This window comes from Aquarana catesbeiana, linkage group LG12 (genome assembly GCF_042186555.1).
Source record: "Aquarana catesbeiana isolate 2022-GZ linkage group LG12, ASM4218655v1, whole genome shotgun sequence".
In the NCBI taxonomy this organism is placed as follows: domain Eukaryota; kingdom Metazoa; phylum Chordata; class Amphibia; order Anura; family Ranidae; genus Aquarana; species Aquarana catesbeiana.
This window is the reverse complement of record NC_133335.1, coordinates 182,183,654-182,327,832: the sequence shown is the minus strand read 5'-3', so window position 1 is coordinate 182,327,832 and position 144,179 is coordinate 182,183,654. Positions and strand designations below refer to the sequence as shown.

Here is a 144,179-nt window from a genome sequence, read left to right as displayed (position 1 = left end):
AAGTTAACGCCAAAGTGCTCAATTTTGGTCTCATCTGACCACAGCACTTTCTTCTAATCCTTCTCTAAAATCATTTAGATGTTCATTGGAAAACTTCAGATGAGTCTGCTCATGTGCCTTCTTGAGGAGGGGGACCTTGCGGGTGCTGCAGGATTTCAATCCATGGTGGTGTATTGTGTTATCAATGGTTTGTTTGGTGACTGTGGTCCCAACTGCCTTGAGATTATTCACAAGCTCCTCCTATGTAGTTCTGTACTGATCCCTCACTTTTCTCATGATCATCCTTACCCATGAGGCGAAATCATCCATGGAGCTCCAGACCGAGGGCGATTGGTTATTTTGTATTTAATCCATTTGCGAATCATCGCTCCAACAGTTGTCTCCTTCTCGCCAAGCTTCTTGCTCATGGTCTTGTAGCTCATTCCAGCCTTGTGCAGGTCTACAATCTCTTGTCCCTGACGTCCTTTGACAGCTTTGGTCTTGCTCATGATGGTGAGGTTTGAATGGAAGAAAGACATTCTGTGGACAGGTGTCTTTTATACAAATAGTGAGTTGACGTTAGGAGCACCTTCTTAAACTGACTGGACTAATCTGTGTACCACATGAGCACATACTGTAGCCAGTCTGTGGGAGCCAGAATTATTGTTGGTTAGTAGGGGATTAAATACTTATTTTACTCACTGAACTGCATCTCCATTTATAACATATTTGTTTTTTTTTTTCTGGATTTTTTTTGGTTGATATTCTGTCTCTATCATTTAAAATATACCTAGAATAAAGATTATAGACTCTTAAAGTGGTTGTAAACCCTTTTTGGTGACTTTTACCTATAGGTAAGCCTAGAATAAGGCTTACCTATAGGTAGTGGAAATATCTCCTAAACGTTGGATCTCACTAGTTAAAAAAAAAACACCCCTATATTGTTGGTGTTGAGGAGATTCACAAAATCATAGAAATGCTCGTTTTGTCCTTGCCAAAGTATGAAAATATAATCTAGCAGGCGATTGTGGCAAGTGACACGCTGCATCTGGTGGCAGGCGACGGTGGCAAGTGACAAGCTGCATCTGGTGGCAAGTAACAAGCTGAGGGTTCCCACTGATTCTGCATTATGGTGAGTTGAACTATTTCATTATATATTACAATGTCGTAATAGAAATAATGTGATTTGATCATCCTGACACCATATCAAGCATGGTGTCGGGATGATTTACGTGCTAACACCAGCCATTCGTCTGACCAATCGCCCCCCGCCGCCGAAATCCCCATCAACCCCGAGACTACATTCCCCCCCCCTTCATCTTTTTTGGGAAGGGGGGTGTCCCTGAATGGCAGTTTTGGAAATGTGGTCCCCTAGTGACAACCTGTATGGCTGCGTGGCTCGTGCAGCCATTACTATGAGCAACGCTGTACTGCCAGGGTTGGGCTAGGCCGGGGGGCAGGGTGGCATTTCCCCCCCCCCCCTCCCCTCAGGCTGCCCTAACTTACATGCAAAACGGCTGGTGGCCGCCCGCTGCAAGGACCTGCTGAGCTGGCACTGGCATCCGTCATTGCTGAGGTGAGACCCTGACACCCCCCAGGGCCAGCTGGCCCCACATGCCATCTGTCTACCCCCCCCATTTACCCTGCCTCAGTGCCCACCCAGTACCTCAAAAAAGGTCTTAACACTGTGGGTCCTGCTGGGAGCTGGCCTGTAGGTCAGCAGGACCCACTGGCTGTGGGTCCTGCTGGGAGCTGGCCGCAGATATGTGGGTCCTGCTGGCCATGGCCTGTGGAGCCTGCATGGCCTCTCGGCCACTAGCCTAGGGTGACCAGACATCCCTAGTTTCCAGGGACAGTCCCCAAACTGAGGACACTGTCCCTGGACTAAGTTTGTCCCCCCTTTGCAGGGCCAATCCTGGGTGGGTGCACCACAAGCAATTGCGTATAGTTTATATACTGTTTTTGTGCGTGTTTGCAAAATGAAAGTGGGCCGTTTGGATGAAGTCCAGGGCCAGATTTTTGGCCCAGTCCAGCCTTGCCCGTGAATGTGTTCCCTCCGCACAGTTTTTGTGGACATGGTTTTGGAAAACTGAGGTTGGGCTCTGCAGTCCCTATTGTGGCAGTTTTTTATCTTACTCCGAGTCACTTTTCTGTGCAAAGTCCTTCTTGTCTCTTTCGGTCAGTTGACCATGTCTATTGCGCTTATGCTTATCAGATTTTCCGTTTTCCCAGAAACTGTATATGCTGTCATAACCTTTTCCTTTTTATACCTCGCGACCCCGCAAATAAATTGGTAACTTCAGTTACAGAGGCACCAGCTAAGTGGGTACCAGCAGTGTGCCCTTTTTGAAACTCAGTAAGCCTGACATAACCCTGTATTACTAGCAATGCATGCAGTGAATGATGATAATGAGGCTTCCCACCTGTTAGCTAGGTGTCTCATCACACAGCAGATCCAAAAGAATGTTACATCACTTCCGCATTCAATGCAAAACATGTGACTTTCACACCTGCAAATCGTGTAGTGTTTCCATATTTTTGTCCAACCCCTGTATGTTAACCATCTCAATACAGTGCACTTTCACCCCCTTCCTGCCCAAGCCATTTTTCAGCTTTCAGCGCTGTCACAATTTGAATGACAATTGCGCGGTCATACAACACTGTACCCAAATGACATTTTTATTATTTTTTCCCCACAAATAGAGCTTTCTTTTAGTGGTATTTGATCACCTCTGCAGTTTTTATTTTTTGCGCTATAAACAAAAGAAGTGAGCGACAAGTTTGAAAAAAAACACTATTTTTTACTATAATAAATATCCAATTTTTTTTTTTTTTTTTTTTTTTAAACAAATTTTTTCCTCAGTTTAGCCGATATGTATTCTTCTACATATTTTTAGTAAAAAAAAATTCGCAATAAGCGTATATTGATTGGTTTGCGCAAAAGTTATAGCATCTACAAAATAGGTGATAGATTAATAGCATTTTTATTTTTTATTTTTTTTTACTAGTAATGGCAGCGATCTGTGATGTTTATCATGACTGCGATATTGTGGCGGACATATCGGACACTTTTGACACATTTTTGGGACCATTGAGACCATAAATGATTCACATTTACACAGCGAACCGTGCTATAAAAATGCACTGATTACTGTATAAATGTGACTGTCAGGAAAGGGGTTAACACTAGGGGGTGATTGAGGGGTTAACTGCGTTCCTAGGGAGTGTTTCTAACTGAAGGGGGAGGGGACTTACAAGTGGAAGAGACCGATCGGTGTTGCTCTATACTGAGAACACACATCGGTCTCCTATCCTCTGACAGGACATGGGTCTGTTTGTTTACATACACAGATCCACGGTCCTGCCGTGCTACTGGGCAATCGCGGGTGCCCGGCAGACATCGCAGCTGGAGGGCACGCACATCGGGTGCCCAGTGACACGGGAGTGCGCGATTGCCACCGCCGGCGTGCGCGCGCCCCCTGGTGGGCAGGGAAGGCGAGGGCGTCGTATGATGCCCTCCCAGAACAAGAGCCAAGCCGCCTGGCCATCATATGACAGCCGGCGGACGGCAAGCGGTTAAACTGTGTTTTATCATGCTTCAGTTTGTGAATGAACCGGAAGCTCTGTACAGAGCTATTCCTGTTCATTCTGTGCAGTGGAGGCTGCAGAGATGGTGGTTGAGGACTGTGTCCTCAATCTCCTTTCTCTGTCTCACAAGTGAGACATCAGGGGTGTATTTAGACAAAGCCCCCCAACAGGGCTGCTAAAAAAGATTGCAAAAAATAATAAACTGCTGACACTGTCCACTTTTAAGGTAGGCTAAATTTTATTAACTTTTTATTAATTTTTTTTTATTTAGTAACATTTTATTATGTTTTTCTAAATTTTCCTTACTACAGTGCCTTGAAAAAGTAGTCGTACCTCTTGAAATTTTGTCATGTTACAACCAAAAACATAAATGTATTTTATTGGGATTTTATGTGATTGACCAACACAAAGTGGCACATAATTGTGAAGTGGAAGGAAAATGATAAATGTTTTTCAAAATTTTTTACAAATAAATATGTGAAAAGCATGACGTGCATTTGTATTCATCCCTCTTTACTCTGATACCCCTAACTAAAATCTAGTGGAACCAACGGCCTTCAGAAGTCACCTAATTAGTGAATAGAGTCCACCCGTGTGTAATTTAATCTCAGTATAAATACAGCTGTTCTATGAAGCCCTCAGAGGTTTGTTAGAGAACCTTAGTGAACAAACAGCATCATGAAGGCCATACTACATCATACGAAAATGGAAAGAGTACGGCACAACTGCAAACCTACCAAGACATGGCCGTCCACCTAAACTTTTATAGGCTGGTTAAGGAGAGCATTAATCAAAGAAGCAGCCAAGAGGCCCATAGTAACTCTGGAGGAGCTGCAGAGATCCACAGCTCAGGTGGGAGAATCTGTCCACAGGACAACTATTAGTCGTGCACTTCACAAATCTGGCATCTATGGAAGAGTGGCAAGAAGAAAGCCATTGTTGAAAGAAAGCCATAAGAAGTCCCGTTTGCAGTTTGCGAGAAGCCATGTGGGAGACACAGCAAACGTGGAAGAGGGTGCTCTGGTCAGATGAGACCAAAATTGAACTTTTTGGCCTAAAATCAAAACACTGTGTGGCAGAAAACTAAATGCACATCACCCTGAACACACCATCCCCACCATGAAACATGGTGGTGGCAGCATCATCCTGTGGAGATGCTTTTCTTCAGCAGACAGGGAAGCTGTTCAGCGTTGATGGGAAGATGGATGGAGCCAAATACAAGGCAATCTTAAGAGAAAACCTGTTAGTCTATAAAAGACTTGAGACTGGGGCGGAGGTTCACCTTCCAGCAGGACAACAACCCTAAACATACAGCCAGACCTACAATGGAATGGTTTGGATCAAAGCATATTCATGTGTTAGAATGGCCCAGTCAAAGTCCAGACCTAAATCCAATTGAGAATCTGCGGCAAGACTTGAAAATTTCCATTTACAGATGCTCTCCATCCAATTTGAAAGAGCTTGAGCTATTTTGCAAAGAAGAATGGGCAAAAATGGCACTCTCTAGATGTGAAAAGCTGGTAGAGACATACCCAAAAAGACTTGCAGCTGTAATTGCAGCGAAAGATGGTTCTACAAAGTAATGACTCAGAAGGGCTGAATACAAATATACACCACACTTTTCACATATTACTCTAAACTGATGACCTACAGGGGCATTTAAAATGTTGTCCATACAAAATATAGGGTACTGAAGTTTGTTGTCGTTTCACAGGCACACACAATATTAGGGTTTGACATTTTGGGTATCTATTTACATGGTGCAACCTCCTCTTTTTTTATATTTTACCAAAAATTGGGTAATTTTATTTTGTTTGTGTGCCCTAAAATTAACTTGCTTATTTTTTTTTTTTTTTTTTTTTTTTTTTTACCAAAATTTTGAACTTCCTTAAAGTGATTGTAAAGCTTAGATTATTAAAAAAAACAAACAAACTTGTCATACTTCCCTCCACTGTGCAGCTCGTTTTGCAGAGTGGCCCTAAACACCGTCTTCTGGGGTCCCTTGGTGGCTCTCGCGGCCACTTCCCACATCAGATAACCCCCTAGGAGAAGCGCTCTCCTGGGGGGTTACCTTGCGGGCATGCTCCTGAGTCCATCATTGGGCGTCCATAGCCGCCGAATGTATGACTTGGCCCCGCCCCCCGTGCCATTGGATTTGACTGATAGCAGCGGGAGCCAATGGCTGCGCTGCTATCAATCTATCCAATCAAGAGCAGAGAATCCCAGGCAGAGGGACAGCGCTCCCCCCCCCCCCCCCCAGGGTGAAGTTCCAGGGCTCAGGTAAGTAAAACAGGGGGGGGGGGGGCTGGGGGGCCAGTCACTGCCAGGTATTTTTTCACCTTAATGCATATGACCATTGCACTAATATGTGACAAAAAAATTGAACTATTATTTATTATTCTCTAGGGTGTCTGCTTACAGAAATTAATGTTTAGGGATTTTATCCCGAAACAGGAGTTTAATCAAAGGTATTCAAATGTAAAAGTCTGAGGACAAAAATGTACAAGTCTTTTCCTCTACTACCAGTTAATTTCTACCTATTCGACAGTAAAATATACCAACATGTTAGAGGCACTGTGATAGGCACACTGTGTGCCTCCACCTATTCCAACCTCTTTTTAGGCTGGTGTGAACAGACAATTGTATTTGTAATATGATTTAGAGATGTTTACATCAAAAATATTGCTATGGGCAAGGTTCATAGATTTATATTTTCATACTTTGACAAGGACAAAACAAGCATTTCTATGATTTTGTGAAACTCAACACCAACAATGTTTTTTACTAGAGAGATCCAAAAGAACTTTCTAGATCTTCAGATCACAAGGGAAAAGGATGGTATGATTGTGACTAAGATACAGTATCTCACACAAGTGAGTACACCCCTCACATTTTTGTAAATATTTTATTACATCTTTTCATGTGACAACACTGAAGAAATTACACTTTGCTACAATGTAAAGTAGTGAGTGTACAGCTTGTATAACAGTGTAAATTTGCTGTCCCATCAAAATAACTCAACACACAGCCATTAATGTCTAAACTACTGGCAACAAAAGTGAGTACACCCCTAAGTGAAAATGTCCAAATTGGGCCAAATTAGCCATTTTTCCCTCCCGGGTATCATGTGACTCGTTAGTGTTACAAGGTCTTGGGTGTGAATGGGGAGCAGGTGTGTTAAATTTGGTGTTCTCGCTCTCACTCTCTCATACTGGTCAATGGAAGTTCAATATGGCACCTCAGGGCAAAGAACTCTCTGAGGATCTGAAAAAAAGAATTGTTGCTCTACATAAAGATGGCCTAGGCTATAAGAAGATTGCCAAGACACTGAAACTGAGCTGCAGCACAATGGCCAAGATCATACAGCGGTTTATTAGGACAGGTTCCACTCGGAACAGGCCTCGCCATGGTTAATCAAAGAAGTTAAGTGCACGTACTCGGCGTCATATCCTGAGGTTGTCTTTGGGAAATAGACGTATGAGTGCTGCCAGCATTGCTGCAGAGGTTGAGGGGGTGGAGGGTCAGCCTGACAGTGCTCAGACCATACGCCACACACTGCATAAAATTGGTCTGCATGGCTGTCGTCCCAGAAGGAAGCCTCTTCTAAAGATGATGCGCAAGTAAGTCTGCAAACAGTTTGCCAAAGACAAGCAGACTAAGGACATGGGTTACTAAAACCATGTCCTGTGGTCTTATGAGACCAAGATAAACTTATTTGGTTCAAATGGTGTCACGCATGTGTGGCGGCAACCAGGTGCGGAGTACAAAGACAAGTGTGTCTTGCCTACAGTCGAGCATGGTGGTGGGAGTGTCTTGGTCTGGGGCTGCATGAGTGCTGCCGGCACTGGGGAGCTATAGTTCATTGAGAGAACCATGAATGCCAACATGTACTGTGACATACTGAAGCAGAGCATGATTCCCTCTCTTTGGAGACTGGGCCGCAGGGCAGTATTCCAACATAACGACCCCAAACACACCTCCAAGACGACCACTGCCTTGCTAAAGAAGCTGAGGGTAAAGGTGATGGACTGGCCAAGCATGTCTCCAGACTTAAACCCTATTGAGCATCTGTGGGGCATCCTGAAACGGAAGGTGGAGGAGCGCAAGGTCTCTAACATCCACCAGCTCTATTATGTCGTCATGGAGGAGTGGAAGAAGACTCCAGTGGCAACCTGTGAAGCTCTGGTGAACTCCATGCCCAAGACGGTTAAGGCAGTGCTGGAAAATAATGGTGGCCACACAAAATATTGGTACTTTGGGCCCAAACTGGACATTTTCACTTAGGGGTGTACTTACTTTGTTGCCAGCGGTTTAGACATTAATGGCTGTGTGTTGAGTTATTTTGAGGGGACAGCAAATTTACACTGTTATACAAGCTCTACACTCACTACTTTAAATTGTAGAAAAGTGTAATTTCTTCAGAGTTGTCACATGAAAACATATGATAAAATATTTACAAAAATGTGAGGGGTGTACTCATTTGTGTGAGATACTGTATATTGGAAGCCTACTTCTTCTACCATTTTAATTTCCCCTCCTCTCTTTACACAATAAAATTGTGGACATGGACCAACAAGTGGTGTAGATGTTTGGTACAACACCATAGCAATTGGTCAGCTCAATTTTTTATTGTTTATTGCTAAGTGGCTAGATTTTTTTTCAGTTGTGAGGTATGAAAAACTCCAACTAAGATCTGGTTACTGTAGAGAGAGGTTTCCTTTTTAATACCCCCAATTTTTAAGCAGTGGGATAAAAAAAAAAAAAAAAAAAATGTTCCTACACATTAGCTTTTCAATGCTCATGTCCCCTATCCTAAGAGTATTAACACACACTTGTTTCCCATTATTTAGTAAAAACTCAATAAATTTGAGCTTCTTTTTTCTCCCATTGGTTTTTCGTGAGTGGGTATAGGCAAACTTGTTTCTTTGTTTCTCCTGTACTTGGCAGATTAACGGCGTTTCTGAAATATAGAAGGATATTTGTTAAAAAAAAAAATTTGCGTAAGTTGTGCGTATTAGTGACTGAGCCTGGGTCCAATATCTTGCAAGATACTATTTCTGAAGCATTCAGACGTATGCTCAATGTTTATAGAAAAACACACGAGGAGTTGGTGGGAGGTAGCCAGCTTAGATATGTATATTCAAAAGAAGATAATTGTTCGTGGCTTAAGAATCACGATAAAACATCACTCTCATACGAATGACTCCAATTTCATGGCGAGATGGTAGAAACTGCAGATTGAAAATACGCTCAGGATGATGCAGTATCTACTTGACCATGAAAGAAGTAAATTTGAGTTTAATAAGCAGTTGAAGGATGAACAAAATAACATTCTGAAATTCAAAGACCATCCTGAATTTAGGAAACTTGAGGAAAGACTCCAAAAACAAGTTGAATATCATAAGGAGTCTATAAAGAATAAGAAACCTAAAAAGTTTATTTGTGATTTTCAATACTTTGCTAGTCGCAAAGTCTGATAAAATGAAAGGATCGGGATATCACTTGGCCACCGATATTGAATCGGGTACATATAGAGAATCAGACCATTCTGAATCAGAGGGGGTGGGGTGTATTAGACCAAACAAAGGTAGTCTAATGAAGCAAAAATTTAGAGGCACCCTGGGCAGAGGTAGACGGGGGGAAACCTAATGCCCCCAAGAATAGACAGGGATTTTTTTGGGGGGGACCCACTCAACAACTAAGAGACCACGGCTAGTGGGGACACATGGACGCAAAGAGAGGCATGAGACAATAACTAATAATATCTAATGATCCATCAAGTACCGACCACCATGATGATAACAGTGATCTTCAGATATTTAATTTGTCAAAGGTACAACTGTCATCTGATCACATCGCAGTGCTTAAAGGTTTGTCTTTCGTACCCACTCATGATTTTGATTTATTTGAGTGGGTGAAAGTTTTAAATCTCTTTGCAAGGAAACTAGCCCTCGAGAAGGAATTTAAGAACAAATCGGCACCATCAAGTCAATTTAAAATGTCCAGGGATCTTGAAACCTTGATACTAGGGAAGAGCCCCCCCCCCCCCCCCCCCCCCCCGGGTCGGTTTGCACCAGAACATGCAAAAAAATTTGTGCGAACACCGTTAAGTCTATGGGACACAAACATAAAAAAATCAAAAGTGCTAATTTTAAAGGCTTATATGCAAGTTATTGCCATAAAAAGTGTATGGGGATCCGGGTACTGCCCCAGGGGACATGGATCAATGCAAAAAAAAGTTTTAAAAACAATTTTTTTTCAGGAGCAGTGACTTTAAGAATGCTTAAAGTGAAACAATAAAAATGAAATATTCCTTTATATATCGTGCCTGAGGGTCCTCTTAGTCCGCCTGTAGTGCATCTGCCTCGTGTTTTACAGTGCCGCAGCAAAATGACATTTCTAAAGGAAAAATGTCATTTAAACTTGCTCGTGGCTGTAATGTATTCCCGGATCCCGATAATATAGATAAAAATCAAAGAAAAAAGGGCTTGGGTCTCCCCCCCCCCCCCCCAGGACGTCAGAAGGGGCGGGGTCACTCAGTTACGTCACCGGACCTGAAGGGCCTAGTGTGGATTTTGGGGGGGGCCCACTCCATTTTTTTTTTTAAACTTTGGCACGGGGTTCCCCTTAACCACTTTAATACACTGTGTTATATACACACTGTGCAAAATTTTAAACGCAACACTTTTGTGTTTTCCCCTATTTATCATGAGTTGAACGCAAAGATCTTTGACTTTTTCTATGTACACAAAAGGCCTATTTCTCTCAAATATTGTACACAAATCTGTCTAAATCTGTGTTAGTGAGCACTTCTCCTTTGCCGAGATAATCCATCCACCTCACAGGTGTGGCATATCAAGATGCTGATTAGACAGCATGATTATTGCACAGGTGTGCCTTAGGCTGGCCACAATAAAATGTCACTCTAAAATGTGCAGTTTTACTGTATTGGAGGGGTCGGGGTCTGAAAACCAGTCAGTATATGGTGTGACCACCATTTGCCTCACGCACTGCAGCACATCTCCTTCGCATAGAGTTGATCAGGTTGTTGTTTGTGGCCTGTGGAATGTTGGTCCATTCCTCTTCAATGGCTGTGCGAAGTTGCTGGATATTGGCAGGAACTGGAAAATGCTGTCGTATACGCCGATCCAGAGCAGCCCAAACATGCTCAATGGGTGACATGTCCGGTGAGTAGGCTGGCCATGCAAGAACTGGGATGTTTTCAGTTTCCAGGAATTGTGTACAGATCCTTGCAACATGGGGCAGGCTCATCCTTACTTGAGACTCTAATAGGGCGTACACACGGTCGGACTTTGTTCGGACATTCCGACAACAAAATCCTAGGATTTCTTCTGATGGATGTTGGCTCAAACTTGTCTTGCATACACACGGTCACACAAAGTTGTCGGAAAATCCGATCGCTCTAAACGCGGTGACGTAAAACATGTACGTCGGGACTTTAAACGGGGCAGTGGCCAATAGCTTTCATCTCTTTATTTATTCTGAGCATGCGTGGCACTTTGTCCGTCGGATTTGTGTACACACGATCGGAATTTCCGACAACGGATTTTGTTGTCGGAAAATTTTATCTCCTGCTCTCCAACTTTGTGTGTCGGAAAATCCGATGGAAAATGTCCGATGGAGCCCACACACGGTCGGAATTTCCGACAACACGCTCCGATCAGACATTTTCCATCGGAAAATCCGACCGTGTGTACGGGGCATTAGAGTCACTACGGCAAGAAAGTGAAGGTGGGAGTGGAGGGATTTGAGGTCCTTTTACACCATTGAAAGCAAGATCGGATTACACCCCACCATTTCCTCAGGGTAGTCAGATACAACTTTTTGTGAAATTAGTTGAACAAGAACTACATACCCTTTGGGCTAAAACCCAAGGAAACAAAAGGAAAAAATCCTTCAATCTTTCCTACCCTAAATGGCAGGTGCTAAAAGATCTGAAAGATAATTAATAATTGATTCATAAATCCAGCGGACAAAGGTGGCAACATAGTATTGATGGACAGAACCTGTTTACCTTACAATGTGTTATGACATCCTTAGTAATGTAGCTAATTACATAATTTTGACTAAAGCTCCCACTCAAGATTATCTGAGCCAACTAAAGTGCTACTAAACGCACAACAGTAAAATCAGTTTATATATGCAGTAAAACATGCTTGTTAGACTCATTGTGGAACCTAAGGGATAATCCTCTGCATTGTGTAAAAAGGCTGCTTGATCTTGTATGCACAGATCCTCCTCTACCTACACTGTCCCCCCGGACAAGTCCAGATAAGACAGAGCCTTTGGAGTCAGGCTGAATGGTCAGTTCATGGTCAGTTTGGTGTGTATTGCTAGAGAGTTTTTTTCTTCTTGGGAGACTTCATGTGATTAACACAGGGCCAATCAGCACTGTCCAGACAGAGGGTCAGGAGCCCTGCAGCCTCATAGGACAGCTCAGTGCAGTATGAAAACTCCTCCTATCAGCTCCACCAGGAATGGATATAAATCACAAGACTGCCATATACTGCTGATGAGAAAAGGTATTTAGCAGTTTATATTTACTAAAATAATTGCATTGCCATGTTCTGGGTACTGTTGGGGACCAGATATAGTGAATGCAGGGTCCTGGGTTTAGTAACACTTTAAGACACATTTTGAAAGAGACAAAAGGGTATAAGATCCTGTCCAAAGATGAATTTGCTTATTTTATCAACTATTAGCCTATGATGGCCACCTTTCACGCCATGCCTAAACTAAACGAAACCACCCGTCCGCCCGTATGTCCCTGGAAAATAAAATCTTACAGAAAATGCCAACAAGTACATTGATTTTGTATTGTGGCCATATGTGTATGGATTGTCTTCTTATATTGAAGACACCAGAAACTTATTAAACTAGAGAGGGTGGTTTTAATGGATAAGTGACTGGCCAGCCTGGATGTAGAGGCACTTTATAGCAATATTGAACAGAAGTTGGGTGTGGACGCCTGTAAATATGTTTTAAATACTCGAGGGACTGCATTCCAACAACATACCAAGTTCATTCTGAAGCTGTTGCACTTCATATTGGAGCATAATTTCTTCCTACTCTACAGTAAAATATACCAACATGTTAGAGGCACTACGATGGGCACAGTGTGTGCCTCGATCTATGCCAACCTCTTTTTAGGCTGGTGGGAACAGACAACTGTATTTGCAGATGCTTTAGAGAGGTTTACATCAAAAATATTGATATGGGCAAAGTTCATAGATGATATTTTCATACTTTGGCAAGGAAAAAGGGAAAATTTCTATAATTTTGTAAATCTCCTCAACGCTAACAGTTTAGGGATGTTTTTAACTAGTGAAATCCAAAAAGACGATATAAACTTTCTAGATCTTCACACAGGGGAAAAGGATGGTATGATTGGGACTAAGATATATAGGAAGCCTACTTCTACCAATAGTCTACTACATTGGGATAGTCAAGAAAAGCATCCCAAAGCTGGTGAGAGCAAGAAGAAATTGCTCTTCAGAGGGAGCCTTCAGAGCAGAGAGTAGTCCTCTTTTGTAATGATTTACTAAAAGGGTATATAAACCGATGGCTTTAAAGGAAGGGAGCACAGGGATAATTGGTGCATACGGTAAACAGCCCAGACAAATATTCAACACCGTAAAAAAATACTGGCATGTCCTATTAGATGACAAAGATCTGTCCAGCTCATTGCCAGGTCCTCACTTAATCGCATATCAAAAAGAAAAAAGTCTCCGTGACTTGCTGGTACAAACTGTTGGTAGCTATAAATGCGGCCACTGTAAAGCGTACACATATATGCCAATGATTAAGAACTTTGTCAATCCAAAAAATGAAGAGAGCATTACCATCTGCTATTTTTTTTTCAATTTTAGCACTCAAGGTGTTACATGTGGCAAAATGCCCCTGCGCATTATTATACATTGGAAAAACAAATCTGCCAACTATGAAGTCAAATTCTAGAACATGTCAATGATGTAATTCTTAAGAGACAGACAGATTGCCAGACATGTATGGTTGAAGCATAATGGCAAACCAGAGTGTCTGTCATTTTGGGCAATCCAGCAAGCAAGCTTGGGCCCAAGAAAGGGGAATCAGGATAAAATCATTCTTAAAATAGAAAATAGGTGGATTTTTTTGTCTGAATGAGGGGTTCACCTACTCGTCCTTCGTGTGTTGATAAAGCTTTGTAGCATATAGTCTGATATTTAGTACAGATATATATATATATATATATATATATATATATATTTTGGGGAGTAGTTTCTTGTGTGTTTTTATGTTGAGTGGTGTAATTATATATCAATTAAGTTTGGTCTGGCCAAATACATATCTAGTGGATTAAACATGGGGAAAAATAAAAGTAAGGGGAAGCCTACCGTACGATCTTAAATAATTTCAGAGGAAATACACATACTACCTGTATTGTATTTATTCTACCATGTCGTTGTATATAGCAGGGTAGTAAAATACTATTTTAAAACTTAATTAATAAAATTAATAGAAAATAGAAACATACATGATCCTACTCTGAACGATGAGCTTCTACACTCAATTCGAATATCATACATAATTTTCCTGGCTCTCCCAAACCTGTCTCCCTGGAGAAAAAGGGCAGCATACGCTGTCCCTATTTAATCCATAAGTAGGCACTTATAGTATGTGTGCTGGTTCTCAGGATTTTATCTCAATGGGTAATAGTTGCAATCCCCAATTGATCCACTAGATGGTGTGATCATATGGCCTGCTGGCTTTATCTGTAAGAATCCCTCGTTTATCTTAGAGGTGGCGTGGATATCGCTACTGCTCAGGCGCTAGCGCAATGACGTAATGGTGCATGTGCGTGATGATGTGACCACGCAGGGATGCACGGTGGCCATTTTCCCCTCAACATTATAAATAGGGGAGACCAAACAACAGGAAGCCATTTTCTTTTTCACCATGTGCTTTATGTTTGTATTGTAATGTACACTTAAAGTGGTTGTAAAGAAAAATATCTGCCAGCCCCTCTGTTCTATCAATCCATCCTACACTGTGTAAAGGTATTTACAGGCATCATTTTATAAAAACATTATCTCATATCTTTTATGGCCACTCACATGACCTCCAGCCGTTCTCCTCCTCCGATCTAAGGGCTACAACGGGAGGGGCCGAGATCCCCCTCTGATGTCAATCGGGGAGGTCATGTGACCGATGTGCTGGCTGCTCAGCCCCTCCTGCAGTAGCACTTAGATGGGGGAGGAGAGCAGCCAGAGGTCACGTGACTAGCCATCATTTTATAAAAACATTTACACAGTGTAGGATGGATTGATAGAACAGAGGGGCTGGCAGTAATATTTCTTTACTTTACTGCAAGCTACTAATAGCGGCAGGAGGGGGGGTGGAGAGACGGCTCACACACACAGGAGCTGACAGGCAGGGTACAAGGGGAAGAGAGGAGAGCAGGGGGATGACAGAGTATACCATGGTAAGCACACACAGGGGGACACAGGAACTGGCAGGATCAACCAGGTTTTTTACAGCTCGGAGAGGGACAGATTAGACCGCACAAGCACTGTGCTGTTTAATCTGCTATAATGGAACAGGATCCTTTTTTTTTTTTTTTTTAAAGGTTATAACCACATTAAGTGTGTTACTCCAGATGAAGCTTGCCATAATGGATCTGAAATGACAGGTGGTCTATAAATGTAAGGACTTGTTCTTGCTGGTAAGAATCTTTAATATTTGGAAATAAAATGAAGATTTCCTATTTAGAATAATAAACTGTCAGATTAGTAAAACGGCAATATCAAAACCAATTTTAGGTTAAGTACACATAGAACTCAAATTATTTTATTTAATTAAAACAAATACATTATATTTACATTCTTGTATTTGAATGTAAAGTAGATGTATAGCCGAAGCTCGTTTGACTGTACTCTTCTATGGATCACAGAAGTGCAATTTGTTTTGCACGCCCGTGACCCGTTTTCAGCAGGGAGCGGTCTGAAGTCCGCTCTGTCCTGACGTCACAGAAGTCGGCCCACGTACATGCCGTTTGCTTCAGTGAGTGTGCCGTTACTGGCGTCTCCCGTGCGCATGCGCGGGAGATATGTCATCGCGGCTCCGGCTAATCACAGCGCCGGATACCCAGAAGTAACTCCGAGGAGAATTGTCGCCAGGCCGGTGCTGTGTACAGGCACCGCAGCGGGGGCTTCGAACTCAGGTGAGTATTGCATAATGAGCTAGTTTTTTTTTCATGTGGGCTTACAACCACTTTAAGGGGGTAAAGCATTCCGGGCTGAAGTGGTTAAAATATTCCCAAACTGGGTCTCTTTTACGGCCTGGTGCCATTTTGCTCCTCAAGAGAGGAATAAAGCACTTCAAGCTATGTGTAGAAAGAACACAAGGTTTATAATGTTAGAAGGTTTCACTTTTATTTTTACTGCTTGCCCTTCCTCCTCACACTTAGAGCCTGGTACATATGCATTTCTCTTCAAAAGAAATTATACAGTTTGTAGTGTACATAGATTTGCAAAACAATGGGATAAAGGAATATTCGTAATTTTGTCTTATCTCATGGTTACTGTGAAATTGAGTGAATGCAGTGCATGTTATCTCAGCTTGCAGGGCTTGGATTCATTAAAATTAGTTTACCAAAAATGTAAATATTGCAGAATATACAGCCTCATGCTACATAACTAAGCTCCATTTCATGCTGAATAAGTTAAATTATTAATGTAAGAAACTATCTTTAAATAGATTTTTACTCCAAAAGCATTTTGTTAAAATAAATTTGATTAAAAAAAAAAAAAGTTTTTTTTTTTTGTGTGTGTTTAAAAATCATCGATTTTTTTTTTATCCACCCTGATGAGTGGTTTAGACGATAACACCGCACCACAGTAATCGGTCGGCTAATTTGATATTGTTTAATTGTAGCATGCAGGCTGATAGAACAATATTTGATAGCTTTTTATTTCCCCCTTTCTATTTAACACAGTAACATTGTGGACTTGGACCCAAGTAATTGGTCAGCCCATTTACTATGGCTACATTGCAGTAGGTGGCTAGATTGTTTCAGCTGTGAGGTATGAATAACTCCAACTGAGATCTGGTTACTGTAGAGAGAGGTTTCCTTTTTAATACCCCCAATTCTAAAGTAGTGGGGATAAAAGGTTTATATCCTACCCACTAGTTTTACAATGCTCATGCCCCTCCATCCTAAGAGTATTAAACACACACTTGTGTCCCATTATTTATTAACTACTTCCTGCCCGCGCTGTAGCCAAATGACAGCTACGGCGCAAGCTGACTTTGCCGGGACATATGACGTATTCCCGTGATCGTGCTGCCCCCCGCACTCTGTGACTGTTGAGTCCTTTGGACTCAGCTGATCACAGATCGGGGTAAAGGGCCAATCACAGCGGCCCTTTACCACGTAATCAGCTGTGTCCAATGACAGATGACCACGATGTAAATAGAAGTCGGTTATCGGCACGCCTTTCCTCATGCTGTCAGCGTGAGCAGTGCCGATAACTGGCTTCTGTTAACCACTTTGACCAGGCCTTTTTCTGACATTTTTTGCACAGTAAAAATCTGTATTTTTTGCTAAAATCCCCAAACATTTTATATATAAAACAAAAAAAATATTTTGTAGCAGAGACCCTAGAGAATAAAATGGCGGTCGTTGCAATATTTTATGTAACACTGTATTTTCTTTGGAAAAACACACTTTAATGCATTAAAAAAACATATCAGTAAAACAAGCCCAATTTTTTAGTATAATGTGAAAGATGATGTTACGCCAAATAAATAGACACCTAACATGTCATGCTTTAAAATTGCGCACACTAGTGGAATAGCAGCAAACTATGGTAAAAGATCTCCATAGGCAATGCTTTAAATTTTTTTTACAGGTTACCTGTTTAGCGTAAGGCTCCATGCACACTGGAGCTGATAAACTGCAGTTTATTGGCGTTTGGGTGTTTTTTTTTAAAAGCCCATAAACTCCACTCTGTGTTAGCCTATGTGTCCATGCACACATGGACGTTTTTTTAGCTTTAAAGAGCAGTGGAGTTTATGGGCTTTTTTCTGAACGCCAGAAATTTGCGTTCAAGAGCAGTACACCGGTAAAAGGTGTTAAACGTGGGTTAACGCTGTAAAAAGAGCGTTAAGCCTCGTTCGGCGTTTCTCTGCCTCTATTCAAAATCAATGGTTCCCTATGGGAGCCCACTGATTTGAATAGAAGTCGCACCGCAAGTCGGATCATGATGTGCTGAGGATGAAGGGGAACCCCACCACAATGAAAAAAAAAATTGACGTGGGGTTCCCCCCCCCCCAGACAATACCAAGCCCTTCGATCTGGTATGGTTTTAAGGGGAACCCCCTTCCCCGAAAAAACGTTGTGGGGGCCCCCAAAATCCAGACCCTTAGCCGGGCATGCAGCCCGGTCAGGAAAGGGGGTGGGGACGAGTGAGCGCCCCCCCCCCCCTTAACCGTACCAGGCCGCATGCCCTCAACATGGGGGTAGGTGCTTCAGGGCAGGGGCGCTGCGCCCTCCCACCTCAAGGCACCCTGTCCCCATGTTGATTAAGACAAGGGCCTCTTCCCGACAACCCTGGCCATTGGTTGTCTTTGTCTGCGGGCTTATCGGAGTCCAGGAGCCCCCTTTAATAAGGGGGCCCCCAGCCCCCACCCATGTGAATGAGTATGGGATACATTGTACCCCTACCCATTCACCTGGGAAAAGTGTCAAAAATAAAACACACTACACAGGTTTTAAAGTAGTTTATAAGTCAGCTCTGGGGGTGGTCTTCCGAATTTGGGGGTCTCTTCCTCCTTCTCCGGCCTCTTCTCCCGCTCTCCGGTTCTTCTGCCGGGCTCCTCCGCTATCTTCTGCTAGCGGTGGCCCAGTCTTCTCCCCTCTGCTCTTCTTCCGATGTTGACACGACGCTCTCTCCCGCTGTAATGCCGGGTGCACGTTGCGCAACGACTTATACAGGCATGGGGCGTGGTCACCGGGTGATGTCATCCGGTGACTCTGCCCCCTTATGACGTCACAGTCCCATCATGCCCCGGGTGGTGACGTCATAAAGGGGCGGGGTCACCGGATGACATCATCTGGTGACCACGCCCCATGCCTATATAAGTCGTTGCGCAACGTGCACCCGGCGTTACAGCGGGAACGAGCGTCGTGTCAACACTGGGAGAAGACGATGGAGAAGACCAGGCCACCAGTGGCAAAAGAGCAGAAGATAGCGGAGGAGCCCGGCGGAAGAACCGGAGAGCGGGAGAAGAGGCCAGAGAGCGCGGAGAAGAAGGAAGAGATCGGGAGCCTCACCTGGGGGCCGAGGCAACCGGAAACGGAGAGCGGAAGAAGGCCCCTGGAGCTGACTAATAAACTACTTTAAAAACCTGTTGTAGTGTGTTTTTATTTTTGACACTTTTCCCAGGTGTAGGGGTACGATGTACCCCATACTCATTCACATAGGGTGGGGGGCCGGGATCTGAGGACCCGCTTATTAAAGGGGGCTCCCGGATTCCGATAAGCCCCCCGCCTGCGGACCCCGACAACCAATAGCCAGGGTTGTCGAGAAGAGGCCCTTGTCCTCATCAACATGGGGACAAGGTGCTTTAAGGTGGGGGGGGCTCAGCGCCCCCCTTCCCTGAAGCACCTACCCCCATGTTGAGGGCATGTGGCCTGGTACGGTTAAGGCGGGGGGGCACTCGCTCGTCCCCACCCCCTTTCCTGACCGGCCTGTGTGCTCGGATAAGGGTTTGGTATGGATTTTGGGGGGGACCCCCACGCTGTTTTTTTTTGGCGAAGGGGGTTCCCCTTAAAATCCATACCAGACCGAAGGGCTTGGTATTGTCTGAGGAGGGAACCCCACGTCAATTTTTTTTTTTTTTCATTGTGGCGGGGTTCCCCTTCATCCTCAGCACACAAGTCGCACTGCAAGTCGGATCACAATGATCTGACTTTTGGTGTGACTTCTATTCAAATCAATGGGCTCCCATAGGGAACAGGGATAGAGTCAGAGAAACGCAGTTAAAAGCTAGTGCCGCTAAACGTGCATTGACGGCAATGTAAAATGCTGATAAAATTGCGTTTTTAAAGCAGTGTTTTCCTGCCAGCAATCCTACGTTCAGAACAGCCAATTATGAGCTCCAGTCTGCATGGAGCCTTACAGAGGTCTTGCGCTAGAATTATTGCTCTCGTTCGAACGATCGCAGCAATACCTCAAACGTGTGAATACCGTTTTATATATGAGGGTGCGACATACGTATGCGTCCAGGGGGCTATCTTGCCCAGGCATCAGAACGATCGGATCGGCTCCAGGCTTGCCAACGGCTCCGGTAAGCTTGGAGACGACCAGGAAGCTGCAGGAGGGGGGAAGGCACCTCTCCCGCTGCCTATAAAAGTGATCCCGTGGTGAATCAGCTGCTGGGACCACTTTTTAAAAGAAAGCCAACTGCCTGAGTGAAAAAAAAAAAAGATACAGAGTTATGGTAGCTAGTTGCTGCCATAACCCCGGTACTTAACGTCAAAGTAATGATGTACATTTAGGCCTCTTTCACACGGGCGGCTGTTCTGCTGCTGTTAAAAGCGTGTTTTGTTTTGAAATTCCATAACTCCAGGCACAGCGATCAGTTGCACATTGCAATTAGCTGTGTTTACATGCGGCTGCGTTGGAACATTCTTGCCATTTCTGATGTGTTTCCTATTTTTCTTTCCTTGTTGCTGCTGCTATCTGCAGGTGAAATAGTACACTGCGATTACCTGCAGTTATGTGCAGATAGCTGCAATAAATCTGTCCTGGACACAGTCAAATTTATCATTTCTAACTGCACAAAACTCCATGTAACGAAACCGTTACTAAATGCAGTGTGTGAATGGGGCCATAGGAAAGCATTGTGTGAGTTTAGCTGCGGTAGATAACTTGATCTAAAAGCTGAATTCTATACGCCCGTGGGAAAGGGGCCTTACAGTTAGGCCATCGGCAAGTGGTTTAAACGGGACATCTACACTGATAATCAGTATGCTGATTATCAGTGCCACCTATCAGCGCCCATTAGTGAAGGAGGAAAATTTAAGTTTGCAATATTTTTAAAACTATATATAAAAAAAAAAAAAAAAAAAAAAAAAAAAGTCTTAAATTTTCAGTCTTTTTAAAATTTGTATAGCAAAAAATAAAAAACCCAATGGAGATTAACCGCTTGCCGACCAGCCGCTGTCATTATACTGCGGCAGGTCTGCACGATCCCGCAAGCTGTCGTAGCTGTACGTCAGCTCCTTTAAGCGGTATAGCAGGCGCGCCGATGCTCGTGGCCTACGGTCGCGATGACCACTGGCCACGAGAGGCAGAACAGGGACGTGTGTGTGTGTAAACACACAAATCCCTGTTCTGAGAGGAGTGACAGATTGTGTGTTCCTAATCGCTAAGAACCACGATCTGTCACTTCCTGTAGGTCAGGCCCCTCCTCCTACAATTAGAAACACACACTAGGGAACACAGTTAACCCTTGATTGCCCACCTAGTGTTAACCCCTTTCCTGCCAGTGACATTTTTTTTTACAGTAATCAATGCATTTTTATAGCACTGATCGCTGTATAAATGCTAGAGCTGCACAATTAATTGCGGAAAATCGTTATCGCGATTCTCCGCCCGCCATGATTGCAACTCCGGATTTAAACGATTCTGACTATTCAAAGCGCGCACCTGTTTCAGAGCGGAGGGGAAGCCATTGGACCCAGTGTGAAACGTCTGACATCACCTGTGTGCGCCAGAGCGTGTGATGTCAGCGGGAAGCATGGCGGAGAGCAGGAGTGGGCCGTACAGCCCCCCTGAGACCAGAGTCCTGACCAGCACTGCCCGGATCCCCTGGATGGGGGGGTCTCACTGCTCGGGGTGCTCTGCCAGGTGTGTCCCTCCAGGGCCACAATAGAGTGAGAGTGAGATCGATCCTGAAATTGGGGGCATCTGACAGGGGAGGGAGATCACTAGAGAGCGGGAAAAGGGGGGCACCTGAAAGAAGGATAGGGGGATACTTGAAAGGAAAAATTACGTTGCGAGAAACGCAATCTTTTTATCCTAAATAAAAAAACCGCGATTCTCATTTTGGCCAGAATTGTGCAGCTCTAATAAATGCCAATGGTCCCAAAAATATGTCAAAATTGTCCGACATAATGTCGCAGTCCCCATAAAAATCGCAGATGGCCACCATTACTAGTAAAAAATAAATAAATAAAAATGCTATAATTCCATCCCCTATTTTGTAGACGCTATAACTTTTGCACAAACCAATCAATATACACTTATTGCGTTTTTTTTTTTTTTTTTACCAAAAATATGTAGAATACATATCGGCCTAAACTGAAAAAGAAAATTAGCTTTTTTTAAAAAAAAGTTGGGATATTATAGCAAAAAGTACAAAATATTGTGCTTTTTTTTTTTTTTTTTTTTTTTAAATTGTCACTCTCTTTTTTGTTTATAGCGCAAAAAATAAAACCCACAGCGGCGATCAAATGCCACCAAAAGAAAGCTCAATTTGTGGGGAGAAAAAAAAGGACGTCAATTTTGTTTGGGTGCAACGTCACATGACCGCGCCATTGTCACTTAAAGTGATGCAGTGCCGAATTGCAAAAAAACGGCCCGGTCATTCAGCAGCCAAATCTTCTGGGGCTGAAGTGGTTAATTTTTCGGTCCTTTTTTTTTTTATCTGTATAGTAAAAAATAAAAACCCCATTGGAGATTAAATACTACCAAAAGAAAGCTCTATTAGCGTGAATAAAATAAGATAAAAATGTTGTATGACCGCACAATTGTCATTCAAAGTATGACAGCGCTGAAAGCTGGCCTGGGCAGGAAGGGGTTAAAAGCCCAATAAATGTGAGGTTCTTTTTATTTCCCCTCCCATTGTGAGTATACACACCTCGTTTGTTTCTAGTGTACTACCAGCTATGCCTTAAAACCACATAAAAAGAAAAAAACTGCCTGTAAATTGTCTCTGCTCATACCATTAGTGAATAGGGTCTAATAGATAATGTGCCAGGGGTTCTAACCCCTCACCTTTCCCCCCAAATAATAGAAAGACGTCTAGCTTTTCTCACTTGGAACCCTGACATGGTCTCTCTTATGGAATCCTCCTGCTCTGTCTGGAGTCACGCATGGACTCCGCTGTCATTCCCTCAGTGAGTTCTCCTTGGTCCCTTGCCACAACAAAGATGGCGGCACGAGTCCCCCGTGTGACTCTCCTGGCCAAGCATGCGCACTAAGGAGGGCCGGGGCTGGAATACAAGATGGCGGCCCCGGCGGGGAGGGAGAGGCGGAGGCGGGATAGCAGCGAACGGACAGGAGTCAGTGACGGAGATTGCCTCGGCCCCCAGGTGAGGCTCCCGGGGCGTCCCACGCTCTGACACCAGCACCGTCCGGCGCCGCAAACCCCCGAGCACCTGCAGAGCCCGGCCCGAGCGGCCGGCGCGCCCCCTACACCCCCGAAAAATCACCGCAAAGCTCCCTCCCCCCTCCGAGCCGCCAGCGCAGCCCTCAGCGCCATCTTGGAACCGCCCGGGGAGCGCGCTCAATGTGGCGCGAGCACGATCAGAAAAAGGCGGCTGGCTGCCTGAGCGCGCCAAAATGTGAGGGAAGCGGAGAATAATCCCAATTACAATAAAAGACGAATCAACAAAATATGTCCAGCTTGGGGCGGCGTGTGCGGCTTCACAGGCGGCCATGGCTGTCTGTGCTTTGGTTTTGTGGAGCGATGGGGGTGCGCTTACTTACACCATAGACCCGGTCGGGCACCTATAGAGCGCCATGGCCGCCTGTTTACATCTCTGTGATCACCTCACGGTTTAGGCGGGAAGACGGGGCGCCGTGAGGCGATCACTGAGATGCTCCTGCTGGTGGTGGCCACCGCGTTTGTCGATATACGCAGCATTGTGTGCATGGAGGAGTGGTCTGTGCCTGTATGGCTGGAGCCCCATTTATTATTATGAATATGTGCCCGACCGTCATGGAGCCCGCCTAATTACAAATTCTCTCACACATCTCAGTCACCGTCCTGTCCTTATACTTCATCACTATGAATTACTCTCCACACACCTCCATCCCTTCCTCCTACTATGGATTACACTCAGTTGCATCATTTGAAATCAGAGGCAGAGCCACTGAATCGGGCTGCTGATCAGTAAAACATTTGCATGTATAGTGTAGACCACAAACCTCTCCAAATAATAAAAATGGAAATAGTCTATGCATTATTAATGAATAAGCCTGTCATATGATAATTCTTATGTCATACAAGGTCACATCACGTACAAAGTTATATCATTGTTTCTGACTGTCACTCATTTCGAGATATGGTTCCTCATTTCTTTCTCAGACTTCCCACTATAGAGCGTCTGTCCCTCATTTGGAGAGACTGTCTCTCGCTTTTCCTCAGATGTCCTGCATTTTATGAGAGACTGTCCCTCGTGCCTTTCTCAGATGGCCCTCATTTGGAGAGACTCCCTAATTTCTTCTCAAAAGTCCTTCATTTGGAGAGACTGTCGTTATTTTTCCGATCTTCATTTGGAGAGGCTTTCCCTTGTTTCACCTCAGATGTCCCTCATTTGGCAAAACATCCCTCATTGCACCTCAGATGTACCTTATTACTCCTCCATGTCTTTTGTTCCTCCATGTCCCTCATATGGAGAAGACTGTACCTTGTTTCTCCTCACATGTCCCTCATTTGGTGAGACATGTCCCTAATTCCTCCTCAGATGGCTCTTGTGTCCCACATTACTCATCAAATGTCCTTCATTTGGAGAGACTGTCCCTTGTTTCACTTCAGTTGTCCCTTATTTAGAGATAAGTAGATATTCGCCAGCACATCAAGGATCATCAATTTGGTCTAAACGGTTTTTATTCAAGAAAGATCACATCACAAAATGGTGTAGTGCAATGTTTTGGAGCCACGCATAATCCCTTTGTCAGACATGTGATTATTTAGAAAAACTGTACCTTTGTTCCTCCTCACATGTCCCTCATTTGGAGAGACTGTCCCTTGTGCCTCAAATGTCCCTTGTGTCCCACATTACTCTTCAGATGTCCTTCATTTGGAGAGACAGTCCCTTGTTCCTCCTCGCATGTCCCTCATTTGGAGAGACTGTGCCTCATTCAGATGTCCCCTTGTCCCTCATTCCTTCTCAGCTGTCCCTTATTGGTAGAGACTGTCCCTCATTCCTCCTCAGATGTCCCTCATTCTTCTTTAGATATCTCTTGTGTTCCCCATTCTTCCTCCAGATGTCCCTCATTTGGAGCGACTCTCCCCCCCCCTTTTTTTTTTTTTTTTTTTTTTTCACAGATGTGCCTCATTTGGAGGGTCCCTTCATTGTTTTACCTCAGATGTCCCTCATTTGGAGAGGCTGTCCTTCGTTCCTCCTTAGATGTCCCTCAGTCTTCTTTAGACGTGTCTCTTGTTCCCCATTCTTCCTCGCATGTCCCTCATTTGGAGAGACTTTTTTTGTTCTACCTCAGATGTCCCCCATTTGGAGAAACTGTCCCTCATTCCTCCTTAGATGTCCTTTATTTGGAAAGACTGTCTCTTGTTTCTCCTCAGATGTCCCTCATTTGGAGAGACATAACCTTCATTCCTCCTCAGACGTCCCTCATTTTTAGTCTTCCTTTATTCCTCCTCACATAGGTTGAAAAAAGACACAAGTCCATTTAGTTCCATTAAAAAAAAAAATACCGAATACCGCGGTAAAACAGCGCTAAAAATAGCGCTGTTTTACCGCCGACGCCCCCTACCGCCCCAGTGTGAAAGGGGCCTTAGGAAAGAATCCAGACCTTTTTTAACCACTTCCTGTCCGGCCTATAGCAGAATGACAGCTAGAAAGTGGTTTGGTTATCCTGACTGGGCGTCATATGACATCCAGCAGGATAAGCCACAATCGTATGCTCGCGGGGGCATGCAGCGATTGATGGTGTGTCAGTCTGACACACCGCATCTCCGCTCTAGGTAAAGAGCCTCTGATGGAGTGTAACTAGGAAAAGCTGTGTATTGGCTTTTCCTCTAGTCGCGCTGACAGACGTGAGTAGAGGAGAGTCAACCGGCTGCTCTCCGGATGGGAGGGGGTCTGCACTGATTATCAGTGCAGCTGACCCCCCCCCCCCCCCGAGGATGCCCACCCAGGACCACAATGGATGCCCACCCAGGACCACCAGGTAAGCCCACCAGGGATGGCAATCATTGCCCATTAGGGATGGTGATGCCTGCCAGCGCCTCTGATCAGTGCCGCCTATACATGCCCTCCAGTGCCACCTATGAGTGCCCATCAGTGCTACTTATCACTGCCGCCTATCAGTGCTGCATATAAGTGCCACCTCATCAGTGTCAATCAGTACTGCCTCATCAGTGCCCATCAGTGAAGGAGAAAACGTACTTATTTACAAAGTTTTGTAACAGAAACGAAGACAAACTTTTTTTTTTTCAAAATTTTCATTCTTTTTTTATTTGTAACGCAAAAAATGAAAACCCCAGAGGTGATCAAATGCCACCAAAAGAAAGCTCTATTTGTGTGAAAAAAAAAGGATAAAAAGTTTGTTTTGGTACAGCGTCACATGACCACACAATTGTCATTCAAAATGTGAGACCGCTGAAAGATGAAAATTGGTCTGGGCAGGTGTTTAAGTGCCCTGTATTGAAGTGTTTAATGCAATCTACTGAGCTTTCACCAACCACCTCTGGAGGGAGTCTATTCCACATTTTCACAGCTCTTACTGTGAAGAAACCTTTGTGTATTTGGAGATTAAATCTTTTTTCCTCTAGATGTAAAGATTGTCCCCTTGTCCTCTGTGATAACCTTAAAGTGAATAACGCAACACCAAGTTCACTATATATGGACCACTTATGTATTTGTACATATTGATCATATACCCCCTTAATCTCCTCTTAAGAGGGAATAGATTCAGTTCCTCTAATCTTTCCTCATAGCTGAGCTCCTCCATGCCTTCTATCAGTTTGGTAGCCCATCTCTGCTTATTCTCCAGTTCACCGATATCCTTTTTGAGAACTGGTGCCCAAAACTGAACTTAATTTTCCAGATGAGGTCTTAATAATGATTTCTACAGGGGCAAAATCATATCTCTCTCTGGAGCCCATACCTCTCTTAATACAAGAAAGGACTTTGCTCGATTTGGAAACCGCAGCTTGGCATTGCATGTTATTATTGAGCTTATGATCTATCAAAACCCCCAGATCATTCTCCACCATTGATTCCCCCAGTTGTACCCCCCCCCCCATTATGTATGATGCATGCATATTCTTCACCCCCAAGTGCATAACTTTACATTTATCAACATAAAACCTAATTTGCCAATTAGTTGCCCAATTAGACAGCTCATTGAGGTCGGCTTGTAAGTTGGAGACATCCTCCAATTCTTGTGGGTGGATACCATCTGGTCCAGGTGTTTTATCCACCTTTATTTTGTCTAAATATTTCTGGACCATATCACTTTTGAGCCATTGTGGATCATTTGGGGTTGTATCACTACCACCCCCATTAGGGACATGAGCTCCCCCATGCTTCTTTGTATACACAGAGCTGAAGAAAGTCTTTTATAAACTTGCCCTCTCTGTGTCCCTAGTCACCCACTCTAGATTATTTTGTGAAGGGCCTACATGCTCAGACCTGACCTTTTACTATTAATATAATTGAAGAATTTTTTGGGGTTTGTCCTACTATCTCTTGCAATCTGTCGTTCGTTTGGAACTTTTGCGTCCTTGATTTCCTTTTTACATATTCTGTTATATTCTTTGTAACATTTAAACAATAATAGCGTTCCTTCATTTTTATATTTTTTTTTAAGCTCTCTTTTTATTATTTATAGCCATTTTAACTTTGGTCGTAAGCCACGTAGGTTTTATTTTTAGTCTTTTAAAGGTAGTGCCCATGGGAATATACTTTGCAGTGAGTTTACATATAGTCACTTTGAAGAGTTCCCATTTCTGTTCTGTGTCCATTGTTGCCAATATTCCCTCACAGTCTAAGTCCTGGAGAGCAGCCCTAATCCTTGGAAAATTTCCTCACTTAAAGTTATTATGTTTTTATCTTACTTGTATGTTTTTGTTGCTTACAGCTAACATTAAATGAGATCATGTTATGGTCACTGTTACCCAGCTGTTCTTTTATATGAATATTGGTAATAAGCTCTGCATGGTTTGAGATTACCAGGTCCAGCAGATCGTCATTCCTAGTCGGGACCTCAATAAACTGGACCGTAAATTTGTCTTGTAATAGGTTGATAAATTTACTCCAGTCAATTTCCGGGTAGTTAAAATCCCCCATTATTATCACTATCCCAGCCCTTGCAGCTCTTTCCATCTGTGCAAGGAGCTTAGTCTCCACCTCCTCACTAACACTGGGAGGTCTATAACAAACTCCAATGATAACCTTTGTAGTATGCACACCCATGTACAGTTCCACCCATAATGCTTCAGACTCATCACACTCTCCATCAGCTAGGTCCTCTTTCACACTGTCTTTGAGGTTACTTCTCATATAGAGACAGGCACTACCCCCCTCCATTTTACCCTGTCTTTTTGAAAGAGCATAGCCAGGAATATTAATAGCCCAGTCATGAGAAGAATGAAGCCAAGATTCAGCAATATCAATTAGATCATAGTTCTCGTGCACCAGAGCTTCCAACTCGCCTATTTTGCTTTGCTTCTGACATTGGTGAACAAACACTTTAATTAATTGTCAGATTTCTAAACATATGTTGCATATTTCTTTTGTTTTAGTACAAATAGTACCATTTCTAATAGTTGATTGCAACATAGGAACCTTCATATCATCTGCATAGTTGCCAACATTGTAAAAAAAATTTTAGGGACACTTTTTTGTCTGTAGGCGGAGTCACATTATAATTAGGGGGCGGGTCATGCATTAGTAGGCGTGGCATAGGAAAAAACAAAGATGCGGCCCGCACCGAAAAATGGGCGTGCTTTACATGAAATAGTGGGCGTGGCTTAAATGGGCGTGGCTCGAAGGGGATGTAGTTAGAGTCTGAGATGAACGAGGGATGGAGGGAGAAAGAAAGGGATGGAGGGACAGCAGGCTCAGATCATACACCACAATTGAAATTACTTCAAGCACCTGGTGTTAAAGCTTCAATCATCCCAGCAACATGGTTGTTATTGTGTCAGGATGATTTGAAGCGCATTATTATTATTATTATTATTATTATTATTATTATTATTATTATTACATTGTATTATAAACTTAAATAGTTCAACTCACCATAATGCAGAATCAGTGGGAGCCCCGAGTGTGTCACTTGTCATGTCGCTTGCCACCAGATCAGGTGTCCCCAGTAGAGTCCATGCTTACATTTCAGGTGTCCCCAGCGGAGTGCTTCCTTACATCTCAGGTCGGTCAGTATGCAGTGTTGCAGTGTAGGGGTCCCTCTATGACAGGGGGTAGGTCAGTGTGGAGTGTAGGGGTCCCTCTATGACAGGGGGTAGGTCAGTGTGGAGTGTAGAGGTCTCTCTGACGGGGTAGGTCAGTGTGGAGTGTAGAGGTCTCTCTATGACGGGGTTGGTCAGTGTGGAGTGTAGGGGTCCCTCTATGACAGAGGGTAGGTCAGTGTAGAGGTCTCTCTATGACGGGGTAGGTCAGTGTGGAGTGTAGGGGTCCCTCTATGACAGAGGGTAGGTCAGTGTAGCGGTCCCTGGCAGTGGGGGGCGTAGTACACACATGCAGTGTGATGAGGTGGGCCCCCCATTCATTCTCCCGGTGCAGTGTTGCTCGCAGTCTGGGCACACATGTCCGGTATACGATGTGCTGTACAATGCTGAGCCCGGGGCACATCCATGTCTATGCAGGGAGCCTCCAGCATACTGCCCGTCTCCTTCCCATACATCGGCCCAGGGTGAGCGCGGCCTCTACTCACCCTTCACAGGTCCGGGCACCGAGCCCACACACTGTACCCGGCACCGGGAATCGGCCTGATTAGTAAGCCGGGACCGGGAGACACTAAGATGGTGGACAGAGACTGAGAGGGAGGAGGCCCGACACAGGCGGAGCCTGGACCTAGTACAACACTGCTCCAATCACCGGGGGGCGGCGCCGCAGCTCCATTTCCACTGTAGCCTTGTTTCTAACCCGTCTGGTCTTCTGGAAAATGGCGGCCGACGGAGACACTATCTCCGCCGGCGGCAAAAAAAAATCGGGAGAAAAGGGATTTCCTGGGAAACACTAAAATCGGGAAAAGGGTCTAAATCCCGGGTATGTCCTGGGAAATTTGGGACTATTGGCAACTATGCATCTGCCATAGCCCTCCCCTATCTTTCCTGATTCCACCCACCAATAGGGGCTGACCCCTGTCTGCCCCATTATAATCTAATTCACCCTCCCCCCACAATCCTAGTTTAAATGCTCTTCCAGCCTTCCCATAAACCTCTCCCCCAGCACAGTAGACCCCCTTCCATTCAGATGCAAACCATCTGTACATATAGGTTGCACCCCAATGAAAAGTCAGCCCAGTGCTCTAAAAACCCAAATCCCTCCTCCTTACACCAGGTCTTTAGCCATGCATTCAGCTCTCTAATCACCCCCTGCCTTTCCTGTGTTTCGCATGGCACAGGCAATATTTCAGAGTATATCACCTTGGCGGTCCTTTCCTTCAACTTGCAGCCTAGTTCTTTAAATTGGTCTCACATCTCTCTCATGTCCCTCATTCATCTTCAGATGCCCCTAAATTGGAGAGACTGTCCCTGATTCTTCCTTAGATGTCTCTTGTGTTCCCCACTCTTTCTCAGATGTCCCTCGTTTGGAAAGACTCCCTTGTTCCATCTCAGATATCCCCCATTTGGAGAGACTATCCCTCATTCCTCCTCAGATGTCCCTCGTTTGGAGAGATTGTTCCTCATTGCGCCTCAGATGTCCCTCTTATAGCAATGGTTTAGAAATCTGTTTGAATAAATGTACTAATTAACTGAAGAATTATTTATTTATATTGCATTAAACTTTATATCTGTACGTCTGGTTATTGCACTGGTTATTTGTAAATTCTAATTTTGAAGTAGAGGTGAGAAATGCCCAGTGGGTTTCAGGCTGGATTTATATTACCTTCCATTGCATTTAGGATAGGTTTACACTTGAGCGCTCCAGTTAGCGCAGAGGGCAGAAGACTGACAGTCCAGGGCTTTCTGCTGATGGAGCACGGAGAACCGAGCAATTAGCAGTCTTTGATTGCTCAGTTCTCAGTCTTAGAGCCGGCGGGGGACAGATGCAGCATCGGACTGATGCTGCATCCACCTAGGTAAGTATTATTTAAAAAAAAAAAATTTCCAATACTTCGCTTACAAACATTATGGGTATCATTTGTGACTGTTGCGTAATACTAAGGCATTCACACTCATTGCTTGAAATATACCTCATTGTGTGAATATAAAAATATTCAATGCTGGAGGTGTCTCTCATCTCAGAAAGTTTGTCACCATACGTCTGTCTTGAACGGATAGGCTGGAAGACGGGTGTCAGCAGACACATCTCCGCTGACACCTGTCTGCCCATAGGAGTCAATGGGTGACCCGCTCAAATCCGCTTTAAAAACGGACAGGCGGATCCAAGTGGGCTTATCGTGTAAAAGGGGCCTTACTTTAATTTGCACTCTGTTGCATAATTTGAAAAGAGAAGGTGAGCCATTAAATTAGGTTTCTAACCAGTAAATATTTGAATGCATGGTATGAGGGTTTTTAGCAAACTTTAGATCACAAACATTGGACATATCTGAAGCATTATTGAACAATCATGTGATATGTTAATTCTTATACAATACAAGGTCATATCCCATGCCAAGTATTATCATTGCTTCCAACCATCTCTCATTTGGAGAGTCCCTAGTATCTCCTCAGATGTCCCTCATTTATCTCTGGTGTAGAGATCTGTATGAATAAACCTACAAAAAAAATATAATATTGAACTATGTTTTAAGCTCACCATGCATGTTACAATCTGGTTGTACAATCTCCTTTAGGCTGGGTTCACATATGAGCATGCAGCGGCTCACAGCAGAGTCCAGTGTGTCCTCGTTCGTCGTTTCAGGTCCGATTTCAGCCTGAAATTTTGGCTGAATTCGGACCTGAAACGGACCAAAGACGCACAGGGCTCCTGTGCAAATCGCACCGAAACCGTTGTGGAGATATGTGAACCGGATCCATAGACGGTCACAATCTCCTGCTGTGCGAATTGGATGTGAAGAAACCTCCGCATCCAATTCGCACTAGTGTGAACCCAGCCTTAGATCTGCCAAGAAATATGTAGTGCAAGGTCCTGCCTGATTGGATACAAGTTGATAGGTTAGGTAGGCCCTAATAGTACATAGTTTTGATAGATCTGAAGTTGTTTGTGCAGAAATTGTACGGTCAGATTTAGAGCTGCACGATTCTGGCTGAAATGAAAATCACAATTTTTTTTGCTTAGAAGATAGATCACGATTTTTGTGGCATCACATCAACATCATCTTTCACATTAAAACAAAAAAAATTGTGTTTTTTTTTTTGTGTTTTTTTTTAATTCAATGAAGTGTATTTTTTTCCCAAAAAATTCACATAAAATATTGCAGCAATTGACATTTTATTCCCTAGGGTCTCTGCTAAAATATATATAATGTTTGGGGGTTCCAAGTAATTTTCTAGCAAAAAATATTGATTTTAACTTAAGAAACAAGTGTCAGAAAATGATTTAGACTTAAAGTGGTTAAACTTCCTGCATTTACACTTGGCAGACTGCTCAGATGTTTTCTTTTGACAGCTGAGTGAGCAGATAAGTCTCTCCACTTGTTATATGAAAGAATCAGCAAACTCTGCAATAGAGATAGTCAGGGGGGTTGAATCGAGATCACGTTTTTTTAACGATTAATTGTGCAGCTCTAGTCAGATTGTAATGTGTATGGCAAACCTTAAAGTGGAAGTCCATGCTAAAACTAGAATCCCTGCATCTATAGACACCCACGATCTAACACTAACCTATCTAGCCCTTTAATGAAAAAATTAGTATACATACCTTTTCTGAACCTAATCCGACTCGATCTCCAGCAGTGGAAGCTCTGCAGAGGACATAGCCGACAACGGCTTTGAAATGAATGGGAAGTGATGTCACCCATAGAGTTACTATGAGGCTTCTGTTGTCAGACGTGTCCTCTGCACCCTCCTCCACAAAGAAGCCACGGCTGACAGCTCAGCGTGGGATCGGGTCGGATCAGCTTCAGAAAAGGTATGTATACTGATTTTTCTTCTATACAGGGCGAGATAGGTAAGTGTTAGATCTTGGGCTTCTATAGATGCAGAGATTTTAGTTTTAGCATGGACTTCCACTTTAATCAGCCTGTTCCATGTTATTTATTTTATACCAGATTATACAGAACCCATCCCCATAGCTTATTTGGAATCGGATCCCTCATTCCCTAATTCTTCTTCAAATATTACCTTTTTTTATGTCTGGTACCATTTAAATGCATATTGCACACAATTTTTCATCCATCCTAGAGATTGTTGCATTCGTTATTTTCATAATAAAGGAAATTGTGATCACTTTTACGCTTTCATTTAGGAAGACAATGTCTGGGGATGTTGGTTGAACACATAGTAAGCTGATGGTTGGAAGAGGTCTTTCTGACCAGTTTCACGAAAGAGGTCTAGTTTCATGTGCTGTGCAAGGGAATTTGGGGGTGATAATGATTGGCCCCAGATTGCAAGGCTGATCGATATTCCTATTCTGAAAGTAGTTGGTGGTCTGCTGCTCAGATAGACTTGATATTTATATCCAGTCTGGCCAAAAACGAACCATCTATACCCAACATACAGGCTTATTTTTAAAGAAAAGGAGTGTGCAGAAACCTATAGAAACCAAACAGACCAACTCATGTTTGCCATATAAGTAAAAAAAATTGTTAGGTTGCCATAGGTTAGTGCATATTGTCAATATAGTTTTCTCCACCTTTTTTTGACTGCCTGCTTAGTGTCCTTTAGCAAATAAGCTGCACATTTACAACCCACAACCTGCTCAGTTAACTTTTTATTTGATGTGTGCATCAAGTTTATTTCTTTTCAACTTTGCATACGTATGCTTAGATTTTCACACAGGTTTGTGAGAACAAAATCTGGACTCCATGACTACATTAACTTAGAACACTTAAATGTTGTTATTTATGAGATATAAAAAAATTGAAGAAAGAACAACCCTAAAGCGATGTTCAGTAAAGCAGCTAATTTATTTAAATTGTCACACATTACTCATAAAATATGACTTTCATCTTCTGAGAGTGTGTTACAGCAGCATGATAAATAAGGAGTGATATCTGATTGATGTTTGTAGTACATAATTAGAGAATGCTCTACTTAACAAAAGGTAGGCGTACCTTTTAATTAAAGTACATGTTTTCTGCAAATTATATATTGCTGTAAAGCCTTTACATGTGAAAACAGTATGCCTGGCAACTTAAACTATATATATATATATATAATATATTATATGCCAATTCTGACACTTTGCTGCTACATGTAAAAATCTGTTGTTTTTTTTTTTTTTTTTTTTTGCTAGAAAATTACTTAGAACCCACAGACATTTATATCTTTTTGTTAGCAGAGGACCTAGAGATTAAAATAGCGGTCATTGCAATTTTTTATGTCGCACGGTATTTGTGCAGCAATTTTTCAAATGCAATTTTTTTGGGAAAAAATACACTTTAACCACTTCAGCCCCGGAAGGATTTACCCCCTTCCTCACCAGAGCACCTTTTTTGCGATACGGCACTTGCTTCGCTTTAACTGACAATTGCGTAGTCGTGCTACGTTGCAACCAAACAAAATTGATGTCCTTTTTTTCCCACAAATAGAGCTTTCTGATCACCTCTGCAGTTTTTATTTTTTGCGCTTTAAACAAAAAAAAGAGCGACAATTTTGAAAAAAAAGCAATATTTTTTACTTTTTGCTATAATAAATATCCCCAAAAAATATATAAAAAAAAAAATTTCTTTCTCAGTTTAGGCCAATATGTATTCTTCTATATATTTTTGGTAAAAAAAATCGCAATAAGCGTATGTTGATTGGTTTGCACAAAAGTTATAGCGTCTACAAAATAGGGGATAGATTTATGGCGTTTTTATTATTCATTTTTCTTTTTAATTAGTAATGGCAGCGATCAGTGATTTTTATCGCACACTTTTGACACTATTTTGGGACCATTGTTATTTATACAGCGTTTAGAGCTATAAAAATGCACTATTGTGTAAATGACACTGGCAGGGAAGGGGTTAACACTAGGGGGCGATCAAGGGGTTAACTGTGTTCCCTATGTGTGTGTTCTAAGGGGGGGGGGGGGGGGAGAGAGACTGACTATAGGAGATGACACATCGTTGTTCCTAGCTATTAGGAAATCACAGTCTGCCTCTTCTCTCCTCACAGAACAGGGATTTGTGTGTTTACACACACACACGTCCCTGTTCTGCCTCTCGTGCCTGCAACCGCTGGCCACGAGCATTGGCATCCACGCAACGCAGAGGCACACGCGTGCCTGCTATCCCACTGAGAGGAGCCGACGTACAGCTACGACGGTTCGCGGGATCGCGACGACCTGCTGCAGTATAATGACAGTACTTAAAAATCTCCATAGACGACACTTTAAAATTTTCAACAGGTTACCAGTTTAGCGTTACAGAGGAGATCTAGTGCATAAAAGTATTGCTCTCGCTCTTGACATTCGCCATACCTCACGTGTGGTTTGAACACTGTTAAGATATGTGGGCGTTACCTATGTATGCGTTCACCACTGCACTTTTACTATTTATTTTATTACATTTATTATTTGTACACAGTCACTTTTTAAAAAGAAACTTTTGATCACTTTTATTCCTATGTAAACATTCCTTGTGATAGAAATAAGCAGTGACAGGTCTTCTTTATGGAAAGATGTGGGGTCAATAAGACCCCACATCTCTCCTCTACAATGTAAAGCATTAGATTAAAAAAAATGATCTTTAAAAAAAAAAAAAAAAAAATGGCCTTGTTTACATTAGGCCAGAACCAGAAGTGCCATCATGATGTCACTCCGGTCCTCTTAGACCGTAGAGATGAGCGAAGGCCATCTCTCCTCTGCTCATCTCTGTGACCAGCAGCCACAACTGCTGGATCAGTTTTTGGCCTTCCTGATCCGCCAGGTAAGGCCAAAAACCACCGGGAAGCGGCGGGAGGACCGTTGCTAGGATCTTGTAGCAGTTAGAGAATCGCCAGCTGAAAAAAACAATATTGAGGTTTTGGAATATTGCCACAGCCATAACCCCGGTATTCCACCTTCTACTGAGGATGTCTTTTGACTGTGGCCCGGTAAGGAGGTGGTAAAAGTGTCCCTATTTGCAAGTATAGCTTATGTGAAACATTTAAAAAAAAGTGTCTAAACTGTATAAAATCCAGTAAGACCCTGCTCTCCACATGCTCAGTTGCTCTCTATTTTGATCACTGTGCCTAAAATCAGAGCCACTAGAGGCTGATCAACTTTTAAGATTTATTGTTGCTGAAGGGGGAAGAAAGCAACTGGAATAGCTGTACGGAAAGAACACAGATTAGGGAGGGAGAAAAGAAAAGCAGGAGAGGTGACAGAACAAACTCTGCTGCCAGGGAGACAGAAAAGTGATTGTAAAGTCTCAGGTTTTTTTAGTTAAAAATAACAAACATGTTATACTTACCTGACCCTGTGTAGTGGTTTTGCACAGAGCAGCCTGGATCCTCCTCTTCTCAGATCACTCTTCGGTGCTCCTGGCCCCTCCCTCCTGTTGAGTGCCCCCACAGCAAGCAGCTTGCTATGAGGTACCCGAGCCGAGTCATAGCTCTGTGTGTCCATTCAGACACAGAGCCCTAGCCCAGCCCTGCGGCCTTTCTCTTCTCATTGGTTGAGGGACTTTGACAGCAGCGGAAGCCAATAGCACTGCGCTGCAGTCAATGAGAAGGGGAGATCCGGGCAGCCAAGACACTGCTGCAACATCGCTAGATCTAGATGGAGCTCAGGTAAGAATTAGAGGGGCTGAGGAGGGTTGCTGCACACAGAAGGCTTTTTTTTTCCTAATGCATAGAATGCAATAAAATAAAAAAAACTTCTGCCTTTACAACCACTTTAAACTTGCAAAGGTGGTCTTTTCTTATCTCCCTGGTATTCTCTCTTTTCTCCCTTATGAGCAGCCTGTGAACATCAGTACTGTAAAGCTTCTGTCAGCCTTCCTCTCTAACTGAGCCAAGACATACACTCAAGAGTGGAAATGTACATACAGTATTTGAATTGAAGAAAGTAATATATAGTTTTTGAGACCAAGGAGAGGGTGAGAGTTTCCAAGGAAGTGATTGCACTGGGCTTCAACAAAATGGCGGCATTTTAAAGCATACACTAATTTTAATAGCATCATTATTAATGTGGAGTGTGTGTTATTTTGTTAAACAACAATAATGGTTATGGGTAAAGTTCCACTTTAAGAGTTGCTCATAGAAATAGAACTGCATCTTTATATTCTATTATGGTCATATCTGTCTCTTGTGCACATGTCCTGTTTGCATTTAAGCCTTTATATTACAGGTCTAGTCATATCTGTTTCATTGTACCCTTTTGTATTTCCAGTTTACCCTCATCTTGACAACATGGCTCGAGAGAACCATGGAAGTCCACAAGAGGATGCCGCCTTGGTCAGCTTGTCTCCAAGTACCTCCAGCTCACCTCGACCACCCCGTCCTGTCTCTGACCTGCCAGGTAAATAAATTCCTATTCATAATGGTTCATTGAGGTTGAGTATGCCATAAAAAGCCATATTCATAAAATTTTAATTTACTCCTGAATAACAAGTTAACTCAGCACTCATAACGCCAAGCTCATTTGTTGGGATTGTCACTTGTGGAACCAAATCCTTCTGTCTACCCTTTTTTTTTTCTTCGATTCCCTCTTTCTGGTCCAATCTATAGACCTGAATAAAAAATTTACTATTTAATGTGACAGTGTTGTCATCAAATTTTAAGCACTTCCCTGTGAAAGAAGAGGTATTATACTTACCTCTCTGGTGGCCTGTATCTTCTATCTTAGCTTTGTTTAACCATGACTGCCTTTCTCAGCATTCAACACTACCAGGATTGTTGGATGCCTTTGTTCCCCATTGTACTTTGTGGTGCCTTGTATGTAAATACAGGACATAGTGATGTGGGGTCATCGGATGAAATGATAGCATACTGTGTGTGTGTGTGTGGTGGGGGTGGAGGGGCACAGGCATACGACACTCTCGGAAGTGGCGAATGCTGAAGATTGTGACAGAGGCTGTAGTGGGTCAACAGGGAATGTTAGTATAAGAATACCTGAATGCTGTTGAATGTTAGTATAAGAATACCTCTTCTTTTGCAGAGATTCTATTGTGGTTTTTCTGCTTAAAGAGAATAGTTCTACGTTAACCTAAAAAAGTGTTCTAATGCACTAAACCTTTCGTCTTCCCTCTAAATGATCATGTTTGTTATTTTAAAGGTCAGTATAATGGAGAAGCAGTAGTGGCAAAAAAAAGAGCCCTTTTGAGTTAAAACTCCAGATATGATGTTTATTGCATAATTACATTGGTCCAGCTTGTACCATTGTAGCAATCACTGTAGTAGTTGATGCACCTGTGACACTGAGACAACACTTTGTATTTATTGTAAAAAATTAAAGGCGTACTGTAAATGGCAGGGGTGGGGAATCCCCTGTGGTCAGTATGCAATGGGCAACCACTCAGCACAGAACCCAAAAGATCATGGCTATCACTGTAGTAGCCCCAACTACTACAGTGATTGTCAACTTCCCAAGCATTCTCTAAGGTAGAGAAATGCATACTTACATTGGTCCAAGCTGGACCAATGTAACTATGCAATAAAGATTAACTATGCACTTATTAAGATCGGTTCAGCTTTAGCCAATTATTTGCGTATTAGGCCCGGTTCACACTGCTGCGATTCGGGAAACCCTGTGCTTCAGTGCCGGTTCCTGCATCATACCTGAATTGCACACTGGTTCACACTGCTCTCTGCGAACCGCTGGGGTTGTCAATGTAAAGTCAATGACACCCTATATCGGTTCGCAGATCGCAGTGCGAACTGTGAAATGGTGCAGAAATCGGATCGCATAGGTGTGAACACCTATGCAATCGGATTCCAGTGTGGACCAAAAAAAGAGTCCTGCACCATTTTGGTGCAAATGCGATTTCAGCCATGCAGTTTTTATGGCTGAATTAACATCGCACCGACATTGCATGTGATCTGCAAAGCAATGCGGTGCAAATCGCATGCAATGTCTGGCATTGCACTAGTGTGAACCGGGCCTTAATTCTTCAAGATTTTTTTAAATGAGGTTGTTGTAGGGGTGTGTCCTTTGCCTGTATATATTCTTTATAAAACTGTCCCTTCTCATATCAAAACTTTGGGAGGGGTGTGTCCTTTGCCTGTATATATTCTTTATAAAACTGCCCCTTCTCATATCAAAACTTTGGGAGGTTGGCCGCACCTCTTGAACAGATTCAGAGTAAATATGTGGTGATCAATATTTTGTTTTCCCAGATGAACTTTTACAAGCTGGATGGGAGAAGTGCTGGAGTAAGAGGGAAAGTCGTCCTTATTATTTCAATCGTTTTACCAATCAGTCACTTTGGGAGATGCCTGTCCTTGGCCAGCATGATGTCATTGTAAGTACAAATACCAACATCATAACACGATGCTGAAGATCTTGTATTGTCATTGCAAATAAGGAATGTATTTTTCTTGTATCTTGTATGAGCCAGCACTGTCATAAACAAATAGGGCTTTCTGAATATATTCTCATTTTGCTTTCTAAAAAGCTCCACCCATTTGTCTAGTCGGGTAAATTTTTTTAAGGGTTAAGCCTAGTACACATGGACCAAATGTCGGGCAGCTTTGGCTGGTTCAATAGAAACTGGCCAACATTCGGCTTGTGTGTACTGGAAGCCGGACGTTTGTCCGGCTTCTGTTGAAGGGGCATGACCAAAAAAGGTCTGCCAATCGCCTCCCGATCAGCACTTGAGAGCACTTACAGGAGTGTTCTGGTAGGAGGGCGTCCCCCAACACAATAGCACAGTAGGGGAGATTGCTGTACTAACATCGAATTGTTAGTACAGCGGCTCCGACCCGAACTGTCAGGTTTTTTGTTTTTCGTTCAACCCACTGGGTTGAATGGAAAAAAAACTAGTAGTGTGTACGAGGCTTTATCTTACATAATCTGATATTTAAAAGTAGTGGACTTACAACTAAGGGCTTTCTGTGCAGAATGAGTCAAGGCCCTTTATATTGATACTTGGCTACTTCTCTGCACCTGTTTATGTCCATAAATTCCAGTCTAGCAGTGAGCAGCTACTTTGCAAATTTCTTGCATGCATAGCCTAATATTTAAAAGTAGTGCAGCTGATCTGAATATTGCTTGTTTTGATTAGGCCTTATAGGAGTTCAGAGCAATAATCAATGCTTTGGAAAAGCTTGTTGTTGCTCTTAGAGATCATATACGTGAGATAACCCAGTGCTAGTTGTTCCTTTTCTTTATAGAAAGGAGAATAAACCTTTAATCGTGAATGTACCACATTGTACTTATGGCTGAGCTGGGAGAAGATCACAGCAAATCCTGATGGTAAAGAAAATGAAGAAATGTGTTCACTAGGGTTGAGGTCAGGGTTCTGTATAAGCCACTTGAGTTCCTCCACAACAAACTCATCACACCATCTCTTTATGGACCGGGACTTGTGTAAAGGGGCACATACATGCCAGAACAGAAATTGGCCATCTCCAAACTGTTACGGCCTTTCTAAACCTTTTTAACATAGAAGTACACCTAAAATAACTTTACGTTTCTAGGAAACCCCTGCTAATAATTACTTTGTCCACAGTTCATGGCACATTGGCTCTAAATTGGTGCTCATTGGGAAAAGGATTCCTTTACATTGGTGGTCATTTGGAGAAGGGCCTCCTTACAAAGGTTGTCAGTAAAAAGAATGATCCTTACCTTGGCCAGTGGGAAGAGTGATCCTTACATTGATGATCAGTGCGAAGAATGCTCCTTACACTAGAGATCAGTGGAAAGTATGCTTGTGATATCGGTTAGTTGGCAGAATGGCCCTTACCATTGGTGGTAGGTAGGAAAAATTCCCCTTATATTTGGTGGTTAGTGGGAAGAATGCCCCCTTACAGATAGGGAGGAGTAAACCATTTGTATTTTTACCTATCACCCTTTCCCCACCCTCCCATTCTACACCTCATATCCTCCCCTCTACACCCTATGTCCCATTTCTTCTATCAACATACTTAGCACCCTTCCGCCATCCTAGATTTTCCCAGGGTTTTTTTTTTTTTATATATACAATTCGCACATAAATTAAAGTGATTGTAAGGTAAATTTAAAAAAACAAAACAAAAAAATGTCTTTACTTACCTGCTCTGTGCAATGGAATTGCACAGAGCATCCGTAAACCTCCTCTTTTTGGGTCCCCCGCCAGCGCTCCTGTCCCCTCCCCTAGGTCCAGTGCCCCCATGGGAAGCCGCTCGAACCCAGGCCTCGCTGCTGCGTCCATTGACACAGACAGCGAGACTCAGGCCCCGCTCCTTCGTTACTGGCTTTGATTGACAAAAGCTCCCTGTGCCCCAGCCAAGCCAGCGAAACCCCAAAGGGAGGGGAGAAAGAAGCTTCAGATGTGCACAACGCTGGATCGAATGAGGGCTCAGGTAAGACAAGGGTGGGGGGGGATGCTGACACCTAAACATTTTTTTACCTTAATGCAAGGGATACATTATAAGCTTTACGATCACTTCAATGCTCAATTTATTTGCTAAATATTTTATTGTAGGACAAGTTATTTTACTATATCAAATGGAAGACTTTGGATCTATTCCTTCAAAGGTCATATCTATTAGGCAGGCCATACATGGGTCGAATTTTGAATTTCTTTTGAAAATCTTATCTAAGAATTTTCGTTCGTATTTCGCACCATTAGTGGGCTGCAGCAGCCGATTTTCCTGCAGCCATCGAATTTGAGTAATCGGACATGTTGGAAATTTTTTGAAAAACAAACTATTTTCTAATCAATGATGGGAGAATCGTGCGAGAAATGTAATTGAAAAAGAAATGCGCATGTGCAAGGAAAGAAAGTTCCTGGAAAGAAAAGCAGATTCCCAGCCACGAAAATTCTTTACTGTAGCAACATGAGGTGAAATTGAAGGCTTGGTTGGTCAAATTTTCAAAATCAATGATAGCATCATTGGATCACAAAACGCACAAATTTTCTGATTTTCAAAAGAAAATTATTTTGAAATTCGACCACGTATGGCCAGCATTAGTGTTGTATCTGTGTTATTTACTATTAAAGCCTAACTGTTGTACCAATCTGATTATGTATCTTTCTGTTCATGACATACATGCTTGTCTTGCCTGAAATAATTTGGAGGGGTGTCCCACTATTAGCCATAGTGTAGGTATGGTGGTCAAGGGTCCACCAACTTGTGGCCATAAATTGTACATCTTTAGATAGTAAGCTTGTCATGCTGAGCTCCCTTCTATTGTACTGTATATTGTTGTTATATAGGTTTTGTTGCGAAAATGTATGCATTGGATATTGTAAACATTATATTGGTTTGTATCTATTTTGTAAAACTCTCTGGAAGATGCTGGTGCCATATATAGTAGTTATAAAAATTAGATAGCTGTCAGATTTAGCCAAAAACGTTTGGGTGATTCAGTTGTCATCTCTTTTCTGTGGGCGGCCTAAAGAGTTACTACAGGCAAACACATGAAAGATAAATATCAGCACTAAAGAAGTAACCAGCCCACTAATCCTAAATACACATAAAAGTCAATGGCACAAATGAAAAAAAAGAGAGAAATCTTCCGATTTACACCCCGTCACACTTATTGTGAGGTTGAAGTCGTGTTACTTCACTTGAAGTAGCACGATTTCAAAGTAGCATTTCAGTGCTATTTCAGGTGCCACTTAGAAGACATCTGTGTGACTTCATGCACAGATGTCTATGCAAGTCGCACCTGTACTTGCAAAAAGTAGTGCAGAAACTACTTTCAAAATCAGTGCGACGTTGGAGTTGCACCGGTTTGACCGCTTCCAATGCGGACAATATGGTGCATTTTGTCACGCAATTTGAAACTGTCAAATTGCATGACAAGTCGCACCGGTGTAACCGGAGGCAAAATCTACAGATCAGGTGCTTCGTCAGAAATCTGGTGATGAACTCACTCTGCTGCCCTCTTCAGAAATTCAGGAAATCCTTATCTAAGCTCCAAAACACACAAATAGGGGTTGCACCCTGGGGGATTACTATTAAACCATTTTATTGGAATGAAACGTGGAAATATTTTCACAAAGTAAAAACAGGCACATCAATGATCCAAGATTACAGTCCAGTGCACTATATAGGTGATGGGCAACATTGCACTGTAGCAAGACTAACGTGTTTCCAGGGCAGAACCCTCTTCATCAGAGCAGAACTGATGAAGAGGGTTCTGGCCTAGAAACATGTTAGCCTTGCTCCATGCATATGGGCATCACTTGTTCGTCGCACTGGACTTCAATCTTGGATCCTTGGATTCAGTCTTGTGCCTGTTTTTACTTAAGTTTGAGAGTATATTTCCACGTGTTTCATTCCAGTAAAATGATTTTATGGTAATGCACAAAGCCCTTTTTATACTTTAGAATAGAGTTGGAAAGGACTAGAGCCGTTTGGTTTTGATTGCTGTGTCCCAGTTAGGGATATTTCCTATAGTTTCCTACCCCTGAAGGCATCATAAGAAGTGAAAGAATATCTTCCCATAATGAAGGGAATGTCACCTTTGACGGTTTTCTATGAAAGAATTCGCTATGAGAAATTTTCACTTATCTGTCTGTGCAGTTGTGGATTCCCTCACTCAACAGAACAGTAAATGAGGGAAAATGTTCCAACAAGAACAGTTGAAACCCCTCCTTGCCCTAAAGGGTGTGGAGAGAGCTGGTAAAAGAGAGGCTGAAAAATCTGAAAAATAGACCATCCTTACACATTCCTTCTAAGCCAAACAGTTTAGATTTAAATAAAAGAGATTTTTTTTTTAACACTCTAGTTACTGAACTTTCCCACACAGCATTATTTGTACAAAATATATTTCAGAATGAGTGCAAATTATAGTGTATAGAATTTTCTATCCAAAAACAGTAAAAGTAAATAATCACTAAACAGCAAACATCCACTTTCCATCAGCGCTCATAGATCTGTTAAAATGAACAGGTTACAGACCTTTCAGCTGCTGCTATTAAGTGAATCGGGAAGTAAAAAATATGTCTACACACCTTAAAGCGGAGTGCCACACAAAAATGGAACTTCCACTTTTCGTAACCCCCCCCCCCCCCCCTCCGATGTCACATTTGGCACCTTTAAGGGGGGAGGGGGGTGCAGATACCTGTATAATACAGGTATTTGCACCCACTTCCGGGCATAGACTCCTGCAGGAGCTACGCCACTTCCCATCCCCCCCGCTGTCTGCTGGGAGACACACGGGTCCCAGAGACAGCAGGGACCTTTTGGATTGCGCAGCTTGACTCGGGCATGTGCAGTAGGGAACCAGGAAGTGAAGCCGCAAGGCTTCACTTCCTGATTCCCTTACCGAAGATGGCGGCTGCAGCATCGGAGGGCCGAGGGACAGATCGGCTTCGGGTGCCGACATCGCGGGCTCCCTGGACAGGTAGGTGTCCATATTTTAAAAATCAGCAGCTGCAGTATTTGTAGCTGCTGACTTTAAAAAAAAAAAAAATTTGGTGGACCTCCCCTTCAATGGCCCGTACACACGATCCGAAAATTGGACATAAAATACCACTTTCGATGCGATCATATGATAATCGGATCGTTAGTACAGAGCTTTCGAGAGCCAATCACAACAATTCATCTGATATTATTCGACCGGACAAGAATGAAAATTTTCCTCGTACGATACCAGATCATATGATTTTCGTTTAGTTAGTACAGTTGTCGTCCGAAAATACAATACAAATACATTACAACACATGACATCACTTCCGATTTTTTTTTTTCCTGTCGTACGAGAATTTTCGTGACTTTAGTAACCTATGCTACTTGCGACTATTAAGCGAAAAAAGTCGTACGATCTGTCGTACGATATTCGGAGCCTGTGTACGGGTCATTAGGAGATATAGGCATTAGCAGCGATAAACTCTTGTATCAATCCCAGAAAGATATTCATTTTAAACACATAATATATAAAATCAGCACAATGTCCTCATTATAAACAAGAATAAGAAAAAAGTATTAAAAAAGTCTCTTTAGAGTAACCAGCTGTAACAAAATAACCAACAGTGCGTGGGGGAGTGTTGAAAAATTGTAATTATAATTTATTTCTCAGAATCTTCATCCCTTTACCACACCCCATGGGACATCGCTCCCTTAAGATTTTACACTCACTAGAAATCAGGTGAAAATCAGCCTTAAATTCCACAAATAAGCGGACTTCCTCCTCTGGTCATCGGATCATGGTACGGACTACCTCTTTAGCTTCTAACGTAACTTCACCAGTATTAGGTCTGTATGGGTTCACACTGTGTTCTGTCCTGGAATGCCAGACTCCAATAGATTGCTACTGGATCCCAAGCTCATCAGCGATCATGCCCAAAGGATAAAGACGCTCTCATAGCATAATTCCGTTTTAAACAGTTTTTAACCACTTCAGCCCCGGAAGATTTTACCCCCTTCCTGACCAGAAACTTTTTACAATTTGGCACTGCGTCGCTTTAACTGACAATTGCATGGTCATGCAATGCTGTACCCAAATGAAATTTGCGTCTTTTTTTCCACAAATAGAGCTTTCTTTTGGTGGTACTTGATCACCTCTGCGTTTTTTATTTTTTGCACTATAAACAAAAAAAAGAGCGACAAATTTGAAAACAAAAAATATTTTTTACTTTTTGCTATAATAAATATCCCCAATTTTTTTCAAAAAAACAAATCTCTTCATCCAGTTTAGGCCAATATATATTCTTCTAAATATTTTTGGTAAAAAAAATCGCAATAAGCGTATATTGATTGGTTTGCGCAAAAGTTATAGTGTCTGCAAACTATGGGAAAGATTTATGGCATTTTTATTATTATTATTTTTTACTAGTAATGGCGGTGATCTGCGATTTTTAGCGGTATTGCGACGGACAGATCGGACACTTTTGACACATTTTTGGGACCATTGACCAATTCTACAGCGATCAGTGTTATAAAAATGCTCTGATTACTGTGCAAATGTCACTGGCAGGGAAGGGGTTAACACTAGTAGGCGATCAAGGGGTTAAATGTGTGTTCCCTCAGTGTGTTCTAACTGTATGGGGATAGGACTGATTAAGAGAGGAGACATTTCGCTGTTCCTACTTATTAGGAACAAATGACATGTCTCCACTCCTCTGACAGCACAGGGATTTGTGTGTTTACACGTGATCGAGCGTGGCCAGTGGGCGCATTGCTTCCCCACCCTTTGCAGTGGGCGCACGCCCTCTGGTTGGGAACCGGTAATATAAGCCCCAATTCCCCCCTTACATATTGCACTTAGAAATATTGGATTAAAAACGAGCATGTAAACAGTAGCTTGTCTGCCTGGTGTCACTCCACTGCTCCTAATAATGAAAGGATCGCGGGGATGCCTGGGTTGAGCTCCACGAAGGTGAAGCTACACAGCCTCTCAGCTTGTCTACCCTCGTGGAGCTCAACCACGCAGGCAAGCTACTGTTTACATGCTCGTTTTTAATCCTATATTTGTAAGGGGGGATTTGGGGTTTAATTAAAAACTGTTTAAAGCTGATGAGCTTGGGATCCAGTAGAAATCTATTGGAGTCTGGTATTCCTGTATAGAACACAGTGTGAACCCATACAGACCTAATACTAGTGAAATTACCTTAGAGGCTAAAGAGGTAGTCCGTACCATGATCCGATGACCAGAGAAGGAAGACCGCTTATTTGTGGAGTGATTTTCACCTGGAGTGAAAAATCTTAAGTGAGCGATGTCCCACGGGGTGTGGTGAAGGGATGAAGATTCTGAGGAATTAATTATAATTACAATTTATTTCAACACTCCCCCACACACTGTTGGTTATTTTGTTACAGCTGATTACTCTACAGAGACTTTTTTTTATACTTTTTTTTTTTTCTTGTTTATAATGAGGACATTGTGCTGGTTTTATATATTATTATGTGTTTAAAATTAAAATCTATAGAATTTTATAGCTGGGAGGATCCCCAGGGCAAGCCCATGTTTGTGGTACTTCCTTCAAGAAGTGTGACTTAGATCTCAGAATCATATAGCTGGGGGAAGTGTCGGTATCACTTGTATGCAGTTTGTGGCTAAAGCTGCTTTACAGTCTTGTGTATTGGGGTTTTTTGTTTTTTGGAGTTTGCATTCAACATTATATCGGCATAGCTGGTCTACTTTGTTACTCTTCTACACAAAAGGATAAGATTTTTTTTTTTCATTGTATTTAGGTGTTCTTTTATTATAATGTCCTGGAGCATCACCCACAGAATGAAGCTTCTCTTTGAACTTTCTCTGTTAAGCACTATACCTAAAGCGGAAACCTTGGCAGAAGCGGAGTTACTTATTTAATCTACATTTAGGCCGGGTTCACGCTGCTGCGATGTCAGACATCGCATGTGATGTCTGTGCGTTGCAAATTTAGCCATACAGATTGTATGGCTGAATTTGCATCGCATTCGGACCAAAGTCATGCAGGACACCCATGCGATCCGATTCCTGTCCGAATTGACAGTTCGTACTGCGATATGCGGGGTGTCATTAACCACTTGAGCCCCGGACCATTATGCTGCCTAAGGACCAGAGGTCTTTTTCCAATTTGGCACTGCGTCGCTTTAACTGCTAATTGCGCGGTCATGCAATGCTGTACCCAAACGGAATTTGCGTCCTTTTGTTCCCACAAATAGAGCTTTCTTTTGATGGTATTTGATCACCTCTGCAGTTTTTATTTTTTGCGCTATAAACGGAAAAAGACCGAAAATTTTGAAAAAAAATGATATTTTCTACTTTTTGTTATAAAAAAAATCCAATAAACTAAATTTTAGTCATACATTTAGGCCAAAATGTATTCGGCCACATGTCTTTGGTAAAAAAAATGTCAATAAGCATATATTTATTGGTTTGCGCAAAAGTTATAGCGTCTACAAACTAGGGTACATTTTCTGGAATTTACACAGCTTTTAGTTTATGACTGCCTATGTCATTTCTTGAGGTGCTAAAATGGCAGGGCAGTACAAACCCCCCCCAAATGACCCCATTTTGGAAAGTAGACACCCCAAGGAAATTGCTGAGAGGCATGTTGAACCCATTGAATATTTATTTTTTTTGTCCCAAGTGATTGAATAATGACAAAAAAAAAAAAAAAATATATATTTACAAAAAGTTGTCACTAAATGATATATTGCTCACACAGGCCATGGGCCTATGTGGAATTGCACCCCAAAATGGTGAGTATTTTGCAGCTCTCATTTGTTTTTGAAAATGAAGAAAGACAAGAGAAAACTTTTTTTTTTTCTTTTTTCAATTTTCAAAACTTTGTGACAAAAAGTGAGGTCTGCAAAATACTCACTATACCTCTCAGCAAATAGCTTTGGGTGTCTACTTTCCAAAATGGGGTCATTTGGGGGGGTTTTGTGCCACCTGGGCTTTCCATGGCCTCCGAAACTGTGATAGGCAGTGAAGAGTGAAATCAAAAATTCACGCCCTTAGAAAGCCTGAAGACGGTGCTTGGTTTTCGGGGTCCCGTACGCGGCTAGGCTCCCAAAAAGTCTCACACATGTGGTATCCCCGTACTCCAGGAGAAGCAGCAGAATGTATTTTGGGTGTAATTTCACATATTCCCATGGCATGTTTGAGCAATATATCATTTAGTGACAACTTTGTGCAAAAAAAAAAAAAAAAATTTGTCTCTTTCCCGCAACTTGTGTCGCAATATAAAATATTCCATGGACTCGACATGCCTCTCAGCAAATAGCTTGGGGTGTCTACTTTCCAAAATGGGGTCATTTGGGGGGGTTTTGAACTGTCCTGGCATTTTATGCACAACATTTAGAAGCTTATGTCACACATCACCAACTCTTCTAACCACTTGAAGACAAAGCCCTTTCTGACACTCATTGTTTACATGAAAAAGTTATTTTTTTTTGCAAAAAAATTACTTTGAACCCCCAAACATTATATATTTTTTTTAAAGCAAATGCCCTACAGATTAAAATGGTGGGTGTTTCATTTTTTTTTTCACACAGTATTTGCGCAGCGATTTTTCAAACTCATTTTTTGGGGAAAAAACACACTTTTTTTAAATTTTAATGCACTAAAACACACTATATTGCCCAAATGTTTGATGAAATAAAAAAGATGATCTTAGGCCGAGTACATGGATACCAAACATGACATGCTTTAAAATTGCGCACAAACGTGCAGTGGCAACAAAATAAATGCATTTTTAAAAGCCTTTAAAAGCCTTTACAGGTTACCACTTTAGATTTACAGAGGAGGTCTACTGCAAAAATTACTGCCCTCGATCTGACCTTCGCGGCGATACCTCACATGCATGGTGCAATTGCTGTTTACGTTTGACGACAGACCGCTGTTTGCGTTCGCCTTAGCAAGAGAGCAGGGGGCGACAGGGGTGCTTTTTTTTTTTTCTTTATTATTTTTTTGCTTTTTTATCTTATTTTTAAACTGTTCCTTTCATTTTTTTTTTTTTTTTTTTTTAATCATTTTTATTGTTATCTCGGGGAATGTAAATATCCCCTATGATAGCAATAGGTAGTGACAGGTACTCTTTTTTGAAAAAATTGGGGTCTATTAGACCCTAGATCTCTCCTCTGCCCTCAAAGCATCTGATGACACCAAGATCGGTGTGATAAAATGCTTCCCCAATTTCCCAATGGCGCTATTTACATCCGGCGAAATCTAAGTCATAAAATGCTCGTAGCTTCCGGTTTCTTAGGCCATAGAGATGTTTGGAGCCACTCTGGTCTCTGATCAGCTCTATGGTCAGCTGGCTGAATCACTGGCTGCATTCTCAGGTTCCCTGTTGAGACAGGAGAGCCAGAGAAAAACACGGAAGACGGTGGGGGGGGGGGGGCATTCCCTCCCACGGCTTGTAAAAGCAGTCTAGAGGCTAATTAGCCACTAGGATTGCTTTTACATGAAAGCCGACCGCTGGCTGAAAAGAATGATACCAAGATGATACCTAAACCTGCAGGCATCATTCTGGTATAACCACTCAAAGTTGTGAATGGCGTACCTGAAGACAAAAAAATGGTTAACAATAAAGCACAGTAAACGGTAAAGTATAAAAAATTGCATACCTGAAAAGCAAACATGATAAAACATAATAACAATAAAACATTGCAGAATAGAATACAGTAAAAAAGAGCAGAACAAGAGAGAGAGAATAGAGAGAGAGAGAACAATAAAACGACAACTATTTTTTTTTATTTTATATATATATATTTTTTTTTTTTTTTTACACTTTTTTTGTAACTAACTTTTATAACTGTAAACGGTTCCAGGTTCGGGTCTCTCAAAATGCGATGGCATCTTGGGAGACCCTGTGAAAGTGTGCCTAGTCTGTGCAATGCTGTACCCTACGCTAATACTCAACTAGTGTATGGTAGCGTTCAAAACATTCACCAATGCAAAGACCAGGATTGTCAGGACAGGAGGGACAATAATAGCGGGTGTCACGCCTATATCCGCGCTTGCTGCAGACACGACATCTTTTTTGGGGGTTCGTTGGGTAGGGGTACTCGGGAGGACAAAGAAAATGCCTCTCATGCAGCCGACTGCATTTGGTTGGGGATGTGAATGGGGGAAGTACGGGCGCTGCAGAAGCGGTGGGTTCCCAATTAGGATTGGCGAATGCAGCAGGAAGGGCACTATGGGCATGACGGGCCTGTGTTTGTCTTCTTGGTGGCAGCGGGACACTACTTGTGCTTGCCACCTCACCAGCTTGAACTGCACTTATGGGACTCGCCACGTCACCAAGTGTTACTGCAGTGCTGGGTTGACTACGACCGGGGTGTACTAGGCCGCTGGCGCTTGCCAGTTCAATAAAAAGCTACCAAAAAAACTGTTAGCGATCGCAGGGATCAGGCCTGACTCTGCGAACGCTGCAGTTATGCGTTTAGTGTTTTGTAAGTGACAGTGATCGATCGATACTGCACTTGGGTGGGCTGGGCTGGGCCGGGCGGAGGGGCAAAACGCAGGTGCTAGCAGGTATCTGGGCTGATCCCGCTAACACTGCGTTTTTGGGAACCCTAAACTGCTGGGGACGCTAGTATAGATCTGATCGGATCAGATATTGATCTGTACAGATACTATACCACTAAGGGAGGGGTATGCTGCGTGCGTGGGTGTTAGCGGTACTGGCGCTAATCTGACGCTGCCTGGGGCGACGCATATCACTGCCGGGCGATCAGGGGGCTAAATCTTTATTCGGTAATAAACGGCCGATCAGATACTATACCACTAAGGGAGCTGTACGGTGCGTGCGTGGGTGTTAGCGCTACTGGCGCTAACCTGACGCTGCCTGGGGCTGTTGCTTGCCAGTTCACCAAAATGCTACCAAAAAAACTGTTAGCGATCGCAGGGATCAGGCCTGACTCTGCGAACGCTGCAGTTATGCGTTTAGTGTTTTGTAAGTGACAGTGATCGATCGATACTGCACTTGGGCTGGGCCGGGTGGAGGGGCAAAACGCAGGTGCTAGCAGGTATCTGGGCTGATCCCGCTAACACTGTGTTTTTGGGAACCCTAAACTGCTGGGGACGCTAGTATAGATCTGATCGGATCAGATATTGATCCGATCAGATACTATACCACTAAGGGAGGCGTATGCTGCGTGCGTGGGTGTTAGTGGTACTGGCGCTAATCTGACGCTGCCTGGGGCGTCGCATATCACCGCCGGGCGATCAGGGGGCTAAACCTTTATTCGGTAATAAACGGCGGGTGCCCTGACACTATAAAAAATAAACAAACTAACCAGCGTCACCCGTAACAGTTATACGGTGATCAGTGGTGAAAGGGTTAACTAGGGGGCAATCAAGGGGTTAAAACATTTATTCGGTAGTATATGGGGGTCCCTGACGCTATAAAACACTGACGGCGAACCTAAATATTTACCTCACTAACTAGCGTCACCAGCGACACTAATACAGCGATCAGAAAAATGATCGCTTAGTGACACTGGTGACAGGGGGTGATCAAGGGGTTAAAACTTTATTAGGGGGGGTTAGGGGGGTATCCTAGACCTACAGGGGGGTAATAATAACTGTCCCAACACTGTAACTGTCACAAACTGACACCATGCAGTAATCAGAAAAAAAAAAAAAAAAAACTGCTGGTGTCAGTTTGTGACAGGGGGGGGGGGGGGGGGTGATGGGGGTGGATCGGGGGGGGGGGATCGGGGTGTTTTGTGTGCCTGGCATGTTCTACTGTGTGTGTGTGTGTGTTGTGCACTCACATACCTGTCTTCTCTCCTCGGGCCGGAACGGAAATTACCGAGCCGAGGAGAGATGACATCATTTCCTTTGCTGCTGTTTAGCATACAGCAGCAAAGGAATGTTCTCATTGGCCGGCGGCGATCGCGAGGGGGGGGGCCACGAACGGATGGCCTCCCCCTCATCTCCGATCGCCGGGGGACAAAAGACGACCGCCTCGGGCACCGGGGGGGGGTCCGATTGGACCCCCCACCCGCGGAAGGCAAATCACGTATATGTACGTGATTTTGCCTGTCTGTGCCACCTTGCCGACGTAAATCGGCGTGAGGCGGTCGTCAAGTGGTTAAAGCAGATTTCCGCTTAAAAAAAAAAAAAAATAAGTCAGGAGCTACAAATACTGTAGCTGCTGACTTTTAACAATCGGACACTTACCTGTCCCAGGGTCTAGCGATGCGGGGGAACAAAGCCCTGCTCGTCTCCCCCTCCTCTCTGCAGCACCGTCATTGTCACTGTGGGCGCCCGAGGCGCGCTGTGACTGGCCGGGCTATCATCTGGGACCTGTGATGTGCCCCAGATGATTGCCAAGGGGGAGAGGTGAACTGACTTCCGGTGCTGCAGAGCCCCGGGATTAAGTGGGAGCTGGAACCCTCTAAAAGGAGGGTTTCCGTTCCCACCCCAAAAAAAATTATATGCCAAATGTGGCATGTCAGGGGGTCACCTTCCCTTAAAGTGGATGTCCTATCATTTGAGCCCAGTCTTGCCACACAGTCTCTGAGCAATCCTTTTATTGTTCAGTGAGAAAAACTTTGTCGAATCCTCCCCCTTGCTGTGAGTGACAGGTGATTTACATATCTTGTGCACTAGCCTAAGACACATGCAGTATTTTTTAATTCCCTCCCCCACTCCTTTCTTCAGCAGCTCTGCAAGGATTGGCTGTTCCACACCTCAGCATGATTTGGCATGCTGAAGTCATGTGGTTACTTTCCTGTCTTTTCACTGGATGTTAGAGATCATAGCAGAAGTTCAGTGTTAGAAATAGACAGGGGAGTGTAGAGGTGGGCAGGGAGTCTACTGACATCACGACTCCACCCACCGAGCTCCAGACAACAGACCCACCCACAGAATTTGCAGTTTTTTGGGTCTCATAACAGACAGAGGGGAGACATTTGACAGGTAAAGATACATGCAGGAGGCGTGTATATCCTTATAGATAACCCCTATGTCAGTAGTTTAGAAAGAATGACATTGGGTTTACATCCACTTTAAAGCAGAGGTTCCATTTTTGGGTGGAACTCCGCTTTAACTTTGTATTGACACCTGCAGCGTTTCGAATAGGGCAGTGTGAATGCGATGCTGGAACCCGTACTGGATTTGCATGGGTTCTCACATCGCAGCAGTATGAACCGAGCCTTAATCTAGTTATAGAGTCATTAAAAATTATATTTTACATAAGGCTGACAAAAGTACTTGGATCTGCCTTGGAGTCAACCTTCTGCAATCTGCTTTATAGCAATATTTCACTCCTGAGCCGCTGCTCTGCGTCTCTATTCACACAGAGCAGTGGCTCGTCCCTGCCCCCCCTCTCTTCTCATTGGATCACTGGCTGTGATTGACTGCCGCAGCCAATGAGGAGTGAGAGTACCAGGAGAGCCGAGGCTCTCGTGCACATCGCTTGATCACTTACCTGAGCCTGATCTCGATCCAGCTCTATGCCTGAGAACAGCTGCGCTCTCTCTCCTTCCTCACCAGCTGAAGGCTGTGAGGAAGGTGATAAGGAAGCAGGGGGGCCAAGCCGCACTGTATGTCTATAGACACACACGGCCAGGCTCAGGATCGAGCCCACACATGTGCCACCATAGGAATCTGCTTCCTATGGTGGCACACAGAGAAAAGGAGGAGCCCAGAGTGCCAGTGGTGGACCCCAGAAAAGGAGGATAGGGGCTGCTCTCTGGAAAACAATTGCACAGAGCAGCTAAGTATGACATGTTTGTTATTTAAAAAAAGAAAAATAACTTTACAATCCCTTTAATAGTATGTCAGAAGGCTTTTAATATGGAGGTTGGAGAGCCAGGGAATTGCATAATAAATTAGCTGGTTATTCTTTCCATGTATTTGTTTCTCAGCTCCTTTGCTGCTGACACAAATTGTATTATTTTCAGCTCATGAACACTTAAACAGCCAGTGGATATTTTCTGGATTGAAAATCTCTGGTACTGTCACTGCCCTTTGTGCCAGCCCCTACATTAGGCTGGATTCAAACCTTTGCATGCGGTATCCCCGCATCCAATTCGCAATATCAGGAGATTTTGCCGGCTGTCTATGGAGCCGGTTCACTTATCTCTGCAGCAGGTCCGGTGCATTTTGCAGAAACGCGCTTTGCGTCTTTTGGTCCACTTCAGGTGCAAATTCAGGCTGAAATCGGACCTAAAATGGTGAACCAGCACGCAGCGGACCACTGCTGCAAGCCATGCAACCGGATCCATTCAAAGTGCTTTTTCAGGCCAAATTGGATGGTACCCGGGCCTCGTGTCCGAAGAAACAAGGTTTTACCTGTAACGCTTCTCTTTTTAGAGAGCTGGACCCCAGGATCCAGTATTTGTTTTTTTCAGCCATATCCCTGACGGGGCCAGAACTGCGGATCCTCCTATTCAAGGGGGACCCAGTCTCTGAAGGTTTTTTCAAACGGAGCCCACCGTGAGAGGTGAAGATTGGGTCTGTATAACAGAACCCTGCAGCTGGATAAGGTAAGGGAGACTCCTCAAGAATTTTTTAATTCTAGTAGGTTTTCTCCTTTAAGTAAATGTATGCCATGCCTATTGTCGCCACCGGGGGCTGCCAAGAGCACATACCTTTTCATGCTTGTCTGTCTGTGTGTCCACGCTGTATGCTCCTCCAGCCAGGCTCCAGGTAGGATGGGTTGGGGGGTTCTCTCCTTTTAGGATGCTTCCCCCCATGATTTAGGGGGGCCGGGGTGGCCTGTACAAACAGCGGTAGTATACCGCACTACCGCCGCTGCTACCACCACGTTTTCGGCAGGTTCCCCATCCACTGGCCCTCCTCTCTCCTCCACCCCAGCCTCCCCTCCATACTTGTCCCGAGGATCGGAGCCTCGGCTCGCGTGGGAAAGCACAAGTTTTTGAAAAAACCGTGTGGGGGGGGCGGGAGGGGTGGTCGGAGGAGGGGGGGCGGAGCATTAGCGCGACGTCCGGCGTGATTAGACGCCCACATCGCTGGCTACACAGGCTATAAAGTGCACTCTCTTTCAGGTGCACACAGCCTATGGAGGGACACAGAGCTGACGGGCGCATGTGAGGTGGGACACAGGCATTCTCCCAGGCAGCATTTACTTAAAACACCAGGCTGAGCATTGGTAGCAGCGGCAGTTGCTGAACTACATCGCTCTGCAGTCAGTGTTTGTGGTACCTCCACCTTTTGTTGCTTTGCACTATGGGTAGAAGAGGTACAAATACCCCGAAAACCAGAGGCTCTAGGGGATCTCCCTCAGGCTCTGAGGACCCCTCTTCTGCAGCACCTTCCGATCCTGAAGGACCTGGGATGGCTGGCCAGGGTGAACCGTCGGGGTCAGGGGCCGCATCTGCTTCTGGCACTTCAGCCCCTGTATACATTACGCAGGAGGTTTTTTCCTCAACCATTAATGGATTAGAGGAAAGACTAATGGCCTTAATCGCATCTTCACTCAGTGGAAGAAAACGCACTAGGTCTCCCTCTGTTACTCAGGACCCTCAAGTTGAGGAACTCTGGGGAAAAAGGAGAGGAATCCCTCTCAGAGGATCGGGATGGGACTGATGATTCCTCTTCTCGGGAATCTAGTGGAGAAGGGCCCTCTTCAGCTTCTCAGGATGAGAAGGTGTTAGTGCAAATTCTTGCTGGATTGGTCCGCTCCACATTTAAGTTGCCCGTATCTGAGTCAGTTAAAGAACCCTCCTCTTCTTTGGGTTCACTGAAGCCTCCTCAAACACTTGCTTTTCCTGTTCATAGTTTGCTAGAAAAGCTCATTTATTCTGAGTGGGATCACCCAGATAAACATTTTTTTCTGCCTAAAAAGTTTTCAACACTTTATCCTATGGAGGAAAAATTTAGAAAAATGTGGGGTATACCGGCAGTTGACGCCGCCATTTCCTCCATAAATAAAAGTCTGACTTGTCCTGTCGACAATGCTCAGATTCTTAAGGATCCAACTGATAGAAAAAATGGAATTCCTATTAAAAAATATTTTTTCCTTAGCAAGTTCAGTAGCTCAACCTGCAGTGGCAGCAATTGGAGTCTGTCAATACTTGATAGACCCTGTTAAACAGGTCCTCATAGTTTTACCTGAACAGCAAGCCCGGGGCTTGGCCAAACAAGAGCCTTATTTAATCTTGCATAAGGATAGAGTGGTATTGCGCCCTCATCCTACCGAAATTTCCATCTAAACCAAGATATTCCACCTTCCTTTTTTCCAGATCCCTGTTCTACGATAGAAAGGTCACTACATTCTTTGGATGTAGTAAGAGCAGTCAAGGCCTATCTGGAAGCAACTGCTCAAATTCGCTTATTCGATTATTCGAGCTTACGGTTTGAAACAGAAAATTCCACCTTTTCAAATTAAGGCACACTCCACAAGGGCTATTAGTGCTTCTTGGGCGGTGCATCACCGGGCCTCTATGGCTCAAATCTGCAAGGCCGCAACCTGGTCTTCAGTACGTACATTCACCAGATTTTATCAGGTAGATGTGGGAAGGCATGAGGATATCGCCTTTGGGCAGGCAGCGGTACGAGGTCCTCAGGTCTGATTACACCCTACGTTGTGTGGTCCTCTCCCCTCAAAAAGCATTGCTCTGGGACATCTCATCAGTAATTACTGAGGCTCTGTGTCCCGTAATGTACAAGAAAGAAAATAGGATTTTTATTACAGCTTACCTGTAAAATTATTTTCTTTTGAGGTACATCACGGGACACAGAGGTCCCGCCCCTCTTCTAATACACTTATATTGCTTTGCTACAAAACTGAGGTATCCCCAGTAAGGGAAGGGGTTATATAGGGGGTTGAACTTCCTGTCTAGGGTGTGACCAGTGTCTAATCACCTTGTGATACTCATAATCCATCAGTAATTACTGAGGCTCTGTGTCCTGTGATGTACCTCAAAAGAAAAGGATTTACAGGTAAGCTGTTATAAAAATCCTATTTTTTTTTTTTTTTTTTTTTTTTTATTTCCGGTCAAAGAAAGGCTTTTTTTTACAGGCGGTTGAGGCTGTACAATAAAAAAAAAAATGGACGTTGGGCTTATAAATGGCAAGTGAATTACTCAATGTATGCTGATCACAAATCCGAAAACGATCAGTTGTATTCATAATGTGTGTAGTTGTCTGCAGACACATTTTCTGCTCTAAACAGGAATTCTCAGGTTGAATGAGGATGAGGACAATAAAGATAAACAATGGTAGTCAAACAGGTTTTTTAAAGCAATCCAATCATTTTATCTGCTAGAGAACTGTTTACAGGCACAGTGGGTGCAAATCATATGACAACAATTTGCAAGGACATTAGTGAAACTCAACATTGTACCATAAAGGTGAAGACAATCAGTGCCTGATGTGCCTGCCTTTGTATTCATTTAACAGTCTGATCCTCTGGGCCTCAATGCGGCACCGGTTCCTACTGAAGCATGTATTCCAACAACTCCTAAGGAATCCATGCCACGCAAGAGGAGGATATCTGAGGAGGCTCCTCCAGTCACCGACAGCACCAAGAAGATTAAGGTAAGGGTGCATTTTGGTTTTGTGGCTTACTTTTAAAAAAACGTTTTTTCTTTTTTTTTTTTTTTTTTTTCTTTTTATAAACATGCATCACTGGTAATGGGGAAAAAAAGGAAATGTAATAGGTAAATTTGTTATACATATTGTGCATATACAGTGTAACATCTTTTTCAATCAGGCAGACCTTTTGCAAAAAGTATGCTGGTTAACCTTGGTTGCGGGTAGGGTTTCACCGATACCTTTTGCGGTGCAATTTGAGCCCATACAAAATGAATAGGCTCAAACCGCACTTCAAAGAATCGCATGAGATTTGAACAGGAATGCGGTTCGATTTCTTCCGAATCACATGCGGTTTTCCGCACCGCACCTGTGTGAACCCAGGCTGAAGTCACTATGACAAGCCTTGGTTCACACAGCAGTGTGAATTGAGCTCATTCATTTTGTATGGGCTCAAATCGCACCACAGAGGTATCAGTTTCAGGTGTCGGGGGATTTGCATGCGTACAAGTATTCGTGCAAATGCTTAGTATCCTCACTGATACTGGTGTAACCCTAGTTGCAGGGTACAGTATACGGTAGAACCTGGGTACTTTTTTTGTAAGTCAGAATTTTTTTTTACCATAGCTTGTATTTAAAGTGTGTGTAAACTCTAATTATTGAAAGCATTGTTATATCTCTTCGATAAGTGCAAAATAAAATACATGTTGAGCCTGCCAGAAATCTAGTGAGCTACTAAATTCCTGTGCTCTCTATCTCCACTGGTATTGGTTAGCATTGTTTTCAGATCTCTCTTTGGGCTCAAGAACACCTCCTCCCTATGTAATTTATGTTATGATGGAGGTGTTCTGTAGTCTTGTTCCAGGGTGACAACACTTCTCCATAGATGCAGTATAGTGAGTGATCCAACCCTAGGACTGGAATGTGTTCAAGTACATGTAAACCGTTTGAAATGAAAGGTAAAATATGTGCGTGTGTATGTATGTATGTGTGTGTATATATACATACACATACAGTCAGGTCCATAAATATTGGGACATCGACACAATTCTAATCTCTTTAGCTCTATACACCACCACAATGGATTTGAAATGAAACAAACAAGATGTGCTTTAACTGCAGACATTCAGATTTAATTTGAGGGTATTTACATCCAAATCTGGTGAACGGTGTAGGAATTACAACAGTTTGTATATGTGCCTCCCACTTTTTAAGGGACCAAAAGTAATGGGACAGATTAACAATCATCCCTTAAACATTCACTTTTTAATACTTGGTTGCAAATCCTTTGCAGTCAGTTACAGCCTGAAGTCTGGAATGCATAGACATCACCAGACGCTGGGTTTCATCCCTGGTGATGCTCTGCCAGGCCTCTACTGCAACTGTCTTCAGTTCCTGCTTGTTGTTGGGGCATTTTCTCTTCAGTTTTGTCTTCAGCAAGTGAAATGCATGCTCAATCGGATTCAGATCAGGTGATTGACTTGGCCATTGCATAACATTCCACTTCTTTCCCTTAAACTCTTTGGTTGCTTTCCCAGTATGCTTTGGGTCATTGTCCATCTGCACTGTGAAGTGCCGTCCAATGAGTTCTGAAGCATTTTGCTGAATATGAGCAGATAATATTGCCCGAAACACTTCAGAATTCATCCTGCTGCTTTTGTCAGCAGTCACATCATCAATAAATACAAGAGAACCAGTTCCATTGGCAGCCATACATGCCCACGCCATGACACTACCACCACCATGCTTCACTGATGAGGTGGTATGCTTTGGATCATGAGCAGTTCCTTTCCTTCTCCATACTCTTCTCTTCCCATCACTCTGGTACAAGTTGATCTTGGTCTCATCTGTCCATAGGATGTTCCAGAACTGTGAAGGCTTTTTTAGATGTTGTTTGGCAAACTCTAATCTGGCCTTCCTGTTTTTGAGGCTCACCAATGGTTTACATCTTGTGGTGAACCCTCTGTATTCACTCTGGTGAAGTCTTCTCTTGATTGTTGACTTTGACACACATACACCTACCTCCTGAAGAGTGTTCTTGATCTGGCCAACTGTTGTGAAGGGTGTTTTTTTCACCAGGGAAAGAATTCTTCGGTCATCCACCACAGTTGATTTCCGTGGTCTTCCGGGTCTTTTGATGTTGCTGAGCTCACCGATGCGTTCTTTCTTTTTAAGGATGTTCCAAACAGTTGATTTGGCCACACCTAATGTTTTTGCTATCTCTCTGATGGGTTTGTTTTGTTTTTTCAGCCTAATGATGGCTTGCTTCACTGATAGTGACAGTTCTTTGGATCTCATATTGAGAGTTGACAGCAACAGATTCCAAATGCAAATAGCACACTTGAAATGAACTCTGGACCTTTTATCTGCTCCTTGTAAATGGGATAATGAGGGAAAAACACACCTGGCCATGGAACAGCTGAGCAGCCAATTGTCCCATTACTTTTGGTCCCTTAAAAATTGGGAGGCACATATACAAACTGTTGTAATTCCTACACCGTTCACCTGATTTGGATGTAAATACCCTCACATTAAAGCTGAAAGTCTGCAGTTAAAGCACATCTTGTTTCATTTCAAATCCATTGTGGTGGTGTATAGAGATTAGAATTGTGTCGATGTCCCATTATTTATGGACCTGACTGTATATATATTTCCCCTTTGTTATAAGTGATCACATCCCTCTGCTCTCCGCTGCATAAGAGCTAGGGGAGGAGAAACAGTAGGACACTGATCTTCTCAATGAATGGCTGTGCAAGGGTGGTGTGTCAGGACAAGTCTGATCATTGGAGGAAAGCAGGCTGAGTTCCCAGCACAGCTAGAGAACTGACCACGTGTCTCCTTCTGCTTAGCTTTTAATAGGAAAGCAGGGACTGTCAGGAACACCAGGGATTTCACATAAAGAAAGCAATACAAAGAGAAAAGGATACTTTCTCATACAAGTACAGCAGGCACATATCAGGAATATGAGGTGTTGGATTTATATATTCTTTAATGGCAAGATCTCCAGTTACAATAAAGGAAAGAAGCCTAAAAAAAAAGAAAAGTTATGGAACAACCAGAACTACAGATGAGTAAAAGGTGCAATACATTATTTTTTGTTATTGGGTTTAGATCTGCTATATGAAAAAAAAATCAGTAATCCATTCTTGGATCTTCGTGTTTGGCATGTACAATATAATTTAGGTATGCTAGATTGGACATCAAACCATACATTTTTTAATAAATAATAACCATTCATTTTTTTAAATGCCTGTTTATCATTATTGAAACTATATTTTCAATTGACTTGATATTTGTCTTCTATTACTTTAGATTGAGTCTGTGCCTGTGACACCGGCTACCGTGCCCAGCTCCCCAGCCTGTCCAGGGATTTCTTTAGAGGAAAAGTTTGCAAACATGGTGAAACCAACCGAGTGAGTTTTTCAGATTTCAGAGTTAGAATGTTGTAGTTGGGCAAGACATCGTTAACAGAGAACCCCAATCAAAAGTAAAAATTTCACCTTGCAACTGTAAAGTTAATAAGTCGTTTTTCTTTTTCTTGACAGAGTTTACTGGGATTTGGACATACAGAGTAATGCATTGGTTAAGTCACCTCCACCCTCTCACCTATTACCACTCCCATCACAAGCTTTAGCTGTCCACCCTGAAGTGGAACTTCTACGAGCACAGCTTATCCTGAAACTACGACAACATTACCGAGAACTCTGCCAACAAAGAGAGGGTATGTGTTTCTTTTATGTAATAGGGTGTGTTGCCAGTTCTTGATCCCTAATGCAAAAATATAAAATTGACCCAGCTGTATAATGGATATAATTTTTTTCCATCCTTGTGCCAGTTACCAATGTGCTGAGGCTGCTGAAAGGTGGAGTGAAAAATCTGCTCCTCTGTTAGTGGTCGTGGCCCCTGGTAGAAGCATTTATCATAACACAACAGACTGAAAATAAGATTTTACTGTCTTGCACTAAATGCAGAAATTTGCTATGTGCAGGCTCTCTTCTGTTCCAGTTGAATAGTAAGAGAAATGCAGAGAGGTTGCAGTAGATCTTTACATCTGGTTCTTAGTCCTTGGAGTTCTGCATTGGCAGCAGGATTTGCTAGGCTTGGCACAATTATTAGATGTCAGGAACACCCATACAGCCTCTGGTTATAGGTCTTTGGCGTTTTTCATTGTTAATAAGATTTTCCAGTTTTGGGACTATTACTAGGTGTGAGGAAAATTCACGCAACCTATGGTTCTCGGTCTTGTATTTCTGCATTAGTAGTCAGATTTACTAGATCTAATAGGATCCAAGAAGACATTGAGGCTGATTCACTAAAGAAATTGAGAATATTTCAACTATGCACTGTATGAATATTTACTTCATTTATGAAATCAAGTGCAGATTAAAAAGTAAACCGGCATTTGCTTTTCACATGATTGGATCATTGAAGTGAATCTTCACACAATTTTAGTGTGTGAACATTCTTAACCCCTTTAGTAAATCAGCCTCAGTATGTCGAAAAAATACAGAAGGAACCAGTACAGCAGCAAAAATGCTTGTGTTATGCTACAGACAATGTTCACCTTACTGGGATCGAGTTTTTCCGTGAAGCCTACTACTTGGCCAAAGTAAAATATACATTTTATAAACACCACAGCTTTGTACCTGAGTAAAATATTTTTGTATATAAATGCAATACATCATTTTTTTAATGCTGTTTTCATTAATATGTAAACCTAGTTTGTAGTATCTTCGGGGGGCTGGCATGTAAAATACATGAGAGAAGTGTATGCTGTTTCTAAATTCCTGAGCTGGTTGACCAGGAAAGTGGAGCTCACTGGATGGTTTATAGCCTGAGCAGAGACATTAGAAGGTGGTCATACGTTTGTGTCCTTACATTGATGGAGCTTTTGAAAGTGGCTTAACTTAGCTTAAAAGCAACCTTCTTGGATAGATTAGGGAGACAGATTGGGGAGCGGAACTGGCATCAGTTTATCAGTTGGAGAACAATATTACAAGGATTGTCTTCCCTGACAGTGGAAAGATGTGAACACCGATCTCCCTGTATAGATTTTTAGCTGACAACCGCTTCTCCTTTTCTCTCTCCTGCTGCTGTCGGCTAAAAAGCTATACAGGGAGATCGGTGTTCACAGCTCTTCCCCGCCACACCCATCATTCTCTGCTGTTTCCTGTATGCTCCTCCCTCGGCCCCCTCCGTATCCTTCTCCGCCCCTCCTGTCCTCCCCCTCTGCTCCCCCCACAGCCGGCTCCCCTCCTCTCCTCTCCCGCCAGCTGCACGGGGGGGGGGGGGGGGGGGGGGTTGTACTGTCAGGAATTGGAGACAGTGAGTAAGATCGCTCCTGTGTCCTTTGATAACTGAGCAGAGTAAACTGTGTTTACTCTGCTCAGTTTATGAATAAACAGGAGCCTCTGTCTTCTGTTGATTCCTCTTTAGTGCTGAGAAAGGGACTGGGAATCTATGTCCCCAGTCCCTTTCTGTGTCTCAAAGGGGAGATGTCAGGGGTCTGTTTAGACCCCTGATATCTTGCCAAAGCCCCCAAAAAATATTACAAAAATTATTGTAAAAAAATAAAGTGTAAAAAAATAAAATAAACTACTGACACCACTCCCCCCTACCCTACCAACACTGTCCACTGCCCCAACCCCTCCCCCCCAAAAGCATTGTGAAAAAAAATGAAAAACAAATTAAATTGTAAAAAACAAAAAAAAAAAACCATAAGAATAAAAAACTACTGACACTGTCCATTGCCACATACCCCCACCCCCTTCCCCAGAAGCACTGTGAAAAAATGTGTTAAAAAAAAATTTCCGCGGCGGAGGCTCGGTGGTTGCGGTCGCGGAGAGATACTTCCCTGAAATGAGTGTACCACCTCCCTGGGATTTTGCAGGTTAGGATGCGTGGCTGCAGCTGAAATTAACAATTGCCTGACTATGTGATGCTTTTCCATTCTTGTGCACTCTGTAGCATGGTCTTTTACTGGTATGATCCCGTCTTATTGAAGGTTACGTTTTTTTGTGTGTTTAGAAATGGAGTACTGGGGTTGATTTACTAAAACTGGAGAGTACAAAATCTGGTGCAGCTCTGCAGAGAAACCAATCTGCATCCAGTTTTTTTTTTTTTTTTTTCAAAGCTTAAAGCAGGCCCCAGTCATTTTTTTTTCAACTTTCCATCTATGAAATCTTCTGCCCTTGTTGTTTTAACTTTTGGATAGTAAAACTTTTTTTTTTTTCTGCCAGTAAATACCTTATACAGCCCACTTCCTGTTTCTTGTCTGGTCATTAGCCTAGGCCTATGACATCACGCACAGCTCTCTCTCTCTCACTCTTGTGAGAGTTTGCCAGGGAGGTAGGGGGGGATGAGTCATAAGATGGCCAATGAGAGCTGCAGAGCTGGAGGTGTGCCTCTTTGTGTCTATGTAAATTTAGGAAGTGAACAGGCAGGAGCTTCAGCTGCCCACAGTTAAAATGGATGCAGCCAGACTCAGTGGAGGGAGATTTCTGCAGCATATTTGGCAAGTACATATATATAAAATAATATGTAAAGTGGTTAGAGGGAAGCTTCAGGATGGCAAAGATGTTTTTATTACAAATTATGTGAGCAGAGTGCAGTTCCTCTTGCCCTCTGTAAGATTTACCCCCCCTTTTATGACCAGGCCATTTTTCGCGATATGGCACTGTGTTACTTTAACTGACAGTTGCACCGTCGTGCGACGCTGTACCCAAATAAAATGTATGTAATTTTTTCCCACAAATAGAGCTTTTTTTTGGTGGCATTTGATCACCTCAGCGGTTTTTATTTTTTGCGCTATAAACAAAAAAAGTCTGACAATTTGGAAAAGAAAACAAAACAATATTTTTTACTTTCTGCTATAAAACACATCCAATAAAAACATGTAAAACGAATTTCTTCATCAATTTAGGCCAATAAGTATTTTGCTACATATTTTTGATAAGAAAAATCCCAATAAGCCTATATTGATTTGCGCAAAAATTATAGCATCTACAAACTATGGGATATATTTATTTTATTTTTGTTTGTTTTCTTACTAGTAATGGCGGCGATCAACGACTTTGTGGGACTGCGATATTGCGGTGGACAAATTGGACACCTAACTGACACTTTTTGGGGACCAGTGACACTAATACAGTGATCAGTGCTAAAAAAAATATGCACTGTCACTGTACTGATGACACTGGCAGGGAAGGGGTTAACATCAAGGGTGATCAAAGGGTCAGCTATGTGCCTAGCTAGTGTTTTCTTGCTGTGGGGGAGGTGCTTGTACTAGGGGAAGGCTTAGGTCCATGTCCCTGTTTCAGTTTTGCAGGAACACAGTATCCATACCTTGTGTACTGACAGAACGGGGCTCTGCCTTGTTTACAGGCAGACCACCGTTCTCCCTCTGTACCGAAGGATCGGCGGGTGCTGGCGGACATCGCCGATCAGCTCCCTCTGTGTATAACCACAGGGGGAGCGGGCCTCCAGCGGTGTGCATGTGCGCTCCAGTCCCTGAAGTGTGGGATCATGCACTAGGTACATGATCCGGTGGAGCCGTGCCACTTTGCCGCTGTATATCTAAGTTATATGGTCGTCAAGTGGTTAATTGAACAAGCTGACGTTAGAAGCTGATTGGCTACGATGCACAGCTGCTCCAGATTCTGAGTGCTCCAGTTTTAGTAAATCAACCCCACTGTTCTAAGAAAAAGTTGTTTGTTTGGACCCACTGTCACCCTAAACAAGACTGACCATTCTCTTCTGACTTCTTTCAACACAAGGTGTTTTAGCCCACACAATTTCTGCTCTGTACACCTTTGACTCATTAGTGCAGGGATATGCATTTAGCGGACCTCCAGCTGTTGCAGAACTACAAGTCCCATGAGGCATAGCAAGACTCTGACCACCACAAGGATGACACCCAGAGGCAGAGGTTGATGGGACTTGTAGTTTTGCAACAGCTGGCGGTCCGCTAATTGCAGTGTATGAGAATCAGTATTGTTTTTAATATTGTAAGCTGTCATGTTTGTCTTGCACAGTTATTCCTTGCGCAAACTCACTCCGGTCTTGCTTGTGTCTTCCTCTATTTATTGTATGGTCAAAGTGTGTGTGTATACTGAATATCATTTATGTAAATATATATTTATATATACACACACTAATTATTTAATGACACTTCTTATGTGACTAAATATAGCACAAACTAGAACGTTTATATGTACAGCTAAACATGAAACAACCCTCAAATGAGATGACAACATTTATGGTTAACCACAAAACACAAAAACACATCCCAAGGCATACTTAGTCACAATCACAAGTTCTCTTTGTGCTGTAAGATATTAATTTTATAAAAAAAAAAAAAAAAAAAAGATATTTTATCAGCTACAGGATTTTTTTTAGCCTTCTTGGCACATGACTTTGCTTTTAAGGGAGATACACATTGTAGTAAAAAAAGTTGAATATTTTTAAAGCTCTACAAAAGTTAAATTTAAAAGAGCTACCCATGCAGTGGGGCTCCCCTTGCACTCAAAGGTTAAATTCTCACATCAACACAGACAGTGCTGACAGGGAAATCCCTTCTGCCGAGAAATTGTAATCTCCCGGTAGGGGGAAGCCGAGAAAACGGTGATAATTGCCAGTGGCTATTGTATACCAGCCGCTTACAATAATTGCAAGTAAAGTCCGGCAGGCTGGTTGTACCCAAGTTGATGGACCAATCAACTTGATACATTCAGCCTACCCATAAATGGTTCGAGTCCCACCCCGTTCCTAATGAACCAGCCAAGATTTGAACTGTCTATGGCCGGCCTATGTAAGGACACAGAGGGCCTGTCCACTTTTTAGTGGTACCCCAGGCAAAAATGAACATTTTATCCTTTGGGAGCTTCACTGCAAGATTTTGTTTTTTTTTAATTTAACTGGAGTTCAGCTTTTATATCTTTTTCTATTAGGTCTTTGCGCAGTCAGTCGTTACTTCTTCTATCAAGCAATAGCGCAACACCCCATTAACACCATTTACTACTTTTAAATAAAGTCTGGGCTAAACAACATGTTTTCTTTTATCCATTTTGGATATATTCTTGTGTCAAAAAAAACTCTTGTTCGATAAGCATTGGAGAGCAGCAATACTCACAACTTTGTACTGAAGCCCTCAGCTTCAAAAAATACTAATAATGATACCAGGTATAGGGAATTTGGTATCCACTGTCCAGTTCTTTTATCATCAATGCAGACTAAGCATTATTTTGTTATTGTTTTTTTTTTTAAGGGGGGGGGGCGCAAGTGGAGATGTGGGAGCACTGACCATAATGTGAAAGTATGAATGGCTTACTTTGACATTTTGCAAAATTACCTCTCTATTTTCTTTGCCCCATCAATGGCAACTCCACAGCCACTGGAGTGATAGAGAGGGTTAAAAGGGGGAGGGGTATGTCTATATATCAAGAATAATGTACAAGTGAATGTGAGAGATTACATCACTAAGGGAGCTAGGAAGGAGGTGGAATCCTTATGGGTAGAGCTCCAAAGGGATGAAGCTAAGGGGAAAATACTGTGAGTATGCTATAGGCCCCTTAACCTGAGGGAGGAAGGGGGTAGTCAGATCTCCTATCACAATTTGGATTAGTAGCAAGAATGGGAAATGTCATCATAATGGGGGATTTTACTTATCCAGACATAGACTGGGCGGAGTGAACCACGCATTCGTCTAAGGCTCGCCAGTTCCTAAATGTCTTGCAGGACAATTTCATGGGTCAGATGGTAGACGCAACAACTAGAAATAAAGCGTTACTAGATCTACTGATTACCAACAATACAGACCTGATCACGGATATGGAAATACGGGGCAATTTAGGAAACAGCGATCACAGGTCAATTGGCTTCAGTATAAATCACACAAATAGGAAACGTAAGGGGAATACAAAGACACTGAATTTCAAAAGAGCCAACTTCCCTAAACTACGAACCATGCTAGAAGGCATACATTGGGATAAAATCTTAGGAACAAAGAACATGGAGGAGAGATGGGTTCGCTTTAAGAGCATATTAAATAAGGGCATTAGCCAATGCATCCCATTGGCTAATAAATTTAAAAGAGCGAACAAAAGTCCTGGATGGCTTAACTCCAATGTAAAAATGCATAAAAAAGGCAAAGGAGAAGGCCTTCAAAAAATACAAGGTTGAGGGATCATTAAGGGCGGCTAAGATAGAACACGAAAGACATATAGCGGAGGGGAGCAAAAAAACCCCAAGAAATTCTTTTAGTATGTAAACCCTAAAAAAGGAGGACAGACCATATTGGGCCCCATAAAAAATGAGGAAGGACATCTGGTTACAAAGGATGGGGAGATGGCGAAGGTGTTGAATTTATTTTTCTCAGTCTTCACGAGGGAATCGGGGGGGGGGGGGGGCTTTAGTAACCAAGACTGCAGTGTTTATCCTCATGACACATCACAGGAAGCACCCTCATGGCTAACAGAGGACAGAATTAGAACTAGACTTGGGAAACGTAACATTAATAAATCATCGGGACCAGGTGGCCTGCACCCGAGGGTACTTGGGGTACTCAGTCAAGTAATTGCCAGACCATTGTTCCTAATTTTTACTGACAGTCTACTGACCGGAATGGTACCAGCTGATTGGAGAAAAGCCAATGTAGCACCAATATTTTAAAAAGGCCCAAATTACATACCTGGAAATTACAGACCAGTTAGCCTAACATCAATAGTATGCAAGCTCTTGGAGGGGATGATAAAGGGACTATATACAAGATTTTAGCAATAAAAATTATATCTTTAGCAGTAATCAGCATGGATTCATGAAGAATCATTCTTGCCAAACCAATTTATTAACCTTCTACGAGTAAGTAAGTTGCCATCTAGATAAAGGAAGGCCCGTAGATGTGGTGTATCTGGATTTTGCAAAGGCATTTGATACAGTTCCCCATAAACGTTTACTGTACAAAATAAGGTCCGCTGGCATGAACCATAGGGTGAGTACATGGATTGAAACCTGGCTACAAGGGCGAGTTTAGAGGGTGGTGATAAATGGGGAGCACTCAGAATGGTCAGGGGTGGGTAGTGGGGTCCCACAGGGTTCTGTGCTGGGACCAATCCTATTTCATTTCTTCATAAACGACCTGGAGGATGGGGTAAAAAGTTCAATCTCTGTATTTGCAGATGATACTAAGCAAAGCAAGGCAATAACTTCTCCGCAGGATGTGGAAACCTTGCAAGAAGATCTGAACAAGTGAATGGGGTGGGCAACTACAGGGCAAATAAGGTTTAATGTAGAAAAATGTAAAATGAAGCATTTGGGTGGCAAAAATATGAAGGCAATCTATACACTAGGGCAGGGGTAGGCAACCTTTTGAGCACAGGGTGCCGAAAAATGTTTTCAAAGAAATTGAGCGTGCCAATTTTATAACAAACAAAATGTCAACTTCACACTCTCAATCACGAAAAGGATTTTTTATAAAGTAAATGCTGTAAACTACTTTAGTAGTGAGAAATTAACATCCTGCACTCATGCCTCAGATCAGCCTCAATTTCTGCCACTCCACACCTCAGATGAGCCCCAATTCATGCACCTTCACACCTCAGATCACTGTACCCCCTGCTCATCTGCCCCACCACTGTACCCCCTGCTTATCTGCCCCACCACTGTACACCCCCCTGCTCATCTGCCTCACTACTGTAACCCCCTGCTCATCTGCCCCAGCACTGTAACCCCCTGCACATGTGCCCCACTTCTGTACCCCCTGCTCATCTGTACCTACCACCACTGTAACCCCCTGCTCATCTGCCCCACCAATGCACCTCCTTTCACATCTGCCCCACTGCTCTACCCCCCTGCTCATCTGCCCCAACACTGAACTCCCCTGCTCATCTGCCCCACCAATGTTCCCCCATTTTGATCTGCCCCACCACTGTACCTCCATGCACATCTGCTCCACCACTGAACCGTCTTCTCATCTGTCCTAACACTGAACTTATCTGCTCATCTGTCCCACGACTGTACCTCCTGCACATCTATCCCACCTCTGTTCCCCCTGCTCATGTGTTCCACCGATGTACTTCCTTTAACCTCTGCACCCCTCTGCTCCTCTGCCCCACCGCTGTAACCCCCTGCTCATCTGTCCCACCAATGTGCCTCCTTTCTCCTCTGCCCCAACACTGAACCTCCTCTGCTCATATTTCCCACCACTGTAACCCCCTTCTCATCTGGCCCAACACTGAACCCCCCTGCTCATCTGTTTCATCACTGTACCCCCCTGCTTTTCTGTCCTACCGCTGAACCCCTTTCTCATCCCTCCCACCACTGTACCTCCTTCACATCTGCCCCACCACTGTACCCCCTTGCTCTCCTCTGTCCCACCACTGTAACCCCCATGCTCATCTGCCCCATCAATGTACCCCTTTTCTCATCTACCCCACCACTGTACCTCCTTGCATATCTGCTCCACCACCGTATTCCCATGCTCTTCTGTCTCGCTTCTAAATAACCTTCTCATCTGTCCTAACACTGAACCCCTTTGCTCACCTGCCGCACCACTGTAACCCACTTTCTCATTTGCCCCACCAAGGTACCTTCTCTACAACTGTTTCACCTCTGTACCCCCCTGCTCTCCTGCCACACCACTGTAACCCCCTGCTCATCTGCCCCACTGCTCCACCCACCTGCTTTTCTGCCCCAACACTGAACCCCCCTGCTCATCTGGCCCATCACTGTACCCCCTGCTTCTCTGCCCCACCGCTGTAACCCCCTGCTCATCTGTCCCACCAATGTACCTCCTTTCCCCCAACACTGAACCCCCCTGATCATCTTTCCCACCACTGTAACACCCCCTTCTCATCTGGCCCAACACTGAACCCCTGCTCATCTGCCCCATCACTGTACCCCCTTGCTCGTCTGTCCCACCACTGTAACCCCCCTGCTCATATGCACCATCAATGTACCCCTTTTCTCATCTGCCCCACCACTGTACCTCCCTGCACATCTACTCCACCGCCGTATCCCCATGTTCTTCTGTCTCAATACTGAATCACCTTCTCATCTGTCCTAACACAGAACTCATCTGCCCCACCACTGTAACCCCCTTTCTCATTTGCCCCACGACTGTACCTCCTGCACATCTGTCCCACCTCTGTTCCCCCTTCTCTTCTGCCCCACCAATGTAACCCCCTGCTCATGTGTTCCACCGATGTATTTCTTTTCTCCTCTGCACCCCTCTGCACATCTGCCGCACCGCTGTACCCCCTGCTCCTCTGCCACTGCTGTAACCCCCTGTTCCTCTACCCCACTGATGTAACCCCCTGCTCATATGTTCCACCAATGTACCTCCTTTCTCCTCTGCGCCAACACTGAACCCCCCCGCTCATCTGCCCCATCACCGTACCCCCCTGATTTTCTGTCCCATTGCTGAACCCCCTTCTCATCCCTCCCACCACTGTACCTCCTGCACATCTGCCCCACCACTGTACCCCTTTGCTTTTCTGTCCCACCACTGTAACCCCCCTGCTCATCTGCCCCATCAATGTACCCCTTTTCGCATCTGCCCCACCACTGTACCTCCCTGCACATCTGCTCTACCGCCGTATCCCCATGCTCTTCTGTCTCACTACTGAATCACCTTCTCATCTGTCCTAAGACTGAACCCATCTGCTCATCTGCCGCACCACTGTAACCCTTTCTCATCTGCCCCACCAATGTACCTCCGGCACATCTGTCTCACCTCTGTACCCCCCTGCTCTTCTGCCGCCCCCCACCTCTGCTCTCCTGCCCCACCACTGTTTCCCCTGCTCATCTGTCCGACCAATACACCTCCGTTCACATCTGCCCTACTGCTCTACCCCCCCCTCTCATCTCATCTGGCCCAACACTGAACCCCCTGCTCATCTGGCCCACTGCTGAACCCCCTTCTCATCTCTTCCACCACTGTACCTCCCTGCACATCTGCCCCACTGCTGTACCTCCTGCTCTTCTGTCCCACCTCTGAACCTCTCCTGCTCATTTTCACCACTGCTGTACCCTCTTCTCATCTGTGATATCTGTGATAGAGTGGTGAAAGGAAGCAGAGATGAGACACATCTACCTTTCCTGGCACTCTCATCCTGCTGATCCACCTCTCGCATCCAGCCCATGTGCTTGTATGGGATGTATGAGATGTCACATGCAAGCATATGGAATAGATGCGCAATGATGAGCTCAGGTCAGTGGCATTTTCTGAAAGCAGTGGGCCTGTGCAGGATCATAAGTTGGGCCCCCACAGCTGAGAAATAGTGGTTGGGTGTGATTTTCATTGCGCTGAATACTGGCTGTGGCTTAAAGGGATACATAGTGCAGGGGTTCAGTAGTAAGTGACGCAAAGGTTCAGGAATAATTTCAACAAAGTTCCCAGAAGCTCAACAGTAATTCCACAAACTGTCACCTGATTGTGGTTTTCTCAATCACAGTGAAATCCCTTCTTTCTGAGATTGGTAGTGGCAACCAAGCGAGTCATCTTCCTCCAGATGGTTGGCGGTGCTATCAGGACTGTGGTTGGCTTTAGCAGTGGCCAATGACAGTCCTCCTCCTCCTGGAAGCAGGGACCCGCCCCCTAGCAGAACTGCACCCAATCTCTTCCCCATCACAAAAGCTGATGATTGCAGCTACAGCAAAATTAGAGAACCAAACAATGTTTCCCATCTTTTACAATGTGTGGGGGCGCAGTGCCTCCCCCCTCAGTACGGGTGCGGTGTGTGGAATTCTGAAATTGGAATGCATTAGTGTCTCACTGACACTTCCCTGCGCGGCTCTTCTGATGGGGGGGGGGGGGGTTGAGTGCCGGCAAAAGAGGCTTGGCGTGCCAGGGTTGCCTACCCCTGCACCAGGGGGAGGACCTCTGGGGGAATCTAGGATGGAAAAGGACCTGGGGGTCCTAGTAGATGATAGGCTCAGCAATGGCATGCAATGCCAAACTGCTGCTAACAAAGCAAACAGAATATTGGCATGCATTCAAAAAGGGATTTACTCCAGGATAATTCTCCCGCTCTACAAGACTCTGGTCCGGCCGCACCTGGAGTATGCTGTCCAGTTCTGGGCACCGGTCCTCAGGAAGGATGTACTGGAAATGGAGCGAGTACAAAGAAGGGCAACAAAGCTAATAAAGGGTTTGGAGGATATTAGTTATGATGAAAGGTTGCGAGCACTGAACTTATTCTCTCTGGAGAAGAGACGCTTGAGAGGGATATGATTTCAATATACAAATACCATACGGGTGACCCCACAATAGGGATAAAACTTTTTCGCGGAAGGGAGTTTAACAAAACTCGTGGCCACTTATTAAAATTAGAAGAAAAGAGGTTTAACCTTAAACTATGTAGAGGGTTCTTTACTGTAAGAGCAGCAAGGATGTGGACTTCCCTTTCACAGGCGGTGGTCTCAGTGGGGAGCATCGATTAGTTTCAAAAAACGATTAGATAAGCACCTGAACAACCAAAACATACAGGTATACACAATGTAATACTGACATATAATCACACACATAGGTTGGGCTTGATGGACTTGTGTCTTTTTTCAACCTCACCTACAATGTAACTGCCGAGGCCTCTTCCACTCTTGATTTGCTCTTTGTTCAGCACCCTGGGGGGGGGGGGGGGGGGGCGGCAGTGATGATACAACACACAAGTTGGAGTAGAGAATGTGCACTGCACAAACACCATAGGCATAGTAAACACATTTGTAATAAAAAAGGAAAGAACAAACATACAAAATGTCTACTAGTAGGCTCGCCCTACTAGTACATTTTTCTTCTGCTTTAACTATCAAAAACCTAGATGAACATGATTCCGACACTGCATGGCTACAAACATACACACATTGAAGAAGATTTACTAAAACCGGAGCATGATAAATCTGGTGCAGCTCTACATAGTAACCAATCGGATTCCATGTTTTATTGTCAAAGCTTAATTAAACAAGTTAAAGTTAGAAGCTGATTGGCTACCATGCACAGCTGCACCAGATTTTTCACTCTCCAGTTTTAGTAAATCAACCCCATTGACTTTGCAAAGCTAACACATTAGAATAAAAAAAAATTTTTTAAAAGTGAGGTATTTTTAGCTGAGTCCAATGAGATTTGACATTTTAGTCACATGGCTAAAATAAAGATCCTTACCTTTTTGTGTTTTTGTTTTGTGAGTTGGAAGGGGAAGCAGGCAGTGTTCAGTGCTTCAGGATTGGATTAGCAGTTGTGGATTCATTTCACTTGTCTGCAGTTGGTGTTTTTATATTCACATTCCTGGCCAATGGAATAAGGATTTTAGGCAAGTGGAGATGACCGAGCTCCTGTTTAATGTTAGTGATTCCTGTTACCAATTCCCTACAGCATTGCTTATTCTTCCCTAGATCAATATATGAATGGAATGCACTGAAGGCATTTTCATATTAGCAAGTTTGAACAAGGGCCCACACTATACATTTCCTCTCTGATTTCTGGAGTGGCTAGAAATGCCCTTTCTCCAGGTTTTTATTTGTATGATGATTTTATGCAAGGCAGCATTTTCCAAACTTTTCAAGTATCAAAACTACAGAATTTTCAAAGTGTTGCCGCCAAACAAGTACCAAATCCAATATCAACCATTAAGCAAAAAACTGAAAAACTAAAGAGGACTTTACTGGTGCCAGGCATGACACACCTTTCAAAATTCAAGTACTTTTTTACAACATTTTTTAAAAACATAAGGAATATATTTCCTCATAAAAGTTACATCTTTATTTTCCAGTCATTTGATTGACACCCTTTGGAAACTGAAGATGTAACTTTTATGAGGAATTATAGTTTATAATTATAAAATTTTTTTTTTTTTTTTTTTTTAATAATGTTGTAAATAAGTACTTGACTTTTAAAAGATGTGTCATCCCTGGTACCAGTAAAGTCCTCTTTAGTTTTTTTTTTTTTTTTTTTTTTTTTCCGTTTTTTGGTAAAAAGTATCAAACCCGTTCATATCTCTTATACTTCCCAGAAGTGTATTTAGCTTTTACAAGAGCAATAGCATTCAAAGCAAGCCCCTGAAATAGAGATATTCGAGCAAGAACACAACAAAATAAACATAGTAATCACAAAACTTCTACGTGTATCTATTTATTATATCGAAGGTTATAACTGCAGGGGCGCTTTTATGAGCGGTGTATACACCGCTCCTACAGCGCTGCAAAGATGCTGCTTGCAGGACTTTTTTTACCGTTCTGTAAGCGCACCGCTCCAATGTGAAAGAACTAAGGCTTTCACACCGGAGAGACAGGAGAGGCGCTTTACAGTCGCTATGCAGGCACTATTTTTAGCGCTGTAGCGCCTGTAAAGCGCCTCAGTGTGAAAGCAGTCTAATACACATACAACATATAAACTCATGTATTACATGGTACAGCCACATGGTGTCAGCAAAACAAAGATGTTGGTGTCCTGTAATTGCACTTAGCTGATACACCTCACTGACAGTTACTTAGAGTGTATGTATAGCCAAAACCTTTTTTGTCATTCTTCTAAAGTGAGGAACTGTTAAAATCACTGTCAGGTTATTTTTTGCGCTCTGCATCATTGGGGACATCTACCTTCACTTTCTGTCCCAAAGACACAACAGGACATTATAGGAAATCTCCTGAATTATAGAGAATATCCCTCTTAGCTGTCCCTGAACCATTTGCAGAGTTGCCAACATTGAAAAAACATTTTTAGGGACGCTTTTTTGGCCATAGGCGGAGTCTTGTTTTAATTAGGGGGCGGGGCATGCATTTGTGGGTGTAACAAAGGGAAAAAGTAAAAATGCAGCGTGCGAAATAGTGGGCGTGTCTTAAACGGGCGTGCCTCAAAGGGGGTGTGGTTAGAGTCTGAGATGAATGAGGGATGGAGAAGGAAAGAGGGGGAGAGGGATGGAGGGACAGCAGCCCCAGATCCTACACAACAATGGAAATATGTGTATTCTAGAAAGTTTAACAATCAGCAGATAAAGATACCAGCACCATGGTTGTTATGGTGTCAGGATGATTGAAGTGCATTATTTCTATTATTACATTGTAATATAAAATGAAATCATTCAACTCACCATAATGCAGAATCAGTGGGATCCCTGAGCGTGTCACTAGCCATGTCGCCTGCCACCAGCCGTCCGTCCTTGCGTCAGATGTCCCAGCAGAGTCCGTCCTTGCATCAGATGTCCCAGCAGGAGCTCCGTCTAGCCCCCCCCCAGCCATCTTCCTGATCTTCTTTAAAATGGCGGCCGGCGAAGACAATGTGTCCGCCGGCCGCGGACCTCTAGCGGCAGCGAAAATCCGTGAAGAACCGGATTTCTCGGGACATTTACCAGGAAACAACAAATTCGGGAATGGAGTCTAAATCCTGGGAATGTCCCGGGAAATCCGGGACAGTTGGCAACTATGCATTTGACCCATTGGAAGATTTTCCCTTACCTCTTGTTCTGGGGACAGCTCAAAAATGTTGGATTCCCCCCTATATTCTTTATCAATGACAATGGTAACCAGTACAAAGAGAGGGGCAGATCTTCCCCGTCTAATCCCTTCTCTGCTCTAATGAAAACAAAAAAGTTTTGCCTAGACATACACTTTAAGAGACCCTCCGTAAATATTTTTTGTATTATTATAACACATTCAGGCTTAGGTAAAGCGCAAAGTATTAATACCAATTTTAATTGTACAGATTTTCATACAGAAATGTAATATATTATATGCTGGCCATACAAAAACAATGTCTTCCTTCAAAAAAATGTAATTTTAAGAACGTTCGTTCGATTTTCTAATCGTTAGTGGGGTCAAATCGTCGTTTTGTTTTCAACCACAGTGATGGGAAAATTTAGAAATAGAAAACTGCTCGGTCAAAGGATTTTTTAGACAGTGTTTGTGGTTTTCATTATGAAATTACATTAATTTTAAAACCGAATGTTAAAAGCAAGTGACATTTTCAAACCAAATTCTTTCATTCAGTGAATGTACAAAGATTTTTCGTATAAATATTCTTGTCTGAAAATTGATCCGTGTGGCCAGCATAAGGCTCAGTACACACCTATGCAGTTTGCTTTTGATCTGTTTCTGCAGTGCTTTTTGCTGTGATTTTGCTGCGATTCGCTTTTTTTCCTTTTTTTTTTTTTTTTATGCTTTTTTTTTGGGCAGTTTGTTGTTGGGCAGATTAAAAAATACAAATTGCTGCAAAAACGCATTACATGTTTTTCTTCAGCTTCTCCATTGTAGTCTATTGAACCAAAAAAGCTCAGTTTTGTATTGAAATAAGTCCTTGACCCTTTCCAAAAAAGCAAAGATGTTAAAGTGTCCCATAGGAAACCATGTTGAATAAACTGTAGTGCGTTTCTGCAAAAAGCACCAAAAAACACATAAGTGTGATCCAGGCCTAGTAACATAATCGGGGATAAAAAAAACTAAAATTAGGCCTTTATAGTACAAAAAAGAGCAAATAAACGCTACTGTAAGGGGTTCCTTTTAGTGACCATTTGCTCTTTTTGTAATTTAAAGGGGCTAATTTCTAGTTTTTTTTAACCCCATTATGTTACTGCCTGATTAATCAATTATGAAAATAGTATTTGAATTATTTAATAATCAATCAGTTGTTGATTAGTTGTTTTGGCCCTAGTGTTTGGGTGCATTCATGTTTTTTGGGCTCCATGCACACTAGCTTAAAAAATGCTCCTAGTAGCATCTAATGAGCATTTTTTCTGCTTCTAGAAGCAAATAGTGATAATAAAAATTATCACTGTTAATGTATGTGGGGACACTACTAGGAAGGGCAGCTTTACCCTCTGAACATTATTTTCGGATACACTCTTTATAATTATTTTACATTTGTTTTTGGATCACGTGTTAACAAACACAGAGTAGCACACCAAGTTCCAACACATATAGAAACAAACAGTGTTATCCCATGTGTCCATGCACACTACTTTAGTCTACAAGCGTTTTTGAAGCTTCCGCTTCTAGGAGCACAACATTTTTTTGGGAACGATTTGCCAGCAGAAAAAAAGTGCTTTCACACTGGGGGGCTGCGCTGGCAGGACGTTAAAAAAAAGTGCTGCAAGCAGCATCTTTTGGAGGGTGGAGGAGCGGTGTATACACCGCTCCTAAACTGCCCCTGCCCATTGGAATGAATGGGCACCGCTGCCGAAGCACCTGCAAAGCGCTTTTGCAGCGGTGCTACACGGACACATTTAACCCTTTCATCGGCCGTTAGCGGGGGTTAAAATCGCCCCGCTAGCGGCCGAATAACGGCGCTTTACCGCTAACGCTGCCCGCGGCTCAGTGTGAAAGGGGTCTAATTGTTTCTCCAAACCGTTACATTCAAGGCATGCTGTAAATGATAGCTGTTACTCTTGCTTGTTGTCACAACCGAACTATCAATGCATCAAATGGCTGGCTTCATAACTGATCACATGTGCAGAGACATGGCAACTTGAAATAAGACATCTTCAGTTTCAAAGCATAATTTGCATTCTGTTTTGGAATGGCAAGTAATACAGTACTGTATATCATTTCTGGTTATACATTTCTGAATATGCAGCTGGGAGCGCTATAGATTTGCTTGCTGGGGATTATTAGTGATTCACACCATTTTTTTATTGATTACTACTTCATGTTTGTAAATTGGTGGCAGTAAAATTAAAAATCTGTCTGTTGCTGGCTAGTGTTGATTTGATTAAAGCATGACACAGCACTATTACATATTATGTTGACATATGTAGGGATGGCCCTAGATATTATCTGGTAGTCCGATATGAGCACAGGATCTGACCACCAGAATTTTTAATAGATACTGATGTAAGTGTGCAGCCTTAAAGGAGTTGTAAAGGCTTGAGGTTTTTCACCTTAATGCATTCTATACTTGAACCTAATCGTTCCAGTGATGAGGACAAGCCCAACAGCTCCAGCTGCTGTCTCGGGTTCTCAGCCATTGGCTCCTGCTGCTGTCAATCAAATCCAGAGGGATGGGTAGCTGGGGTGCGGGGACGAGTCCTGCTGTTTGTGTCAATGGACGCAGCAACATGACTCAGCACGCTGGCAGGAGTGCCCCCCATGGAAAGTGGCTCTCCATGGGGGCACTCGATGAAGAGGAGGGGCCAGGAGCGCCGCTGGGGGACCCTAGAAAAGGAGGATTGGGGCCGCTCTGTGCAAAACCCTTGCACAGAACAGGTAAGTATGACAGGTTTGTTATTTAAAAAAAAAAAAACCTTTACTATCACTTTAAGTTATCTCAGCATGCATGCTTATGTTTGTAGAGATGAAAAAGAGAAGTGCAAACAACAGAATTCTAATAATTAGCCAGCCATATGCAACAGAGCCAATCACCATTTTCTCTGGAATTGGTTAGTTTGTGACCCAATCAAACTAAAATTGGAGAGATTGGAGCAGGGGTAGGCAACCTCAGCACCCCATCTGTGGTGAAACTACAAAGTCCCATGACACATTGCAAGACTGACCGCTACAGTCATGATGGGATTTGTAGTTTCATCACAGCTGAAATGTTGAGTTTGCCTATACCTGGATTAGAGAGTGATTATCGCACTTCTATGGGCACTTTTATATGAAAATGTCACTTCTGGTTTAAAATATTGTAAACGTGAGAGTTGAAATACTTTTTCTTCTATTAACCACTTAAGCTCTGGACCATTTGGCTGGCCAAAGACCAGAGCATTTTTTGCGATTCGGCACTGCGTCGCTTTAACTGACAATTGCGCAATCGTGCGACGTTGCTCCCAAACAAAATTGACATCCTTTTTTCCCCTACAAATAGAGCTTTCTTTTTTTTTATCTCTCCCCAGTTCGCCTTCCACCTTACTTTCTCTCTTCTTCTTTCGATTTCTCTGTATACATCCACTTGTTTCCTTACTATAGTGTTTTAATAAAACTAAAAATTGAAGGGTAGTCATACGTTCTCCTCGTGGTGACCAGTCTCCTTAGGGATTTTCCCTTCTAAAGCCTATTGAAGGTATTGTACGCATAATAGACATGTACACTCTGGAAATTGTAGTTAATTGTTTATATTCAGTTTTCATTTATTGATTGAGTTATGACTGTTCTATGCATACTGGTGTACCGCTAATTTTTTTGTAACAATGCCTTATTGTTTGGACTTGAAAAAAATGTATATATATTTAATGGTCTTCCAGGTATTGATCCACCCCGGGAATCATTTAATCGCTGGTTGTTGGAACGGAAAGTACTAGATCGAGGACCTGACCCCCTTCTTCCCAGTGCTTGTGACCCAGTGGTGTCTCCATCCATGTTCAGGGAGATTATGAATGATGTCCCCATAAGGTGATTCTTCTATTTATGTTTGAGATTCTGGTTTGCATGCAGTGTGTCCTAGGAATTTATAAAGACAGTTCTAGAACTGGACTGAATTTCTTTAGGAAATGTGTGAAATTCATGTTGTAGCAGACTTGTGAGTGTTTAGAAACATTTGACTTGTCTTTCAGAGTCCAACCTCTTATTTTCTTCCAGGTTATCACGTATTAAGCATCGGGATGAAGCAAAACGTTTGCTGTTTAAATATGCCGAGGCTGCTAAGCGACTTATTGAATCTAGGTGAGACCTTCTAAAACCTGCGTTTTAGTCCCAATGCTCCTGTGCTATAACACTAGTTCACATCATCTATGGTAAATGTTGTTTATGCATGTGTTCATGAAGGTATTTACCAAGAGGCAGCACTGACCATGGTCTAGAACAGCAGCTAGGAACTGGAAATTCACCCGTGTCAAAGTGTGTCAAAGCTTCAAGAATACATGCACTTATTCTTTTCTACTCCCTCAGAATTTTCTGTATGGGTTATGTCCAGAGCCAGATCATCCACGAGGCAACCTACAGTATGCATTTGCCGTGAACTCTGTGGATGTGCAGGGGGCCCAGCTGCAAATTTCATTTTTCTGCACTAAGCCAGGGGGATAGCACAATTGGACAAAGCTGTGCGCCTGTCTGACACTTCAAATTGGAGGATGCACTTGTAGGCAGTTGGTGTCTGGTGAAGCCAGGTCAATAGGGGCAGCTTGTCTGTGCCTAATGCAGTCCCTATCATTGTTGGCCAAAAGGATGGTGGACCAAAGCTGCTATGTTACTTAGGGCCTCGGTCTACCTTAATCTGTCTCTGATTATACATACTGTCAACACCACTGTCCTGTAATCTTCACTGTTCAGTCTGCCTGGATGAAATCCTCAGAGATGCCCCAAACAGTTCTTTTGCACTAAAGCCTTCAATGACTTCAGTAGAAAGCCTATTGCTTAACCTGACAGGCTGTGAGTGGGCTTGGGCTTCAGTAGTAAGCCTATTGCTTAACCTGACAGGCTGTGAGTGGGCTTGGTGGGCGGATGACTGGAGGCTGTAGATCTACACATGCATGTACAGATTTTCACCAGAGGGTGTGTGCAGCTGGGCAAGCTGTGCAGTGAAGATTTTGGGGCAGAGATGTTGAAGTCTTAGTGGCTTCACACTGCTATGCCGCTCTTTTCCTAAAGCGCAGCTAACCTGCAGTTATCGTGTGGATTTGCTGTGCTTTCCCCTAGACTTCTATGGTGTCCCACGGTTATGGTGCAGTTTCAGAAAGCACACCAAAGATATAGCATGCAGGAGTTTTGGTGCTTTTTCTGAAACCGCAGGACCTGGATCTGGTTAACTGTGCTTAATCAAAAGTGCAGCAGGGCAGTATGAAGCCACCTATACAAAAAATTCAGGATGATAAAAACACTAAACATTTATTCATCTTTTTTATTTTTGCTATTAGCTAATAAAGAACACTTTGTGCATCTCAAGATAGAATTAAAAACAGTTGGTGGTTTTACCATCAACAGCTAATATGTATCAATGTCCTTGTTTTTTTAGAATAGTTTATCAGTGAAAATATAATTGCAGAGATTACACATTGGAAAATCCCAAGAAAGGATACACACATAATGTCTTTATTTTGTTGCAGTATCATATAAAGCCGTAACTTCCATTACTTTTTTGGCTGAGGCAGTATCCCCATGATGACATACAAATACATTTTATAATTGTTCATATGTCTATTTCAATGATCGGTGCTTAACTTCTATATCCACATGTTGCTTAGACTCTCTTTTCTGCTGCAGGCGAGCCTCTCCAGACATTAGAAAAGTGGTGAAGTGGAACGTGGAAGACACATTCAGCTGGCTGCGGAGAGACAACCTGGCTACAAAGGAGGATTACATGGTCAGTTCCAAATTCAGTCATAGTTAACGACTGGTAATGCCAATAAGATGTGATCTATTGATGCTATTGGTAGCAAGATGGGAAAATTTCACTGGAGATATTAAGATGAAGGAAAATGTCACTAACATTCCACTCACTGCCAAGCATCTCAAAGCAGAACTACATATATGTATCTGAATTCCTAAGGTAAAAAAGTTACCTGTTGTAAAGGTGTGTAAAATATTTACAGCCCCTTATTTTACTCTTTAATCCATTCATTAATTTTTTGGATACTATTGTCTATGCTGAACTTCCAGTGCTACAGTATTAAAGCTGCAGCTGCAACACTGAAGTGAGCCTGTCATTCACCCACTCCTTCTCCTCCCCTTGTATATTCAATCCAGACAATACAAGGCACTCTGTGAATGGATGTGAGGGGTGATTGACAGGATCTCTTCACTGCAGCCTCAGCTGTCATACCTACAGCATCAGAAGTTTGGTGGCTGACAGTGGTATCTGGCAAACCTCAGCTGTCATACCCATAGTACCAGAAGTTTTTGGTTGACAGTAGTATCTGGCAAACTGATGAATGAATGGATTATAGAGTAAATAGAGACACTGTAAACATTTTACACCTGTTACACAACTCAGCAAAGGAAGTTCATTTTTGAATAAAATGGACTATGCAGTCATGGGGACCTGAGTAGGTTTAAATACACTGTGCAGTTTTTAAAAACATTTCTGTGAGAAGCATGGAAGAAAAACTCTCATTCATGTTTTGACTATGTATCAATAAAATATTTTGTTAATTTTGATGAACATTGTCTTTGGCACCGCTCTAATCCCAGCACTCTCCTATTGTTCTTCATACCAAATTTGGGGATGAGGTGCCTGAGTACCCCTAATGACGTCACATATGACAATACGATTGCCTGGACGCTACGCACACACGTTCTGCGCATGCGCGATTTGATCTTATGGACATGTACGAATTTTTTTCTTGCAAGAATATCTGTGCTTGTTTTGAACTGGAGAACGCTCTCCAGAGTTCTTTATGTAGCTGCTCAAACTTTTTATCAATAAATACTCCATAAAGAGACACTCTACATTATTCGAGTTTTTTTCTTCCTGCATATCATCACCTCTTGCTGTTTATGCTGTCTGGCTGCCATCAGATGATCGGAAGGGGGAAGTCTAAATACTCCACCAGTGGACCCTTGATTCTACTAAGCGCTGTTTGACCTTCCTGAGTAGAGGAGGTTGCAGGCTTTCTGGTAAGCCTTTTATCTTAACAAGGTGACGGGAATCACAGTGTCAAGCATTTGGTTTATGCTTCATATTGCACTTGAAGTCACTTTCATTGGATGATGGCCACATATGAACTTTTTCTGCACTTGTATTGCACTTTTAGCACTTATTGTGTAAACCTTTTTGTATGCAATTTTTGTTTGCTCTATTGGGCATTTATTGCATAGAATTGCACATTTTGATATTGTTTTGTTTTTAGGCAATAGATAGAATTTATTATTATCTAATTTCAGCACTTTGTGTGTAATTTTTGTATGCAACTTTTTGTCTGCTCCATTGCGCATTAATTGCATAGAATTGTACATTTGGTTACTGTTTTTACTCTCTTGGATTGCACATTTCAATATACTGAATTGCACATCTGCACTTTATTTAGTTATTTAGCAATTTTTGGTTTGCTTTATTATGCGTTAATCACATTGATTTGCACATTTGGTTATTGTTCCAATTTTTTTGTTTGCACATTTTAATGTACTGAATTGCACTTTATCTGACACCTGATATTCATGTACAGGTTCATTTTCTGTACTGACCTAGCGCTGCACTTTGTTATTTGCACTGATTATATTGTGACCTAGCAGTTATCGCAGGAATTCCCTGTCCAGGCTAGATGTTAGGACAAGGTAGATGTTGAGCACCCGCCCCCAGCATCACAGAAGTGAGTTCTCTGCCTAGTTTGAAAGTTGCTCATGCAGGAACACTGGGGTTGATTTACTAAAACTAGAGAGTGCAAACTCTGGTGGAGCTGTGCATTGTAGCCAATCGGCTTCTAACTTTGGCTTGTTCAGTTAAGCTTTGACAAAAAAAACCTGGATGCTGATTGGTTTCTATGCAGAGCTGCACAAGATTTTGTACTCTCCAGTTTTAATAAATCAATCTCACTGCTGCAGAAACAGCTTTTTAACTAGGGAGAGCACTGACTACTGTGATGCTGGGGTTAAGCTCTAACTAACAGGAAATGGAAATAACAAGTTTTTCTTCCATGCCTCAGGGGTGCCAGAAATGGGACTATATATATATATATATATATATATATATATATATATATATATATATATATATATATATATATATATATATATATATATATATATTTTTTTTTTTTCATTATAAGCCAAGTTTTTCAGCACATTTTTTTGTGCTGAAAATGCCCCCCTCGGCTTATACTCGAGTCAAAGTCGAGCACTTTTCTGCAGCAGGGAATGACATTTTCCGAACTGATTTTGGGGCCCCGTATCTCGGGGCCACTTGGTGCTAGGAACCCCAAATTTGGTGTGCAAATCCAGTGGAACTAGCAATACAACATTTTAAAGCTGGGGTTCCTAGCACCAAGTGGCCCCGAGATACGGGTCCCAAGGTCAGTTCGGAAAATGTCATTCTCTGCTGCAGAAAAGTGCTTGACATTTTCCGAACCGAATTTGGGGCCTCGTATCTCAGGGCCACTTGGTGCTAGGAACCCCAACTGTTGGATATGTTGTAGTGCTAGTTCCACTGGGTTTGCACACCAAATTTGGGGTTTCTAGCACCAAATGGCCCCGAGATACGGGGGCCCCAAAGTCAGTCAACTGGGTCCATCTGCAGCAATGTCATTTTGGGACCCTTTGGGTCCAGAGACCCCAAATTTTGGCTGCAGCTAGGGGGCATCTAGGAACCCTTAATTACCGAGTTTGAAGTTCAGGGGACCTATGGGTGCAAATGGCCACAGTGAGGCATGCAAATGGGCATTATTGACCCTCTTTTCCACTTACAGTAGCTGCGCATTTCTCACCCTAGGCTTATACTCGAGTCAATAAGTTTTCCCATTTTTTGTGGTAAAATTAGGTGCCTCAGCTTATATTCGGGTCGAGATATAGATAGATAGATATATATATATATATATATATATATATATATATATGCGCTCACACACACACAGTGGGGATGGAAAGTATTCAGGCCCCCTTAAATTTTTCCCTCATTGTTATATTGCAGCCATTTGCTAAAATCATTTAAGTTCCTTTTTTTTTCCTCATTAATGTACACACAGCACCCCATATTGACAGAAAAACACAGAATTGTTGACTTTTTTGCAGATTTATTAAGAAAGAAAAACTGAAATATCACATGGTCCTAAGTATTCAGACCCTTTGCTCAGTATTTAGTAGAAGCACCCTTTTGATCTAATACAGCCATGAGTCTTTTTGGGAAAGATGCAACAAGTTTTTCACACCTGGATTTGGGGATCCTCTGCCATTCCTCCTTGCAGATCCTCTCCAGTTCTGTCAGGTTGGATGGTAAACGTTGGTGGACAGCCATTTTTAGGTCTCTCCAGAGATGCTCAGTTGGGTTTAAGTCAGGGCTCTGGCTGGGCCATTCAAGAACACGGAGTTGTTGTAAAGCCACTCCTTCATTATTTTAGCTGTGTGCTTAGGGTCATTGTCTTGTTGGAAGGTAAACCTTCGGCCCAGTCTGAGGTCCTGAGCACTCTGGAGAAGGTTGTCGTCCAGGATATCCCTGTCCTTGGCCGCATTCATCTTTTCCTCGATTGCAACCAGTCGTCCTGTCCCTGCAGGTGAAAAACACCCCAACAGCATGATGCTGCCACCACCATGCTTCACTGTTGGGACTGTATTGGACAGGTGATGAGCAGTGCCTGGTTTTCTCCACACATACCACTTAGTATTAAGGCCAAAAAGTTCTATGTTGGTCTCATCAGACCAGAGAATCTTATTTCTCACCATCTTGGAGTCCTTCAGGTGTTTTTTAGCAAACTCCATGCGGGCTTTCATGTGTCTTGCACTGAGGAGAGGCTTCCGTCAGGCCACTCTGCCGTAAAGCCCCGACTGGTGGAGGGCTGCAGTGATGGTTGACTTTCTACAACTTTCTCCCATCTCCCGACTGGATCTCTGGAGCTCAGCCACAGTGATCTTTGGGTTCTTCTTTACCTCTCTCACCAAGGCTCTTCTCCCCGATAGCTCAGTTTGGCCGGACGGCCAGCGCTAGGAAGGGTTCTGGTCATCCCAAACGTCTTCCAATTAAGGATTATGGAGGCCACTGTGCTCTTAGGAAGCTTAAGTGCAGCAGAAATTTTTTTGTAACCTTGGCCAGATCTGTGCCTTGTCACAATTCTGTCTCTGAGCTCTTCAGGCAGTTCCTTTGACCTCATGAATCTCATTTGCTCTGACATGTACTGTGAGCTGTAAGGTCTTATATAGACAGGTGTGTGGCTTTCCTAATCAAGTCCAATCAGTATAATCAAACACAGCTGGACTCAAATGAAGGTGTAGAACCATCTCAAGGATGATCAGAAGAAATGGACAGCACCTGAGTTAAATATATGAGTGTCACAGCAAAGGGTCTGAATACTTAGGACCATGTGATATTTCAGTTTTTCTTTTTTAACCACTTGCTTACTGGGCACTTAAACCCCCCTCCTGCCCAGACCAATTTTCAGCTTTCTGAGCTGATGCACTTTGAATGACAATTGCGCGGTCATACAACACTGTACCCAAATGACATTTTTATAATTTTTTTCCCACAAATTGAGCTTTCTTTTGGTGGTATTTAATCACAGCTGGGATTTTTTTTTTGTTAAACAAACAAAAAAAGATGGAAAATTTTGAAAAAAAAAAAATCATGATTCATAGTTTGTTATAAAATTTTGAAAACAGGTCATTTTTCTCCTTCATTGATATGCGCTGATGATGTGGCACTGGTGGGCACTGATAGGCGGCACTGATAGGCACAGATAAAGCGGCACTGATGGGGACAGATAAGGCGGCACTGATGGGTGGCATGGATGAGTGGCACTGATAGGTACCACTGATGGGAGGCACTGATGGGTGGCACTGATGGGCGGCACTGGTGGGTGACACTGATGAGCACTGATAGGTGGCGCTGGTGGGCACTGGTAGGAGGCACTGCTGCCTATTGTTAGGTGTCACTGGCAGGGGCCACAGGTGGGCACTGATTATCGCCGTGAGAGGGACTGATGTCCCTCTCACGGCTGCCGGTGATCGGCTTTTTTTTCTCTCCTCACGCTGTCAGCGTGAGGAGAAAAAATAGCCGATTACAGGCTCTGTTGACATCACATGATCAGCTGTCATTGGCTGACAGCTGATCACGTGGTAAGGGGTCGGGATCGACCCCATACTCCGATCTGTGATCAGGCGAGTCTCGCGGGGGTAGTGCGCAGGCCGCTCGTGCACGGGACGACGTCAATAGACGTCTTCCCGGCAAAGCAGGTCCACGCTGTAGCCGTCATTCAGCTATAGTGCAAGTCTCTAGTGGTTAATAAATCTGCAAAAATGTCAGCAATTCTGTGTTTTGCTGTTAATATGGGGTGCTGTGTGTACATTAATGAGGAAAAAAAATGAAAATGATTTTAGCAAATGGCTACAATATAACAGAGTGAAAAATTTAAGGGGGTCTGAATACTTTCTGTCCCCACTGTGTATATATATAATATTTCAATTCTGTTAGGCAATGTTTGAAAAATATTGCAGTGAATTTTAATATACTAGGGCCCCTTGACTGCTAGTCAATCTTATTCAAAAGGTGAATTTAGCCTATAAGAATTTGAATACATTTTGGTGGCTGGAGTTCTGCTTTAAATGTTATAATCTATCTGATGAATTCACACATTATCTATCTTCTTTCTAGTACCTCTTGTTTCAAAGCTCCCCCTGTAGATGTGATCCACACATCAAACCCTCAAACCAGTGATCTGCAAACGCACATGAACTCAATTGTCATCCCAGTCTTAGTCCACAGGGTTCCATATTGAGTTGGCCCACATTTTGCAGCTATAACCGCTTCATCTCTTCTGGGAAGGCTATCCACAAAGTTTAGGAGTGTGTCTGTGGGAATGTTTGACCATTCTTCCAGAAACGCATTTGGGAGGTCAGGCACTGATGTTGGACGAGAATTCCACTCTAATTCATCCCATAGGTGTTCAGTCGAGTTGAGGTCAGGACTCTGTGCAGGCCAGTCAAGTTTCTAAACCCCAAACTCTCTCATCCATGTCTTCATGGACGTTGCTTTGTGCACTGGTGTGCAGTCATGTTGGAACAGGAAGGGATCATCCCCAACTGTTCCCACAAAAATGGGAGCATGAAATTCTCCAAAATGTCTTGGTAAGCTGACACCTTAAGAGTTCCCTTCACTGGAACTAAGGGGCCAAGTCCAACCCCTGAAAAAAAACAACCCCACACCATAATCCCCCCACCACCAAATGATTTGCTAAAGTGCACAAAGCAAGGTCCATAAACACATGGATGAGCGAGTTTGGGGTGGAGAAACTTGACTGGCCTGCAAAGAGTCCCGACCTCAACCCAATAGAATGCTTTTGGGATGAATGAGAGTGGAGACTGGGAGCCAGGCCTTCTCATCCACATCGGTGCCTGACCTCACAAATGCGCTTCTGGAAGAATAGTCAAACATTCCAATAGACACTCCTAAACCTTGTGGACAGCTTTCCCAGAAGAGTTGAAGCTGTTATAGCCGCAAAGGGTGGTCCAACTCAATATTGAACCCTACGGACTAAGACTGGGATACCATTAAAGTGTATGTGTGTCCCAATACTTTTGACAATATAGTGTGTGTGTGTGTGTGTGTGTGTGTGTGTGTGTGTGTGTGTGTGTGTGTGTGTATTTACACTCTGTAAATCTTCTGTAAAACGTCCTCCTTTACAAATTGTAACCGCCGTGATCAATATGCGCAAATAACGCCACGACTCTCCTAGTGCTCAGTGAAAGTCCCTTTGGTCACTCACTAACCTTTTGACCTGGACCTTTGCTAATATACATCGGCTAAGACAGGCACACTTATAATACCATGCATAGGAGATTTCATGATGTTCTTGATTGGCTGTCACCCATACACAATCAGGCAGAGTAAAGTGGAAATCACATAAGGCTGGGTTCACATATGAGCACGCAGCGGCTCACAGCTGAATTCGGACCTGAAACGGACCAAAAAAGGCACAGGGCTCCTGTGCAAGTCGCACCGGAGCCGCTGTGGGGATATGTGAACCGGCTCTATAGAAAGCCAGTCACAATCTCCTGCTGTGCGAATTGGATGCGAGGAAACCCACATCCAATTCGCACTAGTGTGAACCCAGCCTTAAGTAGTACAATAGAATAAAGTGGAAACTGCATATAGCGTAAAATCAATAAAACCAATTTAATAAGATACTGTCTGTCTTTCCACTTCACTGCAACTTCCGAGACTGTGTCATCCAGTCTCCACCTTACATGTTACGTTAGACTTCCTCACAGGCATGAAGATGTGAGATACAATGGGGACGGAAAGTATTCAGACCCCCTTAAATTTTTCACTCATTAATGTACACACAGCACCCCATATTGACAGAAAAACACAAATTGTTGACATTTTTGCAGAAAAAACTGAAACATCACATGGTCCTAAGTATTCAGACCCTTTGCTGTGACACTCATATATTTAACTCAGGTGCTGTCCATTTCTTCTGATCATCCTTGACATGGTTTTACACCTTCATTTGAGTCCAGCTGTGTTTGATTATACTGATTGGACTTGATTAGGAAAACCACACACCTGTCTATATAAGACCTTACAGCTCACAGTGCATGTCAGAGCAAATGAATCATGAGGTCAAAGGAACTGCCTGAAGAGCTCAGAGACAGAAGTGTGGCAAGGCACAGATCTGGCCAAGGTTACAAAAAAAAATTCTGCTGCACTTAAGGTTCCTAAGAGCACAGTGGCCTCCATAATCCTTAAATGGAAGACGTTTGGGACGACCAGAAACCTTCCTAGAGCTGGCCGTCCGGCCAAACTGAGCTATCGGGGGAGAAGAGCCTTGGTGAGAGGTAAAGAAGAACCCAAAGATCACTGTGGCTGAGCTCCAGAGATGCAGTCGGGAGAAAGTTGTAGAAAGTCAACCATCACTGCAGCCCTCCACCAGTCGGGGCTTTATGGCAGAGTGGCCCGACGGAAGCTTCTCCTCAGTGCAAGACACTTGAAAGCCCGCATGGAGTTTGCTAAAAAAAAACACCTGAAGAACTCCAAGATGGTGAGAAATAAGATTCTCTGGTCTGATGAGACCAAGATAGAACTTTTTGGACTTAATTCTATGCGGTATGTGTGTAGAAAACCAGGCACTGCTCATCAGCTGTCCAATACAGTTCCAACAGTGAAGCATGGTGGTGGCAGCATCATGCTGTTGGGGTGTTTTTCACCTGCAGGGACAGGACGACTGGTTGCAATCGAGGGAAAGATGAATGCGGCCAAGTACAGGAATATCCTGGACGAAAACCTTCTCCAGAGTGCTCAGGACCTCAGACTGGTCTGAAGGTTTACCTTCCAACAAGACAATGACCCTAAGCACACAGCTAAAATAACGAAGGAGTGGCTTCACAACAACTCTGTGACTGTTCTTGAATGTCCCAGCCAGAGCCCTGACTTAAACCCAATTGAGCATCTCTGGAGAGACCTAAAAATGGCTGTCCACCAACTTTTACCATCCAACCTGACAGAACTGGAGAGGATCTGCAAGGAGGAATGGCAGAGGATCCCCAAATCCAGGTGTGGAAAACTTATTGCATTTTTTCCCAAAAAGACTCATGGCTGTTGTAGATCAAAAGGGTGCTTCTACTAAATACTGAGCAAAGGGTCTGAATACTTAGGACCATGTGATATTTCAGTTTTTCTTTTTTAATAAATCTGCAAAAATGTCAACAATTCTGTGTTTTTCTGTCAATATGGGGTGCTGTGTGTACATTAATGAGGAAAAAAATGAACTTAAATGATTTTAACAAATGGCTGCAATATAACAAAGAGCGAAAAATTTAAGGGGGACTGAATACTTTCCGTCCCCACTGTACACCTTGCCATTTATCTCATATATCCCAATTATATTAACATGCAACATGATACATGTTACTATGATTACGATATAATCAGATAAATAGCAAATTTATATTGTATGTATTTCGAGTCTAAAAGCCCCTGAGGAAGACTTAACAGATGTGACATGGCAGAGACTGGATGATGTAATCCCCGAAAATGTAGTGGAGTGGAGATTGGTCTGATTGCGTATGGGTGACATTCAATTGAGAACATCAGGACATCTCCTTTGTATGGAATCATAAGCGTGCCTGACCTAGCTGATGTATATTATTATAGGTCCAGGCAAAAAGGTGAGTGAGTGAGTGAGTGACAAAGGAGGCTTTCGGTGAGTACTTTGAATATCGTGGAGATATTTATGCATATTTATTTATGGTGATTTCAAATTGTAAAGAAGAAACTTTCACTGAAAATTTACAGAGTGGATTCTGCACTATTCATATATTATTTGTTTACCCATTTGTGTTAAAATATTAGTACTGGCAGCTAGTGCTGTTCACGTAGGTGATAGGGCTAGTGTGAGAGGATTTCGGCTAGAGAGATTTTTTTCTAAATCTCTCCTTACTAAACTTTCATCTACATTCTACTCTACCACCGTTGATTTTTAATCCTTTTACATTTTGCATAGTATTGCATCATAAAAACCTGCTTTATTGTCAATTAATTATCTGCTCTGTTTCAGGACCGCTTGGAGCACCTACGAAGGGAATGTGGCCCGCACATGGCAGCTGTGGCACGAGACTCAGTAGAAGGCATATGTAGCAAAATCTACCACTTCTCTCAGGATTATGTGAAGAGGATTCATGAGAAGCACTTGACATTGCTACGTGAAGCCAATATACCAGGTAATATGTTTACTCTTTAACACCTTGGAAATATAAGGTTGCAAATTGCTATGCCTTGGGCTATTGGCTGGAGTTGGCCTTATATTAAAGTAGAGTTCCACCCAAAAATGGAACTTCCGCTTTAAGTGAAGGTGACCTCCTGAAATGCCACGTTTGGTATGTCATTTTTTTGGGGGGGCAGCAATACCCTCTTTTTAGGGGCATCCAGCTCCCACTTCCTCCCTTGGCTCCGCAGCACTGGAAGGAAGATCACCTCTCCCCCCTCCCTCCGTGCAATCTTCTGGGACACTTCACAGGTCCCAGAAGATTGCCCAGTCAATCACAGCGCACAGCTCGCGCATGCGCAGTGCATGCCTGGCTGTGAAGCCACAGCCGGGCACCCACAGTCACAATGCCAGCGCAGAGGAGAGAAGGGGAAGAGAAGCGAGGCTTCGTTCGTCCGCATCGCTGGACCGTAGGACAGGTTAGTGTAACTGCTGACTTTTATATGGGTGGAACTCCAATTTAAGAAAGAAGTACCACTAATGTAGCATTGTGCTGGATTTAGTAAGTTAAAAGAGTAAATCACATGTATAGTGCTCTTTCTTTTTTTCAATTTAACCGGTTGCAGACCAGCCGCCACAGTTTTACTGCAGCAGGTTGGCTCCGCTGCACGAAATCACGTTATTGTACGTGATCTCGCGAGGTCCAGATAGTAGGCACGCGCGCCCGCCGCGAGCTCCATGAGTCCCACCACGGGTCTCGCGGATTTGATGTCCACAGGCATACCCGCGATCGTCTTATGGAGAGGAAGAATGGGGAAATGCTGATGTAAACAAGCATTTCCCCGTTCTGCCTAGTGACAGGACACTGATCACCGCTCCCTGTAATCGGGAGCGGTGATCAGTGTCGTGTCACACATAGCCCCCCACAGTTAGAATCACTCCCTAGGACACACTTAACCCCTGCAGCGCCCCCTCCTGGTTAACCCCTTTACTGCCAGTCACATTTACACAGTAATCAGTGCATTTTTAATCGCACTGATCGCTGTATAAATGTGAATGGTCCCAAAATAGCGCCAAAAGTGTCCAATGTGTCCGCCATAATGTCGCAGTCATGATAAAAATCGATGGTCGCCTCCATTACTAGTAAAAAAAAAAGAATAATAAAAATGCCATAAATCTATCCCCTATTTTGTAGACGCTATAACTTTTGCACAAAAGTTATCAAAATACGCTTATTGCGATTTTTTTTTTTTTTTTTTTTTTTTACCAAAAATATGTAGAAGAATACGTATTCTAACTGAAGGAGGAGGGGACTGACTAGAGGAAGTGACGGATCATGGTTCCTAGCTAATAGGAACACACGATCTGTCAGTAAAAATGGAAATTCAGTCAGCGCAAAAAACTATATCCTAACTGTGAAATACAAGTAGCTGAACACTGAAGGCAAACATATAAGACCTTAAAGAATACAAAGAAAATAAGCAGTGCAGCACTATAAATGCAACCAGAAGACTCAAATATTGCTCATAGCATAAATATAGTAAAGTCCCCTTTAAATTGAAAAAAGTGGAAATAGACGGGTTGACAGAAAAGAAGTCTCCGCTGCGGTGGTCTGGGTGCTCACAACAGTTCATATAGTGCAACACAATCCATGATTCCACCACCAGTTAGCCAAACCGCTCACCTCAGCAAATGGACGCCTGAACTAACAGACGGGTCAATAAGGCGTTTACCACTCTGTGGACATGGATGGAAACTTGCATGGGTAGACAGTCACACGACTTTAGGAGACCGCACTCAGTTGTTCTCAATTGGTGGCCATAATAACATGAAATATAAATAAATATATATATAGTGCACACTGTGTGGCTAAAATAACCTAATTTATTGTACGTCAGGTACTCACATAAAAAGCACTACAACCCTAGTGCTGGGATAAAAGGTGTATAATGACATCATGAAATAACATCAATAGAGAAGGTGGCTGCAGTGATGTCCTAGGGAACTCCCACCCGCGTATCGTCCAGACCAGGACTTCCTCAGTAATAGAGTCCCGGACATAAAATCTATATATATAGTGAGCCCCATATCACATTCACCTGTGTAATGAAAGCTCCTACGGACGCCGTCCAATCAACACGGACCGCTACGAGGTCAGGGGAATTACTTCCTGCTAATGTACATAGGTAGCTATAGCGACCGTGGCGTCATCGACGGCATGACGCCCGGTCACGTGACACTACGTTCAGGGAGATAATTACTATTCGCATTGTAAGCTAATACCAAGGCATATGCACATTATTAACTCTAAAACGGCTTGAATCAGAAGACCACCAGCCAGTCCACTGACTAGGAGGTAATGTACAGAACAAAGTAGATAATGGCCACAAGGGAAAAGAGGGATATATAAATAAAAATGAAATTTAAAATGTAAGATCATGGTTATAAAATTAAAATATAAAAATTATGATATAATGATTAAACTCCTCACATAATTTGTAAGAAACGACATCACCGCAGCCACCCTTTAACAACACTACAAATATATAATCACCAATCAGTCACATAACATATATTCCCAGTCTGAGTGAGTAAAAAGAGCATAAACTGTACAGAGATCCTTAGGATCACAAAAAAGAAAAACTAATATTTAACGATCCGAAATGAAACCATTTAAATCAAATTCGATATTGAGCCCCATGGGTACCCCCACTCAGGTCTCATAGACCCAAAAAGACTCTTGACGGCTCAACTGTCGAATGTAATTCCCCCCCCCTCCAATGAGGGGTCACTTTCTCAACCCCCCAAAATTTTAGTTTCGCGGGGCTACGGACATGAAACAATCTGAAATGCTTGGAAACATTATGTGACCAAACCTTTTTTAATATTTGTCACATGTTCTCCAATTCTTATATGCAGAGGTCTAGATGTTCTCCCTATATATTGGAGGCCACGTTCGCACTCCATCGTGAATACTACCCCTGATGTAGAACATGTGATAAAATCTTTGATTTGATAAACTTTCTTGGTTGCCGTGGCGACACACTCTCTTTGCGTTTTTTGACATTACCCATAGCCTGTTTGCATGGTGGACAATGCCCACAGGCATAAAATCCTGTCAATACATTAAATATCCTATTCTCGAACAAAATTGGTGGATCAATAACCCCAGGGGCCATTTTATCTCTCAAAGATGGAGCCTTCTTGTAAACAAACTGGGGAAATTCAGAAAGAGCTGGACCCAGTACCATATCCTGTTTGAGAATAGGCCAATGTTTACGAACAATCCTTTCGAATTGTTTGTATTGAACATTGAAATCCAGGACCTGGTCAGAACAGAACAGGGAAGTGTGTGTTTACACACACTCGTCCCTGTTCTGTGTCTCCACTCTCCTGGTCATGATCGCTTGTGGATGGCGGTCATAGCTCCCGTCGGCCACGAGCATCGGCAACCGTGCTCTGCAGCGCGCGCGCCTGCTATCTGGACCCTGTGGGACCACGTACAGTAACGTGGTTTCGCGCAGGGGAGCCAACCAGTAAAACTGCGGCGGCTGGTCCAGAAGCGGTTAAAAGGTTTTGTGGCCCTTTCCACCATATTTATTTATTAATTACAGGTACTTATGCAGCGCCATCAATTTGTGCAGCGCTTTACATAAAATATATATTAGGGCTGGGGAAAAAATCGATTTGAATCTTGAATCGAGTCTTTTTTTTTTTTTTGGACACCGCGCCAGTCCTGAGAAGCTGCAGGCAGGAGTTTTTAGGTGGGGCTGCTTCTTTGGCCTAGTCCTCGAGGCCGGACGCCGCGGACTAGGCCAAATCCATGGCCTCGCCTAAAAACTCCTGCCCGCAGCTCCTCAGGACCGGCGCGGTGTCCAAAAAAAAAAACTCTATTTGAATCGTGTGTGTGTGTGTGTGTGTGTGTATGTGTGTATATATATATATATATATATATATATATATATATATATATATATATATATATATATATATATATATATATATATATATATATATATATATATATATGCGTTTATAGTACATTTACATCACTCCCTGCCTTCGAACAGCGTACAATCTAAGGTCCCTCTAACTGACAATCATGCATACACATGCTAGGGCCAATTTAGACAGGAGCCAATTAATCTACCAACATGTCTTTGGAGTGTGGGAGGAAATTGGAGTACCCCGCAGGCACAGGTAGAACTCTGTGTAGGTAGTGCCGTGGTTGGGATTTGAACTGACATCTCTAGTGTTGCCAGGCGGAAGTGCTACCCACTTAGCCACTGTGCTGCCCATGATACTTTTCTAGTATTCTTATGGCACTGCTCAGGCAGTTCTTATTGTAAAAACTGAGCTTATCAAAGTCTGTCTCCCATATTCTTTGCAGACTATGGGGTTGATTTACTAAAACTGGAGAGTGCGAAATCTGGTGCAGCTATGCAATGGTAGCCATTTAGCTTCTAACTTCAGCTTGTTCAGTTAACCCTGGTGGGTTTTACTTCCCCTTAATTTCCCTGCAAAGGTAAAGCATAATGGGCCACTATGCATCGTAGCCCATTATGTGTCACTTACCTGAAACCGAAGCCTGTGATGTCTCCGCTGTCCACACTAGCAGCGAGCGTCCATCTTCACCCCTCTGCCTTCCAGGGCCGCGAACTCCGGCTCTGTGACTGGACGGAGTCACATGACGTCCGTCACGGAATGACCCCTAATAGAAACGGTACGATCTGCCCTTTCTAAAGTGCGTGTGCGCCATAGACATCGGTGCACGGCTTTTTGTAAATATCTCCTAAACTGTGAATTTCCAGGACCTACAGGTAAGTCTTAATTTTGGCTTACCTGTAAGTAAAAGTGGTTGTGCAGGGTGTGCAACCACTTTAAGCTTTGACAAAACAAAAACCTGGAAGCTGATTGGTTTGTATACACAACTGCAACAGATTTTACACTCTCCAGTTTTAGTGAAGCAACTCCTATGTCTGTGAAGTTGTTCATTTATCCAGGTCATGGTCAAGTTGGTAGTAGTTAGTCACATCCAACTGGACTTGTTCTGTACAAATAAAGACGTTTTCCTGCTGGCCAGTAACTCTTATCAGTCACCTGAAGCCATTTTTCCATGGAATGTGTCAAGGCAGTTGTTGAAGGTCTAAGGACATTATGGGAGAGGTGAAAGTTTGTAAACATGCCCTATTCTAATTACATAATCCAGTCTTCATGATGGACAGGTAGAAGACAGATCACATTGAAGGCCCCCTACCTCTGTTAAGTGATGGTTATTGCATTTTGACGTTGATGGCCTGTTTTCACGCCTCATGTGAATGTTTTTCTCTCTGTCCAAAATGTACTACCCCACTGTCCTCAAAAAAAAAAAAGTCCCTAATCCTTAAAGTGGATGTAAACCCAATTCATGAACTTTGAGCTGGGCGCATCTATCTGCAGTGTTTTGTTATCTCTCTTTAAAGAGCTAAGTCCCATAAGAAGAAGACAGCAGATATGGATGTAAAACCTATGTAGGGAGATTTGTTTCATCCCTGTGTATAATCTGAGGCCATTCACTTCACTGGGTGTATGGAGGGTTTACATCCACTTTAAGATGTAGGGAAACTGACTTGTGTTTACTCTGTTACGTTGGGTCATTTTGGGTTGTTTTCCTCAGTGTACAGGTCTTCGTATTACACCGCACTGCATATACAATGTTATGTGTGTTTAGGTGTTGGGTCTTTTGAATGTACAAGATTCTGTTTTCAAGTGTATTGCTGAGCTTGAAAAAAAAAAAACATAGAGATGCAATGTCTCTGCCTGACGATCCGCTAGTGTCAGCAGACATTGAGTGCCCGGCAACTGCAGATCAGCTTCTGCTGTGAATAATCACAGGAGAAGCGGCGCAATGCACCCCCTGCAGACGGAAGTGCAGGATCACATGTATATATACGTGATCCGGCGGTATAGGACAGTCAGCAAGTGGTTAAAAATCCTTCAGAGTTTTTGTAATCTCCAGCCATATCCAGGTGAGTACAGTATATTATATGTAGACACATATGTAGAGAAGTTCTGTTTTTGTCAACACATATATATGTTATTTCCTTATTTCTCAGTAGGCACTATCCCTTTATATAGCAATAGAACAAAAACACTCCCCTTTTTAAGTGCCAGACGATGTACGGAGACCATGGATGGGACTTTATGCGCGCCACTGAGAAATCACACAAAAATAATAAAATAATCAATTTTTATTCCATAAAGATAAAAACAGTAAAGTGCAAACACCATTAAAGAGGAAATGCAGTCTTCTCACATATTTTGTAATAAAAATATCTTTGCCATTCTGAAGCTTCCCTCCAACCACTTTGCATATATATTATTTAAACTCAAAAAGCAAAAAGGAGAGACTTTGGACTTTTTAGGCACGACTACAAAAATATCTATTACAACGTTATTTTATTGAAAAATACATACAAAAAGGACATTGATTAAAAACCACAAGTTATATATATATATATATATATATATATATATATATATATATATATATATATATATATATATATATATATATATATATAATAAAGCGATAGCTATACAACACTATCTAAATGCACAGTTCTTCGGACATAAGGATGAACATCCCAAATAGCAACCGGTCCGAGAAGATGGCTGGATAGCAGATCCGCAATCGATTAGTTCATGTCATGTAGATATTCAATGCTCAACATGTTTCACGTGTCTTCACGCTTCTTCAAGAGCGGAAAAATATATTGTGGCTATCAAGATACATAACATAACATAACATATAAATATAATTAGTATATAAAACCCTAGAAACCGGCATCTAGAACGATGCCGCATATTACAGAATCAAACAATTCCATGCTGGTTAAAACAGTGCGGTGTAGCGTAGAGACACAAACCAAAGAAGTGATGAAAGGCTACCATGGGGGCGTACACAACATAGTACTGTATGGTAACTAAAGAATGTAACAAAGCAGGAAAGCTTCATAAAATATCATTTTAGACACCCAATATACCACAGGAGAGAAAGAGAGGAAAAGAAAGGGGGGAGGGGGGAAAACGGGGGGGGGGGAATTGGAACGGGAAAAAGGGGGAATAGAAGGGGGGGGAGGAAAGAAGAGGGAGGGGGGGGGCAAAAGGAGGGAGGGGGGAAGGAAAAGGGGGAGGAGAAGGGGAATATGGGGGGGGGGGACAGAAGGAGGGAATATGTATATAAAGTACTCACAACGTAAATGTATCTAAAATCATGAAAAATAAGCCCACAGGTCAGGAAGAACCGGGGGGCCGGCAGTGTAGTATAGCAGCACACGTCGGGATAGGTATAGGCTGGTACTATGTCCTACGGGGAGACCTTCCTAGAAAGAAAACAACTAACTTAAAAAACGGTGATCTACAGGTCTTGGATGTTAGTGAAGTTCACACAACCATAACAAAAATCACTCACCAGCAGCTCAGAATACAGGGTATTCTTGCCTGTCAGTCTCATGTATGTATATATAAATATAGCAGGAGAACTCGGGTGGTCAGAGGTAGTTAGATGGGTGCCAAAGCCACAGTGTCTCAAAAGGTAGTTTAATGTTGCTTACACCTAGGATGCAAAGGGGAGCAGGGAGAGGAATAAGCTACAGAAGTGTTGGCCTAAAGAAGATGTATATACCAGTAGTTAATCTATTGTAGTCGCTGCTTCTATAAGAATGGGGATACCTGAATTCGATAGAAGTTAGCCTCCGACGTGTGGTGCCTTCCTTTCGCTGGAACGGGTTGTACACCATAACAGGACGCCGTCCTATTTGTGTGTACGTCCCGTCCGTAGTCATCCGGACCGGCCGAATGCTCACAGTGCGCATGCGCGCTACCTGACTCGGAGCGCCGTCAGCAACAACGACGGCGCATCCGACATAAGGAGCGTCGCACGCCACCCAGAGCAACAACACCCGGCATGGGGGAATGGAGGATCCATCCATGCCAGCTGATGTAAGCTTCACATCAGCGAGTGCTGGTGTGACGCTGGGCGGCCGCATGGCAACCAAGAAGAAAAAAAGCATCAATTTTGAAAAAAAGCTATTTTTTACTTTTTGCGATAATAAATATCCCCCAAAAATATATTAAAAAACCAAATTTTTTCCTCAGTTTAGGACGATATGTATTCTTCTACATATTTTTGGTAAAAAAATCGCAATAAGCGTATATTGATTGAATTGCGCAAAAGTTATAGCATCTACAAAATAGGGGATAGTTTTATACCATTTTTATTATTTTATTTTTTTTATTAGTAATGGCGGCGATCTGCGATTTTATCGTGACTGTGACATTATGGCGGCGGACACATCGGACACTTTTGACACTATTTTGGGACCATTGTCATTAATATAACAGCGATCAGTGCTATAAAAATGCACTGATTACTGTGTAAATGACACTGGCAGGGAAGGGGTTAAACACTAGGGGGCGATCAAGGGGTTAAGTGTGTCCTAGGGAGTGATTCTAACTGGGGGGGGTGGGCTACCACTGACATGACAGCGATCACTGCTCACGATGACAGGGAGCAGTAGATCCCTGTCATGTTACTAGGCAGAACAGGGAAATGCCTTGTTTTGCATCTCCCCATTCTGCGGCTCCGTGACACGATCGTGGTACACCGGTGGACATCGAGGCCGTGGACCCGCTGGGCATGGTCACGCTGTACGCGGCGGGCGCCCGCTAGCCCTGCCAGTTACAGGGGACGCACAGGTACGCCCATTTGCCCACCGCTGCCATTGTGCCGACGTATATTGGCGTGCAGCGGTCGGCAAGTGGTTAAAGCGTATTTGTGGTCAAAATTTAAAATCATATATTCATTTCCACATTGTATTTCAATCTCTTTCTGTTTTTTTTCTGGTCTACTCCTATTAATGTGAATCATCTTGAACTTTGTAAATTTGAGCAGGCGCCGCTGTGTCACAGATTTCACAGAGCCTGCCTTTCTGAACTACAGAGGTGCTGAGAGAAGGAGTTTTAGGAGGCAGAGTCGGTGCCGGAATAACTGCTTGCAGGCAGCATAGTACTATGGGATATGTAGTCCTTAGAAATTGAAATGAACAGCAGAGGAGAAGCTGCAAAGCATACAGGGAATCCAGGAAGTTGTGGAAAGAGATGATCAATATGGCAGTTAGCAATTATAACATGAGGATATTTTTCAAATGAGCTAAAATAAAAAATAACTATTGTTTGTATTACTATGTTGATGTAATAAAAAAAGTTTATGCTGTGACCTGCAAACTTTAACTTTTTGAAATACAGAACTATTCTTAAACACCAAATCGGGTAAAGGTAAGGTGGGGTGGGACTTTGTGTGTATCTCTGTAGGGTTTGAATAAAAATATATACCACAAATGTAAAATATGTATTCAAACTTTATTTTTCATCTATTAATTAAGAACATGTTACAGTTGTAGAGATACAGTTACTGTTATTTTGGTCCCGGGCGTGCTGATCCTGGTGCTATGGATCAAATATATGGCCTACGCATTTCGCGGGAAACCCCGCTTCGTCAGGGCCTTAGAATAGCACGAATACAATAAAAGTATTATAGTAACTTAAAAATACAATATTGACAGAGCTATAAAACAATATTAACAAATATTGACATATATTAATTTTCTGAAACAGTGTATGTTGGTAGGGCATTCTCAGTTGCCCAAATAGTGTTCTAATGGGAATAGTATAGCATAAAACTTTTTGACAGAACAGGATTGCATACAGTTTATTTGATGTCCAGCAATATCTCATAAACCAAGGGCAAACCAGGAAAGTATATGATATCGGTATATGTAGTCTGTTCCCTTCCCAATCAAGCTATGTAGAGTAATATAGAGGAAAATACATCAAATCTCCCTTTTGGGACCCAATGTAAATTGACACCATTTTGCTATTATTTCTAACCTTTTTTTTTTGTAAAAGGGAAAAAAAAAATATATATATATATATATATATATATATATATATATATATATATATATTGCAATATGGTAGTTTAGGTATTTGTGATTTATTTGAAAACCATTAATGATTAGTTCTAATAAATATACATAGACCACCCTCCCTTTCATTACATAACATTGCTGCAGCGTTCACCTATGCTCAGTGTAACACCAACAAGAATATCTGCAGGCTTTGTTTTTTAATAAACGCCGAAGTGTAAAGGATCCCTGCTGGTGGTTTGTGCACCTGTTCCCACCCCATAAATCTCAATTACCCTGCATTAGGTCCTGCCAGCAAAGTGCTCTGCTAGTGTGCCGCTGCATTTGACATCCATATATTCCACTTAACTTCATAGGCTCTACACTAGAGAAATCTTTGGCCTACATACAATCCTCTGCATGGACACATTAAGGAGTGTAATATAACAAGTTATCGTTGTAAGCTTAAATAAACCTTGCTCTTAAAAAGATTTTCCAGTGAAATGGAGATTGAGCATGTTTCCCGTAGCCTTTTATACTGTAACTGGGCTTTCTTGGATCACAGCTCATCCCATCATCTTGTGCATCTGTAACCTGCCTGCAAGGACACTGTGTATATCATAGAATAGAGAGAATTTCTTTGTGGTTTTTAAACTCTTCTCCCCACAAAATGGAGAAGGCTTAAGAATATTTGGTTCTGCATTGCTAAAAATGTTGTATTTAATTAAAGAAAAAAAGCCTATTAGGAAAAAAAAGAAATGTAAAAAGAAGTTTTTAAAATGAGATAAATCATTTACTATAACCAGTAAATACATCTGCCTACCTTTTTTGCAGTGAAGGGCCAGTTAGTATGTATTCTAGGATCTGACATCTATTCATTGTGTCCTCTCTGTATCACACTCCCTGAACTGACCCGAGAGAACAAAGCCTTTTTAGCCTCTGATCTCTCACTCACCAAGGTAATGAAGGTCCTTAACTTTCTGTTCTCAAATAAAGCTTCCAGTGAGTATGGTCTACCAGCAGAGGCCTATCAACAATATTTTCTAACTTTAATACAGCACCTCTTGTGTATACTTGTGTCGGCATCTTGCATTTGTATCAGGTGCCCTTGTAGCATCTATGTACAAAGCCAATATAGTGCTCATCCCAAAGCCTGATAGAGACCTTCCAAACCAGACTTGCCTACCTGCTGACCACAAATGTTAAAATACTAGCCTAAGCTCTAGCCCTTTGCTTACCTAAAGTTATATCCAAATTGGTAGCTTACAATCAATCAGGATTTATTCCTAACAGATTGACAACAGCAATTTATTGGAAATTATCCCTTTACATGCAATCCGCCCTGCAAAATGTGGGAAATGGAGCACTACTCTCCCCCAACGCAACCATGGCTTTTTAATATTATTAATTTGGAATACACGTGAGAGGTGCTCCAAAACTTGGAAGGATGGGTCAAAGTTTATGAAGTGGGTACAGATTATATTCTCCTCCCCTACGGCTAGAGTGCTTTTAAACATCACTCTCTCACACTTTATACCTTTGGGGAGAGGCACTAGGCAGATATACCCACTCTTGCCTTTATAATTTGTACTGACAATTGAGCCATTTGCTGTGACTATTAGGAAAAATCCTTTTACTGAAGACTTGGTCAGAGCCGATTGGGAAGGATAAAATAATTCTGTAGGTAGATGATACACTTCTATTTCTGGGAGATACATTAACCTCACTGAAGCATTTTATGACTTCTGCTACATTCCTTTTAAGCAGGTTCTCTGGACTGCTCATAAATTGGGACAAACATTTTGATATTATTAATGTTGACCATAGGGGCGTAACCTCAATTCACAGGGTCCCATAGCAACATTTTGATGTTGACCTCTCTCTCTTTGCAACACCTGGCAGTGTTAATGGAGACAATAGTGTAATAAATTTTAACATAAAGTATGCCTAAATCATGGACAGGTAGCAGGAGAGCTGTCAGTAAAGTTGGTGCACTATTTGGGGCCAGTGCTGTGGAGAAAAAGTGAAGGGAATTCCCTCGACATTTACTCAGTAGTTCACCAGCATTTTTCAGTTGCAATTGATCTTTTTTTAGAGTATAAGATCTTAGGGCTTTGGTGTAAACTCTAAGCCCTTCACCCCAGCCAGCAAACTTTACAGAACTTTGCGGTTTAGTAGTGAGTAAAAAAAATAAGTACAGTATGTTGTTAGTTTAATTATATATTATTTCATAGTTGTTACTTCTTGTATGCACATTTACTCTATAACCTTTAGCAGGCCATAGACAGTTTGAATCTCGGCAGGTTCATCAAGAACCGCCCGAGATTCGAACCATGTATGGGCAGGCTGAATGTACCCAAGATTATCGAGCAGTCAGCCTGCCAGATTTTACGTGCAATTATCGCTAGTGGCTTTTATAGCCACTAGAGATAATCACTGTGTTCTCCCATCGGGGACGGCTTTCCCCGCCCTCCCCCCGCGAGAACACAATGGCTCAGCAGGGGGGATTCCCTTGTCAAAACTCTGTGGTTGCAGGAAAGAAATCCGCTCTCTCTATGGCCATCCCTAATCAGGAAAACTGCTTTAGGCTTACGAAGTCAAAATCAGAGTGATGGCCAGGATGACCAGAAACTCTGAAGGTAAAAAAAAATCTACTCACAGATGGGGAGAAGCAAAGGAGATCTGTGACTAACCACAGCTTAGTTATCAGGGTTAACTGCTTGCTGCCCATCCACCGTCAAATGATGGTGGGGCGGTGCAGCTCTCGTTCTGGGATGTCGTCATATGACGGCGTCCCAGAATGGCCACTCTTGCGCGCCCACGCCGTGCTGCTAGGACACGGCGCGACCCCGATCTCTGTAAAGAGGCGCGTCCGCAGCTCTTTAACCATGTTATCGACTGTGTCCAATCACAGCCGGTCACATGTAAACAAGGATATGCCGGTAATCGGCTCTCCTCGCCTCCCACTGACAGTGTGTGAGGAGAGGAGAGCCAATCAGCGGCATCTCCTCACAGGGAGACATCTAGGGATGTAATCAGGGCACTGATCATCAGTGCCCTGAGTGTCACAAAACAGTGCCCACCAATGCAAGCATATAGTGCCCACCAGTGGCAGCATTCAGTGCCCACAAGTGCCACCAATCAGTGCCCATTAACGATGCCAGTCAGTGCTGGCAATCGGTGCCGCCTATCAGTGCTGCCCATCACTGCTGTCGATCATTGCCCATCAGTGCCACCTATCAATACCCATCAATGCCCATCTGTACCGCCTATCCGTGCTGCTTATCCGTGCCTATCAGTGCCCACCAGTGCCGCCTTTTAGTGCCCATTAGTGACAGCCAACAGTGCTCATCAGTGGCACCTATCAGTGCCCATAAGTGCAGCATATTAGTGCCTCCTCATCAGTGCCCATAAGTGCCGACTCATCAATGCCCACTACCAGTGCCGCCTCATCAGCGCACATCAGTGAAGGCAAAAAATTACTTAGTTACAAAATTTAATGACAGAAAAATGTAAAAAACATTTTTTTTCAAAGTTTTTAGTGTTTTTTTTTTGTAAAAAATAAAAAACCCAGCAGTGATTAAATACCACCAAAGAAAGCTCTATTTGTGTGAATAAAATGATAAAAAAAATTTGTTTGGGTACAGTCGACCGCGCAATTGTCATTCAAAGTACGAGAGCACTGAAAGCTGAAAAATGGCCTGGGCAGGAAGGAGTGTAAGTGCTCTGTAGGCAAGTGGTTAAAGCCCAACTTCAGGAAAAGTCACACCCCCTCTTTCAGTAGGGCTGCCCCTGCACTGCAATGGTTAAATGCTTGTTTAGGTCTAGGTGAAGGGTAAATCAGTTTTACTTACCAGATCCACTGCTCCTCCAGCAGATTGCACTACCCTTTGTTCCAGCAGTGGACTGTTCTGGTTGTAGTTACGCCAATAATAAAATCATTCCATTACCTTGGAGTAATGTTTTCTTTTGCCCTTGGGGCTAAATGCACACGGAGTGTTTAGTCCTGTGTGGCAAATCCCAGTGTTTTTTGTGAAGTGAGAGGCACAGGTGTAGCTTCCAGCCCTGCTGACAGCAGCCTTTCAAAATCTATGACAGGCTGGAATACGCAATGGCTGGAAACTGTAGCAGGTGGTACCCTATGGGTGCGCATATGTCCCTGAACATGTACGTCAGATATTGACAGGCTGGTTGCTGTGGGGCTGGATACTACATGTGTGCCTCCCAATGTTGGGATTAGATACACATAGGCTAAATGGCCAGTGTACATGAGGCCTTAAAGTAGTTGTAAAGGCTGTAGGTTTTTTACCTGAAAGCGGAACTTCACCGAAAAGGGGAAGTTCCACGTAAAGCCCCCCTCCCCACCTCCTGTACCACATTTGACATAAATTTTTTTTTTTTTTTTTTTTTTGGGTGGAGCGGGTTTCTAATTTTGACAGGTACCCACTCCCACTTCCGGTCAAATCCCCTAGGTGATCCAAGAGGCAGTTCGACCCCCCCCCCTCTCTTCAACTGCAGTTTTCTGGTACACGTCACAGGTCCCAGAAGGCTGCGGGACCATTCATACAGCACAGTGCAGCTCACACATGAGCAGTCAGAAGCCAGCTGTAAAGTCACAAGCTGTCAAAGTCGGATTCCCTCACTAAAGATGCTGGCGCCGGGAACCTGGAGACTAGTGAAGAACTAGTCTGGGTGCTGGATTCCTGGACAGGTAAGTGTACTTAAATTAAATTTCAGCAGCTACAGTATTTGTAGCTGCTGACTTATAATTTTTATTTCTCAGAGTAAAGAACCTTTTTAATGCATTCTATGCATTAAGGAAAAAAAAAAACCCTGAAGCAGTCCCCACCCACCAGCCCTCTTACAAGTGAGCCTGATCTCGATCCAACGCTGTGCATGAGAACAGAGGCTCTCTCCCTCCTCATTGGTTCAGAGACAGCAGTGGGAGTTATTGGCTTCTGCTACTGTCAATCACAGCTAGTTATGAGGCATATGAGCCAAGACACTCTTTGTGTGTCTATGGACACACAGAGCCAGCTCAGGAACAAGTCTGCACGAGCGCCCCATAGCAAGCAGCTTGCTTTGGTGGGCACTTGGCAGGGGACCCCAGAAGAGCAAGATTGGGCTGCTCTGTGCAAAACTATAACATGTTTGTTCATTTAGGTAAATGTAATTTGATCTTTTACAATCACTGTAATCCGAATTATGTGTGTGATCCAGAGAACACTTAAACTTCACCACACATGTTACAGTTTGATTGTACAATGTCCTTTAGATTTACCAACTGCTATGGTGACGTGGCCTTCTCAGGAGACATCACCAGCGCCCCAGGAAGGGCAAAAAAAAAAATATAAAAAAAATGAGTTTGTAAAATGACAGCATTTTCACTATAAGTGTATACTGTATGTGCTTACTGCTGAGCATGCAGAGTCTACTTTTAGTGTTTTCAGGGCAAAGGTCAATTTTAACATTCACATAAATGAGATGTACAGCAGAGTGAGAATGTTTTTTATTTTTGTGACGGACAATAATTCGATATTAACAAAAAACACAATGTGTTTTACAGAACCAGGCCCAGTTGCACCCTGCCCAGACAAAGTGTTCGTCTGTCATCCTGTGCGATTGACTTCCCCAGCATTGCCATTCCAGGGAGGAGTGGATGTGCAACAAGATGGCAACGTGGTGTGTGTGAGGTACAAGGGGGAGTCCGTCAGAATCAACCAGAGTTACTTCAGTAAATTGGTGAGCAACATTTCTTCCTGTCATTGCCTACACAGCTTGTGATTTTTACACGAGCGTTCATTTACTCCCATGTCTTCTCGTTGCCTTTGCAGTTCCAGCTTTATCGCCTCAGTAGTACAGATGACCCAGGGTCAGAAAAGTTCCTGCCTCGTGTATGGTGTCTCCTGCGAAGATATCAGGTATCTACAAAAGACTCATATTCATATATATTCATATTTGAAAAAATAAAAGATGTCTAACATGCAGTGTTGTTTATTGAAGGTGATGTTTGGGACAGCACAGTATGAGGGCTCCGGTCTACAGGGGGCACTTCCAGTCAACGTTTTTCAGGCTTTGCACAGAATTTTTGGTGTCACCTCGGAGTGTTTCGCTTCACCTCTGAACTGTTATTTCAAGCAGTACTGTTCCGCCTTTCCAGACACAGATGGCTACTTTGGCTCCCGGGGGTAAGGATACATTGCAAGATACAATTCAGAGGCCTGGTTATTGAACTCATTACATTATTGCTAAGTGCTCAGATAAATACCAGACTAGCAAACAGCCCCGCCAGCTCCTGCTTATATTTACCTGAGTCCGATCTCCATCCAGTAATGTTACATAGTTGGTATAGGTTGGATAAAGACACCAGTCTATCCAGTTCAACCTGTATGGAGGTGGGTGTGTGCGTGTGTTTTTGTCAGTAATCGTTCCTATATCCCTATATATTGCATTCGCTAAGATGCCCATCTAATCTTTTTTGAAACTATCGAAACTCCCCGCTGATGGAAGGGAGTTCCAAATCCTTACCACTTTGACAGTAAAGAACCCTTTACGCACTTTAAGGTTAAAACACTTCTTCTCCATGATGTCTTTTTAAGCTACCTGAAAATGAATGGTTTTTTTTTTCCCCATTGCTAGAATCACTAGGTGCACGAGAGCAGAGACTCTCTCGGATCGCTCTCTCCTCATTGGCACAGATACAGAAAGGGGAGCCATTAGCTCCTGCTGCTGTCAATCACAGCCATTGAGGAGGGAATGGGGTCAGGGCCAAGCCGCGCTCTGTGTGTCTGATGGAACGAGCATGCATGAGTGCCCCATAGCAAACACTTGGCGGTGGAGGAGCCAGGAGTGCCGGCGGGGAACCCAAAAAGAGCAGGATCGGGGCTGTTCTGTTCAAAACCATTACATGGAGCAGGTAAGTATAACATGTTTGTTTTGTTTTGTTTTTTTTTTTTTTTTTTTTTTTTTTAAAAACATTACCTTTTAGAATCACTTTAATTGTAGTATTTCTTTTTTATCAAGCAAGTATGAAATATTGCATGTGCATGTTTTGTTACTGCTTGTAATCAGCAGGTGGAGCTCTATGCAAGGTCTATCATTTATCTATGAAGTCTTTTTCTTTCAGGCAGCTCTTGTGCTAAAAATAGGCCTGAATGAGTCAGAAGAGTGTTCCCTCCTCTTCTACTAGCAACCACAGCAATGTCTTCATTAGTGGATTTATTATATATTATATATACAAAGACAAAACATTTTTTTAGTAGGGAAAATTAAGCCTCTCAGATTTTTATTACTACCTGTGTCCCTGCTGGGGAGATTCAACCTTTTAGGATAGAAAGTGATAGAAAATCTAAAATGTTGGAGTTGTAACCAGAGCAAGGGATGTTTCTATTGAGGATACTTATTAGAGACAGTTGTCTATCCCCCTAATGATCCAAAAAAAAAAAAGACAGGGATTTTTACTTTATCCAAAACTAAAAATAATTTTGGGCTTTTGGATATACTTTAACACAACCTGGTAGAAATGAGGGTGGTTGATGGAATTTTGTTTTAGAAAGCCCATCTACATCTCAGAGCAGGAATCTCCAAACTACGGCCCTCCAGCTGTTGCGGAACTACACATCCCATGAGGCATTGCAAAACTCTAACATTCACAGACCTGACTGGGCATGATGGGAATTGTAGTTCCTGAACAACTGGTGGGCCGTAGTTTGAAGACCCCTGTCTCAGAGTGTCATGAATGCACCTCCATAATAAATTATTTCTCAAATGTTTTTTTTATACAAATAATTTAAAAATATGTAAAAAAAAAACTGTTTACATACGTTAAACAGACATGTTAAAAAAAAGTTAAATACTGTAAAATTGACTAAAACCATTTTATGATTTCCCTATAAAGCTCTGGGCTCTGCCCCCTTCCACCTGGCGGTCCCCTCCCCTGGCAGTAATTTATGTGTATGTGTGTGTATGTGTGTGTGTGTGTGTGTGTGTGTGTATGTGTGTGTGTGTATGTATGTATGTATGTATGTATGTATGTATATATATGTATATATATATATATATATATATATATATATATATATATATATATATATATATATATATATATATATATATATATATACATACACACACACAGTATCTCACAAAAGTGAGTACACCCCTCACATTTTTTGTAAATATTTTATTATATCTTTTCATGTATTTTTTCATCTTTTCACGTAACAACACTGAAGAAATGGCACTTTGCTACAATGTAAAGTAGTGAGTGAGCCATTAATGTCTAAACCGCTGGCAACAAAAGTGAGTACACCCCTAAGTGTAAATGTCCAAATTGGGCCCAAAGTGTCAATATTTTGTGTGGCCACCATTATTTTCCAGCACTGCCTTAACCCTCTTGGGCATGCAGTTCACCAGAGCTTCACAGGTTGCTACTGGAGTCCTCTTCCACTCCTCCACGATGGTATATATCTTTTGTGGCTCTGGGGGCCACAAAAGATGTATATATCCAAATTACTAGGGGAGCCGTATTAAACTGGAACACGGGCCGGACTTTGGACATGACTGGCCTAGGCCATCTTTATGTAGAGCAACAATTCTTTTTTTCAGATCCTCAGAGAGTTCTTTGCCATGAAGTGCCATGTTGAACTTCCAGTGATCAGTATGAGAGAGTGAGAGCGATAATACCAAATTTAACACACCTGCTCCCCACATGACACAGGGGAGGGAAAATTGCTAATTGGGCCCAAATTGGACATTTTTAATTAGGGGTGGTACTCACTTTTGTTAGACAGTTTAGATGTTAATGGCTGTGTGTTGAGTTATTTTGAGGGGACAGCAAATTTACATTTACAATTTTATACAAGCTGTACACGCACTACTTTACATTATAGCAAAGTGTCATTTCTTCAATGTTGTCACATGAAAAGATATAATAAAATATTTACAAAAATGTGAGGGGTGTACTCACTTTTGTGAGATACTGTGTGTGTGTGTGTGTATATATATATATATATATATATATATATATATATATATATATATATATATATATATATATATATATATATAATGTATGTAGATATATAAAGATTTACATAATATAAGAAGATTTGTATCACCTTACAGATATACAAGGGTGTATTAGCTATCAGTCTGTTTGAAGCATATCATTCATATATTCTGCCCATGAAGAGTTTAGAAATATTTTAACTTGCTTTGCCTTTTCAGTAAATAGTAAGGGGTAAAATGATAATAATTGATTGTGATTATAAGTATTTTCTTGCTTTCTTTTTTATCTTAGGCCATGTCTTAGTTTTTTCCCAGTCAGCGGTTCCTTTGAGGCAAACCCACCTTTCAGTGAGGAGTTAATGGATGCCATGGTCACACATTTTGAGGTGAATAGATACATTTATGCTGAATGTTCTCTGCTATCATGGTTATACTTTTATTTTTGCCTTAATCTGAACTATTTTTTTTTTCCTTCCAGAGTCTGCTAGAGAGTTCAGATCAGCCCCTGTCTTTTATTGTCTTTATCCCTGAATGGAGAGACCCCCCTACGCCGGCCCTCACTCGCATGGAAGAAAGCCGGTTTAAACGTCACCAGTTGGTGCTCCCGGCCTTCCAGCACGAATACCGCAGTGGCTCCCAGCATGTGTGCAAGAGGCATGTATACCTGGAATATATAGACAGTCTGTTGCTGGTTCTAAATTGGCCACAGATATTTATTTATTATAGGTATTCACAGTATATAGCACCAACAATTTACACAGTAAATACAGTCTAAAGTATCTCATATACGTATACTGGAGCCAATTTGGACTGAAGCCAATAACCAAACCAGCATGCCTTTGGAGTGTGTTAGGAATCCCATGCAAGCACAGTGACATTCGCCCAAATTCACACTAAAGCTCACTTATAGAACTATTGAATAAGAAATCTGTGTGCTTTGTGCATATTAGTGTAATTTCAAATGTCTATAGCTACTTTATTTTTTTTTTTTTTTTTTTAGATAGCATGGGGTAGAATTAGAAGCTCTTTTTTTATTGGTTTCTCTATCCTTACTATTTGTCCTGGTGACCATTGTCACTGGGACCGAAAGTGAGGGAAAATCTAAAACTTCAAATTTTCATTGAAACAGAAATTTTACAGTGCGTGAACTTGTTTCAGTGACGACTGTTTAAGAGATCTTCTCTCACTTCTGTTGGGCCTTGACACTAAATACATGGGATGGGGCGCAGACAGCAAGTAAAAAACTTTTGGCTGTGTATCTGCTTTAGGGCTCATGCACACAGTGTAGTTTGCTGTGTACGGATCTGTAATTTATGTACGCATATAAACTTTGGCATTAACATGACAACTGTTTATGCAGGATCTTGCTGCCAGATCCTGTGTAAAAACGATATGCCCATGTGCAGGAGCCTTTAATGACCACTAAAGTGCTCTTGCTAAAGAGAAGAATGGCACTGTTAAGTCTGCCATAGATGGTTCAAATCTCAGCTAGTTCAGCAGGGACCGGCCAAGATTCTAGCCAATTATGAGCAGGCTGATTGTACCCAAGTCGATCCATCAACCAGCATGTTGGATTTCTACATGCGATTATTGCTAGCAGCTATATCTGCTAGCAGTAATCACTGTGTTCTCCCAGCAGTAAAGGTACCCTGTGCATGGGTTGAAGGAAATAAAATCGCTTGATTCCCCCAACAACACTGTTCACCCAGCCCGGGGGGGGGGGGGGGATGTTCTGGCTGGGAGAACATACAGTTATTATTGTTAGCAGCTTTAGCCGCTGGCAATAATCGCATGGAAAATCTGACATGCTGGTTGTGCACAAGTTGATCGATTGACTTGGGTACAATGAGCCTGCCCATACATGGTTTGAATTTTGGCCGGTCCCTGCTGAACCAGCCGAGATTGAACCATCTGTGGCCAGTTTTAGGTAAGCTTTTTGTTTGAAATGGCTGAGAGGTTCACCTCATGTTGCTTTTTTACCACGTGTGAAAATACTTGGGTGGTAAGGTGGTTAGACTGGCACCAGTACTCCAGTAAAGGCAGTGTTTATCCTCAGGTATCTGTAGACTTGTTTTCTCTGTAATTCTGTTTGATCTGAATCTTTTTTAACTTTGTTTTTTTCCTCTTACTTTATTCTTTCAACAGAGATGAGCTGTACTACAAAGCAGTACACAACACAGCTGTGCTATTTCTTCAGAATGAGGCTGGATTCCAGAAGTGGACCCCCAGCGCAGAGCGTGTACAGGAGCTGTGCACAGCATATAAGCACTCCGCAAGGCTGTCCAACTCCTCGGGGGGCACCGAGAAAGAGCCCACTCAGGAGGAAGGCACAAGCAAGGACAAGTGTGAATAACTAGAGACACAGTTTTGTAGCAGACTTTTCCCAGTCCCATGGGTAAGATGCCCTAATCAGTAGGGTACAGCATAATTCCCCAGTGCTATAGGACATGTTCAGAGGCAAAACACAGTCCTCCTGCATACTGTATGGCAGACTATGGGGATACTGCGGTCACAGAGGACAAGTTGTGGTCATACATTACTCAGCTTAGAGATTGTTTGTATTTTCTCCGTTTTTTAAAGAGCTGAGTGACCCTTTTATCCTTCTTGAAGGCATTATCTTAGTCTGAACAGTATTAAATCACGGGTGCTGATGGTGTATCCAGTTACCATACCTGCGTTTCCTGCCTTTATAGGGAAATGCGGTCCTCGGCGTAATACCGCGTGAATGTGGGGAGGCCATACTAGCCTATGTGAAGATTCTGGAGAGAGAAAACGTTGTGTGGTGCACTACTCCTGTGTATGAAGTTGTGTATATAGACACTACTCATTACTAAGGGGATGTCTCTAGCTTTCCCATGTATATAGTTCTGTGTATCTGCTTTCTACAGTATCTCTGTGTTGTGTTCCTCCTGGGGGGAAATATAGAGTTCTGCATGTTTTACTCTCCTCCTCCTTGTGTGTGTGGTTTTCTGGTATTGTGATTGGTGCACGTTGTTTCTGTGCTAATTATTCCTTGTAATTAATTTAATGTCTAACTGTTTTATTACTTATATCAAACAGTAAAAGTTTATTTTTGATTCCTGTCTCTTGAGTATTAAGTACAAAGGATCCAACTCTATAAGGCACAATTTTCAATGTACGCGTAGTGGGGAGTACATGTAACACTGGGGGTGATTTACTAAAACTGAAGAGTGTAAAATCTGATTCAGCTGTGCATGGTAGCCAATCGGCTTCTAACCTCAGCTTGTTCAATTAAGCCTTGACAAAAAAAAAAACCTGGAAGTTGATTGGCTTTAATGCAGAGCTGCACCAGACTTTGCACTCTTCAGTGTTAACAAATCAAACCCATTGTGTCTTAGAAACCTCAGGGTTTCCTAGAACCCACAACATAATATCCATTAGGACAGCCATCATGAACACTGCCTACAGAAGATCTGGAGCACACAGCAAAAACACAGTAGAGAAACACCGCTAATTGACTTACATCAGATATTACATGAGGCTTAAAGGTCAGCACCCAGGTAGGCTGTGGCATTCCTCTGTGTTTGTTACACCCACCTGCTGTTCCCTGTGATATGTCTGCTTGATGTCTGTGAAGCTCTGCTGTTTTTATTTTTACAATCCTGTGCTTGTTTTTTTCGGAGATGACACAGGGACATTTAAAGAGACCCTGTAACCAACTCAAAAAAAATTGCAGGTAAAAATACAGAAAATCTATTTAAATTACTTGCAGTGTTTTTCTTTTCCATAAATGATTCTGTATTTACTTGCAATGTGCCTTTGTACTTGCTAGAAAATGTTACTACCCCTGGAAGAGTCCATTCCCTAGCACAACCCCCTCCCTCCTGCCACATGTCATAGCCATCTCCTTTTCTGGGAGTGTCTATTTACTCTCAGTGAAAATGTAAATGGTTGCCTCACATCTAACGCAAATATTGGCACCACATCCCTTAGGTAAACAGTATAAAGAGCATAAAGGGAACTGGGATTTTAAAGGTGCAATAGGTGACACAAAATTTATGTAAAAAATGTTACATTTTATTTAGAAAAATTGATAAAAACATGTCTATAAAGAGTTTACATTCAATGTAACAATACAATCTTTGATAGTGCAACCGAAGGAATTGTTTCTCAACATGTTTCACCACATGCTGTGGCTTCTTCAGGAGAGTAATATCTATCAGGCACTAAAGAGAGTTTACACAGGCAGACCGCCGTTCTGCCTGTCTCCCAAATGATCAGCGGGTCCTCTGATTTGCTCCCACTGTGTCCAATCACGTGCATGATCTGGCACTGAGCAGCCCCTCTGCCGCAGTATATCTGCGTGGGGCAGTCGGCAAGGGGTTAAAGTGGTACTAAACCCAAAAGCAAACATTTATTATATTGCTGCTTACCATTTCTTATATGTGATGGCTGCATTAGTTTTCTTTTTAGGCTTTCTGTCTTCTATTTAAATGTGGTGATCCAGTTCAAAAAATCAAGCTCTCCAGCAGAATGTATTCGTTATAGAGATATGACAAACCATTTAAAACTAGCAGAGGTGCTTACAATGATCAGCATTTATTTATGTAAAACATTTATTCCAAAAGGAAAAAGTGTTTGCTGTTACTGCTTATAAGGTATTAGCTGGAGCTTGGCTTCAATTTGTTAGTATATCTAAATCTGCTAGTACATCTACCCCCCCCCCCCTTCCCAGACTGACAATGCTGCTGTCCATAGGTGCCCCCCTGCGCTTTTTCATCAAGAGTGAGGGCACTCTAATACAAGTGGTAGGTTACAGGTCAGATCACCTGGTGAAAACAGAGGAAAAAAATCCTAAAAAAAGAAAACGAATGCAGCCACGACATCTAATGATTGGTAAACTGCAGTATATTATTATTTTAGTTTTTTGGGATTAATACAGCTTTAGGTGACAGTTCTAACTCTAATGGAGTTGCCGGCACATCCAAGATGACTGCACAAGGGAATCCTTTACAGGTTAATTACATGCAATATGTTAAATGCACATATGTTATGTGGGAAGATTGTTGAAATGAATGGGTCTGGCAACAGGGTCTCTTTAAAACTGAACTTCAGGCAGCTTTAAAAAAAAATGACTTATAACACCAGTTATAAATTCATTAAAAATAAATCTTGCTTGTAATAGTACCTAAGTTGGGTATTTCTGTCAGCTTCCCATAAACACTAGAACTCAGGCTAAGGCCACTTTCAAACTGAGGCAATTTACAGGCGTTTTTGCGCTAAAAATAGCACCTGTAAACGGCCTCTTCTGCAGCCTCAGTGTGAAAACCCGAGTGCTGGGGCGGGGCGCTTGCAGGACAGGGAGAAAAAGTCCTGCAAGCAGCATCTTTGGGGCGGTGGGGGAGCACTGCTCCTCCACCGCCCCTGCCCATTGAAATGGGCGCCGCTTTGAAAGCAGCACTAAGTGGGTGCTTTTAACCCCTTCTGGGGGGTTAAAGGTGCCAAAGCGCCACTATAACAGCGGTAAATCGCTGCTAAAACTAGCGGCGCTTTACCGCTAACCGACCCACCGCTTCAGTGTTAAAATGGCCTAAGAGGGATGGATAGTACTAGATCATTTTTAGTCTTTGCCACCTTGTTCAATGCTGTGACTCTAAAGGATATAGAGATTCAAAGCATATGTGGAAGTATACAGAGAGAATAATTTGAGTCTAAAATATTGTAATATGGGAGCTTGCTTACAGGAGAGGATCATAAAGGGATGACCCTATCAGATGTCAGACCTCATCACACTGCTGAATCGGCAGTCTGTAGCAGAGAAAACTGAGGTCACTTCTCTGGGTGTCCAGTTTTATAAGGGTGTTTAAAGTGTTTGATAACCTAAAAAAAAAAGATCCTGTTCCTTTAATGCATGTTATACAGCACTGTGCTTTTGCTGTGTCATTTGACCCCCTGTAACACCTGAAATACCTGGCTGATCCTGCCTGATTCTGCCCTCCCCTTTATAAACTGACCACAGTGTATCTGCTCCGTGCCCGCCCCCTCCCCTCCTGCTGCTCAAATTACTGTTATTTCTTTACAGTATCCTCTGTTTATTAATGTAATTTGCCCTGTGTCTGTGCCTTATTAAAATAATGCAGCTATATACAGGCATACCCCACTTTTAAGTACACAATGGGGTTTATTTACTAAAGCTGGAAAGTGCAAAATCAGGCTCACTTCTGCATAGAAACCAATGAGCTTCTAACCCCAGCTTGTTCAATTAAGCTTTGGTAATAAAACCTGGAAGCTCATTGGTTTCTATGTAGAAGTGAGCCTGATTTTGCACTTTCCAGCTTGAGTAAATAAACCCCATTGTGTACTTAAAAGTGAGTTATGCCTGTACCTCATTTTCAGAGCACCGATCGGTGCTCACGTGACCCGACTGACGTCAACGGGGAATTCTCGGTCACGTGAATGCCGATCGTGCTCTGAAATGAGGTTTATAGCTGCATTATTTTTATAAGGCACAGACACAGGGCAGATTACATTAATAAACAGAGAGGATACTGTAATTTGTGGGTTAACAACCACTTTAATATAAAGCAATGTGGTAATTAAAACAGTTCATATATAAACAGAACAACCGTGTTCTTCAGCTTTTGTAATGATTAATAATGAGATGATACAAGGGTATTTATTCAGTCATTCCTCCAGAATAAAATGTTACATTCCCCAGTGTGACCACATGAATCATTGTTATGGAAACATTTATTCAATGGAAACCAGTGATAATCATGTCTGCCATGACAGATATTTAATTTGTTAATATGAGGATTCATTTTGAACACACATCTTTATCACAAACTAATATCTATTTATATTGAAGATGAATAAATGGATTTTTCTTATGTTCCTTTGTGTCTACGTTGAATAGATAACAGGCTACACCCTCAGAAAAAGACAAAATTTGGAAATTAAAAGATTATAGACAACTCTTCATAAACACAAGAGATTATTTTCCCTTTATACAGCATAGTTTAAACAACCCTCACCAAAAGTTAAAAAAGTCTTGTTAATTCCTCCTGAGGACCCAGTGCACAGCTGGTCCGTGGGTGGAGATGTCAGATGCTGGAGAGCCGGGGGGCGTGCTCCTTCATCAGGCGTGTGTGACACATGCCTGATGAAGGAGCACGCATGCTCCGAACACGAGCGCTACGGCCACGCCCCCCGACTCTCCAGCATCTGACATCTCCACCCACGGACCAGCTGAAGCACTGTCTGACGGAACTACATACCTCGGAGCTTCGGACGCCACCAGAAGCGGCCGGGGAATGACTCCTCCACAGCTCACCGGTCCACCGGATGTGATCTCATGATGTTAGAGTAACACTACATGCCTGTTTTTATCAGCCTAAATGTGAGTGCATATTTTAAACATTATTAAAGCCTTTTATACACACTACTACCCTTAGAACGGCGCTGCTCTTTTTTTCTGCTTGTCTTCCCCACAGAGTCCCTTCTGCTCTGAGAAGCTGGCTGCCGCCTACCCCATCCATTTGTACCCAGTACTGTAGGTCTAACGACCACCTCAACTGTTTGCCACCTGCAAACACCACACTTCCTGATCCACACCACTGTCCCGTTTTTTTATTTCAAAAATAGCACCTGTCAGCGCTCCATTTCCCATTAGTTCCTTCAATATTGAGTTGGCCATCCCCTTTGCAGCTTCAACTCTTCTGGGAAGGCTGTTCACAAGGTTAGGAGTGTGTCTATGGGAATGTTTGACCATTCTTCAAGAAGCGCATTTGTGAGATCAGGCACTGATGTTGGATGAGAAGGCCTGGCTCACAGTCTCCGCTCTAATTTACCCAAAGGTGTTCTATCGGGTTGAGGTCAGGACTTATTGCAGGCCAGTCAAGTTCCTTCACCCCAAACTCGCTCATCCCATGTCTTTATGGACTTTGCTTTGTGCACTGATCCAAATCATTTGATGGAGGGGGATTATGGTGTGGAGTTGTTTTTCAGGGGTTGGGCTTGGCCCCTTATTTCCAGTGAAGGGAACTCTTAAGGCATCAGTCTACCAATATTTTTTGGACAATTTCATGCTCCCAACTTTGTGGGAGCCTGTTTTAACATGACTGCACACCAGTGCACCAAGCAAGGTCCATAAAGACACAGATGAGCAAGTTTGGGGTGGAGGACCTTGACTGGCCTGCACAGAGTCCTGACCTCAACCCAATAGAACACCTTTGGGATGAATTAGAGCGCAGACTGTGAGTCAGGCCTTCTCATCCAACATCAGTGCCTGACCTCACAAATGGTCAAACATTCCCATAGACACACTCGTAAACCTTGTGGACAGCTTTCCCAGAAGACCTGAAGCTGTTATAGCTGCAAAGGGTGGGCCAACTCAGTATTGAACCCTACAGACTAATACCCCGTACACACGGTCAGACATTGATCAGACATTCCGACAACAAAATCCTAGGATTTTTTCTGACGGATGTTGGCTCAAACTTGTCTTGCATACACATGGTCACTCAAAGTTGTCAGAAAATCCGATCATTCTGAACGCGGTGACGTAAAACACGTACATCGGGACTATAAATGGGGCAGTAGCCAATAGCTTTCATCTCTTTATTTATTCTGAGCATGCGTGGCACTTTGTGCGTCGGATTTGTGTACACATGATCGGAAATTCCGACAACGGATTTTGTTGTCGGAAAATTTTATAGCCTGCTCTCAAACTTTGTGTGTCAGAAAATCCGATGGAAAATGTGTGATGGAGCCTACACACGGTCGGAATTTCCGACAACAAGGTCCTATCGCACATTTTCCGTCGGAAAATCCGACCATGTGTACGGGGCATTATACTGAGATGCCATTAAACTTCATGTACGTGTAAAGGCAAGCGTCCCAATACTTTTGACAATATAGTGTAGCACTCATCCCTGTTAAAAGCTGTGCTGTGGTTTAGAAATAAAATGTAATTTCTCTCTCATTTATTGACAGACACAGCGCTCAATTATTCAGAACCATAGGGTTATACCGCCCTCTAAAGGAGTAGGACACTAGGCAGAAAAAAAAGACTTGGCTAGGTGGTATATACCCCCCTCTCTGCTATAGGCCTTCAGTTTTTTTCTGCCTAGTCCGGAGTAAGGACCTAGTTCCCTGCTGGGATCTCTAGTCCTGGGAATTTTTTTGTTTATTTTCTTTTTTCCTGGATTTTTCTCCTGTGAGATCTACAATCAACTGCTGGGCTGGACGCTAAGATCCAGTGGTCTCCCCAGTCTAGCCAGCGAGCGCGTGCAGACCGCAGCTAAGCGCTAGGTCAGCTGCAACATAGCCCCACTGGACGGGGGGCTGGCCCTGCGTGTTAAACGTCTTGAAGGTCGCATGCAATCGGGTCTCGGCCTGAGCCGCAGTGCTCCTCATGGCCGACAACCCCCCACTTCGAGGGGATCTGTCTGGGAGCGTTACCCGCATGCTTCGTGGATCGGTAAGTATGGGGCCCCCTCATCTCCTTCCCTAAATGTGGTGTGGGGCGCGGGTACTCCCTGGGGTGGTCGGTGCCTCCCGGGGTTCTCTTCCACCCCCCCTCCTTCACTTCCTTCCCGGGTGAGGCCCAGGCTTCTGGCCTAGGTGCTTTTTGGACACACTGTCCCTCCCCTTCCACCCTCTGGGTTGCTACTGGGGGTATCCCTTGGGCCCATCTGCTGCAGTGGTTGGGCCTAGGAGGCGGGTGACCGGAAATCCGTGATCGGGGCACCACCTGCAGCGGCCCTCCCATAATTTAGGCCGCGGCTTTGCAGCCTACCGACTGGGTGCTGGGTGGGTGGCTCGGATTCGTCCGGTCCCTCCACGGGCCGTGCTCTTGCCGCAGGTGGACAAAAATTTAGGCTGCAGCTTTTGTGGCCTGCTAGGCCTCGTGACTGCCTCCTACAAGAGGGGCGGCAGTGTGGGGGCTCTGAGGGCGTTCTATTCTTTTTTGGGGTCCTATAGGTTGGCCCGGTTTGAGTGCTCCTTGTGGGGGGCCGCAGTGGTGCCTCGTGGGCGGCATCCATCGGCACCCCCTGTGCGGGGCCTCGGTCGGCACCCTCCTGTGAGGGGCCTCGGTCTGTGTCCCCTGTGCTGGGCATCCGGCAACACCTGTGCGGGGCCTCGGTCGACATCCCCTGAGTGGGCCTCAGGCGGTGGGGGTCTCAGTTGGTGGAGTTTTTTGTGGTGGCGCTTAGGCGTATAGTCTCTGTCTCGAACGATCCTGTATCTGGCTTTGCCGCCATGGACGTGACCAACCTTGCAGGGTTGGTGGCCTCGCTCCCTGTACTGTCAGAGAGCAAGGATGATTCCTCCACAACTGCAGTGGTGCACGAAAAGGCACGGGTTGTCGCACTTATTACATCTGTGCGGGAACCTTTCAAGATGGGGGATGCAGGGTGGCTGCGGCAGAGGGCCGGTTCCCCTTTTGCACCCATAAGCTGTCTTGCGTGGCAAAAGCGTTCCCTTCTCCCTCTTATTTTGCAAAATTTGTCCATGAAGACTGGGAATCTCCAAAGTGCCCCTTTGTGCTTCCAAAAATGCTTGCTGTGAGGTACCCCTTTGAGGAGTCCCTCCTTCAGAAGTGGACTGTTCTACCAGTAGTGGACCCCCCTGTCTCTAGGCTGCTCAAGGCAACCATGATTCCAATAGTGGAATCTCTGGATTTTAAAGATCCAGCTGACATACTTGGAGGGAGAGCAGAATCCCCTGCCTTTGCTGCATTGGCGGACCTATTGGTCTAGACGCTGCAGTTTGTCTGCTATGCCTCTTGGCCGCAGTTCCCCTGGTTGCTGAGCTCTCTGTTTCATGTGCTTTGACATGTATTGTGGGGGGCTACCCTGGATGACATTATTACGCTTCTTGATTTTGTCCGGTTACAAGATAGTTTTCCGCCCTTGTTACCCAAAAAGTTTTTTGCATCCAATGTGCGTCTGTCGCCGGACCGTTTGCTGTTCTCCTCGTGGGGCTGTGCAAGCCCTGTTTCTTCAGAGTGTGATTGTCCCGGTTCCCATGCTGGGAACAGTTTCAGGGGTTTTATTCAAACCTGTTCACAGTCCAAAAGATGGAGGGCATGGTGCGTCCAATTCTGGACCTCAAGGCCCTGACCTACCTTGTGTGGGTACAGAAGCTCAAGATGGAGCCTGTCCATACGGCGGTGGCACCCCTTCATCATGGGGACTTTCAGGCTTCTATCGACATCACGAATGCTTACTTATGCATTCCACTATGTGCTCAACCCCAGCACTTCCTCCGTTTTGCTGTGGGTGCTGAGTATTATCAGCGCATGGTGTTGCCCTTTGGTCTTGCCACCACTCCTCGGGTGTTCACGAGGTGTTGGCCCCAGATCTGGCGTGGTTACGTCAGTGGGGGTTTGAAGTCCTGGGCTGCCTGGACGATCATCTTCTGCGAATCCTCGACTACCCCGAGGGGCAACGTAGCTCCTATACAGACCTTGACAGATTTCAGTTGGCTTCTATACTGTCTGAAGTCTGCTTTGGCCCCTTCCAGGACATTGGATTATCTGAGCCTGACCCGGGCTTCAGCTCTGGCCAGAGTGTTTCTTCCTCTGGACAAACTCCAGAAGTTGCATGCTGCTTTTTTCATTTACTGTTGTCCGGCAGGTGGGCCTCCCTGCGGACCTGCATGTGGGTGTTGGGTCTGATGGTATCTACCTTTTTGAGGCGATTCCATTTGCACAGTTCCATACAAGCTCCCTTCAGGGAGATCCTGGCAAGTGCCCGAGGTCTCTTGACAATCTGATTTGGCTGGGCCAGGAAACCAGAGGTCTGGTGGCATTGCTGTCCGGTTCCTCAGCGGGGTAAATCCTTTCTCCCCTTGTTATGAACACGGTGACCACCAATGCCAGTCTGTCCGAATGGGGAGGTGTCCTGGGACTGAGCTCTGCTCAGGGTCGTTAGACACTGGTGGAATCCGGACCACTGAGCAATATCTTGGAACTTCGAGCGATCAGACTGTCTGGATCATGGATGGATCAATGTTGGGGGCTCCCGGTAAGGATCCTGTCAGATAATGCAACGGTGGTGGCTTATGTAAGTCACCAGGGCGAGCCAAATAGGTTGTGGGCAGCCCTGGCAGTTGCCAGTATCCTCCGGTGGGCAGAACGTCTCATTCCAACCCTCTCCAACATAAGCATTCTAGGAGTGGAATACTGACAGGTGGATATCTCAGTCGGCTAGGGTTGGACTACGGGGTGGGCCCTTCACCGGGCCATGTTTCATCGGACATGTCTCTGATGGGGCACTCCTGAGGTAGATCTGTTTGCATCCTGGCTCAACAGAACGGTACCAAGGTTTCTGGCAAGGTCACGGGATCCTCTGGTGGGCACCTCAATTGCTCTGGTGGCAATTGATGGAGGAGGTACAAGCAGCCCCTCTCTGTCCTGCAGCACAGCTTTCTGTTCAGCCCTGTGCCTCAACTTCTTCCTTTGTACTGATTGAAGACTGAGACCTCAAACTCATGCAGCTGCTAGCTAGTTCGGAGGAGATTACTACAGTAGTAGCTGGTGGCTACTATACTAGTCCTTCTCTGATAAAGGTAGTAGAAGGCTCCACTCCAGCTGCCATTTTTCAGAACAGAAGCTGCAAGCTACTACTGTGGTAATCTTTCAAACTAGCTGGCAGATGTGAGAAGTCGCAGTCTTTTTTATCAGTATAAAAGGAGCAGAAGAAGCACAGGGCATGACAAGGAGGGCTGCAGATGTTCTATTTGGCAGCATTTAGAGGGGGCGGGAGCTATGGATCTCTGTCTGTACCAGCCCCTCTCCTCCTTATGCTGTCATCAGAAGTTAACCACTTCCCGCCCAAAGATGTCATATGATGTCTTTGACTTTCAGTGGGAATATCTGAATGATGCCTGTAGCTACAGGCATCATTCAGATATCCTTGTTTTCAGCCGGCGATTCTGTGCACCATAAGAATGATCATAGCGGCTGTTCCACCGCTTGATCGTTCTTACAGGCAACGGAAGGGGACAGCCCCCGCTGCCATCCGGTGCTTCTCCGACTCTCCCATGCCATTGGGGACCCGGAGAAAGAATCGGCCGCTGCCAGATGACAATAGAGATTTCCAGTGACCAGATGGACACCAGTCATCTCTATGACCATCGGAGGCCTGGCGCGATGTTATTACGTCACGTCCGGGCCACGGATGTAAACAAAGCCGCAATCGCGGCTGGTAAGCATGAGATTGTGGATTTTTTTTATCTGCTCTCATGCTTTCCAGCCTGAAGGAGAGATGTGGGGTCTTACTGACCCCGCATCTCTCCATAAAGAGGACCTGTCACGAACGATTCCTATTACAAGGGATATTTACATTCCTTGTAATAGGAATAAAAGTGATCAAAAAAAATGTAAAAGAAAGTGTAAAAAAAAAAAAAAAAGTAAAATAAATTTTAAAAAAATGATTTAAAGCGCCTCTGTCCCCGCTAGCTCACGCTCAGAAGCGAACGCACACGTAAGTATGCATACGTATATGTAAACGCTGTTCAAACCACACATATGAGGTATTGCCGCATGCGTTAGAGCGCAAGCAACAATTCAAGCACTAGACCTCCTTCTGTAACTCTAAACATGTAACCTGTAAAAAAAATTTAAAGCGTCGCCTATGGAGATTTTTAAGTACCGAAGTTTGGCGTCATTCCATGAGTGTGTCCAATTTTAAAGCGTGACATGTTGGGTATCTATTTACTTGGTCTAACATCATCTTTTACATTATTCCAAAAAAATTGGGCTAACTTTACTGTTTTGTTATTTTTTAAATCACGAAACAGTTTTTTTCCAAAAAGTTGAAAAGTTGTTGCGAAAAATAATGACCGCCATTTTATTCCCTAGGGTGTCTGCTAAAAAAAATATATATATAATGTTTGGGGGGTCCTGAGTAATTTTCTAGCAAAAAATTAGAATTTTTACATGTAGGAGAGGAGTGCTAGAATAGGCCCGGTATGGAAGTGGTTAAGTATTTGTTTCCTTGCTCCAGTGTGGTCATATAGCAGTGGGGAGAAGGGGGGGGGGGGGCTATCCACAAAGCTGTTCAGCATCTGCAGCACACATTTTAACAGATAGGTGTGCCTTTGACTAAGTCTTCTGGGTCATTTAACAAGCCTTTCTTATGGAGTGAAATCTCCTATAATAGTTACAGCGGCAGCAATGACAGGGTTAAACATGAAAGAAGTATTGATTGCGCTTAGTGTCAAAAAAATAACAATCATATGAAACCAATTAACATCAACTAAGATTGTGACAGCAGCACTCATTAAACTCCCACATACAGATAAAAGCAATAAACAAAAACATTGTGTTGCGCTGTCAAAGTGCTAATACATTTAAAATAAAACAGTCCATTAGCATAGAGATATTGCATTAAAATCAAATCAAAAATGTGAAAATCAGGTTATCAAAAAGTGTCCAAAGATGATAATTCAATAAAGTGCACGGTGCAAACTCAGTCCAAGTGAACAGTATATACAGTGGGGATGGAAAGTATTCAGACCCCCTTAAATTTTTCACTCTTTGTTATATTGCAGCCATTTGCTAAAATCATTTAGGTTCATTTTTTTTCCTCAGTAATGTGCACACAGCACCCCATATTGACAGAAAAACACAGAATTGTTGACATTTTTGCAGATTTATTAAAAAAGAAATATCACATGGTCCTAAGTATTCAGACCCTTTGCTCAGTATTTAGTAGAAGCACCCTTTTGATCTAATACAGCCATGAGTCTTTTTGGTGAAAGATGCAACAAGTTTTTCACACCTGGATTTGGGGATCCTCTGCCATTCCTCCTTGCAGATCCTTTCCAGTTCTGTCAGGTTGGATGGTAAACATTGGTGGACAGCCATTTTTAGGTCTCTCCAGAGATGCTCAATTGGGTTTAAGTCAGGGTTCTGGCTGGGCCATTCAAGAACATTCACAGAGTTGTTGTGAAGCCACTCCTTTGTTATTTTAGCTGTGTGATTAGGGTAATTGTCTTGGAAGGTATACCTTCAGCCCAGTTTGAGGTCCTGAGCACTCTGGAGAAGGTTTCCGTCCAGGATATCCCTGTACTTGGCCGCATTCATCTTTCCCTCAATTGCAAAGAGTCATCCTGTCCCTGCAGCTGAAAAACACCCCCACAGCATGCTGCCACCAACATGCTTCACTGTTGGGACTGTATTGGACAGGTGATGAGCAGTGCCTGGTTTTCTCCACACATACCACTTAGAATTAAGGTAAAAAAGTTCTATCTTAGTCTCATCAGACCAGAGAATCTTATTTTTCACCATCTTGGAGTCCTTCAGGTGTTATTTTAGCAAACTCCATGCGGGCTTTCATGTGTCTTGTACTGAGGAGAGGCTTCCGTCAGGCAACTCTGCCATAAAGCCCCGACTGGTGGAGGGCTGCAGTGATGGTTGACTTTGTACAACTTTCTCCCGACTGCATCTCTGGAGCTCAGCCACAGTGATCTTTGGGTTCTTCTTTACCTCGCTCTCCAAGGCTCTTCTCCCCCGATAGCTCAGTTTGGCCGGACGGCCAGCTCTAGGAAGCGTTCTGGTCATCCCAAACGTCTTCCATTTAAGGATTATGGAGGCCACTGTGCTCCTAGGAACCTTAAGTGCAGCAGAAATTTTTTTTTCTAACCTTGGCTTGATCTGTGCCTTGCCACAATTCTGTCTCTGAGCTCTTCAGGCAGTTCCTTTGACCTCATGATTCATTTGCTCTGACATACACTGTGAGCTGTAAGGTCTTATATAGACAGGTGTGTGGCTTTCCTAATCAAGTCCAATCAGTATAATCAAACACAGCTGGACTCAAATGAAGGTGTAGAACCATCTCAAGGATGATCAGAAGAAATGGACAGCACCTGAGTTAAATATATGAGTGTCACAGCAAAGGGTCTGAATACTTAGGACCATGTGATATTTCAGTTTTTCTTTTTTAATAAATCTGCAAAAATGTCAACAATTCTGTGTTTTTCTGTCAATATGAGCTGCTGTGTTTACATTAATGAGGGAAAAAAATGAACTTAAATGATTTTAGCAAATGGCTGCAATATAACAAAGAGTGAAAAATTTAAAGGGGTCTGAATACTTTCCGTCCCCACTGTATACAGTATATAGCCATATGCAAGGTTGATCAGAGGAAGGTAAAACCCTTATAAAGCATGTTCCAATTTGTTGTAGCCACCCTGGCGGTATGATTTTTGCATCGCAAAGCAGTACATTGTTTTGCATAGAAAATTGGCGTTTTATATTGAAGGCCTGTAATTTTTTGTAGTAAGACACTTAAATCTGTCCAAACAAGAGTCTAGTAGACATCCCGGGTATGATAAAGTTTGAAACACGAAATCATAAATTAAAATATAATAAATAACTATAAATAATTATAAGAAACAATAATAAAAATTAATTTCCCCACGATTCACCATTGCTCAATTCTGCAAGTGTTCTAATATACTATCGCTGCTGCTAAAAACACTTTTGATGTAAAGGGACACTTTTTGGTTGCCATGGACAATCTCAAGTTTCCAGGCAGAAAGAACAGTATATATAATATAAAACTGCATGCAGGGCACTGGACAAAGCATTAGGGACAAAAGGGATGTAAAATGATTTGATACAGTAATGTAATCTGTAAGATTACAGTGTACTGTATCAGTACATCTTACAGATTACAGTACACTGGGCTCCGCCCCCATGCGTCGCGAAGCTCGCTGGGAACGGAGCCCGGCACACAGAGCATCGGGCAGAGGACACAGCGGGGGGACATCACAGGATCCTGTTGACAAGGTATGTATACTGCACCAGGATTCTGCAATGCAATCCCGTGGCTCGGGGTTACCGCTAATGGTAATGAAAATTAACCCCGAGTCACACGGGATTACCACCAGGGAGGTTAAAAGGGGGGATAAATTCATAGTTGATCCCCCAAGGGTAACCATACATGCTACAATCTGATCAGACAATCTCTGTGCAATCAACTTTAGCTCTATCAAAACTATATAATATGAGCACCTACCTAAACTATGCACTCAATTTGTATCCAATCAGGCAGGCCCTTGTATTACATCTAAAGGAGGTTGCACAGTCTAATTGTAATGTGTATAGTGAGTTTAAGTCCAGGTTCACACTAAGCTGTGGGAATGAAGCCGTGTGAGTTCAGCTGAACTTGCACGTTTTCACTCCCGCATGTCAGTCCCGATTTCAGCGCGATTTCACAGATATCTGTGTGGGTTTCTGCACAGATGTCAATGGAAATCGCACCCCAAAATCGCAAAAAGTAGTACAGAAACTACTCTTTTAAATCGGTGCAGTGCCGCAAATGCTGCGTCGCACCGATTAGGACGGTGCCATTGCCGCCGATTTGACATAAGCTTAAGCAGGGGTCGGCAACCTACAGCCCACCACCGCTAAATGTCCGGCCCGTCAGTGCACGTGATAAATGCATGGCTCGCCCAGGCTCTCCTGTCCTACCGGGAGGCCTGAGCAACCAGCCAGCACGTCCACCGGCTCTCCGGAGACCCGAACAAAGCCGGAATCAGCTTTGATCGGGTCTCGGATCTAGTAACTATCATGACATCACTTCCGATTTACAGAAGACTTAAAGGTGCCAAATTTTTAAAAAATTACAGCTTTCAAAACAGCCAAACTTGGCATTTTGAAGGCTTTTAAGTGCAAAGGAGGGATCTGGGGTCTTATAGACCCCAGATCCCTCTATAAAGAGTACCTGTCACTGCTTATTTTAGGGATGTTTACATTCCTTCTGACAGCAATAAAAGTGATCAGAATTTTTTTTTAAAGGGACAGTGTCCCTTTGTGCTTGCGCGCAGAAGCAAACGCATACCTAAGCCGTGACCGCAAATGTAAACAGTGTTCAAACCACACATGTGAGGTATCACTGCGATCGTTAGAGAGAAAGAGCAACGATTCAAGCACAAGACCTCCTCTGTAACTTTAAACTGGTAATATGTAGACATTTTTTAAATGTCGCCTATGGAGATTTTTAAGTACCTTAGTTTGTCGCTATTCCACGAATGTGCGCAATTTTAAAGCATAACATGGGGGGATGTGTAATATGCAGGGGGGTTGTGTAATGTAAAGGGACCCAGAGGTGCAGGGCTGTGTAATGTAATGGGGTCCAGATTATTATCTTCATTTATTAGCAGGTGAATGCGGCCCTCCATGGATTCACATACATTGAATCTGGTCCTTAAGTGGAAAAAGGTTGCTGATCCATGGTTTAAAGCAATCAACTATTCCCTGGATTAATCATCTCTGGTGCTATTGCTTATACAACCCCAATTCCAGGAAAATTGAATGATTTGCAAATCTCATAAACCCATATTTTATTCACAATAAAAGTAGAAAATGTACCCTTTTAAGAAAAAATAAGATAATTTTGAAATTGATCGCCGCGACACATCCCAAAAAAGTTGAGACAGGGCCATGTTTACCACAATGTAGCATTCCCTCTTCTTTTAAAAACACTCTTGTTTGTGCTGGAGACCACGCTGGATTGACTGAATCAGTCACTGGTCGTGGGTGGGTGGTTGTGTGGGCAAGTAGGAAGGAATCCCTCCTGTAGGTTATTCCCACTCTTAAGTTATGGTAATAAAACCTCTTGGAGTTTGGGCTGCTGCCTTTTTGGTATGGCCTTATGGTCGTTTTCACATGTAGACTTGGAAAAGTAGGAAGGAAGGAGCGCCTGGTGTCCAGAAGAATGCAGATTTGAAAGTAGGTTAACAGGTATTGGTAATATTGACAAGTACATAAAAGCCAACGTATTTTGGGGGAAAGTACTCTCCCTTCTTCAGGGCTGTCGGACAAACATGAGAAAAAACACAATAAGACAAATATATGAATGTGAGACATAAAAGCAAAAATGTATATATGTTCTGATACTAAAAGAGAACGCTAAATATCATATGTCAAGTGTAAACAAATCTTGGTGTCCAAAGACAGTGATTTTTGGAAGTATTCCTCAGCCCATGCAGTGGTTTCTATCCTAGAATCAGGACTGTTTTTAACGCAGTGCAGTCTGGAGGGCCCAAAGATTATAGGCATCCAATATTGCATTTCAGCCTTGTCCTCTGCACACAGAGATTTCCCCACAATCTTTTGATGATATGTAAAGTGCAGTAACAGCAATATATATTCCCCTGGAGATGCTAAAAAGTAAAGAGGTGGTACACAGAGGGGGGGGGGGGGGGGCGTGCAAGTCAGGTCAACCCCCACATAGCCCCACTCTCGTTAGAGGAACATAGAATTCATACACTATCCACTTTAGTCAAACATAGTATCGTCACTAGCATCAGTAATATACGGAGATTCAATCCAAATATCCCAGACCTTATGACATTTTTGGGGGCAACCTCTGGAAAGATATGCTCTTTTATACAATGGGATTACCAAATTAACCAGTTTTGTCCAGCTTTCCAAAGTAGGGGGTCCATCCAATTTCCATGCCAAAACAATAGCTTTTCTAGCATAGAACAAAAGTATACCCAAAAGCATTCTGGAGGCCCTAGAAAAGAGAAAATGGTTGGCCAAACCCAATAGACAAACAACCACCACTTGAGGAATGGAAATTGTGGTTACTGGGAAAATAAACTGTAGGACATCGGCCCAAAATGTTTGTATGTGCGAACAGGGCCAAAAAACAAAAAAATTTGCAGGCGTGTCTCCGCACCACCAACAATTAGGTTCTACTGAGGGGGAAATTGGGTGTAATCTCTGCGCTGTAAGGTAGGCCATGTGAAGAATTTTGAATTGGGTTAGCCTATCGTGTGTGGCCAGCAATTGGGTAAAGGTGTAATCCTAGATATCCTCCAAATTCTCTACGTTCAGATCTGGCACTTCCACCCGCTACTTGGATTGTATAAGATCAAGACCAACATGCACTGATGGCTGTAAAGTAAGCATGGCGGAGTTGCAAAAACTGAAAGAATAAGGCGTTCGGGAGATTATGGTTTTGTTTTAGTTTATTTTAGTTTTAAAAGTAATCAGGGAGCCCCGTCACAAATGTCAGTTAAATATTTTCTACCCCGTGAAGCCCAGATAAGAGGGATCAGGGATAGACAAGAATTCTGGGAATTTTGGGTTAACCACGTAAGGACCAGCCTCGCTTTGGATTTTAGGTGTTTACATTATTATTATTATTATACAGGATTTATATAGCGCCAACAGTTTGCGCAGCGCTTTACAACATGGGGCAGACAGTACACTTACAATACAAATCAATACAGGAGGGATCAGAGGGCCCTGCTCGTTAGAGCTTACAATCTAGAAGGGAGGGTCAAGTGGAGACAAAAGGTAATAACTGTGGGGGATGAGCTGATGGGAAGAAAAAAAAAAAAAAAAAGTACAGTTGTTAGGTGTGGGTAGGATAGGCTTCTCTGAAGAGAAGGGTTTTCAGGGATCTTCTGAAAGCTAATAAAGTAGGAGATAAGCGGACAGATTGGGGTAAGGAGTTCCTTAGGATTGGAGAGGCTTTGGAAAAGGCCTGGAGGCGAGCATGGGAGGAGGTGACAAGGGAGCTAGAGAGCAGGAGGTCTTGAGAGGAACGAAGAGAGCGAGTAGGTTGGTATTTAGAGACTAAGCAAGTGATGTAGCTGGGGGCGAAATTGTGGATGGCTTTGTACGTAGTTGTTAGAATTTTGAATTTAATTCTTTGGCCGAGCGGAAGCCAGTGGAGGGATTGACATAGAGGAGTGGCAGACACAGAGCGACTGGTAAGGTGGATGAGTCTGGCAGCGGCATTCATAATGGATTGAAGAGGTGATAGATTATGTAGAGGTAAGCCAATGAGAAGGGAGTTGCAGTAGTCAAGGCGAGAGATGACCAGCGAGTGAATTAAGAGCTTTGTTGTGTCATTGGTTAGAAAGGGGCGTATTTTGGAGATGTTGCGGAGGTTGAGGCGGCAGGATTTGGACAGTGATTGGATGTGTTGCTTGAAGGAGAGTTCAGAGTCTAGGACTAAACCTAGAACCTTAGCATGTGGGGATGGGCGTATAGTTGTGCCATCGATTTTAGATCAGGGGAAGAGGCATAGGGGGGAGGGAAAATTATAAGTTCGGTTTTGGCTAGATTGAGTTTACGGAAGTGCTGAGACATCCAGACTGATATATCTGAGAGTAAATTACTGATACGTGAGGAGACAGAGGGAGTGAGCTGAGGGGTAGAGAAATAGATTTGGGTGTCATCAGCGTAGAGGTGGTATTGGAAGCCATGGGAGGCTATCAGTTGACCTAGGGAGGCAGTGTAGATTGAAAATAGTAGAGGTCCAAGAACAGAACCCTGAGGGACCCCAACAGAGAAAGGAAGAGGAGAGGAGGAAGTAGAGTTATAAGAAACGCTAAAGGTGCGGTTGGATAAGTAGGAAGAGAACCAGCGAAGTGTACAGTCACGGAGACCAAAGGCGTGTAGTTTTTTGAGGAGGAGGGGGTGGTCAACCGTATCAAAGGCAGCGGAGAGGTCCAGGAGTAGGAGTACAGAATAGTGTCGATTGGTTTTGGCTGTTAGTAGATCGTTTGTTAGTTTTAGGAGAGCAGTTTCTGTGGAGTGTTGAGGAAGAAATCCAGACTGAAGGGGATCGAGAAGGCCATTATCAGCGAGGTGGACGCTCAGTCGGTTGTAGACCAAACGTTCGAGGAGTTTGGATAAGAAGGGGAGCAAGGAGATGGGGCGTAGGTTGTTAAGATTGGATGGGTCCAGTGAGGGCTTTTTAAGTATGGGTCTGACAAGTGCATGTTTTAGAGAGTTAGGGAAGATGCCAGAAGAGAGGGAGAGATTGAAGATGTGGGTTAGAGAGTGTAGTATAGGGCCAGAGGGTGAACGTAGCATTTGTGAGGGAACAGGATCCAGAGAGCAGGTGGTAAGGTGGACATTAGCAAGTAGTTTAGCAACTTCGTCTGTAGTGGTGGGGTTGAAAGAGGGAAATAATGATTGTGCCTGTGGGCATGAAGTGTAAAGCATGGAGGGTGTCGGCACAGTAGAGATCTCAGCGCGAATAGTATCAATCTTCTGTTTGAAATGATTGGCGATCTCCTGTGCAGTGAGTGAGTTGGCGGTGGAGGACGAAGTAGAGAGTTGAAGGTGGAGAAGAGTTGACGGGGACAGGATGATAAGTTGCTAATGAGAGTGGTAAAATAGGTCTGCTTGGCAGAGAGGAGGCTGGAGTTGTATTTTTGGAGGGCAGATTTATATTGGTAGAAATCTCTCTGGGACTTAGTCTTACGCCACAGGTGCTCCAGAGCACGACTACGTTTTTTAAGACTTCTAGTATCATCTGTTTGCCAAGGTTGAAGGGGTCTGGGCTTGATTCTGTGTGTAGTGAGGGGGGCAAGTGAGTTCAGTGAGGCTAGAAGTGAAGCGTTGTACACAGAAGTGGCTAGGTTGGTGCAGGATAGGGGAGAGATTTTGTCGTAGAGGTTGTTGATGGCAGAGTAGAGAAGAGAAGGGTTGAGATGACGTAGGTTTCTGCGGGTAACTTTAAGGTGGTTGGAGGGAGAGGAGGTGAAGGAGAGGGAGAGAGTGAAACTAATAAGTTGGTGATCAGAGAGAGGAGATGGATAGTTAGAGAGGTTGCATGGAGTGCAAAGGCGAGAGAACACGAGGTCAAGGATATTGCCTTCTGAGTGAGTTGGAGCATGTATCCACTGCTTCAGGTCAAAGGAGGATGTTAGGCTGAGAAGTTTGGAAGTGGAAGGAGTGTTAGTATTAATAGGGATGTTGAAGTCCCCGAGAATGATAGTGGGGATTTCAAAAGAAAGAAAGTAGGGTAGCCAGGCAGAGAAGTCTTCAAGAAAGGTTGATACTGGTCCAGGGGGCCTGTAGATCACAGCTATCCTTAGAGAAATTGGAGAGAAAAGGCGAATACAGTGTGCTTCGAAAGAGGAGAGTGACAGAGAGAGGGAGGTGGCTGAAGTACCTGAAAGGTGCTATGTGGGGCTAGCAGGATTCCGACACCTCCACCCTTACGTCCGCAGGATCTGGGGGAGTGAGTCCAGAGAAGACCACCATGGGATAGGGCAGCAGAAGATGCAGTGTCGGATTCGTGGAGCCAGGTTTCGGTAATGGCGAGTAGGTTAAATGAGTTGGCAATAAAGAGGTCATGGAGAGAGGTGAGCTTGTTGCAGACAGAGCGCGAGTTCCAAAGGGCACAGGAGAAAGGGAGTCTGGATTTGGGAAGAATAGAAATGGGAATTAAATTGTGTTGATTGCGGTGGCTGCTGCCAGGGGGTGCAGGGTGATGGGCGCATGGGGTACAGTCACTTGTAGAAATCGCCACTTTGAGAAAGAGCCGAGTTGCAAATGTGTACCCCCTGCAAATGCTTCCCCCAAGAGAAGCTTAAATATATACTGATAGGGGTAGGGTGTGGGCGGATTTCAATCAGCAATCAAGAGGTTATAAAGCTTGGCTGGTTAATAGGGCAAAATTCTTAATTCACAAACAGACTAGCAAGAGGGCACTAAAGTTCATAGGGCCATAATTTTGGGTAAGATAAGGGAGATAATAAAGCATTGTAATGTGGACAGGTCTACAGACAGTTAAGTAAAAATAACATACCAGCATTATTAGAGACACATAAGAAAAAAAAAAAAAAAAAAAAAGATAGCAGTGTTTCAGTTTTTGGCTGGAGCTGTAGTAGTAGGAGCATACCAGAGTTAAGAGACATAGGAGACAGATTTCACTAATGCGATTCTGGCTGGAGCTGTAGTAGTAGGAGCATACCAGAGTTAAGAGACATAGGAGACAGATTTCACTAATGCGATTCTGGCTGGAGCTGTAGTAGTAGGAGCATACCAGAGTTAAGAGACATAGGAGACAGATTTCACTAATGCGATTCTGGCTGGATCTATAGTAGTAGGAGCATACCAGAGTTAAATGTTTACATGTTTAAAACAGGTTTTTTTTGCTAAAAAAATTACTTAGAACCCCCAAACATTATATATTGGTTTTTTTTGTAACACCCTAGAGAATAAAATGGCAGTCAATGCAATACTTTTTTTTGCACCGTATTTGCGCAGCGGTCTTATAAGCGCACTTTTTTGGAAAAAATTCACTTTTTTTGAATAAAAAAAATAAGACAACAGTAAAGTTAGCCCAATTTTTTTTTATATTGTGAAATATAATGTTACGCCAAGTAAATTGATACCCAACATGTCACGCTTCAAAATTGCGCCCGCTCGTGGAATGGCGTCAAAATTTTACCCTCAAAAATCTCCATAGGCGACATTTAAAAAATTCTACAGGTTGCATGTTTTGCGTTACAGAGGAGGTCTAGGACTAGAATTATTGCTCTCGCTCTACTGGTCGCGGCGATACCTCATATGTGTGGTTTGACCACCGTTTTCATATGCGGGCGCTACTCACGTATGCGTTCGCTTCTGCGCGCAAGCTCGTCGGGACGGGGGAGTTTTAAAAACATTTTTTTTTATTATTTATTTTACATGATTTTATTTATTTTTACACTGTTTTGAAAAAAATAAATTGTGTCACGTTTATTCCTATTACAAGGAATGTAAACATCCCTTGTAATAGAAAAAAGCATGACAGGACCTCTTAAATATGAGATCTGGGGTCAAAAAGACCCCAGATCTCATATTTACATTAAAATGCAATAAAAAAAAAAAAAAGTTCATTTAAAAAAAATGACATTGAAAAAAATGTGCCTTTAAGAGGCGTGGGCGGAAGTGACGTTTTGACGTCGCTTCCGCCCAGCAGTGTCATGGAGACAGTGGGCACCATCTTAGCCTCACTTGTCTCCAGGCACAGAAAGGAGAAGGACGCGATCTCCTCCGCCGCTACCAATGGCTCTGGTAAGCGGCAGAGGGCACTGGATCGCGGCGGGAGGTGGGGCCCTCTCCCGCCACCGATAAAAGTGACCACTTTTATCTTAAAGCCGACCGCCGCACGCAAATGGGGATACCGGGGTTATGGCAGCTAGCTGCTGCTTATAACAACGATATCCGCCGCCAAAGTTTGGACGTACATCGGTGTGCGGCGGTCGGCAAGTGATTAAACCAGAAGGGATTGTTCAACAATTTTTAGATGCAGCTCAGATTGGCGAACCTCTGCCCAGCTGTACTTCTGAGACACTCTATCTCTCTAAGATTCTCTTTTTATACTCAATCATGTTATTGACCTGTTGCAAATTAACCTAGTTAGTTGTTTGAGCTGGGGATAGGTAGCAAGAACAAAGCTCCCTGGGGTGAGCACACTTTCAGGCACATACCAGTCCAGTGATGTAGTGACAAAGTGCAGGGTTTATTGGTGCCTATTTACAAGTCTATTTACAGGTGCTCTACAGTGTCCACAAAATTAAATTGGGCAAAATCTTAGCCATGTCCCAGCACTAACTATACAAGTTCACATCCTAACTAACATGCTGAGCAAGCCTAATGCATGACCAGGAAGTAAGGCAGACTTAATCAAGCAGTGTGTTTAAACAGCTATGAAGAAAGTGAGAATTACACTATGGTGAGTTCTTTTATTCTGAGGAACATCTGAGCGACATCTGAAATTGACCACTTTATCTGAACCCGGGACCCGGATGATCTGGGCTATCTGCTGACCACATTCCTAGGATCTTGCTGTGGCATTGGTCGCCATTGTCTTCCCTGGATAAATTCCCTGGCCGGGTAATTAGCCGCAGGCTTATACAGCTTGCCTTGCGGTAAGCGCTCATGTTGTGTGGTGCTGACACTTTTTGGTTGCGGTGGAGGATTCATCCCCTATCTATTTAAATCCTCTTTTCACAGCTGGTTTATGGATTTTGTTCACGAATAGCTTTCTACTGAAGAAAAGTTTTCTGATAAACTATATGTATACTGTGATTTTGTTGGTATCAACAATTTTACCTTGATGAATATATTATTATCACTGTTGATTATTTATTTCATCGATTCACCAATTACTTAGTTTTTGATATATTCCTTAGCGCTGCTACATTTTTTTCCTAATGCATATCAGGCTCTCACAGACACAACTTGTCTGTTCCCACAGGCTCAAAAGCGCTGTCTAAATTGTCTAAAGGGAGCAGTGCAAAACCTGAAATGGATATAGAATCTAGGTCTCTAGTGTACAAGAGTAGACTGGGAGATGTGTAAACTCACGAACAAGACTTTTCCAGGCTCCCTTTGAGACACTCTGCTACAGTTGCAAAATGTTCTACCAGCTCTTCCTTGTTAGTACCACTTACTTTGCCAGCTTATTGTTGTCCTGTTCCGATGTTTCTGAGGCCATCAGTTTACAAAATTAGAGTGGTTGTTAAGGCAATATTAAAAGGGTCAAGGTATATATTTTCTGTTATATTTTTCTAACCCACTCTATTTTTTTATGTATAAGGAATCCTGTACTGATAGAAATATGAAGATCACCATTACTGAAAATGGGGGTTGCCTGGTTGTCATCCTGAACCATTGGCTACAATACTTTGAGGCTCTGACTCAGACAAAGCATGCAGGTCAAAAAAATCAAAGTTATCTCAAAACTAACAATTGCATAGTTCTATTTGACCCAAGAATTATTGAGGCCATGAATTAAGCAAGACAGCCAGGCAAATACAAAAAACAAAAACACACAGGGGGGCGCATCTAAGTGGAATATTTATAAGAACTTTAATGGAGCAGCCAAATAAACAGTCGCATGTGTACCATAAGAATGCGCACTTTTAGTACTGTAGTATCAAAAGTTGGGTCGCCCAGGTTTCAGATCGGTAGCTAGCCGCCACGGACTGTCTGACGGTGCGAGCCAGGTCACCGCTCATCGGTAGTAGAGGAGGACTTACGTAACCATTGTTGAACGTGGAAATGACATCACACCTGGAAAACTGTCCTGCTGCCCTGATAACGCGTTTCGGAGTGCCAATCAGCTCCTTTATCCAACCAGCCAGGCAAGTAGCATTTTCAGAAGGAAAAGGCTGTGGCAGATTTTATACTTACTACAGGTTTCCTTTGACATTAGAGCATAGATCTACTCCAAGCCTTTTCACCGTTCTGTAAAGCAGACATTGAACTAAAATCTCTGCATTTTCTTCCAATTGAACAGAGAAGCAATAGTCTATCCAAGCCTTTGTGCAATGACAGATAGTTTTCTCATTTTCCTTTCCTGTGGCAATGTTCTGTTGTTATTTATAAAAGTTCTTTAAATGAATTTCAGGAGCCCTTTCAGTATGTCAGTAACCAGTTTGTCAAGTTCTCTGTGCTGATTGATGTATATCATAATGTTTCATAGGCAGTTTAGTACATGATTTGTTAGCCAAAAGGTTTTTTTCTTTGCAGCAATTGAAAACTTTTGTCCATACCCAACAAGCTTCAACAATACGAAAGAGAACCCAACATGGTAACTATGTTCAAATTAAGGAAATATCACTTCATACATTACAGAGCAGACATAAGGAAGACTTCTGACACTTAGCGGATGACAAAAAACTTGTTTTTTGTAAAAGGAATTAACAAGACACATATGTGAGTATCCCCATAACTTTTCTCTATACACAGGGCTGACTAAAGTAAAATGTTCTGATCCAGCGTGTAATATATACTCATGTTAAAGGACCAGTCCAACCAAAAGTGATAGCTATAGGTGGAGCCTGGTGGGCAGCCTCTGGTTTCCTATGTGTCTCAGATACTCCATTGGTTCTCACCAGACTTTGTTGGTTCTCCACATTATTCTCCACATTTGTTGGTTCAGACATTGGTTCTCCCTCACAGACTTTGTTCCTATCCACCTGAGAATTTAGGGTGATCCTACCCACCATTACACAATCCAGCATCTGCCATTACATTCTACATAGTATAAAATAAGTAAATTAAAAAGTTAACAGTTAGAATGTGGACCTCTTATAAAAGCTACAAATGCAGAAAAATTTGATATTTAACAAATGATCAACTGATCTAAAGCATAACTCCAGTTTAGCTTTTTTGCTTTTTTGTTTTGCCCCCCTTCCTCCTGTGAGCACAAACTAGTAAAGCACTAGTCACCATCTTCACACTTCATCACTGCTCTCCACGCATTTCATGACACCCAGCATCATTTAACCCTCTTCCTGTGAGCTCAGGCTAACAATAACACATCGTCATCAGGCAGCCTGGGCTCAAAACAGAATGGTTCATAGACCGGCGCTCACATGTCATGACAGGAGTGTTGATCTTTGCAGCAGAGGACCACCAGTGCTGAAGGTGAAGAGGGACCCCATCTCATCACATGACTGCGTTGAAGCTACATGGAATTAAAGTATATAATATATATAGCCATAATTGCCCCAGGAAATTTGATAACATTTGAACAGCATGGATAAACTCCTGAGGTAGTTGATCTGGGATTCACCTTGTTCACTATGGTGTTATTTTTTTATTTTTTGACATCTCCCATTGTGTTTTGGTACAACTGCAAACCTACAAAGACATGGCTGTGCACCTAAACTGACAGGCCGGCAAGGAGACCATTAATCAGAGAAGCAGCCAACAGGCCCATGGTAACACTGGGGGCGCTAAAGAGATCTACAGCTCAGGTGGGAGAATCTGTCCACAGGACAACTATTAGCTGTGCACTCCACCAATCTGGCCTTTTATAGAAGAGTGGCAAGAAGGTAGCCATTGTTGAAAGAAACCCTAAAGAAGTCCCTTTTACAGTTTGCAGGAAGCCATGTGGGGGACACAGTAAACATGTGAAAGAAGGTGCTCTGGTCAGATGAGACCAAAATTGAACTTTTTGGCCTAAAAGCAACACGCTATGTGTGGCAGAAATCTAACACTGCACATAACCCTGAACATACCATGCCCACTGTGACACATGGTGGTGGCAGCATCATGTTGTGTTAAAGCTTTTCTTCAGCAGGGGCATGGAAGCTGATCAGAGTTGATGGGAAGATGGATGGAGCCAAAAACCTGTTAGAGTCTGCAAAAGACTTGAGACTGGGGCAGAAGTTAACCTTCCAGCAGGGCAACGACCTTAAACATACAACCAGAGCTACAATGGAATGGTTTAGATCAAAGCATTTTCGTGTGTTAGAATGGCCCAGTCAAAGTCCAGACCTAAATCCAATTGAGAATCTGTGGCAAGACTTGAGAATGGCTTTTCACGGACGCTCTCAATCCAATCTCACAGAGCTTGAGCTATTTTGCAAAGAAAAAAATGGGCAAAAATTTCACTCTCTATTTGTACAAAGCTGGTAGAGACATACCCAAAAGAACTTGCAGCTGTAATTGCAGCGATCAGTGGTTATACAAAGTATTGACTCGGGGGCTGAATGCAAATGCACGCCACACTTTTCAGATATTTATTTGTAAAAAAAAATTTGAAAACCATTTATCATTTTCCTTCCACTTCATAATTATATGCCACTTTGTGTTGGTCTATTACATAAAATCCCAATAAAATAAATTTAAGTTTTTGGTTGTAACATGACAAAATGTGGAAAATTTCAAGATGTATGAATACTTTTTCAAGGCACTGTATGTCATTTGAATTTTAATACGGTGAGGGGGTGGTGTCGGGGAGGGGTGAAAGTGGACGCAGTACTAATAATTGAAATATATGTTTCTTTATCATCCATCAAGGGACACAGGAATATAAGAATTCTTGAACATATGGGTTATACTGCCTCCTTCAGGAGCTTGGGAGACTGGCAAACAAAAACCATTAAGCCAGCCCCTGTATAACAGCAACTCTAACTATCATGCCTCAGATTTTTCTAGTGTCCTAGGAAAAAACTGCTGAAAAAACTCAAGATATATATTTTTTTACTAGTTTCCCCCCTAGCTGTGCAACTTGTCCTGCCTTGGAATGTGAAATTGATTCTCAGTGCCTTTCCTGCATTGTAGCAATTTCCATGTTTGCGTCCCGCTCTTTCTTCTAGCTATCTGTTGTATGACTTAGTAGCTTTTGCTCACCCCTCATTTGGACTGCTTTTGGACATCCTAAATGTCCAAGAATTACCATATTCCTGTTTCCCTCACTGGACAATAAAGGAAATATGATTTTAGTACTTACCATAAATCCTTTTTTTTAACCCATTAAGGAACAGGTCCCATCTCTGTGTTATTGGCCTTATGGGGGCTGACTTCGTGTTTATTCTTTGCCAGTGTCCCAACCTCCTGTTGGCAGCAGTATACCCCAAATGTTCAAAAATTACTTTGGTCTCGTGTCTGTCAATGGACTTCAAGAAAAAGATTTTAAAGTAAATGCAAAAATCTTGTGTTTTCTGTGACTTACCCTTTAAGAACTATAATACAAACAGAAGCACTAGGACCATAGACTGATCCTATTGCCTACCTCCTTTGTTGCTGAGAAATTATAAGGCTGAAGAAGCACACCGGACGTTGATTGTCCAGACACAAGTTTATTCCAAAGCAGGATAAAAGATTTATCTCCAATCATACAGTTCATGGACACAGGCAAAGTATTCACAGACCCTGGGTTATAGGCTTGTGCCGTCAGGTTACTAGACACTGGCAAGCGTTCAAGGGTACTCCCACTGGGTTCCTCCCCTATAACCCTACCCCACTCTGTGCATCCTCAGTTTTGTACAGAGCCAAGGCATTTTAGGCCCAGATCATGCTCCCTTCCTCAGAGTTGAACCTGGCTGGCGTGGAAGCACAGTGTGTGCAGCAGTTCAAGCCAACTTTTACACCAGCCAGGTTCAATCCTGATGATGGAGGTGTATTCTGGCTTTCAAAATGTGTTATCTTTTTAATAAAATCTTTTATCCTATGTTGGAATAAATTTGCATCGGGGCGATAATTTCCATTGTGGCGCTTCATACTTACCCTTTGAGAATGTATGTTCTTGAGTTTGGTACAGACTAAGTGAGTGAGGTTTCCTATTTGTATGTAGCACCCTCCTGCTAAGCTCTTGGTAAAGCTCTGCAGGCTGCTAGACTGGCTGCTTTCCCCTGTCTTCTGAAGTTTTCCAGAATATAGTGGGTGGAAGAGCTAGATGGGCCGTCTGTATATATATGCAACTCCAACCATTACCTGGAGAGGTGTGCACAGATGGTGGTTGGGAAGTGTAAAATTAATCTGGAGCCCGGAGGCCAGGGTTCTTGTCCAGGAGGAGACGTTCCCAGCCAGGGAGGGCTGCTTGCCTTGCTGGCTGTATTGCTGAAGGTCCAGCCTGCTCACCAGGATTCCAGCCTTTCCCAAGAGGGCTTGCTCAGCCACAGATCCTTTCAGGGACCAAAAAAGGGTGCCACCAGTGGCGGCTGTTTTTTTTTTTTTTTGAGGGGGCGGCAAACAACTCCCTGGTGGCACCTCAACCCCCCCCCCCCCGTGCGCCCACTCGCTGTCTGCCGGTACTTACCCCATCTAGGTGGCAGGTGCGGGCATTGGGCAGCGGCTCCTGTGTCCTCTCCTCCTCCTCGCTTCTGCCGTGTGTCTCCTCCCCTCCTCCTAGGTGTCCAATAGGATCGCCTGTCTTTTCACCCAATTAGGTGACGGGTCTCAAGACCCACTTCCTGATTGGCCAGGAGGAGGATCAGTGTTACAATAGCGAATAATCATTCGCTATTGTTACACACCTGGGTGGGCTCGGTACGCATTCTCTGCGCCCTGAGCCCACCCTATTTTGAAGCCTATTAGAGCCTCTGGCTCTAATCCTCCGGTGCTTCAAAACCCCCCCATTGGACTGGACGCATGGATGGGGGGGGGTGGCACCCATGTGCCCTTAATGGACGGGTCGCCCCTGGGTGCCACTGAAGACCTGATTTGAGAGTTCACAAAGAGAGCCTGCCTGGTGAAATTAGAGTTGCATTTTATGCTGGAAGGACACTGTGAGTAGTGACAAAATTTCAGTTTGCTGACTATCTGCTTTTTTTCACCCCTGCTGCACAATGTACAAGGCTTGCTGGCCTGTGTCATTATTGTCTGTGTCCTAGTGCTGTCCATTTGATGTCCCATTGCCTAAGGACTGTTCAGCAGAGCTACTACAAGGAAGAGGGTCTGCATTGTTCCTGTTAATAATGTGGTATATCTCAATGCTCCCTGAACCCTATCCAAGTTAAAGTGGTTTTAAAGGCTCAGAGTATTTTACCTTCATGCATTCTATGCATGAAAATAAAAAACCTGTGTGCAGCGGCCCCTCTAGTCCCCATAATAATCACCTGAGCTCCCTCTTGATCCAGCAATGTGCTCGAGAGCTGAGCTTCTCCTGGGTATCTCATTCCTCATTGGGTGACGCAGCAGCAGGGGCCATTGGCTCTTCTGTTAATCACAGCTAGTGAGCCAATGAGGAGAAAGTGGGGGGCAGGGCTGAGCCATGGTTGTGTGTGTCTTATGGACACATAGAGTGGGGCTCGGTAGCGAGCACGTACCAGTGCCCCCAAAACAAGTAGCTTGCTCTTGGTGGCACTAGCTGAAGAGGAGGAGCTGGGAGCTTTGGTGGGGGCACTGCACAGAGCAGGTAAGTATGACATGTTTGTTATTTTTAAAAAATTAACCTTTAATGTCACTGTAGTGCTGCAGTAAATTTAAAAATTTTTAAAAAGGCAAAAATTATGGACTTATGATTTCTGAATCAGAGTGTGAAGTTCCTGTTTGCTTGACTGCTGCAAAAGATAGAACCAGGGACTATAAACTAGAGGCCGTATTCCAAAGTAACAATACATGTACATCATAATCAGTGCTGCTGTTAGAAATCACGGGGCCCTATACAGCCTACCAGGCAGCCCCTCCCCCTCCGAATATATCAAAACAATATTTTTACAAAAAAATACACTAAAATCATCATTAGACACAAACAAAACAGAGAACAGATAATTAGCCATTTTTTCATTGTTTTTTACATTCTTTAAAAAATGTTTATTTTTTTTTTATTTAATGTTTACTTTTTTTGAATGATTTTATTTTACAATTTTTAAAAATTATTTATCACAATTTTTCAGCCCGGGTTCACACTATACCGGGCTGCGGATCGCACAGGAGCGTCCCTGTTCCCCGTTTCAAGGACGGATCAGGGCCGATTCTATGCCTGAATTCGGCCCTGAAACGGAGCCAAAGACGCACAGCGTTTTTGTGCAGTGCGCTCCGCAGCCGCCCCGGAGATATGTGAACCAGCTCCATAGGGAGCCAGTCACATTCTCCTACTATGCGAATTAGATGGGGGGAAACGCACATGTGAACCCGGGCTAAAAATTATTTATTACAATTTTTAAAAATCATTTTTTTTCCCCAATTTGTTATTTTTTTTATGG

The 144,179-nt window shown here is 43.2% G+C and overlaps 1 protein-coding gene across 1 annotated transcript; it reads left to right on the top strand.

Moving 5' to 3' along the window:
• Nucleotides 1–22,822: 22,822 nt before the first annotated feature.
• PCIF1 (phosphorylated CTD interacting factor 1) lies at nucleotides 22,823–114,088 on the top strand. Its single transcript, XM_073606267.1, has 16 exons — nucleotides 22,823–22,948; nucleotides 37,214–37,342; nucleotides 39,160–39,284; nucleotides 57,731–57,868; nucleotides 61,175–61,275; nucleotides 61,408–61,583; nucleotides 80,023–80,170; nucleotides 80,357–80,440; nucleotides 81,977–82,076; nucleotides 91,909–92,071; nucleotides 107,569–107,744; nucleotides 107,837–107,923; nucleotides 108,006–108,190; nucleotides 111,304–111,397; nucleotides 111,490–111,665; nucleotides 113,157–114,088. The coding sequence occupies exons 2-16, from the start codon at nucleotides 37,234–37,236 to the stop codon at nucleotides 113,362–113,364; spliced, it is 2,070 nt and encodes a 689-aa protein (XP_073462368.1). The 5' UTR covers nucleotides 22,823–22,948; nucleotides 37,214–37,233; the 3' UTR covers nucleotides 113,365–114,088.
• Nucleotides 114,089–144,179: the final 30,091 nt, after the last annotated feature.

Coding starts and splice junctions, on each gene's coding strand:
- PCIF1 (XM_073606267.1), top strand. CDS start 37,234: ATGGCTCGAGAGAACCATGGAAGTCCACAAGAGGATGCCGCCTTGGTC. Junction 82,077..91,908: donor CTACAAAGGAGGATTACATG/GTCAGTTCCAAA, acceptor GCTCTGTTTCAG/GACCGCTTGGAGCACCTACG. Junction 111,666..113,156: donor TCCCAGCATGTGTGCAAGAG/GCATGTATACCT, acceptor TTCTTTCAACAG/AGATGAGCTGTACTACAAAG.